A 144,179-nucleotide genomic window follows, 5' to 3' on the forward strand; every position below is an offset into this window, starting at 1 on the left:
ACACTTGTACCACTCATATGTACACTGAAGCATACAGATACTTAGAAGCATATCTTTTTTAATGACAGTGCTGTATATGTGGCAGTGTTTTTGAAGCACATTTTGAAATGGTTGGTTAAATATTAAGAATAGTTTGATCAGGAGTTCCCATTGTGGTTCAGCAGAAATTAATCTGACTAGCATCCATGAGGATGCAATTCAATCCCTGACCCCAACCAGTGGTTTAAGATCCGGCATTGCTGCAGTGTAGGTCACAGAGGTGACTCGGATCTGCCATTGCTGTGGCTGTGGCTTAAGCTGGCAGCTACAGCTAAGGTTTGACCCCTTGCCTAGAACTTCCATATTGCCACACTTGCAGCCCTAAAAAAAACAAATAGTTTGATCGATAGGAAATTGGTAGCTTGTATAAACTTTGTTTATGAATATCACAAAATTAGTAATAAATAATATGCCAAAAACTCTATTACAACTTAATATGAGAAAATTAATGCTGTAAAAGGAAAAGTCTTTTGTATGTGTGTTATTTTACTTGTAATTAGATATAATTGTGTTGTCATACTGTGCATGGTCAAAGTGTATATGTACTTTGTAAAAGGTTCATTATAAGTTACATCGTAAGGCTGAGACAGAAAGTTTGTATTGCATTGTCATTGTTAAGCAAATTTAACACTCTATGTCTTACTTAGCATGATTGTGTCTGCTTTCATCATATTTGTGGGGCTGATATCACCTTCTTTCTCTGCTAAATAATATTTTAATTTAATCATGTATACCAGCCAAAAAACCCATGGAATTTGTAAATGACTTGTGGTCATTAACGAATATGCTTTTATAAGATCAATTTTAGTCACATGTGTAAATAATATTATTAACATGATTTACAAAAGTATGCTGTTTTTAATCTGTGTTAGTACATCTTCAATCTTTAGGTGGGTAAATATTGATTATGTAATAAAATAGCATACATTTATAAGTAAACTTTTGGTATTTTTTTTGAAAATTCAAAAAGTCATGTTATAATTTTTCATATAATTTTGGTATAATTAGATAAGAATCTGAAAAAATTAACAGTACAATTTTATGGGTTAAAATTGGAAAGGAAAAATGATAAGAAATAAATTTCATATAATAAATATTTATTTTAAGCCAATTTGGTGTTTCTTATGGGTTCAGATTGGAAAATAAGTAAAAGGTTATTTTTTGTACTTTTTAACTTGAATGCTCTTTAATTATAAATGAAAAAGTTACAGTTGCTTACATATCTTGATTATCTCTGAATCAAGTTTCTCCATTAAAATTGATGCTTTTAAATAACCATTTGATTGAGAAAACTTGTTTTATACATTTTTTTGAATCATTTTTAAAGCAACATATTAATTATTCCTCTAGATATTTCAGGTTGAAATTAGTGAAAAGGAATTTTCAAAAATTTGAATGCAGATTATTAAGGTTTCTGTGATTTTGAGAAAAGCAGTCATTTACTAGTGAAACTTTTGAAAAAATATTTCCTCCCAACATCTTCTATTTCTTAGAGATGCATGGGAAACCTATCTAATATAATTAGCAGATAGTTGATGGTAAAACAATTAAATAAAAAATGATTTGACTTATCTCTGAACAAAGAATTACCGTCCTGTTAGTCTGTTAGTTGGTGGAATAATCTGCTTTATAAATGTTTCTGTTCATGCTGAAAATCAGTAACTCTCATAGTGGAATGCCCTGGTTGAACCTGGTATGCACAAATTGTAACACCTAGTGCTATGGTTGCACTTTAAACTGATATGTTGTCACTTCAGATTACTTTGCATTGGCATCTGTGGTTATTTAGAATTACAAGTTAATTTGGATGACTTCCAGAACAAATAAACAAGTGCAAAACTGTCTCAATGCATTTATTGTGCTTGAATGATTGAAGGGCTTTTTTTTTGTGGCTTTAATGTTCCAGAATAATTTTATCTAACAGCAGGAAGTGGCTAGACTTTCAAACAAACTGTTCTTTTATTGTGAATTGTATGAAATCTGCATGAAAAAAGATATTTAATTTTAATTACAATAATAATAAATAGAAAATGGCTAAAGCATCTAACAAAAAAGTTCTATGCATAACATAATGACAATAACCATAATAGTAAAAAAGAAATGGCAATAGTAATAGAAAAAATTTAATATAATAAATAGAAAAAGTAAATATTTTGAGCTACTCATAATAAAGGAATCATGGTGGCACGAACAGGAGACTACAGCTATTCAAAAATACTAAACAAAAAATATATATAATCCTAAAAAATATATATTATAACTATATACTATATATATTATATATATATAATCCTAAAAAATATATATATAATCCTAAAAGAATAATTTTATTTTGGAAACTAAAAAATGGTATTTCTGAGAGAATTTACCAATTCTCTGCCATCAAAGGAACCAGAGGCAAAATGAATACACATCTTTATGTCTATGGCCAAATCCCCGTTCTCAGTCTCTCACCACAGCCTATTAATATGTTATCCCTACTAATACCTCTGTATCTTAAAGTTGTGTTGCAGCCACGCAACACCGATGCTGCAACAAGGTGATGACTCTTTCCTGAGGAACTGCTTTCCTCCATTTGCATATTCATTCAGAGAAATCTCAAGTCCCATGCTTTAATCTACATGCATGAATGTATATCGCTGCTCTGATTTACATGTCAGCTAACGTGAAACTCCGTAGATTTAAATACTGTGATGGTTAATTCATTTTGTTTTTGCTTTTGGCCATGCCTACCACATGTGGAAGTTCCTGGGCCACAATGGAAATCCATTGACAGTTATGGTGCAGTGGGCTAAGGATCTGGCATTGTCACTGTAGCAGCTCAAGTTGCTGCTGTGGTGTGGGTTTGATCCCTGGCCCAGGAACTTCCACATGCTGCAGGCACCAAATAAATAAATAAATAAATAAATAAATAATTTTAAAAAAGGAGATAAGATTTTCCTGTGTAATGGAGGTATGAATCTAAATGAGTTAAAGGCATTAAGAGCTAAAACTGAGGTTTTGCAAAGAAAAATTCTGCTTTGAGACTGCAACTTAGAGACTGTAACTGGTTCCAGACTTCAGATTTCAGTTTCACAAGGTAACACTATGCTTATTGTTGAAATATTGAAAAGATTATTTGTAAGGTTTGTAGTATAAAATCAAGATATAATTAACTTTCATTAATAAGTGTGAAGAGAAATATGGCTTTATATTTCTGAATATGAGATTTATAATTTGAATTATTTGATTTTTCATTTATTAAAATACTGGCAGACCTTGAAAGATTCTAAGTAAATGAAGGCTACAACTTTTTTTTATTATAGCAATATTATAAAAATAGCAACTGTTCAGGAGTTCCTGTAGCGGCTTAGCGATTAAGGAACTCAACTAGCATCCATGAGAACACGGGTTCAATCCCTGGCCTCGCTCAGTGGGTTAAGGATCTGGCATTGTAGTGAGCTGTGGTGTAAGTCACAGATGCAGCTTGGATCTGGCATTGCTGTGGCTGTGGTGTAGGCTGGCGGCTTCAGCTCCAATTTGACCCCTAGCCTAGGAACCTCCATATGCCAGGAGTGAGGCCCTAAAAAGACAAAAAAAAAAAAAGTATCTACTTTTCAGCATTTTTCTTTTTACTTAGTGAAATTTCACTCAAAAACAGTAGGGTTTTTTTTTTTTTTTTGAGAATTTTACAAGCTGACTAAAAAATTTTTACGGAGGCAAAGAGTTCTTGTTAACTAAAAAAAAAAAAAAAAAAAGCACAATGTGAGATTGTGAGTTAAGTTTTATTTGGGGCAAAATGAGGACTATAGCCCCAGAGGCAGCACTTTAGATAGCTCTGAAATACCACACCAAAAAGAAAGAAGGGAATGCCAGTATATATGGGACTTTGGAGAAGGGGGGAGGTATGTGCAACCAAGCACACATTTTGCAGAAGGTTGCTGCTAGTCAGAAGGAACATATGTTACCATGAAAGATTTTAGTGCCAATCTCCAGGTCATAACCCCAAATTATAAGATAGTTCTGAAGAAAAACCCTGGGGACAATGCTTTCCTACATTAAAAATATATATTATAAAGTCATAGAAACCCAGGTAATACAGTATTTGATCAAAAATGGACAAAGTTATGTATAAAATAGACCCGTACACAAATGAAACTTCAGTATGGTAGAAGTACTCTATCACATCATTGGTAAATGAAGGATCATACAGCAATGTCACTAGAAAAAAAATGAAGTTGGATCCTCAAATCCCCATAAACAAAATTTAACTCAAGGTGAATTAAGAAATTACTTGTCTAAAATCCCCAGCAAACCTACAGAAAAAAAAAAAAATGTATGTGACTGAAAGAATGGACCAAAACAAACCAAAAAAAAAACAAAACAAACAAACAAAAAAAACAGGCAATTTAAAAAAAAAAAAGAATAACATATGGACAGAAAATAAATGTGAGATATTCAAAATTATTAATGACTAGGAGATTACAAGTCAAAAGTGAAATGAAATGATATTTTTTGTACATTCCATTCACAAAAATTGCGAAGGCCTACCGGTATTACATGTTGGGGAAGATGTAAATCTTTAGAATCTCTCAGGCACTGCTGGTGAGAGCTTAACTCAATACAACAACATTGCAAAACACTTTTACATTACATTTTTACATCAGAAAATATATTTCCATAGCAATTATGTTCTTCTGTTTTTTTCAGGCCAAAATCTTTGGGATCCACCTGCCACTACTTTTGCTATGGTGGTGACTACACACCAGGTTTTCCTAGGATGAGAGGATTCTCAAGATGGGATACTTTCCTGCTATAACTAGAAAAAACTCTAGAGCAAATGAAAAGGTCAGTCACCATAAGTCACACCTCACACTCCATTTATCAAAAATCCAGTTTGCTTCCAGTTTAAACTAAGTTCAGATTATCTACCTGACACCCTCTCTACCATGCTAACCTGCATTAGGCTCCCAATTCTGCCATCTTTTTGAGATAAGAAGTTGGTCCTCTGAAGAAAAACATTGATTTGGATCCCAGTTTCACCCATTCCTGTTACTATTACCAGTGCGGGTTAAGTACCAAATACAGACTTAAGGGTTTATAGGTATCATCATTCTTACTAACCACTTGGAAAAGATCATTATCCTTGCCAGAAACACTCTTAAACCTGAGCCTCAGAGATGCAATTTGCTCAGCTAGTAACTTGGAGTATAGCTTCATCTCAGCTCCTTCCATGATACCTGTGATTCTTGTCTATATTGATGAAATGAGAATACAGAAGATAGAATCTCAGAGGTTTCCAATAGTGTGAAGTCTTAACCTCTCTACTCATATCACATCTTGTCTCTTGCCTACATCCAGGATGAACATGAACAATAGGTGAGAATGTGGTCAACAGAGGCCAACTTTACCTTTTCTTTTTTTTTTTTTTTTGTCTTTTCTAGGGCCACTCCCACAGCTTGTGGAGGTTCCCAGGCTACGGGTCCAATCTTAGCTGTAGCCACCAGCCTACGCCAGAGCCACAGCAACGCAGGATCCGAGCCGCATCTGTGATCTACACCACAGCTCATGGCAATGCCGGATCCTTAACCTACTGAGCAAGGGCAGGGATCGAACCCGCTACCTCATGGTTCCTAGTCGGATTCGTTAACCACTGCGCCACAACAGGAACTCCAGAGGCCAACTTTAAAAGCTTTAAGCTCACTTCCTTCCTTCAAAGAACTTAAGTACTTTGATTACAGGCGAATAAACAGAGCCCAGAATTTATTTTTCAAAAACTTTCCTCATTAAATACTGTTAGTCACTTCTTAAAAAAGAAAATTGCTGAAAACAGATGGGTTCTGATGTTCACACACCCAACTCTATACTATTTTATTTGCCATGCATTTTTTAGATCTCCCCTTCAACAAGTTCATGCAATGCAGTTATTTAATTTTGAGAAAATAGGTGTTATTTCTACTTTCTTTCACCTAGAAAAAGCAATATTTTTAATAAATTGAAACACATGATTCTCCAATTATTGTGAATAATACAGTCTACTTGCTTTATAATTATTTGTAAGTTTAGGCAATAAATATATATGAAATAAAAATAGTATCCTGCAATATTAGTGTAATTTGAAGTTACATATGAAATTTTCCTCCTGATGTAATATGCAAATGGAGCATTTTGTCCTCCATGCCTATTAAAGATATGAAAGATAACACTATATTGTAGATATATTGTATTATTTTACAGTGGTCATATCTGAAATCTATCAATTAGTCATGTGTTAATACAAGGAAAACCTCTAATTGAAAGCAACTTTTTTTTTCCTTTATAAGACAAGCAAAAATCCATTAGTGCCTTATTCTAAGCTTTTAAAAATTGTTTTTGAAAATATGATTCCTGTCCTTTTATAATTATAACTTTAGCTTTTTGTGTGAGATAATGTTCTTCAAAATTAGACATCAGTAACAATTTGAGAGCTCCTTTTATTGGGTTCTACTTGTATTTAAAATGATAGGCTTGCTTATTTTGTTCGGGGCTCTTGCGGAAGACATAACTACTTGGTCACCTTGACAAAACATTCAAAACTGCAAGATGCCCCAGACAACTTTGTGTAAAATAATAAATAAAAACATTGATATTCAGTGATTATTGTCCAAATAAAACACATTAATAATACCTTTCATAGGAATATACTAGTTTAAATACTAGGCACAAAACAGTTTATTTGGCATGCTTTCATTTAATTAAAATGTATGTTTTCTAGAGTATAAAGTCAATACAAGTTTGGTAGTGTACACTCTCACCTGTAAATACCTTGGGAAATGACAAACATAAGACAAGGACATAAATTAACTAATGCTGGAAAGAAGGAAGAATGCCATTCTTAGCAAGAAACAACCAGATAAGGATGCTAACTGTATATGTACTGAACTGGATATGCTCAAAAAAGATAGATGGGGCACCTTACAATTCTGGCTTTTATTAAATAGCAGATTGGGTGTGTGAAAAAGATCTTATCAAGCCCTCATTAATAGAAAAATAGACCAAGGAGATATTCTGCATAAGGAGATGGGTTACTCCTTCCCAGAAGAGAGGTCCCAACAGGCAGAAAAGCAATGCTACCAGGATTCCTCATGAATAAGTAAGCACCTGCAGCAACTAGTAAGACTTATGAAAATACGTTACACATTTTAAAGTGGGAATGACACTGAATTAGCAAAGGAAATACATTTATTTTAGAGTAAACTACTAAAAGAAACTATAATCAAGTTTCCCAAAATATTCCCAGAGGGAGAAACTCAGGCAAGTAGTAATGAAGAAAAAAAACCTTAATGACATCAAGATAATGTGAAGATGTGCTTTGAAATAAAAGAATTAAAGAGTAAATTGCTTGTTGTTGAAAACTGATTTAGTAAAGAGATGCTAAACATAAAGTGATTCTCTAGTAAGTATTTAACACAATGCATTAACTATGGAACAATAGAGCTAGTCCCATTGAAGTCAGCCATAATATATATATTTACCCTCACCTTTATTATATTTATTTATTTATTTTTGCTTTTTAGGGCCTCACCCGCAGCATATGGAGGTTCCCAGGCAAGGGGTCCGATCGTAGCTACAGCTGCCGGCCTATGCCACAGCCACAGCCACAGCAACTCAGGATCCAAGCCATGTCTTCGACCTACATCACAGCTCATGGGAACGCCAGATCCTTAACCCACTGAGCGAGGCCAGGGATTGAACCCTCAACCTCATGGTTCCTAGTCGGATTCGTTTCCGTTGCACCACAACAGCATTCCCCTCACCTATATTTTTAATATATTAAAAAACATTCTGGTCGATGAAATACCACATGAATAGACATGAAAGAAAAATTCTATCAAAACCATAGAAATTAATATTATTTGCAAATGAAATAATTTTCTTCTTTGAAACACAAGAGAAAAACCTCATAGAAGTAGAAGTTCGATAAAATATATAACAAATGTCTATACAGAGAGACATATGCATGGTGAATATTTAATAGTGGAAATCTGTTGCATGTTTTTAATAAATTAAACATTGATAAAGATATTGTTGACCCAAAAAGATTGCCAGTTATTTCTCCAGCAAAAATGGGTTTATTCAGGATTAGCAAAGAATTGCAATTTGGGGTCCACAACTATCATAAGCCATATGCAAGTCCCACAGAAGCAAAAGAAGGATGTTTTCATAGAGAGAAAAAGGAAGTTGGGAGGACTATAGTAATCAAGGAGTCCATGGTATTGGGATTCAGCTCAGGCCACCCCCAAATGTGCCATGATGGTATGTTGATCATTTTAAATTAAAATTATTTAAGAAATGGTCAACACAAGAGAGACATTCTGACCCCTCCTTTCTGTCTACCTAAATGCAGGAAATAAATCTCCCAAGTAAAGGGTACATTCCCTGAATTTGTGGGCAGAAGGACACCCTTATCACCATAAACAAAAATTCAGACCAAGAAGGCTATTTGAACAAACCTTGTTAACTTCTTTTTAATTTACTACCCCAAGTCCACATTCTATTTAGGTTCTTCACTAACAAAAATTTCTTTGTCCTATTAATTCTTCACAGATTTGTTTCTATTTGTAAGAAGTATAAAAGATGCCTACTTTGGCCACTTCTCAGGCCCCATTTCTATGAGACCTGTGTGCACACAAATTAAAATTTGCTTTCTCCTGTTAATCTGTCTTGTGTCAATTTTGTTATTAATCTTGAAGTTTCCTGGTGGCCTAGCGGTTAAGGATCTGGCATTGTCACTGCTGTGGCTAGGGTTCAATCCCTGCCAAAAAAAAAAAAAAAAGAGTGTTATTAACCGAGCCACAAAAACTCAAGAGGAGTAGAGGGGAAAAATTTCCTTTTGCTCAACAAAGTCCATGCCTTCTCCACTGATGAGTTTCTAGAGATTTGGTCATCCTCTTCTTCCTAATATATAGAGGAAGGGGTCCTTACAAATGGAGGTGTCCCTTATAAATGTAAACATCTCTTTCAAATGATAACTTCTACTTGACTTTCAAGCTTTGATTATGTCTACATTTTCTTAAAAACAACCACCAGTTCAAGATAATCCTTATGACAAGAGACATATTTTGGAATGGAAAATTGTGCTTCCCTTGGGCACAGTATAATATAATTCATATAAATAAATACATGATTCTAGTATATATCATCAAATAGGAAATGATTTAATCAGTACTATAGTTAAATTTTCATTCCATAGAATTTTACGATACATCATGTCCATTTCATATTTTAACACTTAAAAATTTAATTTCTATTTTGAATCAATAATGAAAATAATGTATATAACCCTAGATCAAATTAACCACTTGAAGTTACTTCCTTGTTTCCTGGTTAAAATAAGGATAATCAGTAATGTCAACTAGATTCACTTATAGTAATTCAAGGGAAAAATGTCCAAAAGAACGCAGCAGACCAATCTATACCTTTACCTTGATTCTAGCTAAGCATATATATTATAAAACTCTATTGCTTCTGGTAAAAGAATTAGAATCACATAAAAGAAATAAGAGCTGAATATTTTAGTCATGGAAATAACTAAATTCATAGGAAACTTTTGATTTCCTATTATTAGGAATTGGATTTCCTACCAAAGAATTATTTTGAAACTTTAATATGTAGTTTTGCATATAAATGATTTTAAAGTTTAAGATTACATAGATCTGGGAGTTCCCATAGTGTCTCAACAGAAACAAATCTGACTACCAGCCATGAGGATGCAGATTCAATCCCTGGCCACTCAGTGGTTAAAGGATCTCGGATTGCCATGAGCTGTTGTGTAGGTTGCAGACACAGCTAGGATCTCACATTGCTATGGCTGTGGTGTAGGCCAGCAGCTACAGCTCCAATTTGACCCCTGGTCTTGCAACCTCCATATGCCTTGGGTGCGTCCCTACAAAGCCAAAAAAAAAAAAAAAAAAAAAAAAGATTACATAGATCCTCAGAGTATTCACAAATTAAATATGGTTTCCTTTGTGGCTGTGTATTTTCCTCAATATATCTAACTTCATAAGTTTTAGGAGGCAGAGGTTTGCATATCGTATTACCAAATGAAAGTAGAGCAGCCACAGATGGCAATAGTTTCAAAAAGAGCAGATAAACTTTTTTTAAAAAAGTATGCTTTCCTACTTTCAGAGGAAACAAGTTAACATTAATATTAGCTTTAAAAGGTATACATTTTGTTCAGCAAGTTTTTTTAATCATTTTTCTAGAGCCTGGAACCTTGAATTGTGGTTCACGGACCAGTAGTATGGCCGTCAGCTAAGGGTAAGCAAGAACTGCAGAACCTAAGACCCACCCCAGACATACTGAATCAGCATCTGCAAATGATACATATGTATATTAAAGTTACAGGAACATCTTCTAGAGCACTCCAAGACACTTAAACCTCTATTTCTTATTTCATTGATTATGGTCAGGATCACAACTCTACCTTTTTCTAGATAAGGAGATACTTGACATAAATTTGTCTCCTCCAACTGACCAACTCTATCAGGTCTACTCTTTTGTTCATTTGTTGGTGTAAATAAAAAATAATCCCACATAGATGGTTTTCTATAATTAGTCCACAGGCTAATTGAAAATACTGAAAAGTATAAAATGGAAAAGTTTAAATTAGTAGGTTCCTGGGGGAGTGTAGAACAGAGCCTGATTGTAAATCAGAGCAAAATGGAGTGCTTCTGGGAATTTTACTTGTGTTAGTCGTTAAAATACTTCCTTGTTTTCTATGAATTAAAACTAAAGTGAGATTATAATTTATCACTCAAATTGGTACATTTTTAGAGAGTGAAAGTATTAGAGCATAGACTATCTAAAATACCTAGGACTGCAGATATAAACCAAGATTGTCCTGGACAAACTAGCATATGTGGTCATTATTCATTTAATTGAAAGTCTTAACCAATACATTATTCATAGTTTAAATGAAGGAAAATAGTTTAAGTAATTTCAACTATATGGGGCTTTTGGTCATCATTTTGGAGGCAAGTGACAATATATCCATTGTTTATTTAATGTAAGGATCCATGTAACTATAGCATATGAGACAGAAGCATTTACTTTGAGAGTTGAGGATAATGTGTTACCAAAGTGAAAATTGTGTACATTAACATTCATATATATATATATATGTATATATATATATATATGTATATAATAGTCTACCACTCTAAATGGGGAGAAATATTTGAAACTTTTCTTTAACCCTTTTAAGATGTCTACAGTGGTTTATAAAAAAGTAATATAAAATTACACTGGCTTCTATTTAAAAATGAGAAACAAAGATAATTTTAATACATATAGTGCTAGATTCAAAATGGGTTTATAACTAACTTTCAAAGAAGTGTTTCTTTATTCTCTTTTAAATTCAGGATCTTACAGAATGGGACCTCTTCATTGAAGTTGGAAGAATTCTCATTAGGTAATTTTAAACAAAATTCATTTTTTGCCTTCTAATTTTACTATACTCTTTACCTGTGATATTTATATTAAAGAAGCCTATATGAAAATCAGACCTTCAAAAATCTCTAAAAAAAATTTTTTTTAAAGCCCATGATTTTTGGAGTTCCCGTCGTAGCTCAGTGGTTAACGAATCCGACTAGGAAACATGAAGTTGCGGGTTCGATCCCTGGCCTTGCTCAGTGAGTTAAGGATTTGGCATTGCTGTGAGCTGTGGTATAGGTTGCAGACGTGGCTCAGATCCTGCATTGCTGTGGCCCTGGCACAGGCCGGCAGCTACAGCTCCGATTCGACTCCTAGCCTGGGAGCCTTCATATGCCGAGGGAGCGGCCCTAGAAATGGCAAAAAGACAAAAAAAAAAAAAAAAAGCCCATGATTTTTGGAGTTCCCATTGTGGCTCAGCAGAAATGAACCTGACTAGTATCCATAAGTGTATGGTTTCGATTCCTGGCCTCACCTAGTGGGCTAAAGATCCAGCGTTGGAGTGAGCTGCAGTATAGGTAGCAGATTCGGCTTGGCTCTGGCATTGCTGTGGCCATGGCTGTGGCACAGGCTGGCAGCCTCACTCCAACCCCTAGCCTGGGAACTTCCATATGCTGCTGGTGTGGCCCTAAAAAAATAAATAAATGTCCAAATGCCTATAGGGACAGAATGGTGAAGAGAACAAAAATGGTGATGTAATCCTAAAGACTTGGAGGATATGATGACTTTAAAAATAATTTACCTAAGACAAAAATAAACAACAAAATTACTGTGTAATTTTCAATTCAGTTATTGTATTCTCCATCCATATGGTTTTTCTTTCTATTTTCTAACTTGTTAAAAACTTCTAACACTCTGGGTATCCATTCTCCTCCTGAGGTCTTTGACTGTCTTTACCATCATTACCCTGAACTCATTCTCAGGTGGATAGATTGCCTATCTATTTTCATGTATGTGGTATGGTTACATTTCCTGGCTTTGGAGAAGTGATCTTCTGTGGGAGATGTCCTATGTGTCCCAGCAGTACACTCCCCCCTCTTTACCCGAGCTCTAGGGGTCACCCTAAGAAGGCTTCACAGGTCTATCCGTTGTTGTAGGCAGATTATGTGAGCATCTAGGAGGCTTGGTTGGCCCCCAGCCCTGTTGGTTGCCAGGTCTTGCCTTGTGTGGAGGCTCCTGGCTACTGATTCTTGGATTCTGGTCACCAGGCAGCTGAGTGCAGAACCCAGGGCCCCTGGGCTAGTACCAGCTCATTGATGGGTGGGTCAGGGCCCTGAAAACTATGGAGCTCTTGAGTGGGTGAAGCCATGTCTTGGAGTTAGTACCAGACTACTGGCAGGTTGAGCCATGTCCCAAAGTCTGACTACAGTGACTCTAGGGCCCGGGGATCCCAGAGATGGGTCAGATCACTGTTCTGGTGGTAGCAGGTGGGGGGAGAAGGGGGTGTTGTTTCCACGTACAATTCCATATGAAGTCATGAGTGTCCCACTGCTGTGCCTTAGGGTTGTGAGGCAAGAGGTGACAGCTCGGAAGTCTTTAAGCAGCTGGTCAGTGGAGGAGTGGGGCCATGTCCCTGCACCGTTTGTGGTTTGACCAGAGGAGTGGCAGCCCTGGCCCTACTGGCTGTGGTGTAGGGCCAGGTCTCGGTGCTAGAGGGAGGGTCCCTCCATGGCACCTGCCTCACCAGTGTCCACTATAGAACCAGCTCCCAGGAATGTTTCTGGCCTTGGGGTGAGCTGCAGCCGCTGAGCCTCTGAGAGATGCTCTGAGACTAGCAGGTAGATCTGGCCCGGGCTTCTGTCAGGGTACTACTTTGGCTGTGACTTCCAGTGCATTGAGATTTTGTGTGTGTCCTTTGAGTGGAAGGTCTCTAAGTCCCCAAGTCCTTTGTGATGCCTGAAATTAAGCCCCACTGGCCTTCAAGCCAAATGCTTTGGGGTTTAACTTCCCGGTGCAGAAGCCCAATGTGGGGCTCAGAACTCAGTCTTGTGGGAGAACCTCTGCACTATAATAATTCTCCAGTTTCAGGGTCACCCACCTGAGGTATGGGGCTTGATTATATTGAGTTCACCCCACCTGCTCATTTCCTTGTGACTCCTTCTTATGTCTTCAGCTGTAGATATTTTCTGATGGTTCTGGTCTTTTTGTTGATGGTTGTTCTGCAGACACTTGTGATTTTGGTGTGCCCATGAGAGGAGGGGAGCTACAGGCCCTCTTGGTCACTCTCCCAAGACCATCTTTTATTTCTCTCTGTAGCTCTAATACTGAGCACATTCCCTTTATCTATTTCTTTGCTTTTCTTGAGCTGAAATCGGTCCCCTTGCCTTTCAGTGTTTTGGTCATCACAGGAATTTTTTTTTTCTTTTTTATAGTATAACCTTTATTTTGGTTTCTGAGATTTTCATAAGCACTTAGTTCACAGAAAAGTCATTTCTTACAAAATGATAAAAGGCAGTATTTTTGTATAGCAACTCACATTGAGGCCACATAAATGTGTAAAGGGCAGTGCTGGAGATGGGTGGGGCCACATGCTGTGCCTAAAGACTGTATAAAACCATTTGCCATTCATGATAGGAGGTCAGAACACACAGTGTCTGAAACAAAAACAGAAATATAAGGAGACAGGTTAATATTCAAGAAAGTTAAACACTTAAAAAAAAAAGCAGCAGGATAAAATGTTGGGGAAAAAAAGAATAAAAAGAGAGAAGTAATCCATAATCTCAATATAGGAATAATGTAGACAGCCCAGGGAAAGCACTCAAAATATTCATGGAAAACCAACACTAGTTCCTACCATTTTATAACCTAGTAGGGACTGTCATTATTTTGGTAATAGTCAAAAGCGCACACACGCAAATTCCATCTGCACAAACCACAACATTTCACATCCAAAGCTAAGCTCTGCCCCAGCCATGCTACATCTCCAAGACACAGAATTCATTGAAAATATATTATGTACCCCTCAAATAGAGTTCTAACAGCAAAACAAAGAGTTCTTAAAATGGAGAAAATAAAAAGAATTGCTATACATTATATTGGAAAAATAGAAAAGTCATCATAGGACTGCTTGCACATCTGTAATACTGCTAATGCAATGATGAAAAAGAAACGATGTGGCATGTGAAAGGCAGATGTTGGCCTTTTTTCTTGAGAAAAGAGAAGCCCCTCCAAAAAATCTTCACAGTGTTTGTTTTATCGTATTGAAGAATATTTTAAAAGCTTGATTTGGGAGAGAAATTGGAGTTCATAACACAATGAAAAATCAACAGAAATACATAAGAAGGGATTCCAGGCCATTGGATATCAAGTGAAAAATTTAAAAAGGTGAATAAATGAAAGAAAAATTTGGTAGAAACAGAATATGCGCTGGAATAGCTAGTAAACTTGTGACATAAAGTCATAAAACCACCACAATGAAAGGAGAAAAAGAGTTCAAAAAGGTTTCATGCTGTACAGAGTGAAGGTAAATGATGTGGTTTACAGAAACTCAGGCGTCGTGATCGCTCATAAAATAGAAAATTATGTCAAAGTTGACTGCTTATCAACCTTTCACCTACTTTTTTTCCTAGGATTATAACTCTTAGCTCAGGTCTATCTTTTTTGGTTTTGGCCAATGAATTATAAGTAGATTTAGTTTCTGCTACTTCTGTCTGTGCCCTTAAAAGGAAAGTGTATGCCCTTCCCTTCTCCTCAGTTTCCTTCCAGTAATTCACATGTGGACTTGAGGGTAGTAACTGAAAAAAAGCTATCATATCCATGAGTCAGTAGCCACAGGAAGCCCAAAAACATACAAATGAAAAAACAAAAGGAGCCTGGTGCCCCAACTCCATGGAATCACCTTAAATGTTCTTAACCATTGACACTCAGACTAGTATATGTGAGAGAACTAAACATCTATTCTTCCACTTATTTTTTTTTATTTTTTGCCAAAATATAAATCCTGTTTATTAAATTTTAACTTTTAAAATCTAGAGTTAGACAACATACAGATATAACTTCGGTTATAAGAATTTTATTCTCTACTATAAAATACTCTATTCCTGAAGTGTTTACTGAACACTCTTCATTCTTGTCTCACAATGAAAACATATATGTAAATTTAAGTTGAAACTTTAAAGTTCTTGTGATGAGGCTCTGAGAGCTCATTTGCCCCCACCCCGGGTTCACTTGTCATTACAATTATTGATGATACTCAACTGACAAAAAATATGCTACAAATTTTAATTTAATTATAATTAAGCCTAATAATTTAAAATTTATTGGAAGTGCATCTCAGTTGAACAGAGCTGGTGTTTTTTCATTTAGATAATATTTGCACAGATAAATATTACTTATTGCTAGAATGCATCAGTTTTCAGGATCTGTTCAATTTCTATTTTTTTTTTTTTTTTTTTTTTGTCTTTTGTCTTTTGTTGTTGCTATTTCTTGGGCCGCTCCCGCAGCATATGGAGGTTCCCAGGCTAGGGGTTGAATCAGAGCTGTAGCCACCGGCCTACGCCAGAGCCACAGCAACGCGGGATCCGAGCCGCGTCTGCAACCTACACCACAGCTCACGGCAACGCCGGATCGTTAACCCACTGAGCAAGGGCAGGGACCGAACCCGCAACCTCATGCTTCCTAGTCGGATTCGTTAACCACTGCGCCACGACGGAAACTCCTAAATTTCTATTTTTCATTTTAGGATTATAACCTTTTGGTAAACTTTTTCACATAACGAGGGATGAGAATCAGTTTAGAAATGTCTTTGGACATTTAATTATTTTCAAATTAAATGCCAGAATTACATAGTGATTCTTTTTTGTTCGTTAGTTAATTAATTAATAAATAAGTAGAAAGCACTTGCCTGCAACAGGAGACATTGTCCAGCTTTTAATCAGCCACAGAAAGTTTTAATCAGGTCTATGCTTCTTTTAGTTTGAAGACAACTGTAAAAATACCAGTGGCTTCCCATTTGGGGAAGAATGTTGGACATTCAGGGATCTGTATTTTTCTCATGGATGCAGAATATTTAAAAATTGGTAGGGGAGTTCCTGTCCTGGCTCAGTGGTTAATGAACCCGACTAGGATCCATGAGAACATGGGTTTGATACCTAGCCTCTCATTGGGTTAACGATCCAGCATTGCTGTGACCTGTGGTGTAGTTCAGAGAAGCAGCTCGGATCCCCTGTTGCTGTGGCTGTGGCTAGGCTGGCAGCTACAGCTCTGATTCGTCCCCTAGCCTGGAAACTTCCGGATATGGCCCTAAAAAGACAAATAATAATAATTATAATAAAATAAAGTAGAAAAAATTGACAGGATATGGAAACAAACTACCTAAATGTCCATCAGTGAATGAATCGGTAAATAAGATGCAGTATGTGTGTGTGTGTGTGTGTATAATTCAACCACAAAAAGGAATGAAATCTTGCAATTGTGAGAACTTGGATGGACTTTGAGGGCATATGTTAAGTAAAATAAGTCAGAGAGAGAAGCACCAATACTGTATGATCTCACTTCTATATGGAACTTAACAAAATACAAACAAAAAAATCAATCTCATAAATACAGAGAACAAATTAGGGTTTCCAGAGCTGGTTGAGGTGTATGTGTAGGCATAATGGGTGAAGAGGGTCAAAAGGTATATAATATAATGTAAATAAGTTATGGAGATTGAATGTACAGCTTGGTAACTATAGTTAATAATACTGTACTGCATCTTTGAAAGTTGCTGAGAGAATAGATCTTAAAATCTTTATCACAAGAAGAAATAATTTTTGTAACTGTGTATGATTATAGACAGTAACTACACATTGTGGTGATTATATCACATATATACACATATTGAATTATTATGTTGTACATCTGAAACTAATATAATGTTATTTGTCAATTATACCTTAATAAAAATAAGCTTATTAAAAATTTCTTGTATACCATCAAGCCACAGTTTTTTTCATTTAACTGAAGTTGGATTTCCTTATTTTAGATTTACTTTTTTTGTCCCTACTACTATGTAAATTCTTTATTATTAAACTCATCAATAATCCGCAAACTGTCAAATGTAAAAGAAATATCCAGCATGTGTTTTTCAATTTTCAACACTTTTTATGTCTTTCTGAAAAATCTTACCCATCGTTGTATTTGAAAGCACTGCCTCCAAATTATTGACCTGAATTCCAGCCTAAAATCTAGACATGTTATGCCTTCTCAATTCTTTAATTTATAGCAAGAGTTCCATAGCTCACAAATACCTCACATTAAGATTCAAAGTGAGAGTCAGCATCTTATTAACCCAATTCTTCTTCTTTGTAAATTGCCTATCTGGTCAATTAATTGGATTTTATTCATTTATTGTTAGACAATCATTAATTTAAGATTTATCAAATATTTATTAGGCATTGCTGAATGTCAGGTGCTGTTACAATCCAAAAAAAAAAATAGAGCATAATAAAATAAGTACTTTCACCACCTCATGAAATATACTAGAAAGACATTAAAATATTTAACAAGAAAATGTAAAATTGCAATGCTGTTTACTACCGTGAAATACAGGTACTTGAATTTATGTTCATATATAATGAGGAGGCTTGACCTAGTCTGGAACAGATGGAAAAAAAAGCTTCTCTGATAAATTATTTTTACAGGACAATGTGTATCATGGTGAGAAGAAGAATAGTGCAGACAAAGGAAACAGCATGCAAATATACAGTGATGGGAAAAAAAGATGATAGTAATTTAAAAATCTTTGATGATCAGTAGAATTTAAATACAGCCTCTGTGTTAAATTTTCTAAGTCTGTTGTTGCAGGAAATTTCTACAGACCGGGTGCTTAAATAGCAGTAATTTATTTTCTCATCGTCCTAGAAGTTGAAATCAAGGTATTAGTAGGGTTGGTTTCTTCTGGGAGCTGTGAAGGGAGCTCTGTTTGATGCTTCTTTCCTTGACTTGTTGCTGGCCATATTCACGTCCACATGTTCTCCTTGTGTGCATGTCATAAGATCACATTCTGAAATACTGAGGATTAGTACTTCAACATATGAATTTTGGAGGGACATAATTCAGTCAAATTCAACTCAAGATCCTCACTGCTTATGTACATACACCTCCTCCCAGGTAGGTCATCAATGAAATACTGACCTAGGTGCTGCTGTGAAGACATTTTGCAGATGCAAAGAAAGTCTTAAGTAAGTTGAATTTAAGACAAAGATATTACCTTCGCTGATCTTAACTCACTTAGGTAACCCGTTAAAAAGAACTGAATTTTATGATTCCAGATCTATGATACGGGTTCTTCTATGAAATAGTCTCCATATTGCTACAAATTACCTTACAACCTTCATGTGTTTCTTAGTATATCCGTTATATTCTTCTGCAGCATAATATTTGCTACAGACTGACATTTTATTTGGTAATGTATAACCCCACCATGATCTTTACAGAAATAATTTTTACCACCTTGTTTTTCAGTCTTTTTTTTTCCCCCCACAAGCTCATTGAGCTAGAAGAGATTCTCTACATGCACCTTGATTTGTTATGATTGTAAGTGTCTAAACATACCTTTGTCTCTTCCTAGGATGTACTTCTTAACTTTAAAATCTAATGAGATTGCCCATCAATATTTTAGAATTTAATCCCTAACGTCTTTTCCATGATGTCTCCATTGCTTTTTTTATCACAGTCAGAGATAGCCATATGTTCTTGTTACATAATGGGGCACCTCTTTTTTTCTTTTTGTAAATTGAAGTACAACTTATTTACAGTGTTGTGTTAATTTCTACTGTACGGCAAAGTTATTCTCACACACACACACACACACACACACACACACATATATACATTCTTTTTTAAAAATATTCTTTTCCATTATGGTTTGTCATAGGACATTGAATATAATTCTTTGTGCTATGGAGTAGAATCTTGTTGATTAACCCTTCACGTACAACAGCTTACATCTGCTTACCCCAAGCTCCCGCTCCATCCTTCCCTTAAGCCCCACTCCCCAACAACCACAAGTTTGTTCTCTATGTCTGTGACTCTGTTTCTGTTTTGTAGATAGGTTTTTTGTTTTTTTGTTTGTTGTTGTTGTTATTTTGCTTTTTAGGGCCTCGCCCATGGCACATGGAAGTTCCCAGGCTAGGGGTTGAATCCAAGCTACAGCTGCCGGCATACACTACAGCCACAGCAACACCAGATCCAAGCTGTGACTGACCCATACCACAGCTCACAGCAATGCCGGATCCTTAACCCACTGAGCAAGGCCAGGGATCGAACCCACAACCTCATGGTTCCTAGTCAGATTGTTTCCACTGCGCCATGACAGGAACTCCTAGATAAGTTCTTTATTTCATTTTTAGATTCCACATATAAGTGATGCCAATGTGGTATTTGTCTTTGTCTGACCTACATCATCTAGTATGATGATCTCCAGGGGCCTCCATGTTGCTGTGAATGGCGTTATTTCATTCGTTTTTTATGGCTGAGTAGTATCCCATTGTATATATTTACCACATCTTCTTTATCCATTCCTTTATCAATGGACATTTAGGTTGTTTCCATGCCCTGGCTATTGAGAATAATGCTGCTGTGAACATAGGCTCGGGGCACCTCTTTCTAATCCTCATCCTATGGTATTACTAAGTGCAATTAGTAGCTCTTTATTACATATCTATCTTTTCAGCCTGCCTGCTATCTCTTTAAAATAAACACATTGCTATTTCTCAATGTATATAGTTACGCCTGCCCTATATTAGGAAACAAGCAATCTGAGTAAACTGAAAACAGTCATTTCAAATTTTAATTTCATTATTCCCGCATATTCAGAATGAAAAATTAAATGATATTGTATGTGACCTGGGCATTTTCTTTAAGATAAGTGACACGTGTTTGATGACTTATTTCAACAACGCCCATGAATCTATTCTTTTGTAAAAGGAGACAGAAAAATTCTCTCACTTATTAGAAAACAGCAAAGCAAAATTTGATCTAGGAAGAAACATGTTCTTAATATTGTAGTAATTTCTTCCAAACCTTTTCTGTATTTTCCACATAACCACCCTCTATATGGCACTCATCTTCTATGGCATATATCCAGCTTTCATTACACACACACACACACACACACACACACACAGAGTCTTTCTCAAAACTGGTCCGCTGCTTATGAAACTGAGCAGGACCCAAAGCGGCCACATCCCCACCCCAATGCCTTCTCCCTTTGTTTATAGAAAAGTTTTAACCTCCTAGGCCTTCCCTGAGTTCCAATAAGGAAATTTAATCAGAGAAGGGAGAAAATGCAGAAACAAAGTAAAATAATCAAGCAAGACAAAATAATAATTGTTTAGCCATCAAACAAAATCAAGGACCTTTGGTTCCTCTTCAAGGGCTATAGATACTGTCCTGAGCCATATACTTGAGTTGTTCCACAGATACTTAAACCTCCACCAGATGGAAGAAGTTGACTAAATGGTTACCATATGTACATAGACCCCAGACTGATTGGAACAGAAGGTTGATAACTGAAGTTCCTGAAACCTCATCCTATTACCTTCCCATCAGCCAGAGAATTGAGAATGATTTGATCACACAACCTGTGACCCTCTCCCTCACCTTGCCTCTAAGAACTCTTCTTTGAAAAACCACTGGGGAGTTTGGGTCTTTTGAGCATAAGCTGCTTGTTTTCCTTGCTTGGCCCCATGTTGGAGGCATTGCAATAAATGCTATACTTTTCTTCACCAAAACCCAGTGTCAGTAGATTGGCTTTATTACATGCAAGTGGACCCAAGTTTGGTTCTTTAACACTTACTCTTCAAAAGTGCTTTTGAAATACCATATTCAATGAAGTGCACAAGCTGAATTGACTGGAACTTATAATAATTATTACCATATTGGTTTTTAACATTTTCCATCGTCACAACATACCATGTACTCTATTTTGTATGAAAATGTCTAAAAATAAAATGAGAAATTTTCTAATTTTTTTAAATTGTTAAAAAAAACTTAAGCAAGAAATAATGCAGTACATTTTATCACTATATGAGCAAATAAGTCTTAAAAGTGCACCTTATATATGAGGATATTTTTATATTAGCTTTGTGTAAAGCAAATGCAGATATTTTTCCATTCTGATTACCAGTGTATTAGATTTAGGTTTAAAATGTCAGGCTTCAATGAAATTTATAATTTATCCATTAAAATGTGTTTTTACATTTATAAATTCATATTTTCTGTCTCCAGTTCAGCAATTTTCTGGTGATGATGCACTTAATGAATTGGAATAAGTAGGCTAAACTGTTTAATCTGCATTCTGTCATTCTTTCATCCCCAGGTCTATGTAAAAATTATAATTATTTCTGTTGTTCTCTTTTTATCTTGAGATCTCCTGATGTCTGTGTCTTGCTCAAACCCAGCCACCTGCTATCTGACTGTCATTCACCAGCCTGGTCACTTGACTAATGCTGTTTTACAGACATTTCCATTTGTGTCGCACAGTCCGAGGTTGTATGTTACAGTTTCTGCCAGCTATTCCTGTAGGTCATATCCTGCTGTTAACCAGCCTTTGCATATACTCAGGCCTGTGGAGCTGCACTGGACCAAAACAATGCTGACAGACTGGCAGTGTCCCAAGTCCTTGTTGGTAAGAATCCTGTCATGCCATTTGGTCTCTCGCTCAGGGCTGACAGGAGTTCCAAATCATCCTGCACTTCTTGGCCCCCAAACTAATTCTCCTTCATAGACACCTTCCTTGAAAAGGGTTTCCTTAACAACAGTGGTAGAAATTATGTCATATGAAAATATAAACATAAGTTTAATAGAAATTATTTTCTACTTTTTATTTGAATAGTTTCAAACTTTATAGAAAAAAAGTATAAGCATTGAATAAAATTTCCCATATAGCCCCTAAATAGCTTCACAAAATGTTTCCATTTTGACACATTTGCATCATACTCTGTGTGTGTGTGTGTAAAGATAGATATTCTATATAGAAATAGGCATTCAGGAGTTCCTGCTGTAGTGCAGTGGGTTAAGAATCTGACTGCAGTGGCTCCGGTCAGTCCCCAGTCTGGTGCAATGGGTTAAAGAATCTGGTGTTGCTGAGCTGCAGCTGTGTCACAGATTCAGTTCTTGGCCCAGGAACTTCCTTATACCACAGGAGCAGCCATAAAAATAAATAAATATATAAATAAATAGGCATTCAGCTACTCTGAAGCTAAAACCATGTATGTATATAAATGTATAGAGAAAAAATACATATGTAAACATACACATGTGTATAAATTTTGGTGAATCATTTAAGAATAAGTTTCATACACGATTTTTACTCCAAAAAATTCAATATTTCATTTCTTTTTTTTTTTTTTTTGGTCTTTTCACCTTTTCTAGGGCCATTCCTGTGGCATATGGAGATTCCCAGGCTAGGGGTCAAATCGGAGCTGTAGCTGCCAGCCTACACCAGAGCCACAGCAACGTGGGATCCGAGCCACGTCTGCAACCTACACCACAGCTCACAGCAACGCCGGATCCTTAACCTACTGAGCAAGGCCAGGGATCGAACCCGCAACCTCTTGGTTCCTAGTCGGATTCGTTAACCACTGCGCCACGATGGGAACTCCAAAAAAAAAAAAAATTCTATTTCTTGAACAAAAGTAATTACTTGCATAAACACAGTGCAGTTTTCAGATTCAGCAAAGTTAACATTTATTCAGTGTTATTTGTATAATTAACTAATATTATTCAATTGTGTCAATTACTCAGTGATGTTTTTTAAAGCAGGCACTTCCTCCATCCCCTGCCTCAGTTCAGGAGTATACATTGTACTTAGTTTTCATATCTCTTTAGCCTTCTTTAATCAAGAATAGCCCCTTTGTGTTTTCTTTTTTATGATATTGGCATTTTTAAGTATTACAAAGTACAGATGACTAATTTCTCTTTAGTAGAATATCACTAAACTTGGTTTTGTTTGGGTTTTTTTTTTTTGAGTCCTCAAGATTATATTCATGTTCTATGCTTTTGGCAAAAATGATACTGTGTTTGGCATATTTCTAGTCATCAAGGATGCATAAAATAGTCCATAAATTTTAACTACATCACCTCATTATCTACTAAAATGATCACAAAGAACTCTGAATAGAATTGCCTGTTCTACAAAGAGACATTATCTAAAAGCAAATGAGATATAGCTGGGAAAATATGGGAAATTTATGAAAGAAATAATTTCATAATGTAGGTTAGTATGTTGAAAAACACCTAACCCACCTAAAAATTGTGTGTCTCAAGTATTTTTAACATATATTTCTGGAGAACCAAATATGTATAATCTATTTTACTAGGTAATGACAGAAGCAAATAAAGCTTCTGATTTGTGAATACCTTTTTATTTTTTTTGGCTGTACTCACAATGTGTGGAAATTCCTGGGCCAGGGATCTAACCCACACCACAGCCACAACCTGAGCCACAGCAGGGGCAATGCAGGATCCTCAGCCTGCTGAGCCACCAGGGAATTCCAGAACACCTTACTTCTAGTGTGGGAGCATATATGACTCAAAGTGTCATTAAAAATAGATTTAAAATAAAGAGACCAACTGGCTTCTCTGTCATCCATTTCAGCCTCCTTCTCACACATGGTAATTGGGAAGCTAACATAATATTCCCAGATTCCTTGAAAGCTTGAGTTTCAGGCAATTTTCTTTTACATATCAATTATACTTGCAAGAGAATTTTTGGTTTCATAGGTAGAGGAGCTAGGTACAGGGCCTCTGTTTTGATGTAGCATCTTACAGTCACAGTGATGGCGTGGTTCTTCAGTGAACAAGTATCACAGTAACAGATTTTTGCAGTGAGGTTGGAAGTTCCTTCTTCCTTGTCACGCCACATAGAGCTGGATACAGGGATTTTCCCAAAAAGTTAAAATTAGAACCTCTTCCAACTCTACCAGTGAAATTGTATGCACCTAAAACCAAATGTTAGATTTGTTTTTGTATCAACCAAGTAGAGTCTGTCACATGCATTTGAAATGTACTCAGTCTTCTGTAGTATTATATAGTCTTATGCAGATTAGATGTAGGTGATAGTCATTTTAGAACCTGGGATTCTGAGACAGGTTGTTTTTTCTCTTTGCTTTGAGGGCTTCTCTTAAAAAAAAAAAAAAAAAAAAAAAAAAAAAAAAGCTTTATTTTTAAAAGGCATAAATATACAAAACACCTGGACATGTTTAATATTTACACTTTGATGAGTTTAGAGATATGCATACACCCATGAAAACCTCACCACAATCAAGTTAATAAGCATTTCTATCACGTGGACTTCCCGCTGTGGCTCAGCGGGTTAAGAACCCGACATAGTGTCCTTGAGGATGCAGGTTTGATTCCTGGCCTCACTCAGTGGATTAAGGATCTGGCATTGCTGCAAGCTGTGGGTAAGTTACAGATGCAGCTTGCATGCTGTGTTGCTGTTGTCCCCTGCCCTGGGAACCTCCTATGCCACAGGTGCGGCCCTAAAAGGAAAAAGGAGATAGATAAATGGATAGATAGATAGATAGATAGATAATTTCTATCACCTACTAAAGTTTCCTCCTGTCCCTTTGTGTGTGTGTAAGAACACTGAATATGAGATGGACCCTCTTAATACATTTTTAAGTTTACAATTTTTAATTGTTAACTATAGACACTTAACCTAGAACTTACTCATCTTGCATAACTAAAACTTTATACCCACTGAATATTTCCCCTTTCCCTTACCCCTCAGCAACCACCATACTACTCTCTGTTTTTATAACTTTGACAATTTCAGATACCTCATATAAATTGAATTGTATAGTATTTGTCCTTTTGTTCCTGGTTTTCATATTTAACAAAATGTCCTCCGGTTATATCCACGTTGTTGCATAATGCAAAATTTCCTTCTTTCTCAGGGCAAGATAACATTCCATTGTATGCCACATTTTCTTTCCGTATCCTGGCTATAAATATGAGAGTGAAGATACACTTAACATATAGATTTACATTCTTTTGGGTTTATACCTAGAATTGAAATTATTGGACCATTTGGTAGTTCTATGTTTTTGGTTTTCATTTTTGTTTGTTTGTTTGCTTGTCTGAGAAACCTCTATTATGTTTTCTGCAGCAGCTATACCATTTTGCATTCCCACCAGTGGGGTACAAGAGGTCCAGTTTCTCCTCATAGTCACCAAAACTTTCATTGTGGTTTTGATTTGCAATCACATGTTGATTAGTAATGTTGAACATCTTTTAATATATGTTGTACATTTGTATTACTTTTTTGGAGACCTAGCTAGTCAAGTTCTTGGCCCATTTTGCAATGGTTTTTTTTTTTTTTTTTCTTTTTTTTTGCTGCTGAATTGTATGAGTTTCTTACATATTTAGGATATTAACCCCTGTTAGATACCTGGTTTGCAAATACTTTCTCTGCTATTCTCTAGGTTGCCTTTTCATTCTGTTTATTGTTTCCTTTACTGTGCAGAGCTTGTTACTGTTGAAAAGTGGGATTCTGGCACCAAGTGCCAATTTAGAGTAACACCTGTGTTCACCTACATTGAAATGCCTATTGAAGGACTAGTTTTGGCAGACTTACTAACTACTATTTTACATGTTAATGGAGGTCATGGGAGATAGAAGGATGTCAGAGTTCGGTTGAATGTTTTAACTGCACTAAAGAGATTTTTAAAAAGCAATGACAAACAAAACGTTTTAAATCCTTGCCTGAAGGCATAGTCAGGAAAAAGAATTTTTATGAAGCCTTTAAAAACTCTGATCTTCGTAAGTTACTAAAATTCAAATGTAAAATATGCTCTTTAGTTACAGAATTATAACCCAGGTTGTGTTTGCAGCCCACCAAATCCACTAATTGAAATTTAGGACATTAATTGTAAAAGTGTGCAATTCTGAAAAATAGAATTGTAATAATTGAAATTATTCTGGTGACTCTATATCCAGACCCCAAAACTCATTAAGCCTTCCAAGCCATTGGCTTAGTTTGATTTTCACCTGTCTGATAAAATTGTTCCTGCCTTGCCTGAAGAGCCTGTAATGATATTGTCAGAAGTAGTTCCTCTGCACGGGGACAGAAATTCTCTTTATATTCCATGCTTATCACCCCATTGCCTCCAGACCTATAATTAGAATCATATCACTATATGTTACACAAGCCATTTGCAAAGCAGAAAGAAGTCTTACATACAAATAATAATAATAAACAAAAAGTAGTCATTGTAAAAATGTGCTAATATATTTTGTTTAAGCCTTGGGAATTATGTGTGGAGAATATTTCTGAGGACATTAAAACCTCAGAAAAGGGAAGAACATAATTTTACTTCAGTTTGAATTTATCAGTATGGATATACTTGCCAGAAATTACAGATTCAGTTCAAACTTAAGCAGTTTGAAATGACTAAAATTTTATAGGCCTAATAAAACTTCTTCTAAAGGTTGTATGTGTCAAGTGATGTTGCAAATCGAAAATCTACAATATCAAGAAGAAAAATCCAAAAACCTATGAAGTTACCACCGTTCAAAGACTCACAATTATGATGTCTGATAGGACCATTAGGAAACTTTCTTCACCACATTTGAGAAGCGCATCAGTGGTTATCTTACTTTGGGTGAGTAGAAGGAGGAAAACCAAATAGCAGATGTAAGTTGTTGTCAGTTTTTTTTTTCTGTTTTGATAGGGTAATAGTTTCACTGATATTCTTATTAAACATAACTTACTGTTTAAAAGGATATATATACATGTGTGTGTGTGCAGATATATGTATATATCTGATGAGAGTATGTTAAGAACCAGTAATTATAATTGAGAAGAAATGGAGGAAAGAAGTGCATTGATACATAGAACAGTAACGTGTGTGTGTGTGCAGATATATACATATCATGATGAGAGTATGTTAAGAACCAATAATTACAATTGAGAAGAAATGGAGGAAAGAAGTGCATTGATACATAGAACAGTAACGTCATTAAAAAGTACATTGCAATATTCTGTATAGTCCAAGGATGAATGTGGATAGCTCTGTGATTAGAATGGGATTTCAGGTATCAATGTCCTATGGAAAACCAGGACAATTTCAGCCAAAATAAATGCATTTAATCTCCAGAAGCAAGATTATGTAGTTATTGTAATCGACAGTGAATATATATTTACATGATCAGAATATTTTCACACAGGAATCATGTGGGTAAATGATTTACGGGAAACTTCAGTTCAAAGTGATTGCAAAGGATATTAAGGCACCAGCTCTTTGTGTAACCAAATACCAAATGCTACTCTACGGAGGTCTGAATTGAGTCACTGGGATCCAAGGTGTCCCCTCAAATAATTCCCATGCCTAAGTTAAAACAAAGATCTAAAGTCGAGTAATCAAAGGGAAGAGGTATTCTTTGAAAAGATCCTGAGCAGCATAAGAATTTTCACTAATATCCTCATAATCATTCCTAATGAGGTACAATAACATTTATTTGGCAACTAAACAACTGAGGAAAGATAATTGGTCCATAATATTGGAGTGTAAGAGAACATTGGCTTTGAAGGCATTCTAGTCACTATTGTCTAAAAAATGTGGTCCCATATTGAGTATGGGACTTATGGAAATCAGGTAGTAAATGGATTTGGTGAAAGGACATTGCTAAGAGTTCAGTGATTTCCATTAGGGTTATTTTCCTTAGATCTGAATCGTGTAGCTTGAATATACATACTTAGAACTTAGTTGACAAAAATACAAGACACTCTGGATTTCTACGGTTACAAATATATTGTTCCTGATCTCCACTGCTGAACAGCAACTCCATCTCCCCTCGATATTGAGATAAATTACCACAGCCAGTACAGTATCTTTATTTTTATGCTAATTTGATGTTATGAAGAGTGTCAGATTGCACATTGTAGGTCTCTACGCCATGTTCAGTGTCTGATTCAAAATCCACTATCCTGGAGTTCCCTTCATGACTCAGCAGTTAATGAACCCCTTGGATCCATGAGGATACGGGTTTGATCTCTGGCCTCGCTCAGTGGGTTAACGATCTGGCATTGCCATGAGCTGTGGTGTAGGTCGCAGGCACAGCTCAGATCCTTTGTTGCTGTGGCTGCGGTGTAAGCCAGTAGCTACAGCTCCAATTCAACCCCTGTCCTGGGAACTTCCATCTGCCCCAGGTATGGCCCTTAAAAGAAAAAAATCCACTATCTCTTTACATGAGCATGCTGCAGTGTTCTGAATATGGGAAAAAATAAAAATGTTATATACCACATTAGGTGTTATAGAGTGACAGGTATCCCCCTTTGCCTGGGAACATCCAGCCCTCATTTTGTACAATTGTCCCAGCAATCTATCCAATTTAGCATTTGTCTTGGATTTTTCATTTTTAATAAAGTATCATTAACAGTAACGTTAAAGTAATTATAAATGAGTTTGGTGGTCTTCCACATAGTACATGCAACTTGTACAAGCACCTCATGCAATGTATGCTAAACTTTTTCCTATTCTGACCCCTTTTAGATACTCGCACAGAGACCCCAGGAAAACCTGTTGATCAGTATAAACTTAGGTTTATTAAAATTGGTATAAGTGGGATAGGCACTGCCTTGAGAGAGCATAGGTAGTGACTCTTAAGGCAAAAGTCAGGAAAGGTTACATAGAGAATATTGGGAGTTTTGGTTAGTCACAGCAATTTTAGGGCAGAAGTTGGAAAACAGACTCCAAGAAGGGGGTTACCACATTTTGTAAACTTCAGGGTTGCTGGATTGCCACAGATCTTATTTTTTGCATATAGTAGTCTAATGGGAGTTACTATTGTTGTGTCTTATCTTGGAACATTCAGATGTGAATAAGATAGTATGAAAACAATTTAAATATTTTGTGCTTAGCAATATGGTCTGATAGAACTTTTGTTGCATCTCCTAAGTATTTTGAAAAATGTGGTTTCTCTTTCATTTTTTTTATGCAATGTAATGAACACCCCCCTCTTAAGGACAATACATACAGTAACACTAATTTGTCAGTCAATAAAATCAAATTCAAATATTATGTAAATTTAGTAATGTTAGTGTTCTTTTTTCACTCTTAAAGTTTTCCATTTTAATGTGATGACTGTGCTATTCCTATTTTCATCCTGTTCTCAGATCCATATATTCATGTAGTAGATATGAGTAGCATCATACATCATAATGTACCTCATTCCATGAGCTGGCACCCCAAACTTGCATGATGTTGTTTTCCAATTGGTATTAAAATGAAGCTCTGAGAGGATATTTTGCAATGCTATAAACCCAACTTCACCTGGATAATATGCTGCATAGATGAGAACTGTGAATGTTATGTGCATTAGCATATAACCATAATTCCTTTTTTAAACAAAATTTCCTTGTTCAAAAGTCAAGTTTCATGGAATAATATATTGGGAATATGATTTCAATGAAAATATCAACAGTAGAATAGGATGGGATTTTCACAAAATTAAAAATGTACTAAGAGTTTAACATAAGACTAAGCCACAAACATCAACCTAAGGAGAATGGAGCCAGACTATGATAGGACAATTCCTTTTATTCTAGATTCCTGGTTGAGCTTTGAGCCTTTAAGGTCTAGGATTGTCTACAGAAAACAGAATATATGGTCACTTTAAAGATGTGGTAGTCTATTTAGACCAGATAATTACACTTGTAAATTGTAAAAAGGAAAAGAAGGTATAAACCATCTTAAAGGGAACAAACTTGTATTTGTCTAGATTCAAAGAAATTTTTCACTGTGAGTCATTCATCACTGTGAGTCAGTCGTTTCCCATATTCCGTAAGAGAAAACTAATTGTCCTCTGGGAAAATATCCCACCCACTATTCTTAATTCTTACTGCTGGCAAAGCTTGAGGCTGAAGAGGCCACCATACTAGTAAGCCTTGGAATCAAGACAGGCTGGGCAGCATCTTGTAATTCCCAGCCCCACTAATGGGCACAGGAAAGAGAGTAATACCTAACTTTTCTATGTATTGATAAAGGTGAACTTCACAAAATTTACCATAAGTCTGAAATTTCCTCTCTTCTCTCTTTTGTCTTATAACTCCTTTCTTACCTACAAGGCTAATTTTAGAGGCTTTTGGGAAAAGTATTATAGATACCCTCTACTCACATTTAAGGCATAGTTACATGTTGTGCTAGAGTTTTTCTCTCAGTCTGGACCACTGGTGTTGTGCCTTAAAGTGATTATTTCTGATCTGGGCAAAAAGCCCTTTGTCAACTTTGATATGAGTGTAATGTCATTTCAGTTCTTCAAATGAAATGTTTCTTGGATTCTTACTATATGGATTTTGCATATTAATTTTTGGAGTTCTTGTGAGTTGTTTTATTTATTTTTTTATTTTCAAAAAAGTATGGTTATTTTCATAAGCTTATATTTTTCTATTTTCTCTATATTCATAGTCTTATTTTTATCTAAATCCTTATGTGTTTCTTCTTTCTCTCTTATTTATTGTTTATATTATAGGAGTATAAATCCATTTATACAGGTTTTACAATGTTTTTAAATTTGTTTTTCTACTCTATATCTATGTTCTGTTATTTTCTATTTCTTTTTTGTCTCGCTATTACTTCCTATTTCTTTTTACCTTCTACATTGAAGAGCATAAATATAATAAATTTTTGTTTTTTTAAATGAAAAACAGTACTCTCATTATTTTTTGCATTTGTTTATTGTCAGTTAATCCCCTTTAATCCATTCTTTGTCTCCTTGACCACTAGATAGTTCCTAATATATAATGGCACAAGTCAAGTTGGTTATTGCATTTTGTTCCTATATCAGTTCCCAGTGTCTAAAAAATATATTGACCCAAAATAGGATTCTTGAGTTCTTAGCTGGGAACTTGCTTGCTTGAACCACCTGGTAAACAAAAGACGTCAAAGTTAAAATCTTACTTGCTTACCTTTCCTTTATATAGTTATTATATGTTTATATAAAAATTATTATTCTGATTATTCCATATTGCTCAATGGCTTCAACGGCTAATATCATTGTTCTCACTCATCTCATGATCGTACATAATGTCAAATTATCACTTCCATTATGCAGTGTTGACTACTTTAGTATGTCTCTCTCATATACAAAGGTTTTGCTATAAAGATCCACTTCTTTAATATTGTAAATAATAATAGAAAAATAGAATGCATCCAAAAATAATTTCTGAAATGAATAAATTGAGCTTTATTTATAAAAATAGAGAGTATTTTGTTTTAACTTGTTTTTACTCTCATGTCTGTATTTATATTGAAATTAAAATTGGCAATGAATTTTTATAATGGGAACAACTATGTGGGGAAAAACCAACACAATTCTACTCAATAAGTATTTTTAAACTGAGAAAATATGACATCAAATTGTTCCTGTCGGGGTACTGTAGAACAGTTCTCATGTATATACACTGAATAATAGCAGAAGAGAGAACAGGCACCTATGATGGGAATGGGGAAATGAAGGAGAATGAAGGTTAAGGGTTGATTGTGGTTGCATTGCCTATGCGTTATGAAATTATTGTTGTTACTTTTTATCTCTAAAAATACCATGCATGTTCATTTCTTTAAACCTTAAGCTATCATTTTACAGTTGAGTGAAGTAAGCTTTAGGAAACATGATTTACTTTATAAAGATGGCAGAACTGGTTATTAACGGAGTATAGTCTCTTTATCTTTGTCCACGGTTTTTCTACTTTGTAATTCTATTGTAATGTAAAAAAAAAATCAATCATAATTCTACTTTCCACGTTTTCCTGTTCATACTCTTACAATCCATCACTAATTTTAGGCACTTGTGACTTACAGTTCTCATGTAGTAATAGGGAAAAATCAGCAATGTTGGCTTGTGAGTCATCATGCAGTGCATGAAAACTAAAATATTCTATCATATTTGTGTTGGTAGTTATTTTGTTATTACCATAAAATCAGGAAAAGTGTATCTACAGCATTTTAGTTAGTACTATTGAAATGCCAAAAATCATCATAATAGAAAAGATAATTATGTATTCTTACTATATGATACTAACAGAATATCTGTTTAGAATTACAAGGCACAGAGAACATAAGCATAAGTATCAAATTGCTCAGTTCCTATAAATCTGTTGCACATTTGCAAGCATCAAATCAATGTGTTTCTTCTTTCAAATCTACTAATTTATGGTAATCTGTACTGCTAGCAGGCTCTCTGAATATCTTTGCATATTAAATGCATCTGGATAATACAAGAGCATTTTTCATCATTAAAGTGAGGGAGCTCTTTTTTCTTTAATAACAAAAATAATATATTTTTTCTGGCAAATAAATATAGTTCAAAATCTTTCTTTTTTTTAAATTTTTTTTTGTCTTTTAAGGGCCGCACCCGAGGCATATGGAGGTTCCCAGGCTAGGGATCTAATCAGAGCTGTTGCCACCAGCCTCGCCACAGCCACAGCAACAGCAACACCAGATCCGAGCCATGTCTGCGACCTACACCACAGCTCAGGGCAACGCTAGATCCTTAACTCACTGAGCAAGGCCAGGGATCGAACCCGCAACCTCATGGTTCCTAGTCTAATTCGTTTCCACTGCGCCACAACAGGAACTCCTCAAAATCTTTCTTAAGAGATCATCCTTCAAGAGGAAAAATGACTTTAGTGTTCAAATGAAAAAAAAAAAAATCTGAAAATCACAACTCTTTGATTTTCATCATTCAAGATAGCCCATGGTTTATATGGAGGGATATGAATCATTTCGTCATTTCACATGTGTACTCTTCTTTTGGACTTAGTGAATAAGCTATGTAAATTTCTAAAGATTGTGACTCTCTAGCAGGAGAAGGCCAAGGAATAGACCCTTGACATTCCCTGGTTGATATAATACATGAGAGACTTCACTTTTTAAGGTTGCTGAGATTGACTTCTTTATTCCCAAGATCTCAGGTTAGTTCCTGCTCAGCCAAATGCAAGATTCACAGTTTGACATTCTCCAGTGGGAATGCTGCCTGTGGCAAACAAGAAAGGTTTATTGGAAGTTTTTTCCCTGGAATTAAAAAATAGTGTCACCAGGGGAAAATCTTCTTTGGCAATTATTGATGATAGATATGTAGATAGATTGATATATCAATTGATCACAGGTAGATAAACATAAGTTGATGTAGTACAGATATGACTAAAGCCAAGAGGTTTTTAAAAAGATATTCAACTTAGACTGTAAATATGTAGTGATTAACTCAAGAGAGCGTTACCTAATCTTCTGATATAAATGATGATGCTCCTTAGAACCAAACTAACTCATTTTCTTCTTCTCCAATATCAGTTTGCTCTAAGTATATAAGTTCTCCCTGTGGTCATGACAAAGTGTAAAATCACAAGAGGATTTCTACTGCAGATAATCATTTTCAAATGAACACATAATTAAGTCCACATAGCCTCCACATAATGGCAGGCGTTATAAAAATCGAATAGATATAAGATTCAATATCTAATGCTGAGTGGTGGTAATACAGTTTCATAAAGAAAAAGAATTACATTCTGAGTAATCAGGAAGATTTCCCTGATTTCGCTGCCCATACAGTAAGTGAAGACTGAAAATCTGCAGAGACTGTATGTACACAAACGTTCATCTTCAGTTTCTTCCCACGAAATCTTCCAATAAATATTGGGATAATTAGTCACTAAGGGCCAACAAGTTATGTTGATCATGATCATTTTTAACAAGTGAGCATAAATTATAAAAGGAGCATTTTTCAAATTGAAAGTTAATTAAAAAGGCTAAAAGGACAAATCATTGCTGGAGAAGAGATTGTCTTATTTTTTTCATATTCAAGAAATTTGTGTTTTTAGACCACTGAAATAATTTTGAGTTTAGCTTTGAGTGTTACTGAAAATTCTGATTTTTTAATTTCTGTGGTAAATTAGTTTATAGGAACAGTTTTCTTTTTTTTCCAATTTGATAACAGCTTTATTTTTCATAAATGTCTTTTTTTATTTCCCCAATATATTATTTTTTTTCTATTGTACAGCATGGTGACCCAGTTACACATACATGTATACATTTTTTTCTCACATTGTCATGCTCCATCATAAGTGACTAGACATAGTTACCAGTGCTACACAGCAGGATCTCATTACTAATCCATTCCAAAGGCAGGAGTCTGCATCTATTAACCCTAAGCTCCCCATCCATCCCACTCCCTCCACCTCCCCCTTGGCAACCACAAGTCTATTCTCCAAGTCCATGATTTCCTTTACTGTGGAACGTTCATTTGTGCTGTATATTAGATTCCAGATATAAGTGATATCATATGGCATTTGTCTTTTGCTTTCTGATTTAGTTCTATTAGTATGAGAGTCTCTAGTTCCATCCATGTTGCTACAAATAGCATTATTTTGTTCTTTTTGATGGCTGAGTAGCATTATATTCTGTTGTGTATAGATACCACATCTTTCTAATCTAATCATCTGTCAATGGACATTGAGGTTGTTTCCATGTCTTGGCTATGGTGAATAGTGCTGCAATGAACATGTGGGTTCATGCATCTTTTTTAAGGGAAGTTTTGTCCGGATATATGCCCAAGAGGGGGATTGCTGGGTCATATGGTAGTTCCATGTATAGATTTCTAAGGTACCTCCACACTGTTCTTCATAGTGGTTGTACCAGCTTACATTCCCACCAACAGTGCAGGAGGATTGCCTTTTCTCCATACCCCCTACGGCATTTGTTATTTGTGGACTTAACGATGGCCATTCTGGCTGGTGTGAGGTGGTATCTCGTGGTAGTTTTAATTTGCATTTCTCTAATAATCAGTGTTGTTGAGCATTTTTTCTGACAAGCTTTTGCACATCAAAGGAAACCAAAGAATGGGAGAAAATAGTTTCAAATGATGTAACTGACAAGGGCTTAATCTCTAAAATATACAAACAACTTATACACAACTCAACAGCAAAAAAGCCAACAACCCAATTGAAAAATGGTCAAAAGACCTGAATAGACATTTCTCCAACTGGCCAACAAGCACATGAAAAAATGCTCAACATCACTGATTATTAGAGAAATGCAAATCTTTTTTTTTTTTTTTTTTTTTTTTTAATGGCCTAACCCACAGCATATGGAAGTTCCCAGGCCAGGGATTGAATCTGAGCTGCAGCATCAATGCCAGATCCTTTAACTTACAGTTCAAGGCCAAGGATTGAACCTGCACCTCCCCCCAACAACCTAGGCTACTGTAGTCAGATTCTTAACCCATTGTGCAATGGCGGGAACTCCAGGGATAGTTTTCTTTATGCTAGATACTCTTGCTTTAATTATGTTATTGAGTCCTCAGAATTTTCCTGAGGTTTTACTCATTTTACGTCTTGCTAGTATCCATTCAAGAGGATAGTAAAGAGTCTTAGGTGGGATGTCAGGGTGAAAGATGAGGTAGATGGAGGGATGAAAATAGAATCAGCATATCAAGGAAACATGATTTTGAAGCCTTACTTGGAAACTCCTAAATCATTCATATTGCTCCTCTAGAAAGGATTAGTTTTTCTTATCCTCTGAAGGAAAGAGAGAGAGCCAGAAATGTTATCACAATCAACAGAGAAAGGAAGGAAAAAGTTGTAAGCAATCAAGAGACATTTACCTTTTTTCCTTCTCTTCCTTGTCTGAACCCAATTAATCCAGAAGATAAAAGAGGAAAAGGCACATGTTCCAGATATAGACAATGAATCCTCCCCTCAAAGGTCAGGAGAGGAAAGAACAGACCACACTCCTCAGTAATGCTCAGTGCTAGGGAGAAGGGATCACATTTAAACTGCATATGAATTTCGAGTTCACAACTAGAATCACCTGAAGGTTTTCACATAAACAATAACATTTGGAAAATTATGGTATTTTCCTAAAATATGGATAAGATCATCTTCCCAATAAGGAAGCAAAAGCACTTATAGCAGAGTGAGTGGAGAAAAAGGAAATAAAAACATTTTTGTTTTTATATCTAGCCTGAAGTTCAGATTATTCAATAAATTGTTATAAAATTTTTCCAAAAGAATAAATCAGTGCAGGATTTTCTGTTCTAAATTTACAAATATTTGATGATATTTATGGACTTCCTTTAAACTATATATATGTATATAGTTTGAACTGTGTATACACACACACAATACAGTCATATTTCTGTGTGTGTATATATATATATACACACACACGTATATATATATACAGAATGTGTTTTAAATATTCTGTTTCTGGAGTTACTGCTATGGCACAAGGATTAAGATTCTGACTGCAGGAGTTCCCGTCGTGGCGCAGTGGTTAACGAATCCGACTAGGAACCATGAGGTTGTGGGTTCGGTCCCTGCCCTTGCTCAGTGGGTTAAGGATCCGGCGTTGCCGTGAGCTGTGGTGTAGGTTGCAGACGCGGCTCGGATCCCGCGCTGCTGTGGCTCTGGCATAGGCCGGTGACTACAGCTCCGATTCGACCCCTAGCCTGGGAACCTCCATATGCCGCGGGAGCGGCCCAAAGAAACAGCAAAAAGACCAAATAAATAAATAAATAAATAGAAATGAAAATTAAAAAAAAAAAAAAAAAAGCATTCTGACTCCAATGGCTCAGGTCACTGCAAAGGCGTGCATTCAATCCCTGGCCCAGCGCAGTGGGTTAAGGATCCAGCATTAAAGTCCTGGCCCAGGAACATCCATATGCCTTGGGTATGGCCATAAAAATTCCATTTCTTCATAAATCCATTTCTGAAGGTCCCCATAGACTGTTTAGGTCAAAGAGAATTCAACTGGAAGTTGGAAAACTAGTGTTCTAACCATAGCTCTGTCAATAAGTAGCTATGTGGTCTCTGAAAAGATTAAAACTCCCTTAGTCTCAGTTTCCCTATCTTAAAAAATAAGGATATTGGGTATAAGGAATTTTCATTGCTAACATTTTATTATTCAAAAAAATTCTTTCTAATGGATATCTAATGACATTGGAGAAATAGAAGCACAAGACAACTATAAAACTACTGGTCATTGATTTTTAATGTGTAGTTTTATTAGTTTTTTAGTTTTTTACAAATAAGAAAATATGGTTATCTATGAATTTATGGGAATTCAAGTTAATCACTAAATATTTTGGTTAATGTTTGAATATTACCTCTGTAGTTATTGAAAGAAAAGAAATAAATGTAAAACATTATTCCATCTCATAAAAAAGGTATAATAACCACCTAACCATAATTGAGGAATCCAAAGAATATACTTTAGTTCAGTAAAATGTTATAGATCATATCAACAAGCCGCATGAGATTACGTCAAATGAGGTTGTAGAGTAAAGAACAGATATAAGAGTTTACATATAGAATAGGATGGAGTAATCACAAAAAGCATGAAAGATGATAAATAATATAAGGATTTTGCTAAAGATGTAATAATTAGATATAGTAGAGATTAGTGAGTTAAATCATTGAAAAAAGGAAGGCATGAAGCCTAGAAGCCAGAAGTATATTAAGTGAAAAATTTTTTTTTACCACTTCATAACTTGGGCAGTTCTGGTTCCACCCACTCATGATGCTTATTAAGACTTACCTTCATAAACAAAGATAACACTATGAATGCATTATATGAAACAACAGGTTTTCAGTCCTGGGACACAGAACATTCCAAGTCTGTGATCTATTTGATAAGGAAAGCATGAAACCTGAGGTATATACAGAGTGGATTTCTGCCTTAAATCCGATTTCATACAACACAGGGAAGCACAGTCTTGACAGAGGTCAGAAATTTCAGTGGCAGAAGGAACATAACAAAGTTTGGGAGTCTCGTGATGAATAAAATTTTTGAATCAGAGTTATGGAGAAAAAAGTGCAGATAGAAGAAGAGTACCAAAATTTTCATAGGACAAACAGAAAAACAGTATCAAAAATATGCATAGTGTTTTCTTTAAGTGTTTGCCCAAATACATTCATACATCTGTGCATGTACAGAGAGACTGTGAGATGCCTAGAAAAAAATGCTTCTGAAGAGCTATGGGGCAAATGAACATTCTGCAGTTTACATTGTTCAGAAGACATGGGAGTTTCAACCACCTAGTGTTTAGAGATATCACTAAAATCTCACTGAAACAATTGATATTACAAAAGACTATGCCTTTGAAGTGAAATCATCTTGCCCCAAAGTGCGAGCTACATATATATATATATATGTATATTATATAATTACATATTATTATATATTATTTAATTGCAAACTAAGTAATTTTAACATTCTGATTTTTTAAGAATATGTCTTCCCTTCAAACTCTAGCAATGACTTAGACATTGATTAATTTTTCCTCTTCTGAAATACTTTGAGGATAGCATATGAACATTTGAAAATACTCATTTTAGGAGTTCCCATTGTGGCTCAGCAGGTTAAGAACTCGACTAGTATCCATGAGGATGAGGATTCGATCCCTGGTCTTGCTCAGTGGGTTATGGATCCAACGTTGCCATGAGCTGAGGTGTGAGTCACAGACACACTCAGATCTAGTGTTGCCGTGGTCATGGTGTAGGCCAGCAGCTGCAGCTCCAGTTCAACCCCTAGCCTGGGAACTTCCATATGCTGTGGATGTGGCCCTAAAAAGGAAAAAAAAAAAATGAAAATACTCATTTTATTTTTCATTCAGCTACCTTTAGTCAAAGATGAAATATTGCTCAGAAAAAAAAATCATTTTATCTTTTGGCTTAAACCTTTTATTGTGTATGTGCTTTACCAAATCCACAGTATTACTGGCATGAGTTTCTTTTCTTTGTCTCTTATCTCTATTTATACTACATTAGTGATTTGTTGACACTCTGATTGGCTTTTGCTTTGGCATATTCTCATTTATTTTGTCTTGTTGAGAAATATCATTTTCTGGAGGTCTAGAATTTTCAAGCTTATTAGACTACAAGGCAAGCTGCTTAAGCTTTTCCCTGAAACCAATGCCACTGTCAAGAGTTTTCCCTTTTTCTCAATTTACATGAATCTGATGTCTTCTTAATGAGGATACTAAATGCAGACATTCATAGCTTCATAGTCAATGTGACATTGACATTTTTAAAGGAGAATCCCTGTGAGTTTTGCGTACCCATATCTATCTGCCGAAATACTTTTAATCTAGGAAGGATCAATAAATATTAATTACAAAAGGGATTTATAGAATCGTTAATTGTAAGGCTCTCTCCTTCTGACTTTTTTGTCCCCTCGAACCTATTTTTTAAATGGTTGAAACACCTATCTGCTTAGATGTTTATATATGAGCGGAACTGTATATGTCTTAACTGCTTTGGTAAATCGAATTCCTACACGAATGAGGGGATCCAGTTCATTAGTGTTGAAATCTATTACTGGATTTACTTTTTAAGAATTTTCCTCTCTCCATATATAGGTAACATATTTCTTATGTCAAGCATACATTTCTATTGGTGTCTTAAAAGTATTAGAATTGGCATTATATACTCTAAAATAAAGGTATTAGGTATATTTGGGAAAAAATTATGGTGAAGTTTTACTGTAAAATGATTCAAATCTACCCCCTACCTAGTTATATTTTCCCTTAGTTTTTGCATTTTAAACCCAGAAACTATCTCTGCCAAAAAAGAAAAAACTCTGAAAATAAAACATATATTTTCTTTCTTATTCCATTGAAAAACTCAGCAATGGGTAGTGTGGTCTCATCACAGATAAAATATGTTCAATAGTTTTTTTCAGTATTTTGTTTTGTGTGAAAATCCTAAGGGCCATACACATAGAGAAGTATTTCTTACAAATTATTGCTCATGTTATTTACCTCGACCTTGTAACAAATCTTCAAGAGAAAATATACTTAAGATCCTTTATAAATCCCTCTAGCAACAGTAGGATAGATATCTTTGATTTACCTATAATGTATGTAGTCATTTTGCCCTTGACTGAACATATCGCATTCAATGTATTGAAGATTATAGACACTTAGAAATACATTTTTTTCTTGATTTTCCCCGTTTTAGGCATAACCCACCATAATATTTGAATTATCAGTCTATAACTAAATATATTTGACTTATTTTCCTTGTTGCTAATGATAACACATTTGCAGAATTTCTGCATATCAGTGTAATGGTCTGTAGATTCACTTAATTAGCATAGTTTTACCTTTACCAGCCTCTGGATCTCTTCTCAAAATATAATTATTATTAGCAACTTTAATTTAATATTTGGGTTTGTAAACTTGTTGTATGTCCTATTAACTTTTCTTATACCAGTCGGTAAAACTTGAACCTTTAAAAGCAGAAGTTCCTTTCCTTACCACCCATTTCCAACCCTCACACCTAACATCAGTATGTAGATTATAAATTATCTTATAACTATGGAATATAAATTATAAATTGAGTTAATTTATAAATTTCTAACCGGTTAATTTTTCAACTTTAATAATCCTATAAAAGGTTTTCTGGTTATTTCCGTTGTGGCTTGGCAGAAACAAACCCGACTAGTATTCCTGGCCTTGCTCAGTGGGTTAAGGATCTGGCATTGCCTTGATCTGTGGTGTAGATTGCAGATACAGCTCAGATCCCGCGTTGCTCTGGCTGTGCCATAGACCAGCAGCTGTAGCTACGATTCAACCACTAGCCTGGGACCTTCCATATGCCATACGTGCGGGCCCATAAAGCAAAAAACAAACAAAAAATTTTTCTGAGAATAAGAAATAGCATGAAAGTTAAGGAGTTTGGGCAATTTTATAGTGTTACGAAGCTATGTGAACATGCATTTAAAAATTCTCTCGGAGTTCCTGTTGTGGCGCTGTGGTTAACGAATCCGACTAGGAACCATGAGGTTTCGGGTTCGGTCCCTGCCCTTGCTCAGTGGGTTAACGATCCGGCGTTGCCTTGAGCTGTGGTGTAGGTTGCAGACGCGGCTCGGATCCCGCGTTGCTGTGGCTCTGGCGTAGGCCGGTGGCTACAGCTCCCATTCGACCCCTAGCCTGGGAATCTCCATATGCCGCGGGAGCAGCCCAAGAAATAGCAACAACAACAACAACAACAAAGACAAAAAGACCAAAAAAATAAAAAAATAAAAAATAAATAAATAAATAAAAATTCTCTCAACGATTCCATTTTCTCATCTTCTCAAGTAGTGACCCATTTTACTTTGTCTATGTGAACATTCATTCAAACTAAGTAAAACCTTGCTTCCTTGTGATAAAGATACTCATCTATTTTTGATGACAAAACAAACACCAGACTTCATGCTAGCAATTTAATTTGAAATTGGAATATGATGTAATTACCTAAGATTGCATAGGATAAATTTGGAGTACAGTGTACCTTTGGGGAATAGTATGTTTTCTGCCAATATCAAATTTCATTACCAAGAATGGATGCAAAAATGTTATAAAATTTGACTTTTTACTATATCTTCTTTTTCTCTACTAGAACATTAGTAGCTTTTTCTTATTCATCTTTATATAATCAAGATGTAGCACAGAACATGAGCCTAAGCAAAAAGATAAAGAGTGAATATTTATTAAGCACTTTATAGGACACTGATTACAGTCCTCTTAAAGTGACTTAATAAATGTAGGATTTAAGAAAATTACTTAATCCTTCTTTGTGTCAAATTTATCACCTGTAAAGTGACAATAATAATAGAACCTCTATGAAATAGTTGAGAGAAAATTCAGGGAAATGACCTAGGTGAATTATTAGGTAGAGAGTTTGGCATATAAAAATTTCTCAAACTATAAACCAGCTATTCTGCCCCTGTTATAATACTAGGAACTTTACCTGTATTGTTTTATTTCCTCCTTAATAATAAATTTCTGCAAGGTGAATAAGCAAAGTAAACTATATGACATAGAGCCAGAAATTAACCAGAGAAGGTCGACTTTACAGCTTCTACTATAACTATATTTTCTCCCTGTTTAATATGACTGACAGATTAAATGATTAAAGAGTTATAGGATTCCTTACATGCAAAACTAGAATCCATCTATACCAACACCACACATTTGTGTAATGTCCATGACCTGTTAAATTGGCAAAGGGAGGCAAATGTGATTACAAATTATTTTGGAAGATGTAAATCTGTAAAACATAAAGGTGTCCAACAGTTTTTCCCACTCCAGGGCTTTGGTTGAGACAGGACACATACAAAGCCAAAGCAATATCAACATATAAGCTTTTCCAGTGACCATCTAGTTAAAACAGGATTAGATAATGAAGTTAAGGCCATTATATTCTACTTCAACATTAAATCACATGACTAGATGGATAAGACAGACAATGATGTATTCTCCCCAGATATCTCCAGAAGGATCTCCCTGGAGGAAGGGGGCAGCAAGGCTGGAGCAGCTACTGTATAAAATTTTAAAGGAAGCAGGAAAAAGGCACTTCCTGGCATACAACACCCTACAAATGGTATACACATCAATTAAGTTGTATATTTCTCTTCAGGGAAGTGAAAGTGTAGGATTCATAGGAAAAACAGACATGTTTCCCTAGTGACCCTGTCAGTGAGAAGAGTAGTGACGTCTGAAGGCTCTCCTATGTAAATGTTAAAAGGAGAAATTAACAGCCCTCACCCAACATTCTGATAAACTTTCGATTACCTGCTCAGGAAGAGCTGTTATATAGGTATTGGCTAAAGGAGAGTTCGTGGTAGACTGTGATGATGTAAACTGGTTTTGTAGTGCACACTGGAAATTGACTTGAAATAATAAATTGGGGCAAAAGAGGAATGTATCAAGGCAGAGATAAATTTAACAGATTTAGAAGGGAAAAGTGTCAGATTAACTTGGTTTAACAGCTTTTTAGGTGAGAATTGGATGGAAAAAGTTAAGGTGTAGACAGAAGTCATTTTGGACCAGGCGTCTCTTTATATATATTTTTATAACCTATATTGTTTATATATGTTTAAATATATATGTGCTTTAATATCTATATGTGCTTTAATATCTAATTAATTATTTATTTATATAAAGTTAATCTGTCATTTTGGGAATAATAGAAGGAAAAAATGGAAACTGCAGGATTGTTTAGGGAACTAACTACTGGAAAAATAAATAAAAGTATCAGGATACATACTTTATGGACACAAGATATGTGGGTTTCAGGTAATATTTTATTTTAAAAAATCAATAAAATTACAGGTATAAAAGAAAAACTGACATGAAATTTTTTTCACCAGATAGATTGATTAAGACCAATTTAAATAAAAATAAAATTTTAACATCCTTTGAAAAATATACTTTAGTATTATTTAAATGTATATACATTTTAATGCATTTTTCTAAGATGTTATTTGTCAAGCAAGATTTTCAGAATGTCAAGGGAATTCTATGCAATTTAAATATGTATTTGGTGACTAGTAACAAAGTTCATTTATATATCCATGTATTCCGTGGTCATTTTTAACCTATCACTTGTTTGATCAAGCCAACCAAACAATTTTTCTTCACCACTTAATGGCCTCTTTTTTCTTTTCCAGTTTGCAAAAAACCTTGTTGGCTAATTCATATCTGAGACTATGAATTATTTGTGGTCTTTTATTTAACTCTTTATAGAATACTGTCTACATGGATAATGAAGAATAATATGGTAATAATAAAGAAACACTATATATTCTGATATATAGTTCATTCTGTATGAGGCATTGTTTTAAGCACTTTACATGCACAGTTATTTTATTCTTCATTATCAACAGATAAGGCATATAGTGGTTTTCAAAATTTCCAAATGTGGAGACTGACTCATAGATTCATTTTATTTTGCTTTCATTGTATCTACCACCAAGTTCAGCAGCTTATACTTGGCTTCCAAAGGAAGTCAATTTTCATTAGGTGCCATGCCCATGATTCCACTCTTTGGTTCCAAGTCTGATTTCCCTAAAAACATCTATTTAAAAGAAAAAAATTTAAATACTATTGGGTTCATATGCTGAATTTTTGGTTTCCTGTTTGTTGGGTTTTTATCTAGCATACAGCAATGAAAACAAAATCAAAGTATGAGAAAAATGTACTTTAGAAGATACTTTATAAATTTTCCTTTATAAGGGAAATAGTTCTCTTATTTCAATTTTGTTTTCTAATTTTTAAGTGAGAATATCTAAATTATAGATAATATTGTAATTAATCTTCATATATCTATTGCTTTTACATAATAATTTAACATTTTACCATATTTGCTTAACCTGTTTTGTTGCTGTCTCCAAAATTTTATAAAGCATGTCTTTGATATTACAGTGTTTTACTCCACAATACCTCAGTATGCATCTCTAAAAGTATAGATATTTTCTTACATAATCAAAGTATAATTATCAACTCTAATAAAATTAGCAGCAATAATTTAATAATTGCATCCTAGGGAGCTCCCTCGTGGCCTACTTTGCTAAAGATCCAGTGTTGTCACTGTTGTGGCTTGGGTTTGAACCCTGGCCCTGGGGAACTTCCACATATAAAAAAATAATAATAATTGTATCTTGTACCCAGCCCATATTCAAGGTTTTTTCTAAAATTCCTAAATACACACACTAATTTTAGGTATTACTTGCACCCAATTTTTAGTACCATTCACTTGCTGAAAATCTGAGTCCAGTTTTTTATAGAATTTCCTACATCCTGAATTATCTTGTTGTGTCCTGTTTTACTCTTTGGCATGTTTCTCTGCCCCCCCCCCTTATATTCTAAAAAATATTAATTAACACCAAAGTCTTATTTATTATTTTTCCTTTTTTTTCCTCAAAAACATAAACAAAACTTCATATAGGATGTACTTCATGTTATACCAATCAAGAGGTATAAAATATCTGTTTATCCTGTGATTTGGGAAGGTAATTTTGTTGGTGGCTTTAGTTGCTGAAAACTGGATTCCTGAGTGGTAAAGAATCTGTGAGTGAAATTTAATATGCTATGAAGTGTAATTTTCTTCCTAACATTCAACCTAAATTTTTTAGGATTCATTAATATTATTTTTCTAGAACAATTATTTCGTCAGTTTTCACAAAATAGTGACTTTACTAATTTAATTTTTCTTCTAACATTCATTAGGTGATGATATACTGAAAGAAAGGTTTAGTTTAATCAGAACAAATTATTTATAAATCGTAAGCATAAACGTAAACAGCTGAAGACATACTTAAGTACATTTGATGGTAAAAAAATTATTTAGACATCTTAGACTAAAAAAGAAGACCTATTTAGTGTTGATAACTATTTCCTCAAATTTGTTCCTTTAACTATCTAAATTTAGTGGATGTTCTTTATATAATAGATCTTACAGCTTTATATATATATAATTACAGTAAAATCCATACTTGGCTTTATATTCCTCACACAAATAGCCATGTATACATTTTTAACTCAGGCAGAATAATTGTTGAGGCAGAATATATTTTGAAACAATCCAGGTATTTTAAAGGATTAATCTTAAAATGCTATATATATCTTCAAATAATTATGTCTTAAAATCATGCTGTGATTAATTATCACAACATTTTAGTATTTATTATTCTAGAAGCATCTGCCGAAAAGAATTAGAAAGGAAAAAATAACTTTCCGAAACCTCTTTATCGAAATCATTTTGGCAGATTCAGGCTACCTACAGACTCAATTCACCTGAAAGGCAATGATGTAATATTTATGTGAAATGTAATATAAGCAAGTAATCAGCAGTGCAGCTTGGAAGAGTAACAGGAAAATACAATTTTTAGGATAGGATTTTGTTACATCACATAACACCAAACTTTTCTTAATGAACAAGAAGAATTGAGGTGATAACGAAAGTTGGCAATACTAAAGAAATATTTACGGAGTTCCTGTCATAGCTCAGTGGAAACGAATCTGACTAGCGTCCATGAGAATGTAGGTTCGATCCCTGAGCTCGCTCATTTGGTTGGGGATCTGGCGTTGCTTGGCTGTGGTGTAGGCCAGCAGCTATAGCTCCCATTTGAACCCTAGCCTGGGAACCTCCATGTGCTGTGGGTGCAGCCCTGAAAAGACAAAAAAAAAAAAAAAAAGGAATATTTGCATAGTTAATGAGATTATGTTTCACTGTAAGATTTTAATCTTTAGTAAGTTATATCTATCGAAAATCACTAGTTATCTTTTTAGGGCATACAACATGATCATATTTACATTATATAAATTTAATACATTTCTGTAGAATTTACACATATCATTACCTGATAGTTTAAATTTATTTTAAATTAAGCATATTTTAGTAATTGTTTTGGCCATATATCTCATTAAATTGAATTACTATCTGCCTTAAAAATGAAAATTTAGTAAGTTTTAATTAAGCACCCATCCAAAAAACAAAGTTCCACACAAGCTACAAAGGTAAATTAAGTCATGGCAATAAAAATGGTCAATCCATAAAGGATGAATAACATGTCCACACACCTGCAATTTAAAGGAGTATGTGTGTATTACATATTCTCATAACAAAAAGTTATTTAAGAAAAACAAATAATACTAACTACAGCCAGGTTTCTCTTTGTTGGAGTGAGAGATTACAGATAAACTGAATGATGAAGTAATTAGCATATAATCATGTTACTACATACGGATGGATACATTTTTTGTTTTTTGGCCGTGCCCATGGCCTGAGAAAGTTCCCGGACTAGGGATCCAACCTGAGCCACAGCGGTGACAGCAATGGATCCCTAAACACTAGACCACCAAGGAATCCCTGGATACATTTAAAATCTTAAGAGTAGTGGTATATTCATAGGTTAGCGTAGACACGTATATTTCCTTCTGTTGAACGCCCGTTCTAGGAGCAATGGCATCACAGTTGCAACAAGCGCATCCAGTGTATAGAATTTTTTCTAATGTCATTCTCCAGTGAAAGGGACCAGGACTTTTAGAAAAATGGCTAGGATTCCAGGGAATATGCAGTGTAAGCCTGGATTATATTTTAATGACAGAAAGTAGGAAAATATTAATCCCCCCCAAAAAATATATATACCAAAGAAACCAGTCAAAGAGTTGCAAATGGCCAAAACTGGACAATTTGAAATACAAAATACAGTGGTATTGGATTATAACCCAAAGTATAAAGTAACTATCCATTAATCTATGCTTATACAAGGAAATGATTGAATGAATAAATAAATAATGAGAGAATACTCAAATCTCCTGTGTAGAATAATTTCAAGTAATTCATGGCAGGCAGCTCTTAACTTCCCACTCATTAAGGCTTAGTGGCACATAGTGACTTCTTTTAAATGTGTACTGTAAGGAAAGAAAGAATAAAGAGTAATTTTAGAAAGAAAAAATACACTCAGTCAGGTGATCTAGGTGAATATCAACATTAATACATCATATTGACTATGCTTATTCTTGATGTGATATGATGAGAAAGGCACTTGATCTCTGTGATCTTCTTCCTGATAACCCATAACCGGAGTTTTAACCTTGAGAAAAACATCAGGTTAATTTCATTTCACCTTTAATATACAAAATACCTATCTAGTACTCATTAATTTGCCAAGGTCGTCAAAAACAAAATCTAAGAGGCATTCCCGTTGTGGTTCAGTGGTAATGAACCCGACTAGTATCCATGAGGGTGCAGATTCAATCCCTGGCCGTACTCAGTGGGTTAAGGATCTGGCGTTGCTGGGGGCTGTGGTGTAGGTCACAGATATAGCTCAGATCCTTCATTGCTGTGGCTGTGTGTAGGCCAGCATCTGCAGCTCTGATTTGACCCCGGCCTGGAAACTTCCATATGCCATGGTATGGTCCTAAAAAGACAAAAAACAGAAACAAATAAACTAAGAAACTATTATAGATAAAAGGAATATAAATGTAATTTGTACGCTTTGGAATCCTGGCACAGCATAAAGACACTATAACATAATTTTAAAAATCTGAATCAAGTATGGACTGTAATCAATAATTGTCAAGCAGCATGCCATGCACTGGTTATTGATACCAAACAAGGATTTGAAATATATGCAGGATAGCAAAGATCATCACTATGCCAACAACCAGGATTAGAAGTCCAAACACTTCTTTCTGCCCATTGCATCTTAGTATCAGGATCATCAAGGAAAATATAACATAAACAAGCACTAACCAAAACAGTGTTTTACTTACATAGAGAACAGGTAGATCAAGGTCAGTTTCAGTAAGAATATAGCCCCCCCCCAGGGCTAATGGTTCTTTCCCATTGCTGATACAGGGCAACTATGCTATGTGCATCTCTGGTGCTGCTGTGGAAAGACCCCTGTAGCGTGCAAAATACTGAAAGTTGGGGCATGCCTGAGGGCCGGACATTCATGCTTAAGCAAAAAAAAAAAAAAAAAAAAAAAAGATATATTCATTGCACCTAAAACAGAAAAAAGTATTCTCACACAAAGCGATAAACCCAACACAGATCTTATGGACTCTGTCTCTTGCAAAGGGAATGTTTCCAACCCAAGGCCCGTTCTTATGTGCCTGGATGAAAGTTGAAAAACTGAATGGACAAGGCTGTCATTCAAAACAGTAAAGATATATCAATATTGGCTCATTAATTGTGACAAATATGCCATACCAATATAAATTCTTTTTTTTTTTTCTTTTAGGGCCACACCCACAGCATATGGAAGTTCCCAGGTTAGGGGTTGAATTGGAGCTACAGCCGCCAGCCTATATACCACAGCCACAGCAACAGGGGATCCAAGCCATGTCTGCAACCTACACCACAGCTCATGGCAAGGCCAGATCCCTAACCCACTATGCAAGGCTAGGGATGGAACCTGCATCCTCATGGATACTAGTTGGATTCATTTCCGCTGAGCTATGATGGGAACTTCCTACATTCTTAATATATGGGAAATTAGGTGTGGATGTTTGGAAACTCTGTACTCTTTTACAAATATTCTGTAAATCTAAAACTATTCTAAGTATAACTATTTTGAAGTATAAATGAGCACCTGATAACCAGAAGAGCTAGAGAAACAAGGATGTAGTGGGTTTGTGCTCTGTCAAAATAGACATAGTATCTTAAAAACTAGGGGGGAGTGAATAATGTACATATAAAAATTGTCCAACTGTATTACATATTTGTATTGGAGTGTGTGACTGTTAATTTTATTTAGCAACTTGGCCAGGCTATGGTGCACCGTGCTTGATCAAGCACTAGTCCCTGTTGTTATGAAGGTGTTTCGTAGATGTTATTAACATTTACAGTCAGTTGACTTTAAACAGATAACTCTCCATAATGTGGGTTTATCTCATCTAATCATTTGAAGGCCTTGAGAAAAAATTGAGATTTCCTGGAGAACAAGGAATTCTACATTAAAGCTGTAATCCTAGAAATCCTGGCTGAGTTTCCAGGCTCTTTGGCCTACTTTGTGGATTTCAGACTGCCAGGGACCTAAATTTGCTTGAGATTATTCCCTAAAATAAAATTTTCTTTTCCTCTTTCTCTGTATATGTGTGTGTATATACACACACATGCATATACATATATCCACCCTTACCTATATCCTAATATCTGTATATCTATCTATCTATCTGTCTATCTATCTATCTGTCTGTCTGTCTGTCTGTCTGTCTGTCTGTCTATCTATCTATCTTTTTGTCTTATTTGTTTTGTTTCTCTGGGGAACATCGACTGATCATACTGAAAGTACTGATACTGATATTCTTCAATTTACCATGGTATATACATTTTTATGGGATATTCTAATTCTGAAATCCCTGCATCTTTGATAACTGGGATTCACAGTGTAGAAAAGAGAATCAGATGCAGTAGAGAGGTGTTTCGCTAAAAATTATGCAGTTCATTGCTTCAATTGAAACTATGTATATGAACACAAATATTTTAGTATGTGTGTCTTATATATTTTCCAATATATAAACACCAAAAGTGCCTGGAATTTTTGATTAACACAGTAGCAATTAACATTCCTAGAGATCTAATTGTGGTCATAGCAGGCCGTCTCATACTTAAAGTAGTGCTGCTTAGAGAAATGACTTCTCCAGTTCTGGGTAAAAGAAAAAAAATGTATAAAATTATCCTGGTGTTACCTTTAAGTCAGATATCAAGAAGCTTTCATTTTTATTGGGGTACCATCAAAGGGCTAGAAAGCCAGACTGAAAAGTTTTCTGCTATCAAAGACAACACCATCTGTGCTCACCAAGAATAGTAAATAGTAATTACAATGAATTAAATCCTATCAAGTGTGTTCAAATTCATCAGCTTATAAAGATTTTTAAAACATTAACCTGTAGAAAATAATAAGTGACCATTTCAGTACATTCAAAAATAGAGAATAAAACATACAAACAAATGAAATATTTGTACTGCCTTTTCGCTATGAGACATACCACTGCACAATCAAAGGAGGATAAGTAATTATTTATAAAAGTATTCCACATATAAATAAAATATATGACAGGATTACAGTATTACCAGTTGTCAACCTAACAAATTAAAGATCTACTAATGAACACCTATGGCTACTAATGTCATAAAAAGAAAGCATAGCAAACATATGAAACTCTTCATGAAAGAACACAGTATCACCCCCAAGATCTGTGTAAAAAAATAAAATTGAGCCATACCTAACTTCTGGGCCCATGTCCCAATTTTCAGAAACTACAAAGGATAGAGGAACATGCCAGCATGCAATAGGAGTGTGGAATCAACAAAATCCAGACAATGGGCAACTCTACAAGCCAAAGGGAACAAGTATATCATTAGATAAGATGTAAGAAAGAAATCGTAGGATGGAGAAGGAATCTGTATATTAAAATATACCTTAAAAATAACAACTTAAAGTGTTAAGATCCAGGTTTACACATTTATTTAGTAAAACTGTAAAGAACTGTAAGAATTTATGACTAAAAAGAACAGGGTGGAGGTTACTTACATAGCAAGAGGAGGCCTTGGTAGTAGGATGGGACACAGGGAGGCATTTTGTGGGTGGTTGACAGAGTTTTATTTCTTGAAATGGTATTGGTTAGAGTAATATTTACTTCATAAAAATTCATTCAACTCTATTGTGTATATTTTTCCTTTATCTGCTTTATTAAACACAAAAAGATTAATACCAAAGAATATATTACCAAGTCAATGATTACGTAAGCTAATAAATTTATTCAAAATTGACTTATCCAAAGGAGATATTTTATACCTCAATATTTTTTATTTCCCTATAAATATTTGAGTCTTGTTGGGGCATGTTCCATTAAACATTTAAAAATATTCATGTGAATTTATAAAATTTTAAAGAATTCTTTTTATTCTTCACTATTAATTTAACTCTTTTCTATAATTTAGCATCATCTTTAGGTATAAATTCCATGTGGTGGCTTAGTATTAAATTATTCACCATACATATCATTTCTCAGACAGAATATTTTGGTTTGGGCCTACCTAACATCCTTAATTCCTTTTTGGAAATTTCTCCTGTCAGCCCACTCTCATTGTCAAGAAGAACAAGAGAGTTTCTGTGTCTGGCAGCAGGTTTTGGATGTGTGATCCACATTTAGCTAAGTCAAGAACCAAATCCTCTTATCCACAGTGTTTTTACTAGTGAAACACCAGATGACACAGTTAGTAAATCTGTATAGAACTAGCTCCTGGCCACAGTGGTTATTTCAGGAATAGACGTAGTATCCATTTTGTAAGCAAAGTAAACGGTAAAAATGTATGATAATATTCTAAAGTAGAAGCTTTTCTGTCTTCCTAACTTGCTACCTAGAAGGACTTAGAATTGGGACTGAGGGCAGTAAGTCTGACCTCTTCAGATGCCAGAGAAAAGCCAATATGAATAGAAATAGGAGATAAATAGAAAGGATTCTTACCTGGTAACAGTGTTTGCAACCCAGATTAAGATGGAACTGCTGACATTTCAATTCTTGGCTTTTCATTTAAATAATATGGTATATGCCTTTTTTGCTTAAATCGATTTGAGTTGGATTTTGTGACAATTGCACTATTATATTTGCTATGTTTCATTCAAATAATGGCATGTCCAGAAAGCATAATTGTTTGTCATGAAAGTTACCCTTGAATGCTTTTGAATGTATCAGGAACAATTGATTAAAATGTTTGCATAAAATGTTTTCTCTAACACTGTGGTAGATAAATAAAATTTGGTAAGATTATTTTACATATTCTATTATATATCTTTATTCATTTATTCAAAAGCTTCATAATCTCTGCTCTGCCAAGTACATGGTTCCGGGTATGGGATATAGGGTCCTTGTGGAATCAATTTAAGTCTGCAAGAGATATAATGTTGAAGCAGAAAATATTCTTGCTTTCAAGAACATTATGAACACATACACACAAATCCTATGAAAACATGAGTTAGTAATTGTTACTTGCCTACCTCCTTCATTCAACAATCTCACCTCTTAAATACACCCTAAAATCCAATCTCTGTGTATTTTGTGGGTTTGGTGTGATAAATCTTTGGTTTGGATTCCCTAGAGGCACAGCCTGAGATAGAAACTATTGTTCAAATGCTTTAGAAGGATACTCTTAGAAGAAGGAAAGTGACTAAAACAGGATAGAGCATGGAGAGGAAAACTAAGCAAGAATAAGTTCTTAGCTGGGGAGTAATTAACTTGAACCCCCTGGGATTTATGGGATATAATATATACCACAGATTTTAGTCTGTCTTGAAAGCAAGCAAAGGGGGTATTTGTACTCCATGTGTCAATAGCCATTGGCTGAGGAGGTCTGCCTTCAGCATCAGGAGTGGATACAGCTTCAGGTGGGGACCCCTTGGTAAGCACAAGGACCAATACTGGCCAAAAGGGCATCTGTGAGTGGCTATTAGCCAAAACCTGCAGAAATGAGGGATGAATGTCATGGCCAAAGTGAATCTACCAAGGCACCATCAGTGTCCACTCCTCCATGTCCATCCAGGTTAATATGGTTGCAGGCATGCTGTTTCTCCCTGCCAAGGCTGCCCATCAAAGCTACTGTGTCAGAAGTTGAGCACCTTTCATTTGTTGTTTATACAGCACTTTATGACTCTGTGATCCCTTCTCACAGTACAGTATAGTAACTTGCTTACAAGTGTGTTTTCCACAGTCTGAGAATTAAAGATAAAAATTAAGTCTAGTTAATCTTTATTTCCCCAGTGCTCAACACAGTGATGTGACCCTATGTTATTATTGATTGCACGTGTTAATTTTTAATTGTTTGAAGGAACTGACAAAATGACAAGAATAAAGATTAAATTTTGGATATATAGATCACTTGATACAGAATATTTTACAGATGTGTCTTTTGAAGTAAACTATTGACCAAACAGATGACCTGGAAGTTCTTTTAACTCTCCAAGACTTAGCTTCTTAATGTAAAAAGCAGAGATGATAAATATTGCTATAGGCCTGTTTCCAGAACTAATTAAGTTAATACATATAAAGGGCTTATCACAGTGAGTAAAAAATAGTGAATATTAAACATTATTAAGTATTATTGAGCTTATATTGGTGATGATTTTACTGAAAATTTAAAATGTCAAAAATCTCATGCCAAAATTTAGTGGTTTAAGAATTTTTAGAGTTAAAGAAGGGTAAAGAATGCTTTATATTTTCTTTATCTTGTGCTTTATTAGCTATTCAGATTCTTAGCACATAACATAATAAATGTCATAGATTTGCTCCCTTTGCTGTAGCTACTATAGCTGCTGGTATCATTCATATATATGTGTGTGTGTGTGTGTATGTATGTATGTAAATATATATGTCTTCTCGTTGCTGAGGCAGGAATTCATCCTCATTGAGGTCAGTTTAACACAGTAACACATCCTGTTATTGGTCCACCAAAGAAGAATTTCATGTTTTAATCTCAAATAGCTCAATTAGTTTATAAAATATCTAAGGAGTGACAGAAAACATGAAAAAAGAAGTACATTGTATAATAAATACCTAACCCCTTCAACTTTCTGAATTAAATCAATTTCTTTAATCAATTATACCATAAGATTGTGCTCACTATATAATGATTCACACTGCCATACCATCAGATTGTTCCCAAAATGTTTTTTTTTAATGTTGTTATATCACAAAAATATAGTCTCAAGAAATAAAGTACCCCATCCTAAATTATATAGGGAACGCTTTAATACATTGATTATAACAATAAATTCTCTTTCTTCCTAAATCTTTGCTAAGAAATATCATCGGAAATTTAAACATCTAATTATAGATAAAAGGATTTAATTACACTTTTGTCTTTTATACCATTTTTCATATATTCTATTCTCTCTCTGCAGCTTCTTATTAATCAGAATTTGGGAATGTGTGGATTAAAGGTTTAATGGATATGTGTAAATCAGAGAATGTTAAGAATGCCTAGTTTTCCACTTTCATTAAAAGCTATAAATGAATTAAAAATAGAGTAAGTAGTTCCCAGTTGTAACAAACCCAACTAGTATCCATGAGGACGTTGAGTTTGCTACTTGGCCTTGTTCAGTGGGCTAAGGATCCAGCATTGCCTTGAGCTGTGGTGAAGGTTGCAGATGCAGCTCAGATCCCATATTGCTGTGGCTGTGACTGTGGCATAGGCTGGCAGCTGTAGCTCCAATTCAACCCCTAGCCTGGGAACTTACGTATTCTTTGGGCATGGCCCTAAAAAGACAATGAATAAATAAATGAATGATAAGAATAGGTAAAATGTGTTGGATTAAACCACAGCAGTTAGTTGGTCTTAAGTACTATGGGGTTTGTGTGTGTGTGTCTGTGTGTGTGTGTCTGTGTCTGTGTCTGTGTCCTCTATTAAGAGGTTAGAAATCCAGGAGTACTACTGTCAAAGGAGCATGAAAAATATGTATGTCTTTGTGTTGAGTCTATATCTCTTATTATCCTCTGGTTATTACTGTATATTGAGTATTTTCAGGAGAACTGGGCAAAAAAATTTGACTTAATTACATTGCTCCAACAATCTTGAACCAGGTCTGAGATTGAGGAGTGAGACTGTGTTTGATTGCAAGTGACAGAGGGAGCTGACAGACATTCAAAGAAAAAAAAAAATCAAGTTGAGGAAAGATATTATAAGAGTGTGAATCTAAAGGTGCAGATACCAGGTTCAAGAACTGAGAAATGAATCAGAGACATAACAATGGATTCCAAATTGTGATTTGAAGACTGAACATAGATTTCCTAAGGTGCTGTAGCATGGGCTGGGAGTGGGGCTGACCTCAGCAGTGAGGAAGAGCACTAATATTGTGCTGGAATCTTCTTGTGCCTAAGAAGTATGTTTTAAAAAAGCAAAATCCTTTGTTTTTCCTGGAACAAAGACCTTTATGCAATTCACTTCTCAGAGTACCCCAGGGAGGGAGACGTCATCAAAATGCCAAGACGGGTTTCCAAATAACACTTGATGTACCCAACAGGTAAAAATAAATAAATAAGGCTTTGAATTTGTCATTGTATTTTAAAACTAGCAAAAGAAAAAGATAGATTCAACCAGTGAAAATAGATTTGGGGGAAATAGAATATATTTTTCTTTATTCTCCTGAACTTGATGCTAACAGAGAGAAGGCAAGCAATTATGTGGGCACTTTGAACATGTAATTAGTATTTTTCTTGCCATTTCTCCTTCTCTCTAAAGGGACTTACAGCTTAAGTCCCTATAATTAATGACCTTAAAGGACTCACACTAAATTAATGTATAAGTCAGCACATATTATTTTTTTTTTTGGATGGGGTAGAGGGAAACCATTGTTAACTGATTTTATATCACAAGAATAAACTGGAGTTCCAGATTTACATAGATGTGATTCTGAGTTCTAAAGGAATATCCTCAAACCTTAATATCTCAATTGGATGCCTGTCTTTATTGACTAAAGGACTACAGAATCTAGCCAAAGTCTGGCAGGATCAGCAAAACAGAGTGAATACACAGGTCAAAGAATATATAGACTTGTGGTCCAAGATCAGGGAGAATGTGTGCTCTGCTTCAGCTGATGTGTCCTGATGTATGAGTGGGTACAGATTCCCAAGTATGTGTGTGTGTGTATGTCTTTTTTCAGCCAATGAGAATGTAAGCTATGATTGTCCTTATTTATAATAGAGCTGGGAGAATGGGATTTCTTGAGATTTATAATCAAACATGTGACAGGAGATATAATTTGAACAGGAAAAGTGAATTTCATTTATGTGTGTGTGCATATGTTATGGTATTTATTCTCTTATAAATTGAATAACTCAAAGTTGCATTTAATCCAGGCTCATTACAGTTATTTATATGTCTGCTTTGCATGCTAAAGAAACAACTTAAATTTCTATTCTTATTTCTAACAACTCATGGAATAAAAAAAATAATTCAGATTGCCCTAAATGACTTTGATTTGTTCATAATGTAAATATCTTGTATGTATGTTCAATTACCTTATTTTCCATAAACGTGACATAATTAAACTTTATTGCTTGTAATTTACACTATGGTTAATCATAGCTGAAAGTCCATGCTTGCATTCTACAGTGATTTAAAATAAAATGCCTTTACAAATGAATAAATGTTCAGTATCAATAATTGCACTTGAAAGTGCTTTTATCCAAAAGTACTTGTATGATTATTTTAGAAATAGTCAATGTCAATAAGTGGCATTTTAACAGATAAATTACTTTCTATAATAACAAACCATTTACTTAGTGGATTATGAAAGATTTGGGAAAGTAACTGTCAATAAGTGAAACTTTTGTATGTAAATTTGTTTATTACTGAAAAATAAGCTTTGCCAAGTTTTCTTTTTAAAGATTTGACACCTGTAGTTTTGTATCTTAATATTTTTAAAACATAAAATTATTAGTGAACAACTACACATCTGAAATGCTTAAATTATGTAAATGATGTAGACAATCACATTTCAGTATATTTGTACTAAAGCATACATTTATCATTTTGCAATTTGTTCATCATGAAAAAGATGCCATAAAGAAGAAAACAATGCTATTTATGAAAATATATCTTTCAGTTATTTTGGAGTATGCCAAAAATGTGTAGCACACTTGATTTTGAAGGTATCATAATATGCTAAAACACAAATTTGTTTTCTAGGCAAATACAGTTAACACAGTTGTGATTGAGGAAGGGCAATCCGTGATGGACAGTCATTGTGTATACTCTTGGCCACCACTTCCTTGTCCCATCTCTGCTTATAAGAGGCAGCAGGACCTCTAGCTAACAATAGGACCATCTTTATCTAAGCAAAGTGGAGAAGGATAAAGTTATAAAATCAGATAGTACACTAATTATTCAACACAGATAATTTAATATTGGTAATTTAATTTCAGAGAACTCAAAGGAAAAAAGGAGCACTGAAGCAACTGCAGATAACCCTAGCAAATGGAGGAAACATGTTGGCATTGCCAGATCTAGAATGGTGGAAGAAGGGCCCTTTGACCTTGTGTCTGGGACTAAGACCACTTATTTGAGGATGCTGGCTGTTGCTGGTATCTCTGAAGGGCTGTGATGAGGGTGGTTCTGGCAGGGCAGCAAGAAGCTGGAGCTTGGATGCAAAAGCCACTTCAAGGTGAAAGTTTATTGCTATGGCAACACCAACAGAGAGGTCAGTCCAAAGGGCGGTCGCCTTCCTTGTCCCCTCCTCCTCTCTTTCCAGCCATTAGCTATTGCCCATACTTCAGCCCCTGACAGACAGCTACTTGATGAAAGAGACATCAGTCTACAGGCTCCCAACCCAGCATCCAAAGGAGTATTTAAAAGGGTAGATTTGAAGGAAAAAAGATATAGCTTAATTGCCTGCACATGTACCTTGCCTAAGAATCAATCATTCAAGGGAGTTAAATGCTACAGTCTCAGAGTTATAGTTTTTTTCAAATGGAATAGATTTTAAATCAGGTTTCTCTAGTACTACTCACTGTTATCGGGCAATGGCAGGGCTTTGGGTTAAATTGGACACCCCTGTTTTAGATTCCACATAGAAGTGATATCATGTGGTACTTGTCTTTCTCTTTCTGATTTACTTCACTTAGTGTAAGAATCTCTAGTTGCATCCATGTTGCTGCAAATGGCATTATTTTGTTCTTTATATGACTGGGTAGTATTCCATTGTATGTATTTACATCTTCTTAATCCATTCGTCTGTTAATTGACATTTAGGTTGTTTCCATGTTTTGGCTATTGTGAATAGTACTGCAAAAACATTGGGGTACATGTGTCTTTTTAAATTGTAGTTTTGTCTGGGTATATGCCCAGGATTCAGATTGCTGGATCATATGGCACAAATTAACCTATCTACAAAACAGAAACAGACTCACAGACATAGAGAATAGACTTGTCATTGCCAAGGGGGAAAGGGGAGAAAGTGGGGTGGATGAGGAGTTTCAGGTTGGTAGATGCAGACTATTACATTGAGAATGGATAAGCAATGAGGTCCTACCGTATAGCATAAGGAACTATATCCAGTCTCTTAGGATAGACCATGAAGGAAGATAATACGAGAAAAAGAATGTATTATATGTACATGACCGGGTCACTATGCTGTACAGTAGAAATTGACACAACATTGTAAATCAACTATACTCTAATTTTAAAAATAAATTAAAAAAAATAGATACCCAGACCTGGATGAACAAGAGGCTATGTGCCAATCAAGGCAGTCCTAAAGCAGTGAGGGAATGAATCACTGTGACAGAGAGTTAGCGCTGCTAGGAGCCAAAGTCAGACACAGGCTGACCACCAGCAAAAATCAGGGGCTAAATCCATCCAATAAGCCGACTGAGCTTGGAAGTGGATTTATCCCTAGACCCCACAAGAAGGAAGCTGCGGCCCTCTTGACACTTTAATTTCAGTCTTGTAAAACCTGGAGCAGAACAGATCAGTGAACTAATCTGTGTCCCAGATTTCTGATTCACAAAACTGAGATGATGAAGGAATGCTGTTTTAAGTCACTGAGTTGATTGTGATTTGTTAGGGCAGCAATAGAAACCTAACACAGAGGACCACCATGGGGTATTTTTGTTTAACTCTTCACTTCCTGGCTTCAAATCACTTTGGAAAAGTTCTAAATTCTAAAAAAAAAAAAAAAAAAAAAGAAAGAAAGAAAGAAAGAAAAATAAACCTCTTCTGTATCTGTAGCTATGTGTGCACCATCAAATTGCAACCCGTGATGTGCCTTCAGAAGGAAAGGCCTCACATGTGCCACTCACCCTCTGTTCTGCATATAAATTATTCTCATACTCAGCAGTGAGTTTATTCTAGTAAAATGAATACTAGAGATAAAGCCTATTTCCCTGTTATCCTGAATCCCAGAATGCCGATTGTATTCTCCAATTTATATACACCAGCGAAACAAAAACAGAAACAAAAATGAAAACAAAGACACAGAGGTTGCGGTTTTGCCAGGCAAATTCTGAGCTTGCTTGGAATGAAGCTCAAATAGCTGGTATTCCTATTATTCCCACAGCTAAAATAGCGCTTTGATAAACAAATTCCCCTTTCAGCATTATAAAACGATGTTTATTTTGACCTAGAAACAGCAGTTACAGTTATTTTGGGGGTCCTGGATTCTTTGGTTGGATTGGGATTGATGGTCATTTGATCAATATCATTTGATTTGCACATTTTTTGGTATGTAAGCCTAGTGCAAGCATGCAGAACTGCTTGTTGGACACTCTGTGAACTCCTGCTGGCAAGTTCCGTAACTATATTTGTAGTGTATTGTCAGGTACCCGCTATACTTATAAAGTTTGTCAAAATTATAAAGTGGAAATAAGAGAAAAAAAAGAGTACTTGGTCTTCTCACAAAAGATTTAACATAGGCATGGGTCCTGTGCAGAACTATTCCATTAACAGTGGACATCACGGATGCTTGGACCCTTCTGTGGAATTACCAAAGTTGAAACAAGAAAATAGCTACTACTGCACAGACAAGGGCTAACATCCTAACTGTGACTGAGGAGACTGCTGCCATTATGGTGCCTGGTATGAAGCCTTGGGCATTGCCAACACTTTCTTGTTTGTGTTCTTCCCAAAAGAGATCAGGATCAACGGGCTTCCACGTGGCAAGGCCTGAAATATATCTGTGCCCTCCTTTCACACAGCTATTTGCATTAGTCTACAATAGTTCATATCGTTTAACACAATATGAGCTATTGGTAGGTGTTGAAATGTTCCTATGTGTCGAAGACTTTCTGAGGGTAATTTCCACTGAGGAAATTTCTCACACTCCTGTGATTAAAGATGGTTAGGCCTTAAAGGAGGAGCAAATTTAGGCCCTGATGCCCCAGTGTCCTTCACAATGTTGTGGAAATGACACATTCTATAAGGGGCAAGTTCAGGTTACTAAGGCCTTGGCCAATTTCTAGAAGAGGCAGCGGCACACTTATGAGCAGAACCAGTTCCACCCACTGTATTACCTCAGGTCCTTATACAAAAGGACCTTGCTACCCACAAGATAGTATGATTCACTGATAAAACCCTCTCCCAATGTGGGCTGTCAAGTGGAATGCCACAGCTTGACTATAAAACATGCCATCTTGAGACCGAGTGAAATACATCTTCACATAGACTCATGGACCATCAATATAAATGGGTTTAGCTCTGTGATGAGGCCATTGGGACACCAGGACTGTGATGACCAAATATATAGCAATATGATGTATATATATAACTCCTTGTCTATCTTTCTATCTCTGTCTCACCTGTACTCTCACACAGAAGTCAACCTCATTTAAAGAAAAGTGAAGTGAATCAGTGTATGTAATCGTTATTTTATTTCTACCACAGATTTGTGTATTTATGTTCAAAACCAGTACAGTAATGAGATTATCACAGAAAGCTATAAGATACATCCTGTTTGTCACCTCTGCCAGAGTCTATTAAGAGAATCTCTACAGGATCTGTTTTTAGCCATGTGTAAGTTAAACACAATTATTCCCACTCTACATAGGCTAAGTACCCAGGTATCAGGGGTATGGATTTAGAAGACTTTTCAAAAATAAAAGGCATTTTCCTTTTTTCCCTTTTTCATGAGCAGTTTCATGCCTAACTTTATAAAAGCTCACAGCAGAATCAATGTTTCTCCCACACGTCCTGGTGGCATTCCTCTCCATCGGAGAACTACCTGATGCATTTGTAGTCAACGATACTTTCCCGCGGCACAAAATCTTGTGGCCACCAAAGGAAGTATCAACACTGGCTAGATGCAGATGTCATCTTGAGTCAAACTGTGGTTGATGCTCTGTGCCTCCAGGATTTGTTTTCTTCTGTAAGAGACAGGTCGTCCTCTGCCTTCCCATAAGTCCAAGCATCTGTGGTTTAAAGTTGGTCCTCATTTAAAGGAAAGTGCCTGGACTGAATCCACATATGTACTCATATTTAATACTCAGTTTGTACTCAGCTTATATTTAATAAGAATTTTAGAGCTGGCCAAGAGTGAAGTTAGAAGAGAAACCCCTTGGGATACATGGCTCTGCCCGTCCCCCTTTCTCCTCCATGAGACCTGGGACAAAGCTGTTCACCTGGGCTGAACTGGTTTTTAGAGTAGCAGCCAGATTTCTTGTTGATATTGACAGGATTGATAGGGAATCTCTCTAGCTGAGCTGTGGATTTGTTTTCTTGGCATGTGTTCTCTTGTCACATCCCTCATAATAAAGAAGCTGAAAGGTTCCCTAACTCTGTTTTGAGATAGTCTACACACATAAGAAGCTATGCCAGGGCAGCATGTCTGGTGCTAGAAATCTCCTCTGGACAAGTCAGCTGGCCCAAGCGCAGCTCTCAACAGAGTAACTAACTGCACCTCAAAGGATCGTGTGTGCTCTGCGTTACCTCTGCTTCTCTGTTGTCATCAATATGTCAACACTTTTTCAAAACATTTATATGAACCGCATATTTAAATTTTCAGAAAATTATGTCATCTCTCTTGCTCGACTGTATGTACTATCAAAACAGAGACATAATTCACTTCTCTATGATTTCCTTGAATTGACTAACTCAACTTTTAAATATAGTTGATGATAAATGCATGTTGGTTGACAGGTTCACAGATTTACTTCTATTGTGAGCCATTTTCAGTGTGTGTATACACACACATACATACATACATAATATATATATATATATATATATATATATTCATCTTAATATTTTTGGCCATGCCCACATCACATGAAGTTACCGGGCCAGGCATCCACCCAAGCCACAGAAGTAACAACACCAGATCCTTAACTTCTAGACTACCAGGGAATTCTCATATTCAATATATTAATAGAATAATTTTTCTAGTTTTATTATTATGAGTACTGTATTTATTTTGGTGATATGTAATATATGTACCTGATACAAACAAAGAGAATATAGTTTGAAAGTACAATAAAATAACTTCTTTCATGCCACTCATTAGGAATCCCTCTATCCTTCCCTATTATCAGTCTTTCTGTTTGCATACAGATATATTCCAGAATAAACTAATTTTAACCATAAATATTATTTTTACCTTAATAGTAGCATATAGGCATATTTTCCTGCATTTTCCCGCATACTACTGATATTTTCTTTTTCATTCCATAAGTACATAGAGAGTTTAGAATTTCTTCATTTTACTTTTACCAGCTACATATTTATTTTATTTTTTGTGTGTTTATGTGTGTGTACAGAAGTGAATTAAATCAGTTCCCACCATCATGGAGCTAGCAGTCTAATTAGGAGAGACAGCTATTTAATAAATGTATAGTATATTTTATGGTAAGGTAAGAGGAATGTTCAGAGACAAAGATGAATGTGGATGTGCTAGGTGCTACTGGAGAACTAAAGAATCTCACTGAGAATATGACATTTGGCAGAGATCCAAGAGGCATGAGGCAGTAAACTGTGCAACTATCCCAGGCCCGTGTCTCCAAAGTGGGGAAAAAAGGTGGAAGAACTGCAGATGTTCATGCTGCAGCCAGGATGGGAGAATGACCAGGGCACAGGGAAGAAGGGGAGGATTCTAGGAGGTCTGTCTAAGAATGCACAGCACAGGAGTTCCCGTCGTGGTGCAGTGGTTAACGAATCCAACTAGGAACCATGAGGTTGCGGGTTCGGTCCCTGCCCTTGCTCAGTGGGTTAAGGATCCGGCGTTGCCTTGAGCTGTGGTGTAGGTTGCAGATGCAGCTCGGATCCCGCATTGCTGTGGCTCTGGCGTAGGCCCGTGGCTACAGCTCCGATTCAACCCCTAGCCTGGGAATCTCCATATGCCACGGGAGCGGCCCAAGAAATAGCAACAATAACAACAACAACAACAAAAAAGACAAAAGACAAAAAAAAAAAAAAAAAAAGTTTAAAAAAAAATGCACAGCACAGATGGATTTATAAACTATTTTGTTACAATGGCTTTTCTACTGAGGCACAAGAGGAATAATGGAATCCTGGTTAGGCTTACCGGAGAGGAGTGATATCCTGATATGACTTACACACTGGCAAGGGGCCAGTGTCTCCTGTATAAGAATGGACTACATAAAGACAAAGATAGAAGCAGAGAGAGTAGGTGGTAAGTAATTTTAGAAATCCAGATGAAAAGTGACTGTGGCTTCATGGGGTGGGATCAGTAGAGGTAGGGAGAGCTGGTCATTATCTGTGTATATTTTGCAATCAAAGCCAGCAAGAAATAATGATAAATGAGATGTGATGTGTGAAAAATAAAGAGTTAAGGATGTGTCCTCAATATCTGGCCAGATGAACTAGAAGTTCAGATTTGAGAGGAAGATAAGAAACTCTGTTTGGGTGTCTGTAATGTTTAGGGCAGGCAACTATTAGTTACTCCCATAAACTAGTTAAGAATGGTGGTGAAGGCATGAGGGTGGTGAGCAAATTCAAGTGAATAGAGTAAGATGTAGCAAGAAATATAGTAGAAAGAATGATCCAAAAAGAACAAGAACATAGTGACTAAAAAGGAAATAATTGAGATTGGTATTTTTAGAGGTTCTGTTTATTGGCAATACAGTTTGACTAAGTCATTACTGTGGAATTTGAGGCAAGGAGTGTAACACCAATAGAGGAGAAAAGAGTGGAAAGAGAGGGTGTTGGAGGAATCACTTTAAAATCAACAGAATTTATGAAATAATGCAAAATTAAGCAATTTAGTTGAATAATGCAGGCCATCTATAATTATAGCTAAAAATAAAACTGATGTATATTGAATGCAAAGACATTGACTTCTAAATGTAGTTAAAAGGGTGTAAATCAATGAAACTAGAACATACCCTCACACCATGCACCAAAATAAACTCAAAATGGCTGAAAGACTTAAATATAAGAGAAAACACCATCAAACCTAGAAGAGAAAATAGGCAAAACATTCTCTGATATCAACCTTACAAATGTTTTCTCAGGTCAGTCTCCCAAAGCAACAGAAATAAAAGCAAAGATAAACCAATGGGACCTAATCAAACTGGCAAGTTTTGCACAGCAAAGGAAACCAAAAAGACAACTTACAGAATGGGAGAAAATAGTTTCAAACGATGCAACTGACAAGGGCTTTATCTCTAAAATATATAAACAACTTATACAACTCAACAGCAAAAAAGCCAACAACCCAATGGAAAAATGGGCAATAGACCTGAATAGACATTTCTCCAAAGATATGAAGATGGCCAAAAAACACATGAAAAAATGCTCAACATCCCTGATTATTAGAGAAATGCAAATCAACACTACCACGAGATACCACCTCACACCAGTCAGAATGGCCATCCTTAATAAGTCCACAAATAAGAAATGCTGGAGGGGGTGTGGAGAAAAGGAACCCTCCTGCACTGTTGGTGGGAATGTAAGCTGGTACAACCACTATGGAGAACAGTATGGAGGTACCTTAGAAAACTATACATAGAACTACCTATGACCCAGCAATATCTAAAAACTTTCCTTGAAAAAGACACATGCACCCCACATGTTCATTGCAGCACTATTCCCAATAGCCAAGACATGGAAACAACATAAATGTCCATCAACAGATGATTAGATTAAGACAATGTGGTGTATATACATAACGGAATGTTACTCAGCTATAAAAAAGAGCAAAATCATGCCATTTGCAGCAACACCAATGGAACTAGAGACTCATCCAGAGTGAAGTAAGTCGAAAGAGAAAGACAAATACCATATGATATCCCTTATATCTGGAATCTAATATACAGCACAAATGAACCTTTTCACAGAAAAGAAAATAATGGACGTGGAGAACAGACTTGTGGTTGCCAAGGGGGAGGAGGAGGGAGTGGGATGGACTGAAAATTTGGGGTTGATAGATGCAAACTTGCCTTTAGAATGGATAAGCAATAAGATCCTGCTCTATAGCACTGGGAACTATATCTATTCACTGATGATGGAACATGATAATGTGTGAAAAAAATGTATACATGTATGTGTGACTGGGTCACCTTGCTGTACAGTAGTAGAAAATTGACAACACTGTAAACCAGCTATAATGGGAAAAATGAAAATTAAAAAAGACAATCCAAGACTTAAAAAAATTTTAAATTAATAAATGTAGTTAAAAGGCAAAAAATAGTATAGATTTCAGAGAATTAGTGTTTTCTGAAAATGAGTAAAAAAATAAATACAAAGATACTTATTTTTTAAAAAAATTTACCCCCTTCAGGATGTCATTTTCACATTTGGCATGCTGCAAGCACAAACTTGTCATTTCTATCTAAAGAATAGCAATTCTGATTTACTCATATAACCTACCATGGTCTTTCAGTACCTGAGTTTTTTTCTTTCTTTTTTTTTTTTTTTTTAAGTTATGGGAGACCATTGGAGTTTCCATCATGGCTCAGCGGAAACAAATCTGACTAGCATCTCTGAGGACACAGATTCAACCTCTGGCCTAGCTCAGTGGGTCAAGGATCCAGCGTTGCCATGAGCTGTAGTTTAGGTTGCAGACATGGCTGGGATCCTACCTTGCTGTGGCTTGTGGCATAGGGCAGAGGCTACAGCTCTGATTCGACCCCTAGCCTGACAACCTCCATATGCTGCAGGTCCTTCCCTAAAAAGACTAAATAAATAATTAAATAATGAATAAATAAATAAATAAAGTTATGGGAGACCTTTGTTGAAGACTTCTGTTTTTACTGATGCTCATTAATTAACACTGCATCCTATCTTTCAGGACCAATACTCATGAAAGTTCAGTTTAATAATCTCCATGATATTGTCATTACCTAAACTTTTGGACATCAGTAATTTTACTTCCCTATCATCCTTTTGTCATATTCTGATTAAACTCCTCCGTAGTGACCACTATTTGCATCCTATTGGTACATGCACATGTGAGGACACACAAACATTTTTGCCCACCCACCCACACCACCTTTCTCAGTTTTAACATGCTGTTCCTTTGTGATAAGGACCTTATTACTTTCTATAAAATTATACTGTATAGATTTTTTTTTTACTGCTGTTAAAAATTAACACACTCTTAGAAGCTTAAAACCACAGCTGTTTTAAGTCAGCTCACAGTTGTATAACCCAAAAATCCTGGTTGGCCCATTAGCTCTGCTGGTTTTTCTGCTCCAAGTTTTATAAGGATGAAAACTGAAAGTGTCAGTGTTGAATAACTAGGCTCTTATTAGGTTCTGGAAATAGTCTGATTACAAATTCAGTCAGATTGTTGATAAAATCCAGTCCTTGAGGGAGTATTACTAAGGTTCTCATTATCTTGCTGGCTGTTAGCTTGTAGGCTTCTGGATGCCTCTTTCAGGTCCTTTCATGGGGCCCTTTATCCTTGGAATCTGTCTGACTTCCTCTTTGGCTGTATCTCTTCTGCTCGTAACTGGAGAAACTTCTCTACACTTGTGATTCAGTTGAATCCATCTAGATAGCCCAGAATGTTCTCTCTATTTATAGATCTGTAACCTTAAATATCTCTACAAAGCCCCTTTGCCATGTAAAGTAACCCATTTTCAGGTTCCAGCAGTTAGAGTGTGGACATCTTTGGGGGACCATTCTCCCTACCACACCTACACATCTCTGCCATAACTACTTTCAGACTCATCTTTAATAGATTATGATTGATTAGCACCTTCTGTGCTCTTGACCAATGTCACCGTGAAAAACCGTCCTTAGTAATCTGGATCTAACTAATCTTTGAGCCACAAATTTTATTTCCTTTCCAAGTCTTCAGGTTATTAGCCCCTTTGTAAATTCCAGACAAATTACTGCTCCCCTTAGTAATTTATTGGCGGTAGGAATTGTGTCTTGTTAGTCCACTTTTGTTCTTCAAAATATACGACAAAGTCCAGAATCTACATCTGTCTGTTACCACCTTTATGTGGAGGGAAGGATGTTTAATTCCTTTTTTGATTCAGTTTTAAGGTCTGCTCTTTATGTGCTTTTTGGCTGTGCACACTATCATCATTCTAAGTTAGTGATTTTAGAGGCATTCTTGGTGCCAAACATTCTTATTACGTTGAGAAACACCATTATCTTTCTATTTTCTCAATTTCTAAATGAAGTTCACATTTCTTTCTGAAGTGTGATTTACAGAAACCTTGAAGAATGTGGCACCAGATGTGCAGGACCAGAGGTGGAGGATTAGAGAGTGCGCTGCTCTACAGAGAGTGTCAGACCTGAAGACAAACAACGGATTCCTCCACGCTATTAATAAGGCCTCCCACAAAGGTCATTCTGAGGATGACTTCAGAAATGTACCTTAAGAACAATCTACAATCCAAACATTACTAGGAACATCTTCAATATCTATATCACCTCTTTACTAGAAATCCTAAATCCATATCCTACCCAATTTGATAGTTTTAAAATAGAAAAAATTGTTTTTAATTCTAAATATCTCATTTTTAAAAGTACTTAGATAACAGAGAGATATAATATGAACATGACATAATCACTTAATATTTTGGTGCATATTCATAAACAATGATATATACTTATATAGGTACATGTACATGCATATGCACATATTATATAGTTACACATATATATGCATACATATATATGTACTTATTGATATCACAGATATGTTTTAATAACCCTGCACATAACCACATAATATGCACATATTTATTTACAATTGGCATATTAAATATATATATTTTTTAAATCTAACCTCTTTTTTGACAACATTCTTTAGCAATATGCTCTGAGATAAATTGTTTACATATCAGCTGAATCCTTGTGCCTATCTGTAACTATTTTATAAAAATGCAATTTTGAGGGCAGTGGAGTATGAACATTTAGAAGCCATAAATAAATTTCTGAAATCTTTTTTATGATCTCAACTTAGGATATATGGAAAGAACAGATAGTTTTAGTTTGTTTATTAACTGCGAGACCTATAAAAGGGACAGTGCAAATATTTCTAAAAAGGGACTACAATGTTATGACCACAGAATGTTGAAGCTTTTAATGTGGTTAAATACTGTCTCATCACACTTTTCTTTTTTTTTTTTTTTTGTCTTTTGTCTTTTTTGTTATTGTTGTTGTTGTTATTGTTGCTTATTTCTTGGGCCGCTCCGCGGCATATGGAGGTTCCCGCTAGGGTAGAATCGGAGCTGTAGCCACCGGCCTACGCCAGAGCCACAGCAACGCTGGATCCGAGCCGCATCTGCAACCTACACCACAGCTCACGGCAACGCCGGATCGTTAACCCACTGAGCAAGGGCAGGGATCGAACCCGCAACCTCATGGTTCCTAGTCAGATTCGTTAACCACTGCACCACGATGGGAACTCCTCATCACACTTTTCGATGGTAATTATACATAGTTCTAATGATCACATCCTCTGAGTAGAAAAGCAAATAGAAGTATCTCTCCATTTTAAGAAATGGTTTATTTTATTTGAAAAATAATGCTCACGACAGAGAACTTATGAATTATCAAAATATACCCCCAAAAGTAGTAAAGTGAAAATACTATCACTATGAAATTAACACAGTTGGTGACTTGAATTTCAGACTCTTTTTCTCTCTGTCTCTCTCTCTCTCTCTCTCTCTTCCTTCCCTATCAACTTCTGTCATATGCTTCAATCTCTATCTCTGACTTTCCTTCTTCCTTTTTATAAGGACGCTTATGATCGCATTAGACCTCCCATATTATTCTGAATAATCTGCCCATTTCCCAACCTTAACTTACAGTCACATCTACAACATCCCTTTGACCATGCAAGATAAGATATTCACAGATTCTGAGGATTATTCTGTGGACATATTTAGGAGGCCATTATTCTCTCTGCCATGGTCTAAACAAGAACAATTGGAAAGATAGTTGGCATTTAATGTCGTAGTAATTGATAACAGTCTCTAGAATCAGATTCTTGGTTTTGAATCCTACTGTTGCCATTTAATAACTGCCTTATTTTATGTTACACTTAAGCTAATTGAGCCTTAATCTCCCTCATGTTATCATTTATAGAATTTATTAAAATAGCTTCAAAACATAATATAGTTTAGTATATAATAACTGACTTAAGAGTGAAGTGTTGTGATTAACAAGGAGCTTAAGAATTCCTATAATTCCTATTATAATAGCCTAGGTTTAAGAACTTTTAATTTTTTTAAATAATTTTTATCTCTTTTTTATTATTACTTTTCTTATGGCTGTGCCCATGGCGTGTTGAAATTCCCTGACCAGGAATTGAACCCAAGCCACAACAGTGACAATGCCAAATCCTTAACCAGTAGGCCACCAGCAAACTTCAAGAACATTCAAATTAAAAAAAAAAATGCTTAGTCCATACCACCTACATGGGTGTGTTTAACAGGAAAAAGGATCCTTTCAACATCTTTTCCTAGGGAATCACTACTTATTATTTGGAGTTGATATATTAAATGAAACATTTGGCATTGACACTCTAAAGAATCTTGTAAAGAATCTTTACAAGATTCTTTAGAAAATGAACAAAGGCAAAAGTAATGTTTCTCTTGTTTTCTCTTAATTTTGTGCTAAATAATACTTTACAGATAGGTAACCGTATGTGTTATCCTTCATCTGGGACATGCTTAAAAATCAAAGTGAAAATTATTAAAATTATGCCAAAAAGTGCAAATCAGTATATTTGGTCAATTTAATTTCATAAAAATAACATAAAATTAAATAATATCACTCCCAAACATTTGATTTTCAGTGCATATTAATGCATCTTCCAAAAAATATCAGCTACAGGTTTCTTCTCCAGTGGCTATATATTTGAGCAACTTTGTTTGCCATGGTTTCTAACACAGAATGTAATCTTCATTCAAAATCCTGTGCTTTCCACCACAGCCCTTATTCGAGATATTTCTGAGGAGCTCTTGTCACTTCACTCTCATGTGTCATTATATTCCAACCCTGAAATTATTTTATTAATAAGTGAATTGAATGGTAGTTTCTCCATATCCCTATGACATATATTAAATAAGACATGAAGTTATTGATCTTATCAAGAAATTGAAAAAGGTTGTTTCAGTGCGGAAATATGTACTGTAATGCTATATTTTGAATCTAATGGTCATCAGTTTCGGCTCACATTACAGTGCAGAATCAGATGCTAAAAATGTCTTCGGTCTAGAATATAATGCATATTCTTTTTCTCAGCGATTTTGTGGCAGCTCTAAACTATGCACATGTGGACTTTGCTCAACTTTATATCAAACAATTTCTTAGTCTAAACAGAGTACAAGTAGTTTACATGAAAGAAGTATATACTTTGAACAATCTAACACAGAGAGAAAATAGATGTTATTATTGGGCCCCCTAGATGTTATTATTGGGCCCCTTCCAATGTCCAGTCTGTATCAATTATTTTCTCCAAATTTGCGTACCTTGTGTAAAAATATAATCAAGGTTGAGTATATATTTTTTAAATCATAATTTAAAAACTGTAACAGTAGAAGTTTCCGTCAAGCTAAAGCTTTATCCTTGAAAATATATTTAGCTATTACATACTAGGCTGGATTTTTAAACAAACTCAAAAAACAAGTATAAAAGTATAGTGACCATTTTCTCACTGAAATGGTTTATGTCTCTCTGACAGGTAGACCCTGATCTTTCCAAGAGCCAGAGTTTTGCTTTAAAACTTTTATGTCCAATAAGCAAATACAATGGTTGACTCAGAAATGTTTATACATGGTTAAGAAAATGAATGCAAGCCTTCTACAGTTATTCTGCTTAAGAAAATCAGAGTCTGTGCTGTTTGGGGGATAGTAGTTTAAGCTGGGGATTTTTGATTTGGGCCCATAGCTCCAGCCAAAACAGATTTCTGAATTGAATCTAAATGCTCTCTTGGAAAGATGTGAGAATGTAATCTGCTTAGGTGTTGGGATTCAAATCCACATTTGAGAAGGCATTTTGAAAATTTACATATAAAATCCTCAAATAAATCTACCATTACATTATCATTCCCAATATAGAAGTCACTTGAAGAAACATTTATTTCCATGATCTCTCCTATAAATCCAAAGATTGAAGTTACAAGATCAAGATTTTTTTAATTTGTGAATACTGTCTAGGAAGCAAACTCATTTTTATTGAGCTGCAAATCAATAAAACAGAGTTAAAGACTAGATGACAGATTTTAATTAGCACTAAATCCAATTAGAGATGATGTATAACAGATATGATAGATCACCTGTTTTTTAAAGCCTTAATTGTATTTTTAAGAGATGCTAGTAAACACATTCTTTGGTTTATTATTTTCCTTCATTATTTCTCCCTTTGCTTTAATATGTCTAACAATCCTAACATAAAGATTAGAAAAATACCTGTAATGTTTTATTCTTCTGCTCTCGATCTGTTACTGGTAATTTCACCTGACTAGCATCTTTGATATCACTCTTTCTCTTACCCCAACATCTGCCAATGATAGTTGGCTATACCTTGAAAGATACCCCAATACTACCAATTCTCATCACTTTCAGTACTAGTACTATGGTTCAAGCCATCAACCCCACTTATCTACACTACTGAAAAAAGCCTTCTCACTGGGTTTCCTCCTTTTACACTTCTCCCTACCATCAGTTTTCTACAAAGCATCCACAGCAATTGTTAAAACATCACATAGTAGCATTTATCCACTAAAACCATACAGTGCCTACTACTCTCTTTTAAAGTAGAACTGGAAGTCCTCACCATGTCCCTAAAGTAATTACATGACTTAGTGCCACCCTGCTTCTTGGACTGCCCCTCACCAACCCCAGGTTTGTGACCCTAATCTGCTCTCTGCACCTCTTGTCAGCAGAACTGGGTGTAAAATTTTATTGCATTTTTAGACTACGAAAATACCTATTTTTTTTTCAATGTCATGCCATTGACATGTCCATTGCCAGTCTGGTTTTTTGTTTGTTTGTTTGTTTGTTTTCCTTTTCAGGTAACTTCTTAGCTTATGGTAGTTTATAAGATTTTCTCTTCAACCTTGTAATTCAAGGTCTTTATCAGTGTATGTCTTTTCTAATCAATCCTGCATGAAACTAGATCAATTCTTTCTATACAAATTAAGTTTTTGTCATGGGAAATTATTTTCTCTTACTTTTGACATCATTACCTCTTCTTCATTGTTCTTGTTCCCTTTAGGAATAACCATCATTCACAGTATAGGTCTATATTGTCTATCCCCTAGTTCTCTTTTCATCCTCTGCAACTCAACAATTTAACCCTACTTCAAGATACTTTTTCTATTTGATTTTCACAGTCATCAGTAAGCCTCAAAATTACCATATTTGTCTTCAGTTAGGCACAAATAAACAGAAATGGACTAACAGACATAGAGAACAGACTTGTGGTTTTCAAGGGGGAGGGGAGGGATTGGGATGTACTGGGAGTTTAGGGTTGGCAGGTGCAAACTATTATATTTAGAGTGGATAAGCAATGAGGTTCTACTGTGCAACACAGGGAACTATATCCAACCTCTTAGGATAGAACATGATGGAAGATAGTCGATCATTAGAACAATGATTATTTTTTAATTTACTATTTCTAGGAAATATTTGTGATTCAGTTGGATCTTCTTATATATTTTATTATCATTATTATTTGCCATGATTTTTTTTAATGCTCAAAATTCATCAGTGTCTTACATATGTTCTCTTTGGAAACCAACTTTTTCCTGAATTCTTCTTGTTTTTCCATTCTCTTATTGCTAAACAACATTATGTTATGAAAGTTATTTTCATGCAGTGAAAGGAGTTCCTTAGCCCTTCCAGGTCTGCCTATCAAGATGAGTGGGGTCTGACTGTGTGCTTACTTCACAGAAGCTTGGAGCAGTTTCTTCATGCACAAATTTACTTCTGGGAGTAGTAGAGGTTTTCATTATCTTAATTGTAATGATTTCATGAGCATATACATATGTAAAACATCAAATTTTACCTTTAGGTATATGTCATTTTTTGTATTATACATAAAGAAATATATACATATATTTTGAAAAATATAGTTAGAACATATTTTAAGTAACAGTAAATGTTGGTGGATCTGTCTTGGCCATGATAAGCTATGGTTTCGATATGTGGATACATCTAGAGATTCTCATACTAAGTGAAGTAAGTCAGAAAGAGAAAGACAAACACCATATGTAACACTTACATATGGAATCTAAATTATGGCAGAAATAAACCTATCTAAAAAACAGAAACAGACTCATAGACGGCTCATAGTTGGCTGATGCAAACAATTAAGTTTAGAATGGATAAGCAATGAGGTTCTACTGTACAGCACAGGGAACTATACCCAGCCTCTTAGGATAGAACATGATGGAAGATAATAGGAGAAAAAGAATGTATATATATGTATGACTAGGTCACTATGCTGTACAATGTTGTAAATCAACTGTACTTTAAAGAAAAAAAATCTGAAAAAAAAAGAAGTGCTGCTCAACAGCAATGAAATAAATATTCAGCTGTTTGTACTGGCCTTTGATATTCAGAATATCAACATGTGCAAGTTCTTTAGCAGGCAACACAGAGCTAGTTATATGAAATGATATGTGTTTGTGTGTGTGTGTGTGTGTTCATGCTTAGCCTAATTTATATAAACGTACTCAAAGCTTTTGAGAAACCTCTGTTGGTTTTCTCATCAGTATGATGAAAGGACTTGTTTACCCTTTAGTCACCATGCCCAAGAACCTCTGGTCCCATTCTCAGCACAGCTGCACCCCTGCCTGCTCTACCTTCCTAATATTTCTCCCCACTTCTATGTCACATTTTGAGTAACTGAATTTAGTTTCTGTCTCTTCCTTAAGGTTGCATGATTATTAATTAGCTGAATTGTGCTTTTAACTCCCATACTACAATGCTTTGTACAGACTAGTAGATAACCACTTCCATCTTTAAAATCAGAATGCTAATGCCTTCTTTATCAGTTCTTAAAGATCATTATATATAACAAGGATGAAATTAAAAAGAAAAGTCATTTTAAAACTGTAAAATAAAATTTAAATGCAAGTAGGATTTATCAAGGCATTGATATAAAGCATTGATTAAATAGGCAACATGATATTAGATTATAAAGACAAGACTACTATTTGCATATTGTTCGTACTGTTGTATCAGCATGGATATTCTTTTCTCAAAATGACACTTCTAAATAGAATCTCTTGAACAACTGAAGACGTTAAAGAAATATTAAGAGAATGTCATATAATTTATAAAAACTGTATTTTAAAAGACATTTCAAAAAGCTAATAATAAAAATAACTTTTGGGAGGTGGTCAAAATACTTTTAAAATCTCACTAATACTTTTTGAGTCTTTTCAAGTCAGGAGGAGAGCACACATAGTTTTAAATGACATTCATTTCCCAGAACCAGGTATTACCTATCATCTTAACTCTCTCTTGCCTGTCAAGACGTGTCACACACTTTTTAACAGTAAAGCAAAGAGATCAATCTGTAGCTATCAATTTCTATCCCATAAGTATTTAGAAAGAAAAAAAAAATTTCTCTAAGAACTCACAGATTAATCCTGAATCAAATTGTCATTTCTCTAAGCCCTATGAAATTTTTTAGTTTTTAAAAAAATGAAGCATTTTCACCCACAGAGAGAAAATTGTGTAGCTTCTGAATTTTAGGTGAAAATACATTATTTCTGTAAGGATTTTGTTATCCTTTTCACAGGAAAAGAAACTTTTCATGTTAAGATGATATGAAAAGACAGGGCTGATATATTTGCAAGGGATCAGAGACAAAATTCTTTCATCTGTATTTCCGTATTCTGAGGTAAAGAATATAGTTATAATTCAAGGTTTTCTTTCACATGATAGAGATTGAAAATCATGTTACTCCTCATTACTTTTTATTATTCCTAAAATATTTTAAAAAGCCAACTGTTACCTAGATTAAGGGAAATAAAATGTACTTTCAGTTACCAAAAAAGGGATGAAGATGATTAGAAGGGAGAAAGGTGGAGTGAAACAGAATGTTAAAGAGTTTTTTTGTTGTTGTTTGTTTTTTGTCTTTTTAGGGCTGCACCCAAGGCATATGGAAGTTCCCAGGCTGGGGGTCAAGTTGGATCTGTAGCTGCCAGCCTATGCCACAGCAACGTGGGATCCAGGCCATTTCTATGACCTACACCAAAGCTCACAGCAATGCCAGATCCTTAACCCACTGAGCGAGGCCAGGGTTCGTTAACCACTGAGCCAGGACAGGAACTCCAGAATGTTAAAGAGTTTTAAATGGAAATTCTTTTGAAAGTTTCTGCTGTGTAGGAACCTATTTTATTTCACCCAACACAGTCCCATTGAACTCTGGATTCTAGAGAAAATATGCCTATATCTGTATTAATATCTGTAACTATCCATCTCTGTATATCTATTGAAAGAAAATATCAATGATTTTCATGATTTTGTGTTTCCTTTATTTTTTTTTATTTATTTATTTTTTTGGTGCAGATTCTCCTTTTCTTTTGTAAAACCTTTAGGGTAGTTATATAATGTATGTTGGGGAACATCAATCTATTTACAATATTTTAAAACTTTTAAATTGCCTTTCAGTATTTTTATTTCCACAAAATTTTAAGTCATTTGTGTCCATCAGAATTTTTCTTCAATTTTTTCAAATGTTTGGGGAATTTACAGTATAAATTCTCAAGAATGGAATATTTCAAACGATGATATTATGTAATGAGCTAATAAAAGTACTTCTAGGAGATATTTGGAGATGAAATGAATGTGAACTCTGTATAAATTTCTCTCACAAATTAACTTGCCTCCTGGTTGTGGATCTTCATATATATCATTTTTCCCTTCAGACTTTTAAATTGCCACTCAATACAGACATGTGCATATATGTATGTGTGTGTGCATGCCTCATGCATGTGGATACATATGCATAGCCATAATGGCTAAAAAATAAACTATGGTGCAAGTTTAAAGTTTTTGGGGTTTCTATCTTTGTTTTTGCTTTTTAGAGCCACAGGCATGGCATATGGAAGTTCCCAGGCTAGGGGTCGAATTGGAGCTGCAGGTGCCAGCCTACACCACACCCACAGCAAAGGAGGATCCAAGCCGCATCCTCGATCTATACCACAGCTCATGGAAACGCTGGATCCTTAACTCACCGAGTGAGGCCAGTGATCGAACCCACATTCTCATGGATTCTCGTCAGAGTCGTTACTGCTGAGCCACAACAGGAACTCCTATTTAAAAATTTTGGATAAAGCATCTTAAAACATTTTATCTTGAATGTCTTAGAGAGTGTCATAATGGGATCATTGCTGAAGAGCCTCCAGATTGAGGTGTATTGGGACAAGAAGCTCTCCTAAATATAGCCTAATATGACTTTGGTGTGTGCAATAGAAAACATATCTTTACTATAAGGGCCTTTTGCTTCAGCTTCAGATTGTCTTTAAGTCATCACTCTCAAAAGTTTCAACATTTTCTTACTGACAAGATACAGTAAATGGAGAGCTGAGGAATCACTTTTTTGTACTAAGATTGTGTGATACTGCTGCATGCTTTCAAACACCTTAGGCAAGAGTTTGATGGGGCAGCAAAATACCTTATACAAAGATTTTATTGATGCTAAAAGAAAAATTAAGAGTAAAAGAAACCAGCAAATCCCCAGCTGTTATTGGAAATCGCCTGTGAACATAGTATTTTGGTTACTTCGTGTGGATATCATAGTGAGTAATAATAAGGCACATAAATGAATTGTACAAATTATACAAATCTTGCCTTAGAGGTACCCGGAGTCTTGTTTAGTACTAGTAACCATGTAATAAATTCGATGCCCTTGAATTGCAAGATAAATGTTCTATCCTTTTCTCTAATCTAATGCCTGTAATATTTTATCTCAAAGATCTTTTGTTTAACTTCATTTCTTGCTCATTTGTTGTCTAAGTTGAGAGTTACAGACAAGTAAACCAAAAGTATTTTTATTGGCGGATATTTGAAGGGGATGTTAAAACACATGCATGGTAACATAGTTTGGAACCTGGTTTGTTCAACCTTTCCTTTTTCCTATCTTCTCTGGCATTCCCAGTTTTTTGTTTTGTTTGACTTTGTTATTTTTTTATTGATGTTTATGACAATTTATAAAGGCTTACAGCATGCTGTACTGTAGAAAAAAATTGTATTGGGGAAATAATAAAAAATTAAGAAAAAAATTTAAAAATATAAAAAAGCTTACAGCAAACCACATAGCCTAGAAATACTGAAAAAAGAAAAAGTTAGCCATGTCATGAATGCAAATTATATAAGTAGCTACTAGTCCATTTTATCATTTACTACCATAAAATATATACAAATATATAAAGTTAAAACTTGGTAAAAATTGCACATACAAATGTGAATAGGTGTTAAATCACAAGTGCATAAAATTAACTATAGCCTATATTGCATGCCTGTCATGATTTTCCAGCCACCTCCTGTTGCTATTTTGGTGAGCTTAAGTGTTGTAAGTACCCACTTAAAATGCTGTCTGACACTAATCATATCAATGTGAGCAGTTTGTTTCTCCAGGAAATGGTGTATGGCAGTAAAAAAGTGATCTCTCGTGGTCCTTGTGTATTTTTCATTGTGTTTAATGCAATACAGTAAACCTTGAACAACACCATGGGACCTATACACTGTGCCAGTAGTATTGCTGGAAGTGCTCCCAAGAAGCAGAGAAAAGTCTTGACTTTGCAAGAAAAAGTTTGAATTTCTTGGTATGGACTTTAGATTAAGGTCTACAGCTGCAGTTCCCCACCATTTCAGGAAAAATGAATCTAGCATAAGGACCACTGTACAAAAAGAAAAGGAAATTTGTAAAGCCTCTGCTGCAGCTATGCCAGCAGGTGTGAAAAACTTGCACTTTTACTCTTGCATTGAAAATGCAGCTTTTATGTGGGTGCAGGATTACTACAAGAAAGGTGTACCTATGCACACCTTACACTCCTCCAGTGCTGTATGCCAATTATATCTCAATAAAATGCGAAGGGAAAAAATGGTATACCTTTAGACTATAATGTCATTCTAGAAGAAGTGAAGCCATTGTATGACAACTTACAGCAAAAGGAATGTAAAAGATCTAAAACTGGACAATTTAATGTCAGGAAAGGATTTTTTTTATAAGATTTTTATTTTTTCTATTATAGTTGATTTACAATGTTCCATCTATTTCTGCTGTATGGCAGAGTGACCCAGTCATCTCACATTATCCTCCATCATGTTCCATCACAAGCGACCAGATAATAGTTCCCTGTGCCATACAGCAGGATCTCATTGCTTATCCACTCCAAATGCAGTAGTTTGCATCTACTCACCCCAAACTCCCAGGCCATTCCATGCCTTCCCCTTTATTGTTAAAACAATAAAGTATATTTTAATAATTTTAGAAAGATTTTTGGCCTAAAAAAAAATAAAGATAACAGGAGAAGCCCCTTCTACCAACCAAGAGAAAGCAGACAAATTTCCAGATGCCATTAATAAAACCATTAAGGAAAAAAGATATCTACCTGAACAGATTTTGAATGCAGGTGAAAGTGCTCTATCTGGGGGAGGAGAAAGCCACAAAGAATATTCATTAGTAAGAAAAGCAAGCATCAGGATTCAGGGCAGGAAGGGGTAGGCTAACTCCCTGTTCTGTGCAAATGCAGTGGGAATTTATAACCAGGACTGCTCTTACCTATAAAGCCACTAACCCCACAGTCTTTTGATTGTACAAGAAGAAGACCTGGACAAGGAGAACCCTTTTTTTCTGGACTGATTCCATGGATGCTGTGTCCTTGAAGTCAAGAAATACCTACCAGACTGCCCTTAAAAAAAAAAAAATAGAGATCAGTTGACTTACAAAGTTGTGTTATTTTCAGGTATACAGCAAAGTGAATCAATTTAAATTGTGCATATAGCATATATTGGTTCCTTTTGAGATTCTTTTCCCATATAGGCTATTACACCGTGTTGAGTAGATTTCCTTGTGCTATATAGTAGGTCCTTGTTACTGATCAATTTTGTGTATAGTAGTGTGTATATTCCAGCATCAGCCTCCTAATTTATTCCCCTGATGTTTCCCCTTTGGTACCTGTTAAGTTTGATTTTGAAATCTTTAAGGGGTTTCTGTTTTATAAGTTCTTTTATAGCATATTTTATTAGATTCAGTATGATATTTGTCTTTCTTTGTCTGACTTTACTTAGTCTGATAATTTCTAGGTCTATGCATGTTGCTGCAAATAGCATTATTTCATTATTTTTTATGGCTGAGTAATACCATATGATCCAGCAATCCCAATCCTGGGCATATATCTGGAGAAAACCATAATTTGAAAAGATATATGCACCCTAGTGTTCATTGCAGCACTATTTACAATAGCCAAGAAATGGAAGCAACCTAAAGGGACTGCCTTTTAAAGTTCTCTGGATATTGGACAATGCCCCTGGCCATCCAGAACCCCAGGAGTTCAACATCGAACAAAATTGTCTTAATCAAATGTTTATGTCACCAGCAAGGCTTTTGGTCAACAGTTGGCCATTAGCAGCAAAGTTTTGAAGAGACAAAGGATTTTCAGCTGCACAGAGGTTGGTTACCCCAACTCCTAAATTGTTCAGTGATCAGCAATAATGCAGTAGCCTTTTTAATATTTGTTCTTGTTTACATATGAATATTAGCTAAAACACTTTTGATTATTATCAACATTAATCTATTATATATATACACACACACACACACACACACACACACATATATATATCTGCTTCTTAAACAACAGTTAGAATATGAGATGAAAGAATTTTTAAAACCGTGTAATATACTGTTTTACAAATTCTATTCCATGGTGCCATAAAGCTAGGTTATTTTTAGATTTTAGTGTTCTAATTGAGGTAGTCATTGAGGAAAGGCTTTTTGTATTTCTATAACTTAACACTAGGAAGTAAACCTTTTGATATCTTTTGCTGTTATTTTACTGTTGAGGTATCCTAAGACTCCAGAGCTTCATAAATCATTGGCCATTGTCTCATGATAACCACTTAGTACTTGAAATTTTGCCGCAAGTTTGGGTCACAAAAATAATAAAAGAACAATTGTTATTCTCATGTAGAGCTAAATGAATATTGACATGTCTAACTCTCAGCAAGCAGATGTGTTTAATTTTTTTTTGAAAAACTGGCAATTTTGTTTCAACTTCATTTTTATGTATACGGTTGTTTCTAAAAGCCAAAATATTTATCCATTGTCGCAAACACATTTTTCGCCTTTACTATTTGGAATCAAATTGAAAATCTCTTGGTGCAGTTTTCAAGTGTGCATTTTATGCAAAGCGATATTTAGGGATCACCCAGTAGAAATTAAGAAATGGTCCTTTAATATATGTAAAATGTAAAATCGCCCTTTGCAATAAAACAGTGTCTATCCTGTAAATTAAGAATAATACCATGACCTGAATCAATAGTAGGAATTAGTAAGAATATTGTAAATGAAACTGATTTCTTACTATCTACTTTTCTAAATTTTGCCAGTCACATAATGCTGACTGTGAAAATCCATATATCCATACATCATTTTTTCTTAGAATTTTGACTCATTATACATGTAAGTACATTTATGAGTGTTTGTGTGTGTAAGTGTGTGACATAATTGCTACAAAAGAAGCTACCAAGCATATTTAAAAGATTTTGTATGAAGCACTTTTAAACATAGTCCAAAAAATATTTGGCTGTCATGACTGGTTATTACAACACAAATCATGTGTTGGCGTATAGCTGTTGAAATCCCTAGCTGCTGAATGTCCTAGAAATTAAATTATATTTTTCTTTTTCTGCACTCTACAGAATTTGAGGCTGATCTCTGAGGTTAAATCACTTTTTTGACCTCGAAGATCTTTCAAGAAGTATTCATAAGAAGCTGTCTCTGGAGCCTTCCACTTTAAGGTAACAAATGATCTGAACTATGTTCACTAGGGAGGAAAAAGCAAGAAAAGTTTCAGTTAATAGAATCCAAGCTAAAATGAATTACGTTCTTTTTACCAAATGTTTGTTCTTTGTTCATTGTCTTATTTATAACAATTACTCAAGTTCTTACCAAAATAAAGTAATAATAATAGTCCATAACACTTTATACCCTGGAAAGATACATGAGTACACGTAAAGTAGTGAGCATAAGTATTAGGGGAAATGTCTCTGTTCTACTTGTGATTTTCATGAAAAAAAAAGGTTTTCTTTAAACACCCATAAGCTTGAGTTCCGGCATTTACTTCTGTGGATGAAGATGATCTTAATTCTCTGGTAATTGGGTGGCAATGTTTAAATTTTTTGATTGGTTAGAACTAGTTTATTACAAGGTCTTTATATAGGGAGAATATGTCTTTTTATCTTTTTTGTTTTTGTTTTAAGTAGATACATGTGAGAAGGAATATTGTTCATAAATAAGTCTGGTCTACAAATTCAGTATTTTCCTTAGAATGTTCCGAAGACTAGGCTAGGAGTCTAGTGATCCTATTATTTTTATTTCTCACAAAAGGTAGTATTGAACTTCAGCTTTATCAGAAATGTAGGTGATATTAGGGGTCTATTTTCTTTTCTTATTTTTTAATTAATTACATATTAGGTTGAGGAAGTGGTCTAGTTCCTCTTTACTAGGATCAGTCATAGATGTTTATCATCACAATAATGAAATATATACTTAATTCTTCGTAAGTTTTAAGGTAAATTTTAAATTACATAAACTTATTCTCATTTTCTCTTATGAAAACTGAGTAAAGAGATTCTAACAATTTTCGTATATATATACCCACTAAACTTATATTTCTTATTTTCTTAGTGAGGTTTAAAGGGCATATATCCTGGTTAGTGCTTGTCGTCAGTTCTATTTTTTTCTTTTTACACATGATGTCTATTCTTATTATACATTTATACAAGAACAAAAATCATGGAAAGTTCTGAGGGGATTTCTGGGGTGCAGCTCATATCCCATAAAATAATGTGAAGTTAGTAAGTAGAGCAATGAATAAGATTGAGAAAGCTTTTGTGACGTAAATATAATCTACATATGTGAATGTAATTAAGTATGTAATAAATGTGTAGAAACAAATGTGCATTATGTTAAGGTTACAAATATGATATAAAAAATCTGCTGAAGAGTTCTCTGATAGCTCAGTGGGTTAAGGATCCATCATTGTCACTGCTGTGGCTCTGGTTACTGCTATGGCATGAATTCGATCCCTGTCTGGGGAACTTCTGCATGCTATGGAGGTGGCCAAAATAATCTGCTGAGAAAAATCTAAAAGCTTTATGAATTCAGAGTTTCCTTGTGGCACAGCAGGTTAAGGACCTGGCATTGTCACTGCAGTGCCTCAGGTCACTGCTGTTATGCAGGTTTGATCCCTGGCCCAGGAATCTCCACATGCCAAGGGCATGGGAAAAAAACAAAAAAGAGAGAGAGAGAAGCTTCATGAATCCTAAGTGTTTTCTTAAAGAGAATTCACATACAGGAGCAAAGTGTCTTTACCAAAGGGACTGTTGAGTTAATTTCCTGAAGGTTGTTAGATTAAATGACTGAAAGTGGTCAAGGAAATATGCCTGGTGAATAATGTGTTTTTAATTTGGTGTAGGTGAAATAAAAATTTCATTTGTATGTGTGTGTTTATGCATGTGTGTCTCTGTGTGCATTGCACTATACAGTGAGTCAGCTCCATCAAATCTGCTTGACATTTAAAATTAAAAATTAAGGGTTCAGACAGGAAAATATAGTCACAATCAGTTATTAAATGATGATTCTGACTAGAGCACCAAACTAACAATAACTACTACCACTTCTACTATTAAACGCCCCCCCCCAATAAGAAAGAGGGATAAGAGGCCCTATCTTTTGAAGGCAACATGGTACTTTATTATTCACTGGCATTCAGTTGTGCTTAAACATCAATCTGGCTAGCACTGGCCATCCAGAAGTATAATGGACCTAATTGTTTTATTTTAGTTCAAAATAGGTCACCGAGATACAATGATTCTCCCAAAACAAGCATCAAAATTTGGTTGTCATGCTTTCCCCATTGTGCATAAATCTATCAGACTAAGAATTTATATATAAAATTCCCCACTATTAGGGGGCAAAATATTCACAAAAAGAGGCAAATCCTTCTCCACATGCCCATGCTTTAGCGATGGTGCTTATTCTGTAGCCATTTTCATGTGGCCACAAGACCCCACTGTATTTGGAGGTGTTATATGGATAGACAATTGTTTGTTCTTGAGGTATTAATATTACATTCTCTGGCTTTGATATGCCTATCAATTTGGATTGTTAATGTGGAAAACATACAAATTTTATTTCTAGAAATCAGGTCTCAGCGTTGTTATCTAATTTATCATCCATTTGGGGAAATCTAGAATTTCAGCTTATATGATTTTCATATTTTACACTTATACTGATCATGACTTAATGGAAACCAAAATAAAACTGTAGGGCTAGACCTGTTCTGCTCATTATGTAAAGCTCAAAAGGTGTTCACTGGAGGTTATTCATTCCTAAAGCATCCCTTTATCTAAAACAGACCCATTATAATCAAAATCTCTTATACTAGGAAAACAGTGACTTAGCAGATATCTGCACTGCTTAAATAACATCAGAAACAATGCCCCTTAAGAAAAAAAATATCGAAATCTATGTAAGGTAGTTGGATAGGACATTTAAAACAAAAGATTGAGCTGAGGCACAATAAATAATATATTTTGAGGTGATGTGTTAGAGGGTATTTCAATATATTTTTTTCTTTATTATTAAAACTCCTGACACTATGCAGGGTTACAGTTACAGAATACAAAGACCATATTTTCAGTTTCTTTTCGTTTTGGCATAGTCATAGAAATAGATTCTAGTAAGTGGGACGAGTAAAGAACTGGAACAGTGCAATGCTGGGGAATGGGAAAGAGGTCTCAGTGGAAGCCTGATCTTCTCCTTGTGTTTTTGCTTTTTTGTTCTTTTTGTTTTGTTTTGTTTTGCATCTATTCTTCTGGATCTCTGGAGACTTACCCCCTAAAAGTCCTCGTGTGGCTGGAAGACTCAAGTGAATTTGGAGCTGTTTTGGAGCTGTTATATTGATAGTCATTTCTAGGTTTAGATTGACTATGGTCCAGGCCAAAGACACCTGTGCTATGTTGGTGATAGATTAGAGAGCTGGAAGAAACGTAGATCTTTGATGGATCATAGAAACTGACCCTGTGACATTTTACAAGACATATCTTAAGCCACCATCTAATGCTCTGGGGGTGTACAGCATTTACGATATTTTCTCCCAGACAAACTCCCTTTTTAAACCTTTCAGTCAGTCTCTTTCTGTTTCTTTAGCCCTGATACATACTTACGATTAACTATTCCTTCTACCTTTCCTGAACTCCTTCTTCCAAGATTCTTTGGTTGGGTAAATGATCTGGAAGTTTTAGAAACCACCTCCCAACAATTATTTTTGCCACTTGATATCCCCTTAAAAGATTAAGTCATCTCTTAGAAACTAATTTTAAAAGTTAATTTTGAATTTATTATCAGCAGATATTAGCGAAATATATGTTAGCTCTTAGGTAACATTGTAATATTTAAATGGTCCTTCTATTCATTACACATTAAGGTCAAAGTAAATACTGTGAACATTTCAGGCAAATGGATGGTTAGTAACAGAATGAGTTGAATTTCTGCTTGGAGGTAACCGCCTCTTCTGCCATGTGTAAGTACTGACTAAAAAAGTCAAAGAGAACAGGGTTACATTTGACAGTCTAGATGATAGAGGAATACTCAGTTTGCTGCAACAAGTAGGCAGTTCTAACATAAATAGCTCCTAGCTATGCTTTGGAAGGGATATTTTCCTTAGACGGCTATGTAGAAACCTCTGTGGCAAGACATTATATCATTTACAAATCTGCCAGCTACCTTTTATGAGCTTCAGTTGCTCTTTATGACTATAATAAAAGAAGAGTAGCAACCATGTGTGTATCCAGTGGTCCCCAAAGCAAGCATCCTTCTGCAGAGAATTTGATGAGATCTTTGGATATTCTTTCCTTTCAGCAGACTGATTGCTATCTTAAGTCTTCTTTCCAAACCATCTCATTATTACTTTAATAAAATAAGTATGTATGAAGTATATTTGACAGTTCTAATTATTGTTAGTTAATCTAAGCATTATCAAAATAGTATGTTCACCATCAAAAAATAACGCATAAATCAATAAGGAAATTAAAATTTCCAGTACTCTAAATAGTACCATTTGATAGACATCTTGTAATAAGGTTAGTTAAGATGATATTATTCACAGTGCAAAAAAATTATATTTTAGTAATTATTTTTAATGTCCCTAAGTATAAATTTGAGACTATAATCATTTAAAAGGACGCAATTAAAAATAACACCATGTGTATAACAGTTTCAACTCATTTCAGATTATTGCAATAAATTCATAAATTTGTACCTTCCTTTAATTCTATATCTACATAGATGACATTACAGAATTTTAATCTTTCATTTACTATTTACCAAACTAAACATTGTCATTAAAAAGGCTGATAAGAAACTATGCCAAAAAATTCATTAATGAGCTTCGTTTTCACTACATGCCAAATTTATTCTTTAAAATAACATAGAAGTTATACCCACTAGGTCTCAAATCCAAAAACTGTTATGGTTATTTTTAAAATTTGTGGACACATGGCTTAAGTTACTAACTTTTATTTCTTTAGTTCTAGAAAACTGAGCTAATTTATTACCTTACATTTTAATGACATGAAGGAATTATGTAAATTTTGAACCCTGTCCTTATTCCCAATCAATATTATATTTTAACTTTTATTTTCCTTCCTTCTAACTTCCTCTTTCTCTGTTTCCTTGGTTTTGTTTTCTTAAAATTATAGCAAATATAGGAATATGCATTTTTATAAATCATTACAATTTTTTTCTAAATGAAGTACTAATATGAAGTAAACAAACATATTTACATCTGACTCAGATTTTTTTTTTTTCTTTCTTGAGGTCAACAGCATGGTTTTTATTCTCTCTCTGTATGTCTCCATTTTTCATAAAATAATGCAATAATTGATATACAAGTACCTCTATGACATCCAAGGTTTTACTGTTTGTTACTAGTTACTGTTTATTACTGTTATCAGTTTGAGGCTTGATTTGAACTTCAACATCATAAAATTGCTTTTAAATCCCCGTATACAGAGAATTTTTGCCTCCTTGTTGTACGCTATACATATGATTCATAATCTACTTGTCTTTATCTTCCAGAGTTCTACTTTAAGACTTAATTTAGATATCAGCTTTTTCACTGAAAATGTTTTTGAATTCCTCTTGAGTTCAGCTTCTTGAGTACACTGAGTATTTTTCTATAGTGCTCTTACTCTATTATTAGATACCTAAACAATGACCTGCCCATCCGGTCTCATCACCATTGCCTAAAATAGTGTTGTGTTTTTTCTGGTTATTTATTTATTTATTTATTTATTTATTTGTCTTTTTGCTACTTCTAGGGCCGCTCCTGCGGCATATGGATAGGGGTCCAATCGGAGCTGTAGCCACCGGCCTACGCCAGAGCCACAGCAACGCGGGATCCGAGCCACATCTGCAACCTGCACCACAGCTCACAGCAACGCCAGATCGTTAACCCACTGAGCAAGGCAGGGACTGAACCTGCAACCTCATGGTTCCTAGTCGGATTCGTTAACCACTGTGCCACGATGGGAACTCCTTTTTCTGTTTTGTTTGTTTGTTTGTTTGTTTTTACTTTCCTTCATTTTCTCCCTTTACTGTTTTTATTTAGATCTCTCCATTCTCTGTACTTCACTTACTCTACTCTAATTGTCTCTCAGGTCTCACCTCCTCTATAAATAATTCCTCAACATCCAATATTTTTCTGACTCTTCATCCCTATGGCTACCACGTCCTTACTGGCTATGCCACTCATCTAGTGTTTCAGTGGACTGCATGCTCTTGTTAAGTGTTGTTTATTGCTTTAAATGTGTGTTCTGCCTCTTCAGCTAGCTTGAAACTTTAAAGGACCGCCTCTTAATCAGGAGTCCACAGCTGGTCTGTGGGTGTCCTGAAGATCTATGAAACTTTAAATATTATACATAAGAAAATGTGTATATGTGCATTTTTATGTACACCTTCTTTAAAAAGAAAAACAGTAGCTAAAGTGTTTATCAACCAAACAAAACACTCATGTCTAAAATCCTTCAGTCTAAAAGATTAAGAAACATAGTTTGTAGGGTTTTTTTCCTCTTCTTCCATCATGCATATAAATAAAATATATTTGTGTTTATATCATATATGTATATCTGTATATTTGTGATTAGTCACCAAGCCCCAGACTCTCAGTTTGGATCACTAGGGAACCTCTTCCTAGAAGTCAGAAGAAACCAGAGACAGACCAAGACTAACAAAAAGTGCAGTAAAGCCCTCAGTTAGCTTAAATCCATATTTTTTCTGTCTCGTGATGTTAATCATATTATCCTTTTAAGAATTTTTTTTACAACCATATGGAAATCCCCAGGCCAGGGGTCAAATCAAGCTGCAGCTGCTAGCCTACGCCGCAGCCACAGCAATGTGGAATTCGAGCTATAGCCGTGACATACACCACAGCATGTGGCAACATGGAATCCTCAGCCCACTGAGTGAGACCAGGCTTGAACCGGCATCTTCACTGACACTATGTTGGGTTCTTAACCCACTGAGCCAATACGGGAACTCCTCCTTTCAAGGGTATTTTTAAACATTTTATTTTATCACAAAATAGTAGGTATAAACACCAATTTTGTAAAACATATATGAATAATTTAAGGAGTAAAGATGAAGATAGAGACAATTACCTGTACCCAAAAAGTCCCTTACAAGGCCCTCCACATACCAATTTCCTTTTTTTCCCTTAGAGATAATATATATCCTAAATCTAGATACATTAAAGTAGAAATAAATAAAAATTGATATATGATCATAGATTGGGAGATTCCTGTTGGGAAGTAATTATTTTTTGGTCTCTCATGTTCTGCATGTTTTTTATTCAGAATCGCTACTTTCCTGGCATATCTTTTCAAGGCTACTTGTAGCACAAACAGCCTTGGAAGACAGAGATGGAGTGTCCTCCTCCTGAGTAAAGGGAATTTGTTTACTGTCCAGTGTAATAAAGATAATGTCTCCCTCTTGGGCAAAGATTAGTTAGGCGTATTGTCCAGTAAAACGTATGTGTTTCCTAGACCAACATTTGTGAAACTGTGGCCTGCTAACTTGATAGCTTACATTTAGCATGAAGTGTCACATCATTCACAGTTCTTGACAATTCCCTTTTATAAAGATATAAATTCCTCCTAAATTTAAATGTAGATTCAGTATAATCCCAATTATAATATCATGGATTTTTTGGTGAACTTGACAAATTTATTCATGTATAATATAATTAATATACGTATATAATTTACATATATATTGAAAGGGACAAGAATAAGCAAAACATTTCTGAAGAAAAAAGTGGAGATCATCTACAAGTTATCATAACTTTTGTACAGTTAAAGTGACAAAGACGTGTAAATGTACAGGCGTTAGAAAACAGGCATTGGAACAGAAAAGTGAGCCTTAAAATAGTCATGCTTGTACAGACATGGTATATGAGAGATATGTCATGGCGAAGAAATGAGGAAAGAACAAAAATTTTAACAAATGGGAATAATAAAATTTCATATCAACATAAAAATGAAATTGGTGTCCTACACCATATCACTTCCAAAAATTAACTCCAGCCTTAGTAAATACATAAATGTGAACAGGAAAAAAAGAAAGCTTTCAAGCAGTTAATATAGCTAATTCTACCAAGATCTTCTTAGTTTAAACAGCATATAAAGCAAGAGCCATAAAGAAAAATATTTATAAACATAACTGAAAAGTAAGATTTTGTTCATATAGTGCATATAGTGTTTATTTTTTTATTTTATGATTTTTATTTTTTCCGTTATAGCTGGGTTATAGTGTTCTGTCAATTTTCTCCTTTTCAGCAAGGTGACCCAGTTACACATACATGTATACGTTCTTTTTTCTCACATTATCATGCTCAGTCACAAGTGACTAGATATAGTTCCCAGTGCTAGAATTTAAAATATTGCACAAATGAACCTTTCCACAGAAAAGAAAATCATATAGTATTTATAAACTTGCACTCTCTCTCTCTATATATATATATATACACACATATACACATATATAAAACCTCTCCATACACATGTGTGTGCAAAAATAGATGTATAAAATTATACATAAGATAAAATTCAAGTTAACAAAGACAAAAAATAAAAACTCAGCAAGCTTTCACTAGATACTTTAAAAAAAGGGCTATTCATTGGCCAACAATATTTTAAAAGGGGGCAAGACTCTAGTACAATTTAAAAAAAAACAACTGAGGATAGCAAATGCTATGGGTTATACCATAATGAGCGATGAAACTCTACCACTTTGCTGTGGAGAGCATAAAATAACACAGGGGAGTTCCCATCATGAAGCAGCAGAAAGGAATCTGACTAGGAACCATGAGGTTGCAGGTTCAATCCCTGGCCTCGCTCAGTGGGTTAAAGATCAGATGCTGCCATGAGCAGTGTTGTAGGTCGCAGACACAGCTCAGATCTGGCGTTGCTGTGGCTGTGGTGTAGGCCTGCAGCAGCAGCTCCTGTTTGACCTCTAGCCTGGGAACCTCCATATGCCCCGAGCATGGCCATAAAAAGACAAAAGACAAAAAAAAAAAAAAAAAAAAAAAAAAAGACAGGGATTTTGAAAAACAGTTTGGCAACATTGACAATCCACATATGGTATGACATGGCAATTCCAACTCAAGATGGGTACCCTGACTTAACTCTAGTTCTCCTTGTACATATGTACTAAGGTGTTTGAAAAATTTATAATAGCATTATTTATAAAAGCTAAATGAGACTGAAAGTTTAACCCCAAATTGACAGACTCAAATTTCCACCAAGAGTAGCATGAAAAATAAATTGAGGCGTTCCCATCGTGGCGCAGTGGTTAACGAATCCGACTAGGAACCACGAGGTTGAGGGTTCGATCCCTGGCCTTGCTTAGTGAGTTAAAGATCCGGCGTTGCCATGAGCTGTGGTGTAGGTCGCAGACGCGGCTCGAATCCCTCGTTGCTGTGGCTCTGGTGTAGGCCGGTGGCTACAGCTCCGATTGGACCCCTAGCCTGGGAACCTCCTTATGCCACGGAAGCGGACCAAGAAATGGCAAAAAGACGAAAAAAAAAAAAAAAGAAAAATAATAATAAATTGATGTATATTAAGGTAACACTTTCTACTAATGGAACTGAATGAAATATGGGCTATGCACAAGATGGATATATCTCACAAACATGTTTTGGAGAAAGAAGTGAGTGCAGAAGAATATGTAATGGACAAGTTCATATATATAAACCAAAAATAAGCCAAAAGTAAATGTTTTTACTTGTATACACATACAAGTTTTCCATTATGTGTGTACATGTATGTTTGTGTGTGTGTTTATATATTAGAATGAAAACGAATAAGCTGAAGAACATTTTCCAAAGCTTGTAGCCCATTGTCAAATAGAAATACCATTGATGGTATTTTGTTTATTTCCTTATTTCAAAGAGAAGATTCATTTCACAGTTAATATATTTTTTGGATTTGGCCATTGGAGATAACAATTTTCCAGTAGTAGAAGTTCACTTTTACTCTAATTTGGTAAGGTTATTTTTTAACCATGGATATATATTGCAGTTAACCAAAGCCTTTACTGCATTTTATGTGATAGGTGCAATATTTTTCCCAGCTTTATCCGAGATGTCTTATACTAATTGATTTTGTAATGTAAAAATCAATCCAGTATTACTGAGATTAAACCAACTAGGATATGATGTATATTTTTATCAGTTTGCAAAAATTTTGCTTAAGATTTCCATTTATGTACTTGAATTAGAGTTGCCTATAATTTGCTTTCCTATAATGTTATATTAGTTATTGGTAATAAAGCTTATGTCAGACTCATAAAATAATATGTAATACATTCTCTATTTTTCTACACTCTGTAAGAATTCTAAGAAATTACTTTTCCTTTACTGTTTTTAGTGTTTTAAGGGAAATCATATGAGCATGGAATTTCTTTGGTAAACATTTTTCACATTGTTTACATTTCTTTAACATAAATATTTTGTAATTGAGTTACTTGTTATTCAATTGTTTTATAATTGAATTAATATAATTCAATTTCCTTATAGTTATGTTTATATGTGTTTTCTATTTTATCTTTCTAGCTAATAAATCTAAATTTTATTTCATTAATAAGAATTCTTCATAATACGGTTATGTTTTACTTTTGGCAGCATCCATAGCTAATGTACCATTTTCATCACTGATACTGGTTTTATACATATATATTCTATCATCTAGTTCTAATCAACTTTCCTACAAATTTATCAAATTTTTATCATTTGAAACATGTAATATACTGTAAAATATTTATGTATGTTTGGTTTCAGTTCCATTATTTTTTGCTACATTATGCATTACTTTATTTTCACTACTTTTAGTGTATTTTGAATTTTTTCTAGCACTTTGAGTCACATTCTTTTTAACACAATGATTTCCAGTCTTTAACTTTTACAATTTATACATTAGATGTGATAACATTTCTGTTAATTATCAACTTAGCTGCAATGCAAAAATTTGTCATTCATTTTAAAATATTTTCTAATTTCCAATATGATTTCTTTTTGGACTTTTTTGCTATTTAAAAGTTTATTTCACAATCTTAGAATACATAGATACTTCTCATTTAGATATTTTAAATATTATTAATTTTGGTGTATTACAATTACTAATAATTTCAGGCCTCAGCAGACTATTGAAATTTGCATTATGAAGTATTAAATTATCCATATTTATAAATTTTGTGTATTGCAGTTTTGGGGAGCAGTGATTCACATATATTATATATAATTATTTATAGAATATATAATAATTATATAAAATTACTATATAAAATTTCATAAAGATGATTTATATATAATGATTTATATAAAATATGTCTATATAAAACAAAATTCACATATATATTAGGTGTTCTTAGTGAGGTTCATAGCCTTTATATCCTTACAGATTTTTTATTTGCCTGTTTTTCATATTATAGTAATTATTAAAATATCACAATATGATTATGAATTTTTCTATATCTGTTTCTAGTCCTGTCCTTTCTGCTGTTTTTGTATTTAGGTAATATTAAAAAATTCACATTAATTTAAAATCATAATATATTTAATTACTAAAATGTACCCTCTTTATGGCTAGCTTACATTGTTTAATGTAAAATCTTACTGCCTAATAATGTAGCTTAGAATTTTACTTTACATATTGCATATATATGTATAGATATATATAAGATATGTCTTTCCTAATCATGAAATAATTTTGTTCCATTTTTAATTGAATCTGACAACTTTTATCTCTTAATTGGAAACTTTAGTGTTTTTATTTTTATAAATTTACTGATATGTTTAAGTCAAACTTACTTTTATGCTTTCTGTTTGTCCTTTGTATACTATTTAATTTTTCTATACCTTTTATATTATTTTTATCATTCTACTGTTTATTTATTTGTGTGTGAAGGAGAAAGAGATAGCTTTATTGCTTTGCCTGGCAAAGAGAACCATAACAGGCTAATGCCTTAAAGACTGTTCTCATCATTCTACTCTTTTATCATAATATTTTCTACCAGTTTGAAATCTTATTTAAGAACTACTGGGGAGTTCCCGTCGTGGCACAGTGGTTAATGAATCCAACTAGGAACCATGAGGTTGAGAACCATGAGGTTGCGGGTTCGGTCCCTGCCCTTGCTCAGTGGGTTAACGATCCGGCGTTGCCTTGAGCTGTGGTGTACGTTGCAGACGCGGCTCGGAACCCGCGTTGCTGTGGCTCTGGCGTAGGCTGGTGGCTACAGCTCCGATTGGACCCCTAACCTGGGAACCTCCATATGCCGCAGGAGCGGCCCAAGAAATAGCAAAAAGACCAAAAAAAAAAAAAAAAAAAAAAAAAAAAAAGAACTACTGGGAGTTCCCCGATGGTCTAGTGGCTAAGACTGGGCAGTATCACTGTGGCTCCTGAGTTTAATCCCTCGTCTGGGAACTAAGATCCCACATCAAGCTGCTACTCATCAAAGCCAAAAAAAAAAAAAATTACAGCATTAATATTGAACCTATAAAAGCTTAATTGTAGTTCTTTTGTGGCACTGCAGGTTAAGGATCTGGCATTGTCACTGTAGGGGCCAGGTTGCTGCTATGGCACGGGTTTGATGCCTGGCCTGGGGTCTTTTATGTGCTGCCAGCATAGCAAAAAAAAAAAAAAAAAAAAAAAAAAAAAAAAAAAAAAAACTTAATTATACTGTATTTATTACACTCTTCCTGGGCCAAAACAATAAAATACTTTGATATCTTTAGTGCCATATATTACCTAACTCCACCTAGCATATTTTATAGTTATTTTAGATTATAATTTTATCTTGCTTATTATAGCAAGACATTATTTTCTTATATTGACATTTTAAAGTTAAAAATGTTTTCTCTCCCTCCCCTCTCTCCCCTCTGTCTTTTATTCCTTTTTAGTTTTATTTTTCTAAATCTCTGACCATCTTTGTGGAAATATTATCCTTCTATCAGAGGCATAATAATGTTTACTTTTAGTTATTGGCTGTTTTGTCAATTGTCTCAGCTTTTAAAAATTAAATATTTATTCAAGTAATTCTAAAATTCTTAAGTAATTTTTCGCTGTTTATAGAATTCAAGTTTGATTCTTATTTTCTTGCAGCAAATTCATGATATTATTTGTCTTTCATCTATTAGTTGCCTATCTTCTGACTTTCATTACTTCTGAAAATTTAGTTATCACTGTCATTCAATTGTGCATGTTTTTCCTCTTTATGCTTTTGGATCCTTTAGTTATTTTTACAATTCATTAGTTTCTCTCTTATGTGTCAATGAATTTCTTGAATCTACTGCTTAATCTTCAACCAATTTAGGAAAATTCTTGAGCAGTAACTCTCAGTATCCCCAGGATGCCGCATTTTTCTCTCCTCTCCTTTTAGCTACAGTTGAAATTATGTAATCCCTACTTTATTTTCTTTGCTCTTTTAATTTTTAAGCATATTATTCTTCTTGATGCTTCTGAATTTTGATTAATTTGTTTTCCTATCTTCCAGTCAAATGAGTCTCTCTGCAACTTTTCCTATCCTGCTGTTAAAAAGATGAGTTGTTTGAGGGTGACACCAAGAAAACAGTATTGTAATACCTATTCCTACACAAAAACATGAAGAAATAAGCAGAAAGTGTTGGAACAAGTTTGTCAGAATTCCAGGAAACAAGTTTTACAACATGCAAGCAAATGCTAAATCGAGAGAAAAACACCTGAAAATTGTTGTTTTTATTGAGTCCAGTCCAACAAATGGCTAGGTGGTTTTCCTTGCCCTTGACTCACCTTCTCCCAGTTTGACAGCTATCTTAAAGAGGCCAGTCCACCTCCCTAGTGGGATCCTCTTCTTTGCTTCTGGAAGAAGCAGAGAAGCTTTATTCACAGATTATTGTGTTTGTTCTAAAATATCTGGAGGCTACCCAAGGGATTGACACAAAGCATTCACCTCTGTTTTGCCTAGCTGGGAAACCAGTTAGAATGGAAAAGCTGTGAGTATTTCTCAAAAACATTGTAAGATGACTGCAAAACCTGCAGCTCCCAAGGGCAAAATATTATGGCTTTGGAAATAGTGGCATTTCTGTTTTGTTTGATTGTAATTATGCACTTCCTTGGCATTCTAACATTCACTTTCCTACCACACACAGTCCCTATCTACATGCTTGGTGAGTATCATTTTAGAGGCAGAGTCAGAACTAGAATGTTTTCAATTCCATTGATTTATGAACACTTGAATGCTTCAGATGTTGCTTTGACTATAATTAATTTTATACATTTTAACAATATGCATGTTTTCTGTTTTTTGTACTTCTTTATAAAGGACTTTCATTTTTTTAGTTTTTATGTTTTTATTTATTTTTTTATTAAAGTATAATTGATTTGCAATGTTTCTTCAAGTTCTCTTATACAGCAAAGTGATCCAATCACACACAGTTTCCTCTGCCACAGTAGGACCCCATTGCCCATCCATTGCAAATATAACAGTTTGCATCCAAAAAAACCCCAAATTCCTCTCCATCCCCTTCCTACCCTCTTCCCTCCTAGGAACCCCAAGTCTGCTCTCCTTGTCCATGATCTGTTTCTGTTTTTCTTTTTTTTTTAGATAGGATCATCTCTTCCATATTTTAGATTCCACAACTAAATTGTATCATATGATACTTGTCTTTTTCTTTCTGACTTACTTCACTTAGTATGAGAATATCTAGTTCCATCTATGTTGCTGCAAATGCATTAATTTATCTTATGGCTATAATTTTCACTATTTTTAAAACACATATTCTTATTTATTTCATTTAGAATATAATGTTACATAAATGCTGTTATTTATAGCAACATGTCAAGGTATTAAAAAACAATTTAAATTTAACATTAGAAATTATACTACTTTTTTTTTTCTTTTTCTTTTTACAGCCACGCCTGCAGCATATGGAAGTTCCTGGGCTGGGGGTCAAATCAGAGCTGCAGCTGCAGGACTATACCACAGCCACAGCAACACCAGATCTGAGCTGCATCTGCAACCTACACTGCTGCTTATGGCAATGCCAGATCCTTAACCCACTGAGTGAGGCCAGGGATTGAACCCATATCCTCACAAACACTCTGTCAGGTTCTTAACCTACTGAACCACAAAAGAAACTCCAAAAATTACTTTCAGATTTTTTGGCCAAGTTGTTTTTATTCCTAATTATTATTAATATATTATTCAAAACCCTCAAACATTTTGATGATGACAGTTATATTTCACAGTATGGATTGTCAATCTCTCTCTCAGTCTCTTTTGAATACCTTTCATTTATTCTTTCTTTGTATTACCTTCAAACCATATAGAAACGCCTTTTTTCTCAATCCAGCCTTCATTTGGATGAAGTAGAAAGGAACTTCTGTTTCTTGTCCCAGTCTTTAGGAATGTCTTCATCCAAAAAATCATATATTTTTACTGGTATATCAGGGGTTAATTTGTGTCAAAAGTTGGAAACACCCTTTATCTTGTTTTTCTGATGAACCAATGAAAAGTTCTCTTCAACTTTTTTCTTCCATGTAATAAATATCCTGGGAAGGTCACCCTGACAACCAAAGCAAGAACTACAAACCATTATTGTGCTTTCTCAGTTAACAATGGGTAAATCTAACCAGACTCTTCACCTTGAGTTTTGATATGGAAAGCCCCGTCTTATTCTCCACAAACTTTGAATAGTCCCATTGCTTTAAACCTCACCTACTTATTCCCTATCAGTCTAAAACTAGAAGGGTGGAGGAGTGAGAGAGTAGCTCCATAAAACTCAAACCTAATGATGCGTTGGCTAGGAAATCTTGACACGAACTGTGAGAGCAAACAAACCACAGCTGGTTTTGCAGGTGCAGTCCAGGTGGGCCTTGGCAGATCATTTTGAACTGTATGAGTTGTAGCTCTTATTATCTGGGCTGCAACTGATAGTATAGGTTCAGCTAAAGTAATAAATTATTGGGAGGCGTCATTAACTTCCAATTAAGATTCACTTCCAAACAGGTGGCTGTTCAAACTAAAGATTTTTTTTTCAAATACAGCTAGATTCCACATGTTTTAAAGTGTGCACTAACACATACCAGTTGTAAATGAATCTCAGCGCCATTGGTAATTAGATTTATGGGAACTACTAGGCAAAAATAAAATCATCCATCTGCCTTTTCCCTAGTCTCACACAGAAATAAATGCTGTAATTCCAAACTCTGAAAGCAAAAGAATTACAAAAAATCTGTGTGACATTCTGCCCCCAAGAAGGTAAAGCATACATCCTCACCTATCAATTGTGGACAGCACAGAGTGATTTCGTTCCAAAGATGAAGGTATGAAAAGGAAGGGAAAAAAAGAGTAATTTTAAAGTCAAGAAACCTGACAATTACTTTCTCAGCCCAGTGATCAAGATTAGCATCAACAGTTCTGTTGTGGCGCAGCAGAAATGAATCCGACTTGTTTCTGTGAGGATGCAGGTTCAATTCCTGGCCTTGCTCAGTGGTTCTGGGATCCAGCATTCCCCTTGAGCTGTGCTGTAGGTCACAGATGCAGCTCGGATTCTGAATTTCTGTGGCTGTGGCTGTGGCTGGCAGCTGGAACTCTAATTAGACCCCTAGCCTGGGAACCTCCATATGCCATAGGTGTGGCCCTAAGAAACAAAAAACAAACAAACAAACAACAAAAATTATCATCAACAGCGCTAAGTCATGTGGATAGTGTGTATCCTTGACATAATGTGAAAGGAATGGCAGTTCATATCTGTGACTTTCCTCCCTAAAAACCATATCCCCAGTTTACTTGTGAGACAAATGTCATCAAGGGACATATTACAAAGTACCAGTACTCCTCAAAATTGGCAGATCATCAGAAATGAGAGATTGAGTAACTATCACAGCCAAGAGGAACCCAAGGAGACATGGGTGCATCAGTATAGTATATCTTAGATTGGACTCCAGGACAGGAAAGAACATTAGGTACAGTCTAAGGAAATCTCAATCAAGTAAGGGTTTAGTTAATAATGCCTCAGTATCAGTTTATTAATTGTGACAGACATACCATACTAATGTAGAATATTAATAACAGAGGAAACTGGGTGTGAGATATATGGGATCTCTCTGCACTGTCTTCACAATTTTTCTGTAGGTCTAAAGCTAACCTAAAAGAAAAGTGATATTAAAAAAACAACATAAAGAACACTCAAAAAAATTGGCTTCTGATTCAGTAGATGTTGATTGGAGCCTAGGATTTTGCATTTCCAATAAGCTCCTGGTACTGCTCATGCTGCCTTGGTCCAGTGTGTTTGTTCTCAGAGTGGTTCCTGGGTCAGCAGGGTCAGCAGCACATTCAGAAAGGCTAGGCTTGGGGCCAGCAATCTGTCGTGGAGCAAGCCCTCCTGGGATTCTCACCCTCTAGTGTGGGGTCCACAATCACTTTTCTTCTTGACTATCAGCCAGTCTAGTGTGACTCCAAGCCCACCACTAGAAATGAGACAGCATCCTGTCATAATCTCTTCACCAGCACCAGTGTTCAGTCTGATTAAAGGCATTTCTCTTATCTTCTAATAGCCTCCTTTACAACCTTTACTACCTTAGCTTTTGACAGAATAGGTAAGGCCTTATCTTTAACATAGACCCCTTTTTTTCCATATCATTCACACTAATTCTGGTTCCCTAACCATCCCTAAATAATAGACTTAATTTCCTTTTAATTCATAAATTATTAATCCAAGTAGAATTGATGTGTTTGTAGGAGATAAGGTAAAGACCTTTATTTTCTATAAAGATAATTGATCCAGCATCTCTATTAAATAGCTCATCTCATGTAGTATGCATGTGTATGTCTCTGCTCTTTTTCATTATTAACCTGTACCCTGGAAATATTCCATATTGCCTGAATTAATATATTTTATAATTTTTAATTGTGATATATGTTCATCTTTATTAGGGTATGTCATCCAGTATTAATCTTCAGTTATGCCTTTTTATTTTTGGTTTGTTGAAATACATATATACTTTGGATCAGGTGATAGATAGATAGATTTATTTCAGGAGAACGTATGTCTTAATGATATCAAGTCTTTCTACTTGTTAATGTAGTAGATATAATTTTTGTGAGATTTAAAGCAGATTTGTCTGTATTCAAATTTGGCATATTTTGATGTTACTTGCATTATTTCAGGATACTTGGTGTAGTTCATATTGGTCATTTTACAACCCCCTCTCATACAGCTGTTCTTTAAGTAGATCCTATTGTGACAATTTGCAGACAATTTTGAGGGCAAAATGAAAGTCTACCCACTAGTCTCCAAGCATGATTTGGTCACAGGAAGCAAATATATGAAGATAAGAGCGGGGCTGCATTCACGTTTCTTTCCCAAGCAATAGTTATAGGCTTAGATATTTACTTAGTTAGAATTAAGGATGCAAGAAATAATTAAGTCTAAAATGAGTTTTAACAGAATAGAAGCTTATCCCTTGTCATTAAATGCACAAGGGCAGAAGTTAGCAGAAGCAGGCTAATTTATCTCCCTAATGCTCAGGAGCAGTTTCCTTCAAGTTCGCAGCCAGGCATCCTCCATGTGAACTTCATCATCATGGTCTAGGATGGCTTCTGGGGATTGTGTTATTTCATCTGTACACCAGGGAATCAGGTAGAAAAAGGAACTGAAGCAATGGGCCATGTGTGATAACCAAAGGTTTTTAATGAGTACATAACACCTCCATCCATCTTATTGACTAGATCTTGGCCATGTGGCCATTCCTTCATAGAGAGAGAGGCTGGGAAATCTTTTCTTTACAACAAGGGGTCATTTGCCCTCTTTAAAAGTGGGAGGTCTTTATTAAGGAAAAGAGAAGAGAACTCAGGGTTAAGCAACTGGCAGATTCTACCACAGTTTATATTCCTCATGGTTTCACAGAACAAATAGGTTTAAGGAAATTAGTAGGAATCACATTTTGGGGATCTGAACACATATGTTCCTTGTTCGTGACCTACCTGAGACATGTCCAGGTGGCAGTGTAGGGCTCTGCTTCTGTCTTTTTAACTTCTTTCTATCTTTTGTAATGGAATAGCTAATCTAATTGATAAATGTGGTATTCTTTGGATCATGTTTTATTAATGTCTAAAAAATACTTTTAAAGCAAAAATTAGGCTTACTATATGGTTTGTCTCATTAAATAGTAAGAGGAATAATGTCATTTTCTCTACCCTTTCTCGCCAAATGATAAGCATAATGGGGAACAGAACCATTTGCAATCTTCAGATACAGCCCAAAGGATAGAAAGAGTAACAGGTGTGCAAAATTTCCAAAGTTCGCTTACATTACAGGGCAAAATGTTGAAGGTTGTCAACCAGATTTAATTCTGAATTAATTTCCGTTATCATTGGTGATTTGCACTTTTGAATAAATAGGAATTTTTAAATATATGCAAAGTGAATTCTTCGTCTAATTCAAACAAAAGTTATGCGCCATTTAATTTCAGAATGCATATGTGGTGTATTATAAGAAAGAAGCATAAGCAATTAAGAAAATAAAGTTTGAAAGCAATGACAGAATATCCTTATGTTAATTTGATGTGGTTAGTTCAATTCTGTAATAGTCATAGCATAACCACTAAAAATTTTATGAACAGTTTCCTAAACTAAGTATTATATGTTAAAAAGTTCTTTTTATGAAGCAAGTTGTTTTTTATGCATAAATCCAATCTCATATTCACAAATAGGGCCTTACTCATGGATATGGACAATGTTGTGTGGCTTCTTGCTGACCATCCCTGCAGTAATTCACGCTCTCCAGCTTCTACAGTACAGCTGTGAAGTCAGTAGGGAGTCATTTAATTATCTGTGATTTTGCACATCTGTCGGTTAAATCTGAACATCAAATGCAAAATTGTACACAGAGGGACATTCTGGGGATTTGCGACTCTCCCTTGTGGATCTTGGGTCTATATACCAACAAAGGATCCGTAAATGACTCTTTGCATACATAATAGCTATATATTCCTTTTCCACTAAACTTTGTGCTGCACCAGCCCTAAGAATTTTCAAAACAGAAGCAGGACCTGTAACCATAGTAAATTGCAAATGCCTATAGATCAGTTTTGCATCTTTAGAAAATGAGATTTCTGAGTGCTGTGTGGCATTTCAGTGGTTACCCCTCCTTAATTTTAAAAATTTTACATGACCAGAGGGGGAAAAATTATTGAACATTTTTCACAACCACAGGAGTTTGAGAGGAAGGTTTCAAAATGAGCTGAACATGTACAAATTGAGGGCATGTAGTACAACCAAAACATACCTCCCCTAATTGTGCAAAATTACTTGTTGCTAGTGGGATTCTTGCAGTATCACCTCAATTTCAGGGAGAATTTTATGTTGTTTGCCATTCTTATCCTTTAAAACCCTCAAATCACATATTCTATGAAATTCTGTTTTATGTACCATTATGAAAAATTACAGATTATTTATTTATGATAGTATTTGAATACTTTCAGATTATAGTCAGCTTTAAATATAAATGATGCCTAGTTTTCAATGTACAAATTTTAGGTTTTTAAATAGTTTGGATATATTAATCCTTCTTACCTATTTGATTCATTTCTTATCTTTAATTTCTTAGCATTATACCATAAAAAATCTAAGCCAGAATAATTTGACTAACATTCTGGCCTTCTTGGTAAATTTGTCCTTAGATTAGTAGTTAACCTAGTAAGATTAATTCTTCACCTTAATTTCAAGAGTAATGGCAGTAGCTCTTGGGATACTTGTAAACAGTAAATGAGAAAATGTTATGTGTATATGTTTACTCTGTTGATAATTAAACTGCTAGTTGCCTATCTTTAGTTAATATTAACATAATTTATATTAATATATTGGAGTCTTTTCCCTGATCAAACTGTATCTCATATATGGATGTAACACCAACTGCCCTTTACTTCAAGGCAAAATAATCCATCTATAAGAAGGCAAAATTTCTATAGTTTGTTTAATCCTTACTAAATAAAACACCAACTTTAAAAATGGTGGATCATTCTTAATAGAGATCTTGGAATACAAAACTTTTTCTAATAATGAAAATTTATTTTTTCCTATTATCTAATCAAGAATTTGAATATAGTTTCTATCCCAACCCATCTTCATTGTTTTGTAGGAAAGATTCAGTTATGCTGTACAATTCTCTAGTAATGTTTGAAAGCGTTTTCAGTCTGTTGGTGGTGGTCCTGAGCTTCTCATTTTGCTGTTGTATCTCAATTACTTGTGAGGTGAAAGCAAACCAAGTTAAGTTTGACACTTATTCCTGTGAATCTCAGGTTGAAAATTTGAACTCTGTTATCTCAGGTTAGCACTAGGTCCCAAATTGCTTTTCAGAACCATGAAACATATAACTAAAGCACTTTGGTTGGGGGAAGGAAAGAAAAGAAAAAAATGAAAAAACAAAATAAGGTGATGCCAAGATGGTTGCCTTATCATCTTTGATAGAAAGTGATAAAAGCTTTGGGGAAAATCCTGAGAGACAAAACTTATCACTGAAATTTGGAGGAAATAGATCCAAGAGAACTGATAAGGGAGTGGATATGCAGCACATGAAAACAAGAGATCAGTGAAAAAGATATTGTCTGGCTGCTGTTAATAGAACTGGTAAAAGCTAGAACCCTAAAAGAGAGACGGGAATAGTGGGGGGAAAGCAATAAGACTGATTTTCCTCTCACTAATAATCTTAATTCTGGCTTTCCACATGAGTAGCTGTTATATTTACTTAAAAGTAACTCAGTTATGACCATTGGTTATCTCTTAAAAGTATACAGGTAATTGAAGACCAAGGACATGTGTCTACTAAATATTGAAGGTATTCTATTAGAGTTAAGATACTTTCCAGTTGAATACTTGCAGAAGCCTGATGAACAATTATTGACATTGATTTTTAGAATTAAACCTCATGGATAAACAGTGGTAATTCTAGACTACTAATGAATTAGATTATTTGGCTTGAGAGCTGATCTCCAACTAGCAGTTTATTTTTATGAACAGGTACTTTCTGGTAGAATGACAGCTGATGGGCTGTGTTGAATGAATGAAGGGATTTGGCAGACTTAGTTTCAGAGGGTTCATAGTCATACACCCTTACCAATCCACAGATGAAATATACTTTCCAAAGTATAGATGATCTCAGATCACATTTATGATGACCACATGGATACATCACAATTTAATAAAATTCACGTTGACTAGGACAAATGCTTTGATAAGGGCTCCCCAGTCTTAGAGTCTTATGTAGGTTTGTTATTGGAATAAAAAAAAAAAATTAGGGGCATTCCCATTTTGGCTCACCAGGTTAAGAATCTGACTAGTATCCATGAGCACATGGGTTCGATCCCTGGCCTTGCTTAGTGGATTAAATAATCCAGTGTTGCTGCAAGCTGAGGTATAAGTTACTCATGAGGCTCGGATCTGGCGTTGCTGTGGCTATGGCGCTGGCCAGCAGCTGCAGTTTCAATTCGATCCCTAGCTTGGGAACTTCAGCATGCCAAGGGTGCAGCCCTAAAAACACCCACCCCCCCCAAAAAAAAAAAAAAACTTAGGAAGTAATAACTGACTTGATAGCTCAGTTACTACCATGAGGCTGATTGATAGAAACAAGGGTCAAGTTGTTTGAAGAATGAGATGGAAAAAACAAAAGTTAATTGACAGAATTTCTATTGATTAGTTGAAAGTTAACTATCAAAATTTGTGGGATGGAGGAGCCACTCTGACACCACCCCTACATTTCAAAATGCAAAAAAAAAAAAGTTTCTATCTATCCTAATTTATAGAGACCCAAATCAAATTAGGAGGATTATGATTTAGAACAGAAATAGTTGAGTAGAGACTGAATTTTCCCCTCCAATTAAAAGCATAATATCTGAGACAGTTTTACTGAGAGGTCAAAATGTGTTCTTCCAATTTCTAAGGAAAGCTCTTAGGCTAGATGCAAAGATTTGGGTCGATTGGCCTTACAAAACTTGGGGCAAGTATGATACACAGCTACTTAGGTTGAGAAGATGGACTAATTACATTGCTGTAATAGAACATCAGACCCATCACAATGCCAGGAGTGTGCTTAAAAACCCTCACACTGGAAGGACTATTGACATTCTAAATAGTACGGGAACAAAATGACTCTAAAGGTCGGAATTGCTAAGTGGGAGATAGGAGTGGTCCTTTATGGGGACACTACATTAAATCTCCGATTAAGGCAGAACATCTCTAAACAATGTATTCTTTATTTTTATTCTTAGATGGCAAGGGCAGCACAGTTTAAAAAGAGAATTTGATTTCTTTATAGAGCAGTTGGTTGGAATTGGATAGAGAAAAGAACACCATGTTGACATTGTAGATTTGATGAATAGTGATAAATATGCCACCTAGAAGTTGGTGTTTATAAAAACCTGTGCTAGTTATCTGGAATATGCTTATGTTGCAAATTACTACACTTTATAATTATTAGTCAATGGCATCTGGTCTCTACCCATTCACTGGAAATAATGTAGTTAGTAGTCAAAGATCATTTACATTGAGAAAAATTATGAATAGCATAATTTTGATTGATGTATTGTGTGTGAGTTAATACTTTGTCTTTCTGCTAAGTGGATGTATTACAAGAAAAGTTATCAGAATCTCTTATAAACTTTATATTTAGAATTTATGTGTTGATTTCAGTTTTTCTATTTATCCTTTTTTCAGTTTTTCTGTTTATCTATAAATCATCCTGAAAAATCTCAAAAAGGAACAAAGGTGTTATAACCTCATTGCTAGAATTAAATGAAAGTCAAACCTATGTACACAATGACTCATAGGATGAAAGTGTATTTCTGGAAGCTCAATTGAAGCATCTAATTATTGTAATACCTAAAGAGACTTATTAGACAGAAAAAATTTTAAGTGGCTTTAGAAAGATTACATACCTTATTACTATCTCACACATATTCAAATGACTATGGATAGTGAAACAAAAAACAAAATATGCGATATTGAAATACACTGTTGAAAGGCCTTAGAAGGAATGTAACATGCTGAATAGCAGTTGCTTGTGATGCTCATTATAAGTTTCAAACCCAGATGGTCATTGGGATCTTGTTGGGTTTTTCTCTATGTTAAATGAAATACTGCCAAAACTGTTTTAAGACGAATTATATAAAGACAACTGAGACATTTGTGTCAAGGATACAGTGACAGAAGTCATAGAGTACATTGAGAAGAAAAGAATTTACTCAGAGATCTATTATCCTTTCTGATCTAATCCCTTTGAAGATGTGCTAATGACAGATAATGTGTCAAAAACATTGATGGTATTTACAGACAGAAAGTGCCTTATTTGGCTAGGATTGGTTATAATACACAAATCTATAACCCATAGATTGGGGGTGCATAGCTCCCTAGAATGTGCCACACAAGCTATAGATATACAAAATGATATATTTCATTATAAAAGCTCCTTTTTTGTAACTAATAACAGCACAGTAATGTTTATAAAACTCAAATGTTATATCCAAACCTCAGTATTTTCTATGAGATATGAAAATGGGAAACTAGTCTGTAATCTAAGCATGCTACTGCCTCACTTGGTACATCATGAATACTTATGTCTTTGAAATTATGATTAAAGTTTAATGTTGTGTGTAGTCCTGTTATGGCTCAGCGGTAACAAACCAGACTAGTATCCATGAGGATGCAGGTTCGATCCAGGCCCCGCTCAGTGGGTCAAGGATCTGGCATTGTCCTGAGCTGTGGTGTAGCAGCAGACATGGCTCGGATCCTGCGTTGCTGTGGCTGTGGCATAGGCTGGCAGCTGCAGCTCCAATTCAACCCCTAGCCTGGGAACTTCCATATGCCACACATATGGCCCTAAAAAGCAAAATAATAATAACAATAATAATAAATAAAATCATATACAAGGATCTGAGCTCTTACATGATGATGATTTGAAATTTCATATTATCTCAGTGTACAATTTCTTTTTCTAAGTTTTATTTTTAAGTGTAGTTGATTTACAATGTTATGAAAAGTTCTGCTGTACAGCAAAGTGATTCAATTATACACATACCCATATCCATTCTTTTTCAGATTCGTTTCCCATATAGGTTAACGCAAAATATTTGATAGAGTTCCCTGTGCTATACTGCAGATCTCCACTGATGATTCATTCCAAATATCCATCTCCATCCCGCCTGTCCCTTTTGGTAACCATAAGTTTGTTTTTGAAGGCTCTGAGTCTATTTCTGTCTTATAAATTAGTTCACTTGTATCTTTTTTTTAGATTCCACACATAAGTGATATCATATGATATTTGTCTTTTTCTCTCTGCCTTACTTCATTTAGTATGACATCCCATCTATGTTGCTGCAAATGGCATTGTTTCATTTTTTATGGCTGATTAGTATTCCATTGTATATTTGTATCGCATTCTTCATTATCCATTTTTCTGTCAGTGGAGGTTTAGGTTGCTTCTATGTCTTGGCTTTTGTAAATAGTACTACAATGAACGTTGGAGTACATGTATATCTACAAATTATGGTTTTCTCTGGGTATATGCCCAGGAGTAGAATTGCTGGATTATATGGTAGTTCTACTTCTGGTTTTCTGAGGAAACTTCACACTGTTTTCCATAGTGCTTGCACCAATTTACATGCCCACTAAAGTGTAAGAGAATTTCCTTTTCTCCCCACTCTCTTTACAGCGTTTATTGTTTGTAGACATGACGATGGCCAGTCTGGCTGGTGTGAGGTGATATCCCATGGTAGTTTTGATTTGCATTTCTCTAATAATTAGTGATGTAAGGATCTTTTCATGTGTGTTTTTTTTCCCCCCCATCAGTATGTCTTGAAAGGCAGGATAAACTCTGCCTAAATGGCAAAGCTTAAATGTAAAACTTGGTTTTTATTTAGCTTTTTTCTTTAAGAAGGAGGAAATGGAAACTATCATTTGTAAAAGAAAGCTTGAGAAGCTTAGACCTCTGGGCTCTAAGTCCAAATATTGACCTCTCCAATCTGAAGTTCATGACTTCATTGTTTGCTCAGAACAGGGAGAATGGAGTTTAAGAGAATTCTAGCTGGAATCACTAAACAAACATATACTTTACTGAGCCTGTTTTCTTTTCCATATTTTGATTATATGATCTGAGAGTGGGTCATTTTCACAAAGACTAAATGGCAATATAAGAATAAACCTTATAAAAGAGAGTAAAATAATATTTAATCCAAAACAGAGTATGTTTTCCTAATTTCTGTCATCAACCAATACATCTGCTACTTTTCCCATTTATGAGATTTTTTAACTTGATTTACACAAAAAAAAATCCCTCTGCAACCTTACTCCTCATGGCATAAATATTCATATATACAAATTATTCAGCACTTGGGTCTCTCATTTGCTTAACTCACCAACTTAATCATTACTTATTTTCTTTTTCTACTCAGTCCCCAATCTTATGACCATACCTTTAGACCAGTTACCATGATAGACCACTTGTGAGATAGCTAAATGAAATATTCAACAATTTGAAACTCCTTCCTATATTTTTGGCTTATTTAAGTAATGCAATTTCAAAATCTCCTTGCTGCAATTTCAAAATGCTAAAACTGTAAAAGCAAATGGTATTTTCATAATTTTTGTGCTAAAACTCACTTTGTGGTAAAACCTGACCCAGATGACTTTATTCATTACACTTTATAGCCATTGATTTCTCACTTGATATGACTCTACATATATTTAGGTGAAGAAAAATAATTATCTTTGATTATTGAGTCCTTTCCCAATCTCTATTGGAGATGTTACACAATGTTAACTTACTTAACACATTAACTTATTTAAATCTGAAACATGCTAAATTATGAAGACATCTGGTTTCAGATAAAGGATTGTGTCTGAATACAACATTCATTAGAACCCAACCAAGATATAAAATCCTTATATTCAGCCAATTTTTGTTTTACTATCACCATTCACCATCTTCTTCTTTTCCTCAGTACCCTGTTTAGAAAAAGCCCATCAATTTAATGAAAAAGTTACAAACTCTGAACATTTTTTATATTATTAACAAAGCAAAATATAATAAATAACAATCCATTGGCATTTTTCCTGCTTATATCTCAACATTTGAATTTATATTACCAGTTTGCTTTAAATTTACTGTAAAGAAACTCAGTCTCTCAACTCACTTCCTAGCAAAGACAAATTCCCTAAACCAAGTATTTTCTAATTGCTTTATTCTCTTTCAGACTCACACATATTTTTCCCACTCTTGAGTGATTTACCAAATGATCATACATCCATCTAGTATTGAGATCCTTGAAGGGTTCAGATAGGAAATCCCACATCTGTCCCCTTCCAAACCCATTAGTTTGTCTTCAATTCCTCTATCTCAGTTAATTTTAATTTTCTCATGACATATATTAACCTGAAAGTAACTTATTTACTTATTTGTTTGCTCAGTTATCATCTGTCTTCATTCCAGCCAAACTGGAAGCTCCAGTGAAGGAAGGAATAGCTTCTGTCTCATTCCCTCTGGTGTCGCAAGACATGTTTCTATGAAAACTCCGTCTTGTCCTTCTTTACTTTATCTCATCTTCTTGCCTTACTTTATCCCATCTTCCTGCTTGAAAAACAGTCAAACAGTGCTGATGAATGACTTAAGCTTAAGAACTATTATGTGCCTAGAGGTCAGAGTAAGAGCTTAGCCTTTTACCAGCTAAGTGGCTTTTAAAATAGTAAAAGAACTCAGAAAACTAAACATAGAACTACCATTTGATCCAGCAGTCCCACTCCTGGGCACCTATCCAGAGAAAACCACAACTCGCAAAGACACATGTACTCCGATATTCATTGTAGCACTATTTACAATAGCCAAGACATGGAAACAACCTAAATGTCCATCGACAGAGGAGTGGATCAAGAAGATGTGGTACATATACACAATGGAATATTACTCAGCCATTAAAAGAACGAAATACCAGCATTTTTTGCAACATGGATGGACCTAGAAACTATCATGCTAAGTGAAGTCAGCCATACAATGAAACACCAACATCACATGCTTTCACTGACATGTGGAATCTGAAAAAAGGACAGACGGAACTTCTTTGCAGAATAGATGCTGACTCACAGACGTTGAAAAACTTATGGTCTCCGGAGGAGACAGTTTGGGGGGTGGGGGGATGTGCTTGGGCTGTGGGATGGAAATCCTGTGAAATCAGATTGTTATGATCATTATACAACTACAGATGTGATAAATTAATTTGAGTAATAAAAAATAAATTTAAAAAATAGTAAAAAAAAGAACTTAGATAATAGTAAACAAACCCTATGTCATCCACCCATAGCCACTCCTCATTTGATCTCATCTAAAGAGCACAATAAAAGCGGTGTGGTTTCTTGAGGCAGTGCTCTTGGTCCCTGAGACCTTGAGTCCCCCGTTCCCACCTTTACTTAAGATAAATGTCTCTGTGTCTTGTTTTATGTTAACTTCTTTCCTTAAGTTCCACAACACCCATTCTTCAGCCCCATCCTGCTGAGCTGGCCTCTGCACTCTGGTATCTCCAAGTCTAGATCAGTGTCTGTTAGGTAGAAGATGTTTGAACAAATCAATTACCTAATTTATTCTGTAAAAAAATACTTTATTGTAATTTACTAAAAATTGACTCCTGATTGCAGGTGAAATAGTCTGTTTCGAAAGAAAGAGAAAGGATTCCTTTTCCTGTGTCAGCATTTTTAAAACAGACGCCTTCCATTTTGCTTATAATTAAATGAAAAAAAAATTGCACCTAATGAAAGAAGTTACTTTTCTTGGAAGTATTTCCATTTGGATTTTACTGAATTACCTGAAGGAGCATAGCATTTTCAAATTGTCAAAAGAAAAAATGTGGATGCCTTTTCCAATCCAATCAAAATCTTCCTCTTGATGTGTTTAACACGTTACGAACCTGCCAAGTGTAAGATGTGTTTCTGTCTGTTTGAGCTAACTATTGTTTCTCTGAGAAAGATGATTAACCTAATTTTTATTTTCTCTGGAATCACGTGTCTTAAATTTGACACTTCAAGTGTAATCACAAAGTTACTAGGTACTTTTAGCACTGGGTGTTTGGAACAGAGTCCTTTCAGAGCCGGTTTTTATGATTATATTCAAAAAGAAGAAAAAGGAGGAGGGAGGGTAGATGATAAAAGGGGAGAGGGCAAGGAGACAAGATGAAGATGACAGAGAAGCTAAAAGCACACAATCTTCAGCTTTAGCTTATATACTGTAAAACTAGACTCATAAAGTTTTATCTCCCAGCTTCTATCCCTATGCTATTCCTGGAATATACAAGCATTAAAACACATTTTAAGAGGTTTTGTTATCTTTCCCAAGATACTGAATTAAGGGCCAGCCCAGTTGCATAAAACTGCCACCAGGCTCCAGACACTTCTTTTAGTGCTCTTTCTCCTAGTCTGCTCATCCCCTCTGTCCAGATACCGTGGCTGTCATTATGGATTCACACTTTAGATTCAAAGTATGACTTTTCTTTCCTATTCTCTAACAAGACCTTTTTCTCAATAACTTTAAGCCTTACTCTAAGATGGGGCCTCAGGGTAAAATTGTTCTCATTACTTTGTCCAAGGCTAGGGAAATGAGAGAGAAAATGGAAGATTCAAAAGTCTGTCCCCATTCACACATATCCATTTCTCTACCAAAGAATAGCAAGATTGGGAATTTATTTTTTTGCATAAGAAGCTATAATGCAATAAAAGATTATGTAGCAAATATGCTTGCTACCACACCAAATTATATGCTGATTTCTTGAAACAAGTAAAGAATAAAAGAAGCTATATTAACGGCACTCCTGAGTCTCCCTGGTCAATTTCTAGCCATCGTCAACCGTAGAAGCAATTATAACATTTTATATCATGATTTCCTGTAATGCACTCTATCTGTAAAGCCTCTCCTGGAGGGCCCCACACTTTTCTTAGAAGCTCAGTAATTGGGTCTGCCTGGTCCTTTACCATATTTCATTACTCTGGTCTACATAATACATGGAGTACTCATCTGTGTCATCACTGTGTTGCATGCTGCTTGAGATCAATGAGTTTTTTAATCTCAAAAAGAGTCACCATTTATGGTTTAATTAAATAATCAAAACTCTTTTGAGTTTTTAGTAATTATATAATTATTTTCATAAATATTGTTCTAGGCATAAAACCACCTGCCACAAGACATCTTAGATGTCTCTTGGGATTCCAGAAATTTAGGTTCACATGTACAATAATAAAAATCAGGCCTTTGTAAATTAGTGCAAAACCAGGGGAATGTGGACAAATTTAACATCTTGAGCTATTATGTGCCGACCCTTTATATAAGCTCACTAAAGTGATTTAGCTTTATAAAGTAGGCACTTTACTTTTAGTAATGAATGAGTTGACTCAAAGAGTTAAATGTAAATTGGAGTTCAAGTCTTTAAATTACTTCCTGGTATGTCCAATAAAGTATGGAGGTAAAGTTTGAGAATAAATTCACTAATGAAAAAATACATATTGACAACTAAAATTACTTTAAGAGGAATTATAATGATCACCAAAAGAACTGCTCCACATTGCTGAAATGGTAGGTCGAATTGTAAAGATTTGATTGACAAAAATATTGAAGGAGGACAATTATCTGGAGTATTATTTTTAAAAAATAAACTAAATTCAAAGTGCCATATCATCTATAAACAAAGTAATAAACATTTTGCCTCTATTAGATAATGTCCATTGACACCCCTTTAGCCCACAAATGCTCAAATGAAATAGTCCATTACTGCTGAGTGAGTAACCTTTCAGGGTGTGATGGAACACTTTTTATATTTCCTTAGACACATTTTTGAAAACACATCTTCTTATTTTTAATTTATTAACACTTTAAACCCAAAGTAGCTGGTCATTCATAACAACTTCTATAGCAGGACAATTACTTATTCAACTTATAAAATTTAGTTAAGTGGCAAAATAGAAGCTAATACTGTCAAAGTCTATATCAAAAACTACAATGATTCCTTCATAACTCCCTCAATTATATGCCTTTAATTTACATTCTTATTACCAAATACCCTCCAGTGCCACTGCCAAGTGTTTAAACAGAAATTCTGTAACAGTCATTGCAAACCATGTATTCATAGTCTTCCACACTTTGTTCATTAAACAATTCCCTGCAACACTAGGAGCCATTAAAGAAGCCACTGTAAAACACTGGGTTCTTTTTTTTCTTAACGATGGTTAAAAATAGTGTTAGGGGGGAGTTCCTGTTGTGGCGCAGTGGTTAACGAATCCGACTAGGAACCATGAGGTTGCGGGTTCAGTCCCTGGCCTTGCTCAGTGGGTTAACGGTCCGGCGTTGCCGTGAGCTGTGGTGTAGGTTGCAGACGCGGCTGGGATCCCGCGTTGTTATGGCTCTGGCGTAGGCCGGTGGCTACACCTCCGATTCGACCCCTAGCCTGGGAACCTCCATATGCCGCGGGAGCGGCCCAAGAAATAGCAACAACAACAACAAAGACAAAAAGACCAAAAATAAAAAAAAATAATAAATAGTGTTAGGTGTCAAATGATGTTAAAATCAGATGTAAGAAGTATATAAGTTTATGATGCTCAATTAGTTTTATGTAAATTTAAAGCATTGCAGGAAGAGAATTCAATTTAGATTGAATGCAAGATGAGCTGATTATCCTTATTGTCACTCCAGAATGATACTAAACTAAGAGAATTTTTAAAAATACCCACAAAAATATAGTAACTGTGCCATCCATTAATTCTTTTGAATATATTTTTATATGTATTTCAGAAAGAAAGAAAATGATCCCACAAAAAAGATTGAAAAAGTGTAGTCTGTGACCAAGAAAATAAGTGTGTAGGTAAATTTAAACAAATGTTGACACGATAAAACTGAAGCGTTCTCAGTGGTGATAACTATAAGATAAAATCAGAAGAGCAGACAATAATATTCTTTGTAAGAAACAGGAGAGGAAATTTTTAGATATAATATTGAGGCCATTGAATTGTTTGCAAAGAGTGAGGAAATGGTGATAAGCATAACAAATACATATTTTATATAACAGAAAAAAACCAATAAAATAAAGCAGAAATACAAAGAAAATGGGAGAAATAAATCCTAATGTATAATATTTCTACATTATTGAAAATGCAGAATTACTTAAAACAATGATAATGCAAATACTACTGATATAGACTATGAGATGAAGCTCAGATGGTACATAGAGGAAGATTTATGCTTTTGAAAGCTTCTATAGGAAAAAAATCTTTGCACTTGGAATAATTTTAAATCAAATAGGCTAACATATTATAATTAGCAATCCAACTTTAAAAGAAAATAAAATAGATTAAACCTAAAGAAGTAAGAAAATTTAATTTAATTTATTTATTTTGCTTTTTAGGACTGCACCTACAGTATATAGAAGTTCACAGTTTAGGGGTCAAATCAGAGCTACAGCTGCCAGCCTGTATACCACAAGCCATAGCAATGCAGGATCCAAGCTCCATCTGTGACCTACACCACAGCTCACACCAACTCTGGATCCCCAACCCACTGAGCAAGGGCAAGGATTGAACCCTCATCCTCATGGATTCTAGTTGATTTGTTTCCACTGCACCACAATAGAAACTCCCAAGAAAATTATAAATAAATTATTGAAAACTAGCTGAAATAAAAAGCAAATATGTAATAGAGATGATCAACAAAGCCAAAAATTATTCTTTGAGCTATAAAGAGCATCCAGTGTTTGTGCCTAACAGTTTTATCATGTCAATGTCAAGTATTACTCTGCTAATATTCTTTTGGACACAAAAGTCATAATGACATTTTATATTCTTCCATTATTCATGCTGTATAAATCAGAGTGGTGTAGTTCATCTCTTCATATATACTTCCTTTTTACCCACCTTCTGAATCATAGTAGTACTTTAATACTTTTCTTCTGATGAGAAAGATTAAGGAAACAGAAGAAACCACAAATAGATAATGTTAGGAATTAAAACATATATAAGCATGTAGATCATGACTTATTATAAAAATTTTAGCCATTAAAATAATCTGGTATTAGCATATATTGTTCAATCAACCAATGAAACAGAATTGGAAGCCAAACTCAGTCTTTGTATATGGCAAGTTAAAGTTTGGACCATTCCACAAATTGTATTGAGTCAAAATGTATTGAAATACCAAACAATAGATAAATATAAATTTTGAGTGTATTACATATCTGTATTTGAAAAGAAAGTCTGTTTAAATGTTTATGACTAGCTAGGCATTATTTTTATGTTTTGGAGATTATGAAAATATTTTTAAAAAGCAAAATTAACAAAGGAATGATTGATAAATTTGATTACATCAACATCTCAATTTTCTTCACTTCAAAGACATTGGAAAAAAAAAATCCTGGAAGGTATTTTCAAGGCATAAACTAGATTGTTATCCATCTATAGGGAGAATCTATAAACAAAAAAGAAAAAACACACAATTCACTTTTGTGTATACATCTAAGAGAAAAATCTCACCCAAAATAAGAATGAAACACTATTTATAAAAATTAAGAAAACAGCCTAATATCCACATAGTTTTTGCATAGCAACATAGTAGAACAGTAATCCACAAAGAAACTGAATGAACTGAAGCTACATATTTCAAGGTGTTAATCAGTGTTAAATTTAATCAATGTGAAATTTAAAAAGCAGGTTGACGAATACATACAAATAATATTTACATAAAGCATGAAGTGTAAAACAGGGATAGACTATGAATATAATATGAAGAGTAAATTTTTTAAAGTTACAGGAATGTTCTAAAGCAAATTTGGACAGAAAAAAAGAGGGACGTTATCAGTCTGGGAAAATGGGAGCTTCAAATGCACATATTTCGTTTTATTTCTAAAATGGGTTTTAGTATCTAAATATTTAATTGCATTAATTTCATATTTTAATATTAAAACACTACATGATTAAATTTGAACAGCACTAATTATATCTTCTCAGGTTATTCTGAGGATTAGTTATAAAGTTATGCATGAAGCACACTACCTATACAAATGCTTCTATTGTTATTAAAATTATAAGTGCATTATTTAACAATGCTTCTCAATAAATGTACACTTATAGTAGACTGTCTCCAAACCCATGTATAGAAAATTGTTTCATATATTTAAAAAAACCTTTGCCCATCGGAAGACTATTTCATCACAATCTCAGAATGTAGCTGTATTTTTTTAAATAAAAAGTAATACCAAATTTAAGAAAACTTAAGTTTTCTATTTGCTTTAAAGATTATTTTTCAGAGTTCCTATTGTGGCTCAGTGGGTTAAGAACCCAACATAGTGTCCGTGAGGATGTGAGTTTGATCCCTTGTCTCTCTCAGTGGATTAAGGATTCCTCATTTTCACAAGCCGCCACATGGGTCACAGATGCAGCTAGGATCCTGCATTCCTGTGGCTGCAGCATTGGCTGGTAGCTGCAGCTCTGATTCAGCCCCTAGCCTGGGAACTTCCATATGCCATATGTGCAGCCACCAAAAAAAAAGAAATAAAATAATTTTTTAAAAATTTAGATTATTTTCCTTTGCTCTAGATTTAATTAGTGCCTGAAGTTGATATCTTTTTTTTTTTTTTTTTTTTTTTTTGTCTGTGCCCATGACATGTGGGAGTTCTCAGGCCAGGGATCAAACCCATGCCACAGCAGTGACCCGAGTTGCTCCTCTGACAACACCAGATCTTTAACCTGCAGTACCACATGGAAACTCCAGTTGACATCTTTATTTAATGTTATGCAGATTTTACCAATCTCTTCATTGAAATACATTGTTTGCTTTATAGTAATAATGAGTATAAAGTTAAAAGGTAAGAAGTAACAGAAAATGTAATTAGTGGAAACGTTTTAAAAAATCATAAATAGCTAAAGGAAAAATGTATTATATTAGATAGCAAGATTTCGTAATTTTTCTGTGGCATTCTCATCCATGTGCCTTAATATTTCATATGATTTTTAATTACTTGCTGATCACAAAGCTTAGGGGTTAAAAAGGCTGGTTAACTGTGCAAATTTATTTGACACCCTTTTCTTTCCCTCATTTACAGAACATGTGGATTATTTTCTTGTATGAGTTTTGCATCAGATGGGCCTCTTCAGTTAGGACAAGAAGAATACACTCTCAAATTTAGATATTGTCACCATATTTTACATTACATCTCCAGAACTTACTCATCTTGCATAAGTGAATCTTTGAACCTTGATCAACATCTCCCCATTTCCTTCACCCACCAGCCTGGGGTAGCCACAATTCTCTGTGCTTTCATAAGTTCACCTTTTTTGTATTCTCCATGGAAGTGGGATCATGCAGTATTTCTCTTTTTGTGTCTGGCTTATTTCATTTAACATAGTGTCCTCCAAATGATAGAATTTCCTTATTTTTTAAGGCTGAATAATTGGTACATATATACCAATTTTCCTTATTCATTCGTCCATCTATGGACAGTTAGGTTGATTCTATATCTTGTCTGTGGTGAAATATGTTGCAATGAACATGCAAGTACAGATGTCACTTTGAGATAGTGATTTAATTTCCTTTGGATACATAACCATAAGGATGGATCATATGGTAGTTCTATTTTTAACTTTTTGAAGAATCTCCATAATGTTTTCTGTAAAGGCTGTACTTATTTACATTTTCATCAACAGGGTACAGAGGTTTCCTTTCATCCATATCCTTATCAACCTTTGATGTAACCTCATTTCTCATTTTTCCTAACAATTACATTAGCCAGTTAAGACTGATCATTTTTAACACTTAATGCATTTAGGAAATTTTAGACAATGTTTTGCTTCTACATTGTTTCCTGTTTAAACAAAATAAAGGACTAAAATTGTGCTTTTTAAAATATCTTTTACTTTGAAATAATTATGTATGCACAGGATATTGCAAAGAAATGTACACATTTACATTGCACTCTTCACCAAGCTTGCATAACTAAAGTAGAGCATTACAAGAGGAAACCAACACTGGTACAACCAATATGAATTATTGATTTCACCAGTTATAAATGGACTCATATCTGTGTGTATGCAGATTTATGCAATTTTGTCCTATGTGTTGTTTCATACTACACCTACCCCTTCTCCCTCATATCTCTAATCTGGCAACCACTACACTGTAATCTTTCCTCATCTCTATATTATTTCATGAATGTTAAGTAAATGGGATTATATAGTATGTATCTTTTTGAGATTGGCTTTTTTCATAACATGTAATTTCTCAGGTTCATCCAAGTTGTTAGGTATATCAATGCTTTAATTTTTGCTGATTTTTTAGTTTGTTTATTGCTGAAAAGTAACCAGAGAAATAATTGAAAGGTAGGAGAATTAAAATTATTAACTTTGAAGAACATAAAGAAAAAAATAATGATGAAAAGTGAATGGAAACTAAATATGATGGAATGCTGTTAAATAAACCTACATATGCATTGTGGGATTGACAGGAGAAGAGATAGCAGCAGAAAGAATATTTGGATAAATAATGGCTAAAAATTCTCAAATATAAAGGAAAACATGAGACTATAAACCCCAAAAGTTCATTGAACTCCAAGGAAGATCAACACAGTGACCCACACCAAGACACATTATAATTCAACATCGAAAGTCCAGGGACGAAGGATCTCAAGAGCATCAAGAGAGAAGCAATTTGCCATGCACAAAGAATCAAAAATAAGATTAACTGTCTGTTTTTCGTCAGAAACCATAAAAGCTAGCAGGCAGTAGGGTAGAAGTGATTAAAAAAAAAACAGGAATTTTATATCTAGCAATCTGTACTTCAAAAATGAGGGAGATTTAGACATTCCAGATAAACAAAAGTTGAGGAAGTTAATTATTAATACACAAAGGAGGCCTTTCAGGTTGAAATAAGAGGACACTAGAGAGTAAATTGAAGTCATATGAAGAAATAAATATTTCCAGTAAAGGTAAATGTGTAGACAGATATAAAAGCCAGTATTACTGTATTTTTATTGTAATTCTACATATTATTCTGTAAGAGATTTGAAAGAGAAATGCATGCAAATAATTATAATTCTGTGTTATTAACACAGCATGTATAAACTTGTCATTTATGACTGCAAAAGTATAAAGGGAGGCTGAAGTTGTTTAGGAGCAGAGTATACTGTTGAATACTATTGAAATTAGTATTGTAGACTAATTGTATGCAATATATAATTGTATACTAATTGTATACAATATACAATTAGTATACTAATTTTATATACAATTGTATACTATTGAAATTAATTTGGTGTCAAATCAGTTTAAACTATCATATGCTAGATTATGATAATGAATGCTAATCGCAAAAATATACAAGAGGAAATGAGAAGGAAGTCAATAATTCACTACAAAAAATTAACACAAAATGAGTCAGTAAAGGAGGCATGAAGGACAAAAGTCATAAGACATACAGAAAATAAATAGCAAAATGAGCACAAGTAAGTTCTTCCTTATTAGTAATTATTTGAAGTGTAAAAGTATTAAGCTACCTCATTAAAATGTAGAAATAGCCATGATCTTTATTTTAGAGATGCAACTACAAAAGACTTATTTATTCACAAAAACACAAATACATTGAAAGTTAAAAATAGAAGAAAGTTATTTACATTCTAATATTAAGCAAAAGAGAATGGGGGTAGCTATAAGTAATGACAGACAAAGTACACTCTCAGTCAAAAATTGACACAAGAGAAAAAGAAAATTATATATTAGCGAAAGTGTTAAACTAAGAAAATTTAACAATTTTAAATGTATATTCACTAAGCAATATGACCTCAAAATATATGAAGTGAACACTGACAAACTTGGAGGTAGAAATAAATAGTTTTACAATGATAGTTGGAGACTTCAATATGCCACTTTCAGTAAGGGGTAGATAGTATAGATAGAAGGTAAGTATGGAAATAGAAGAATTTAACAAATGTTATAAACCAATTAGGCCTGAATGGTATATATAGAATGTTCTATATACAACATTGTATAAAGACAACAATGTATTCAACAGCAGAATACATATTCTTTTCAACTATATATGGAACATTCTCCAGAACAGGCCATGTGATAGACAAGATAAGTCTTAATAAATTTTAAAAGATTGAAATCATACAAAATATCTTTTCCAATCACAATGTAATAAAACTAAAAAGCAATCAGTAGGTAAAAGTATATTATTTTGAAAAGTTAAATACACAAAACTACTCTCTGCTGTTACAAATCAGAAGTCTGGAGTTCCCGTCGTGGCGCAGTGGTTAACGAACCCGACTAGGAACCATGAGGTTGCGGGTTCGGTCCCTGCCCTTGCTCAGTGGGTTAACGATCCGGCGTTGCCGTGAGCTGTGGTGTAGGTTGCAGACGCGGCTCAGATCCTGCGTTGCTGTGGCTCTGGCATAGGCCGGTGGCTACAGCTCCGATTCGACCCCTAGCCTGGGAACCTCCATATGCCGCGGGAGCGGCCCAAGAATTAGCAAAAAAAAGACCAAAAAAAAAAAAAAAAAAGGAAGTCTAACTACCTTTGAAGATAATGATTTCAAAGTTTCACAAGGAAATCTTCTGGGATACTTATAGTATTCCATTTCTTGATCTAAGATACAGAAGTATGTACACTTTGTACAAATTCACTGAGCTGTACATTCATAATTTGAGAAAAAATTTAATGTATTTTATCCTGAAATATAAAAGTTTTAAAAGGAATGGAAACATTAAAGCTCAGCCTCTCATATAACTACAGATGAAAGCATCCTAAATGGAACATTAGCAAATAAAAAGCCACATGCTCCAAAATAATTTTATGATCAAATTGTATTTATTCACATAAGCTTAATTTAAAATTATGAGATGTAAAATGTCAGTCACCAATTAAACAAATTAAGAGATTTTAAAATATTATTATCTAATACAGAAAAACCATTAGGTATGATTAAATCCTGCCTGCATCAAAGGCAAAATTCAAAACTCAAAGGATTAAAGGCTTAAATGTGCAAGTAAAGTTTTAATAATTTCATAATAATGTTTAGGAGAATATTTTAACACTTTGGGGAAAGAGTAGAATTTCTTAAACAAGATACAATGCTAATCTTAAAAGAAATTTTCTAAATAAAACTACACTAAAATAAATAATATTTAATTACCAAATACATCATGAAACAATTAGGGAATATTAAGTCATAACCTGGGAGAAAATATTTACAACATAAATAACTAATAAAGGATTATTGTTCAGAAAAATAGTATTTTTTAAAAACAAAATAAGGAAAAGATATGATTGATAATTGGGAAAATATGTTAATAATTCACACAAGTATAAATAATGAATGAAAGTTTCTAAGCTAAATTTTACAAGTGAAAACAGCATAATTTTATGCACACACATTAAAATTAAAGCATATTTACTTAAAGGAATATATCCAAGATGAAATTGAATCCAGCAGCTATCTACTGCCTATAATTTGTTGTGTGGGGTATGTACTAGACAATTTTTATCAGACATTAAGAGATAAAAGTGGTCTAAATCTGAGCTGGTAATTGGGATACTGGATTCTAAAAGGAGTTAGCAGTTACAACATAAATAGGAAAAAAAAAGCAAGTACAATCACAACATTGGTATTAGCAGGGACCAAAAGTGTTGTTGTTTCTGACACATGTTTTCACTGTGCACAGGGGTCCAAGAAATGGAGCAAATTTCTTAAGATGACAACCATTCATTCACAGGATCAGGATTATAAAGCCAGTCTATGCAACAGTGGGGACCAGGCTTTTTCATATGAAACACCATTAGAGAACAGGAATCTAATTCTCATTTTTGGTATGTTTTGACTTGATCTCACCTTAATGACTCAGATTTAGATGGCTTCTCTTGTTAAGATTTCCAAAAAAGAATGCTTGACAAGTTAGATAGCAAGCATGTATCTCATTAGCTCCTAGGAAATGTCAAATTCATTCACACATTCAGAGAGTTAATGATATATTTCTGGATGTTTTCTTATAAGCATCTATTTTTTACCTAATTTTAGAACACCTCAAAAGTTCTGTTATTTTGTGAATTGTGAAAATTCAATCTTCTGCTACTTTCAAAACACATATACTCTGTGAATGTGGGGAAAATAATATATGAACATATATGATATTCTTATGAATACATGAAGATTAATATATAATACTTCTCTATCTACTGTTCTACTGTGTGTGCTGCCCTGTATACTTTTTACTTTATAATCAATTTATAATATATGCTATATATACTCCCTATATACTCTGTACTATATACTCTATATACTATTCTAGTTATATTATTACTATGTGGTATTTCTGACAGTTTGAAGAGATTCTATGATAGTTACCAGACTGTAAATATACTTTTTCCTATAATTCTGATTAATACCTTACTTCCTAAGCATGTGAGAAACTATGTGATAAAAAGACAATAAGTTAATTACTACCACACAATCCATTTGTCTCTTATCCACTTTAAAGATGAATCCATTTTTTTTTATCACAACAACTCACTTTACCCATTTATTTTAAGTAAGTAGCATCAGTCCAAATTTTTCTAAACAGTTTTATTAAGATAAAGGCTAAACCACTGAAAAAATACAAGGGCTTAAATTAGATTAAATGTTATCTCATACACAGAGAACTATTTAGAAGCCCAAAGAGCCTAGGATCCTGAGATAACTTTGTTCTGTGATCCCCCCCTCCTCCCACCAGGGATTTGTTTTCTTCTCATTTCATGTTCATCATTTCCACAGATGTTGGCCCCATCAGTATGGTTAATGTTGTACTTCCACCATATCGGATGTTTCGGTCTGCAAAGGAAAAAGCGAAGATCAGGGTAAGAAATCTTCTTTTAAACAAATATCCCTCTTTCTGTTTATATTTCATTGGTGAGAACTTACCTGAAGAGCCACACCTGGTTGTAAGTGTAAGGATGAGAAAAGTAATTCATAGCTATGCAGCTGTGTGCCCAGAAAGAGAGTATGGATTTAGATATAAAACTTGCAAACTGCCAGAATCCTTCCTATAACCTCCAAGTATCTGATCATGCTTGTTTTCCAATAAATTGAAGTCATTCCCTTTCCTATGGCTCATCCAGCTTGAGACTCATAATCCATAGCTAATGGGTTATTCCTATCCATTATATCCAGTTGTAGATCCTGGCAGTTTACAAACAAATGTAAAGGTGATCTGGCTCTATACCTGCCCTCTTCTTACCAGACACATTTGGATATGCCACAACATTTATGGGGGCAGAAGTAATACAACAAACAGAGGCTGACTCAAGATATACCTAAATATTTTAAAATTGTAAGTCAAGAAAATGGATTGTTAAATAAAATACTTTCTGTCCACATACTTTGACAAATTTTCTCAGCCTCTTTCTTTTTCCTTCTTAGAATAGGCTGGAAAAAAAAAAAAAAAAAAAAAAAGGAGTTCCTGTCATGTCTCAGTGGAAACGAATCTGACTAGTATCCATTAGGACACAGGTTCAATCACTGGCCTCACTCAGTGGGTTAAGGATCTGGCATTGCCACGAGCCATGGTGTAGGTCACAGACGTGGCTTGGACTGGCATTGCATTGCAGTGGCTGTGGCACAGGCCTGCAGCTACAGCTCCGATTGGACTTCTAGACTGGGAACCTCCATATGTCACGTATGCGGCCCTGCCTAAAAAGACCAATGTCGCTGCACAAGCCCCTAATCCTTAGCCATGGCCCTTCCCTCTCTTCACATCCTTCTTTTATGGTCCATTATGTGCCATATCAGCCTGAAAGTCTACAGGACATTCAACAGCTGCTCCTTAACCAGTTCTTGGGGTTAAGCTAAGGCCAAATGAGCAACTCTCAGAAAGACGACTTGTGTAAAAAGTCTGGAAAAACTTGGAAACCAACATGTGACTGTTCAGACAGGGTATTCTAGAGTTCCTAGTATCAGAAGTGTGGCCTAGACGCAGCAGGGCATTGCCGCTCCTGGGCCTGTGGGGTCTCACCTTGACACTTGGGGCAAGGTTGAGAAGGAGAAGAGTCAGGTCTGCCCAAGCATAGAGCCCAAGGAAACAGTCCCTTTTGTCTGAGTCAAAATTATTAATGGAAATAATATATGACAGTGGAACAGAAACAAAATAATTCTGTTTAAAAAATTCATTCAGGAGTTCCCTGGTAGCTAGCAGTTAAGAAGCTGGCATCATCACTGCTGTGGCATGGGTTTGATCCCTAGCCTTGGAACTTCTACATACCACAGGCGTGGTCAAAAAGAAATTCATTCTGAAAAAAAAAAAAAAAGTCAGTCAGTCCATAATTATGATGAAACCATGGGCAAAGATGACAAAGGTTAGCTATGTTGAAAGGTGAATACGTTCATTGACTAGACTCATCCTGATCTGTGAGGAGAACCATCTCATTTTCAGTTTTTCTTGGAACTTGGTTTTACCTTCTGGGAGGTTCTTCATTGTGTCCATAATCTATAGCCACCTTTGAAAGTCTATATTCTCCTTGGAGGTTTTGAGTTTCACAAACTACTTCTTGAAGTTGCTGTTCTAAGAGCTTGAGGACCATTTTAGAAATAAACAATCAGATGTTTATAAGCCTGTCTTATGATTTCTTTGCAATTATTCTCTTAAAATTTTCTCAGGTCCCTGGTCTAGCTGCTTCTCCTCAGTACTAGTATGTGAAGAACAGATCAGTGTTCTTTTATGGATATTGTTCCTAAGCCTACCTTAAGATTTTCTTCTGGGTGGTCCTATCTTTCTATCTCTTGTTAACAGGGGTGACTGGAGGAGCTCTTGATGTAATAGACTGGAGCAAAAGACAATGCTCATACGCTGATAATGGCCCCAAGTTTAGGCATCTTTACTTGGCTGAAGAATCATAATCTGAAGGCTTGATAAATGTTTTGAAGAACATTTTATCTTTCTGTTTTTGAGGAACACAGAATGAATTGGATTTCCCACCCTACAAAGCCCCATAATTCTAGACTTTCCTTTCATTTTGTTTTGAGAGTATTTCACATCCTTCCTGAAGTTATGAATCTATTGTAGTAACTAATATCCATCAGGAAGAATCAGGCATTTTTCATTCATAGTATGACTCTTTACAGCCATTTACCCAGAGATGGCCAAAGAGCCACGTGTTCTGCTATGTAAGTTTTCAGAGATGATAGCTTATCAACTGTGATGGCATAACAAGGGTCACCAGTTTTCCAACTTACCAGTCCATACCTCCTGACTACTAGCCCAGCATCACATATTTTATGTATCTGTTTTAATTTCTATTTTATCTTGATTAAAGTTCAGGCTGCAGTGGCAAGAAGTCCCCGAATATATTGTCCTAAAGAACTACATGTTGTACCCTCACCAGCAACTAATGTGCAGCCATGAAGATTGGGAGAATGTATTTTGCGATAACAACTGGCACAGACTTTTAACTTTTAAAATCCAAAGTGCCACTATCACTCTAAAAAGCACTCAATGAAGTCAATAACGGTCATCTGATGATTAAATTAAATGGTATCCCCTTGCTTAAATACCTTCCCCCAAGCCCCCTTTACCTTCTTTCATTCCTTTTTCTTACACCTCAGCATTTGACAGTGATCCTCATAGCTCGAACACGAATTCTCTTTTAGTTCATCAGTGATTCAGTTCTTTACCTCTTCCTCTCTTTTTCGTATCTCACCCTCATTTTGTAAGCTCTACAGACCCTTGGCTGTCTACTTTTCTTATTCTATGTACTGTGGTCACTCTTTAATTTTATCTCTACTTCCTAGATTTCTCTTCAAAGCTCCACTCCCTATTTCTAACTCTCTTGACTATATCTCCACAGTATATGCCCATTTTTCTAGTTTAACTTCCCACTTCTCTTCCAGTAACAATAGAAGAACACTGTCCACTCTTTCCTAGTTCAGACTTGCCATTGCTCATGGTTTGTCTTTATTTTGCTTATCTGTTTTACTCTCTCTTTTTTGTCAAGATTCAACATATTCTTCAATGCTTATGTCAGATGCTAAAAATAAAATACCCATAGGAGAACTGTCTTATATGAAGATTTCATCCATTTTCCATGCAAATCTGTACCTTTGTATGGGATTCAATGGTTAACCAAAGTTCTTGTCCCTACTGCCTTGTGAGGTCATCTTCCTGTAAAATATACTGGAGAATACTGGATTTGTCTGACATCATCTGCTATTTTGAGTTATATGTACTTCTTCCCTGCCTCTGTGGTAGGCAAGTCCATTAAAAAATACATTCATTGCCCTCTCAACATGACACTAATATCTCTAAAAAGACACCAGTGAAGATTTCATAGTGGTCAGGCTCAATTTTTTGTGTGTATTTACAATTTTACTGTCTAGAATAATTGTATATAAGTTTGTCATATGTACAATTTTTTGAAGTAGTTGGCATAATTCAGAAAAATTAAATCATGAAACATTTTAGAACTGTTTCTAAATGTAGTCCATGAAAAATGCATACAAATAGACTAAAACATTAAATGTGGTTGTGTTGTCAAACTCCAGTTTCAAGACTTACTTTTCTTTCCTTAGAATCCCCACTTTAGGTCCAATTTATCTTAAGTAATGTCTCATCATCAGTTTCAGTTGTCTATTTGTTAGCATTTTATTTTTATTTTTTAATTTTTTTTTCTTTTTATGGCTACACCTGTGGCATATGGAAGTTCCAGGGCTAGTGGTCAAATCAGAGCTGCAGCCGCAGGCCTATGCCACAGCCATAGCAACACAGGATCTGAGCCACATCTGCAACCTATGCTGCAGCTTGAAGCCACACCAGATCCTTAACCCAATGAGGGAGGCCAGGGATCGAATCTGCATCCTCATGGACACTCTCTCAGGTTCTTGACCCACTGAGTCAAAACAGGAACTCCATTTGTTAGCTCTTTTAATTCAAGGAATGCATTTTCATTTACAGAATTTCAGGTTTGTAATATTCCTGCTCTTTATATATTATCCTTTTTTCCTCAAGTTTCTAGCCCATTTTTCACTTTTGAGCAATGTAAACATACTCATTTTAAAGTCTCTTTCACGGTTCTCTGTTATCTTTAGCTCTTTATATCTTAATTTTATTATCTTACTGTGTATTGTGGAGGTTGTTTTCTGTTGTATTTTAAAGCCCTGGAATGAAAAGATTTCCTATAAATATTTTATTTATTCTTTGTAATCCATATGGTTTGTCTAAATTCACAACATTTTTTTGGCCACATCTACAGTATGTGGGAATTTCCAGGCCAGGGATTGAACCTGCATCACAGCAGCATCTCAAGCTGCTGCAGGGAAAACGCTGGATGCTTAATCTGCTGTGCCACAAATTAACTCCCAGGACATTGTTAAAATTAATTTTTGACCTGGAGTTTCTAAAACTCATTGATGATTTATAGGCATCCTGCTTCCTTGCTTTATATCTAAGACATTGGGGTAAAAATCTAGAGTCTCTTTCCAAGATAAGGCAGTATTTCCTCAATGGTGATTCAATCCAGGATGCACTGTTTCATCTCCCTGTAGCTGCATGGTGTATGGCATGGTGATCTTTCTTATTAGGACATACATATGTATTACCTTTTGATGACCGCCAAAATGTTTAGCTTTAACTCCTATTTGCAGTTTTACTTTATCCTATTTTTTACTTAAAACTTAGAATCAATTTTCTTTTCATTTATTTTGAGTTTAATTATATATTCTTAAAACAGTTAACTAGAATGTATGTATTTTTCAATGTGGGTACCTACCCCCATTAGTTCGATCTGCTTTTTTCAAAAATATGGCTATTAATCATGATTCTCCTTTAAGGAAAAATCTTTTTTTTTTTTTTTTTTTTTTTTTTTTTAGGTCCTCACCCGCAACATATGGAGGTTCCCAGGCTAGGGGTAGAATAGGAACTGTAGCCACTGGCCTACACCACAGCAACGCCAGATTGGAGCTGCGTCTGCAGCCTACACCACAGCTTATGGCAACGCCGGATCCATAACCCACTCAAGCAAGGCCAGGGATCAAACCTGCACCTTCATGGATGCTAGTCAGATTCATTTCCACTGAGCCATGTCAGGAACTAAAAATCTCTTTCTTATCCACGTGGCTTTTTCTTACCCCAGGCTCTAGGCTCCTGCCCTCAGTAATACATTTCAGCAATTCTGAGGTATACACTCAAGAATAACACAGTATGAAATATGTTCACACTAGGAGGGACTTGGCACTTCAAGATGCACAGGACATTTCAGGATGGGTGAAAGCATTCCTAGTCCTACCTCTCCAAGGACATCTCTGTCAGAATGACAGCTTAGGTGCTTTATGACATTGTTGGAGGTTAGACAATCAAATAACCAAGCACACACACAAACATTATAGCACCACTAACTTGGCTTCAGATGCACTGCCATATAAAATCACAATGAGAGAGAAATACATTTTCATCTAACTGTAGCTCCCACTATGGGTATATAATGCAACTTTATTATTAAGAGATGTAAAAGTTATCCATCTCCTCGTTTATTGATGTTTTCAGGCTATGTCACTGGGCATAGGTACCCTGAGATCATCTTTTTTTTTTCCTTACCCCCCAATTGGTAACAAAAAGTTGGGATTTTCTCGTGAACCACTTAATGTCATTCTTGGTTAAACTGAAATCTGAGATCAAGTACCATTTTTCCATATAAAGATTTGGAATATTTTAATGAAAGTAGATAGCGTAGGTCAATAAGAGCTGGAGGGAGGAAATCCACTTTTTTATTAACCCTGATCTGATGTGTAAATTTCAGGAGTTTGTCTTAACTGGGCTACTAGATTATAAGCTGTAAAATACAAAGCAAGTTTCCTACACACAGTGTCTTCCAAATGTTAGGGGCTAATTTTTAAGTCTGTTAAATACACTGTGATTGTAGTAATATTAGTTTCAAGTATATCAACTCCACAGCACTGAAATTTCAAGAATTCAAGCCCCACAAGTAGTGTGTTTTAGTATGAAAAGTTCAGAAACTTTAGCAAGTCAAACCAGACCCATTATAAATGTCTATTTGATTGGTAAATATTGATAATTACATAGTTGATCTAAAAGTGCATTACTTTCCCCACAATTTTATAAAGTCTAAAAGCTTATAATTAGTATATGTGGCCATAACTTATAATCCTTCTCAATCAAGTTATGAAACAAAAAATTATATAAAAAGAAAACTTTTATGTGCTAAATGTCCATTTTTAACAAGCTATGCTTACTATTGAAGAAAAAATATTCCATTGGGTTAAAACAAGCATTTTTTTTTTGTTTTGAGATTTTTTTTTTAATTGAAACAGGTACAATCCCTTTCAAATTACCCATGACATTTTTCACAGAACTAGAACAAGCAATCCAAAAATTTATATGGAACCACAAAAGACCAAAGCAATTGCCAAAGCAATTCTGAGAAACAAAAACCAAGCAGGGCATACTCTCCCAGACGTTAGGCAATATTACAAAGCCACAGTCATCAAGACAGTGTGGTACTGGTACCAAAACAGACAGACAGACGAATGGAACAGAATAGAGAAAGCTGAAATAAACCTAAACACCTATGGTCAATTAATCTTTGACAAAGAAGGCAAGAACATAAAATGGGGGAAAGACATTCTTTTCAGCAAGCATTGCTGGGAAACCTGGATAGCTGCATGCAAATAAATGAAACTAGAATATACCCTCACACCATGCACAAAAATGAACTCAAAATGGCTGAAAGACTGAAATATAAGACAAGACACCATCAAACTCCTGGAAGAGAACATAGGCCAAACATTCTCTGACATCAACCTTACAAATGTTTTCTCAGGTCAGTCTCCCAAAGCAACAGAAATAAAAGGAAAGATAAACCAAAGGGACCTAATCAAACTGGCAAGTTTTGCACAGCAAAGGAAATCACAAAAAATAAAAAGACCACCTACAGAATGGGAGAAAATAGTTTCAAATGATGCAACTGACAAGGGCCTAATATCTAAAGTATACAATCAGCTTATACAATTCAATAGCAAAAAAGCCAACAACCCAATGGAAAAATGGGCAAAAGACATGAATAGACATTTCTCCAAGGAAGATATACAGATGGCCAACAAGCACTTGAAACAATGCTCAACATCCCTAATTATTAGAGAAATGCAAATGAAAACTGGTACAACCGCTATGGAGGTACCTTAGAAATCTATATATGGAACTAACATATGACCCAGCAATCCCACCTTTAGGAATGTATCCGGACAAAACTTTCCTTGAAAAAGACACATGCACCCACATGTTCATCTCAGCACTATTCACAATAGCCAAGACATGGAAACAACCCAAATGTCCATTGACAGATGATTGGAGTAGGAAGAAGTGGTATGTATACACAATGGAATAGTACTCAGCCATCAAAGAGAACAAAATAATGCCTTTTGCAGCAACATGGATGGAACTAGAGACTCTCATCCTGAGTGAAGGAAGACAGAAAGAGAAAGACAAATACTGTGACATCACTTATATCTGGAATCTAATATAAGGCACAAATGAACCTTTCCACAGAAAAGGAAATCATGGACTTAGAGAATAGACTTGTGGTTGCCAGGGGTGAGGGAGTGTGGTGGATTAGGAATTTGGGGTTAACAGATGCAAACCTTTGGAATGGATTAGCAATGAGATCCTGCTGTGTTGCACTGGGAACTATGTCTAGTCACTTATGATGGAGCATCAGAATGTGAGAAAATAGAATGTATACATGTATATATAATTGGGTCACCATGCTGTACAGTAGAAAAAAAATTGTATTGGGGAAATAACAATTAAAAAATAAAATAATAATAATTAAAAAAATGAAACAGGCATTCTTTTGATATGACTGTATGCCTTATATTTGTTTTGGCAAAAAAAAGAAACAGGAAAGTTAATCATTTACAGAGAAAAACCAATAACTCTTTATTGCAAAAAAAATGTGATACTTAAGATGATTAAATAGTTAACGTAGTAATTCTATAGCTACTAATTTCATAATTGGTGATATTAAATTTGATCATTTGGTTAAGGTAGTATTTGCCAATATTCCACTATAAGATTAAGTTTTTGCTCCTTTTGTCATAAATTGGTAATTTTAATTAGTAATTTGTGAGGTAGTAATTTAGATTCTTTGACTATCCTTTTATAATCTAGTGATTTCCCACTAATTGATGGCTTTTGACTGACTTGGTTACTACTATTATAATTGCTAACTGGAGATTTTTTCTATTTCTATCATTTCCTCTCAATTTTTAATCAGGATTCTTAGATAAATATGAACTTTGGGGAATTCTCTTGTGGTGCAGTGGATTAGGGATCTGGCAGTGTTACTGCAGTGGCTTGGGTAGCTGCTGTGGGGTGAGTTTGATAAAGCCAAAATAAATAAATAAATAAAAAGAATTTTTTCTCTCCCCTTTTAATTTTTTAATAGGAAATGTCAATGTTTTGCTAAGAGATTAAGTACAAAACTTGAGTTTAACTTAAGAATGTAGTGAATTTATATTTATAATTTTAAAATACATTTTTATCAAAGATCACAATTTTTCAAAAGGAATAATTTGAATTATTTTGTAAATATTGCTCTTTAAAAAGCATTTTTATGTTAAATGTAATATGGTGAGATTAATTTTTAAAAACTATCTTTGGAATAAGTCTAAAGGTAAAATCAGAAAAACTTGAAAGTATTACTTTGATCCAAACCATTAAAAGGGAAGGTTTTTTATTGTTTTCTCAAATCAGTATGGAGTAAATAAATGGCTTATGTGTTTGCCAAAGAGGTACAAACAAACTTTAAAGAAGTATAAAATAAAAGAATTTCTTCACAGCATAAAAGAGCAAACACATACAAGAAAAAGACACTTTATCCAAAGATTAATGCTACAGCAAGATTTTAACATGATGTAAAATTGTTGTATAATATGAAAATTTTAAAAAATGCCAACATTGAATAATAGAAAATAAAACATTCTAGTATAATATTTTCATGAGCTAAAGGAGTGTGTTTATTTGATTTTAGCAAGCAATGACTGAGAAAAAAATTAAATTGATAATTTACTAAAAGAAGCTAGAAATAAGGTCATATATAAAAAGTACAGAGTATTTTACATTAATTATATTTAAACTTTAAAAAGAACTTAGAAAACCTTAAAACATTATACAAGCATGTTATATAATTATTAATAATATCCATATCATGATTCCTATCTTTAAAACAACAGGCTTCAATAATAGAAGTTATCAGTTATCTTTTCTAATATAAAAACGTGACATTTTAAAAGGCTGTCTCACTACCATGAATTGCAGATCTCACAATTTGAATCACATATATTTAATCATTTTGAAAACATTTGAACACTCTGAAAAATGATTGAATGTGTGAAATGTAACTCATTTAACAAATATCGTTAAGTATGAAGCCATTGGAGAAACCATATCCTACATCTTGATGTCAAATCACAAGAGAATCCTGTTTTCATAAAATCGTAGTTAAATAAATATAATAACTATAATATGTTCTTTCATGCTAAGGAGTTTTGATTATTCACAAACCTGTATGTCAGGATAGTGAACTTGATTTTACAGTATTTCTCCCATGTGATGTCTGCTTATTTCAAGAATATCTAGCAACTAATTGAATATTTATAAGTCAGAAAGCTTACACCTTCATGGAAATCCCATGAAATTTTAATTAAACATGAAAAGAAATTTACAAATACCTAAGAAGTTATTAGCATGATTATACAGTTTTTAAAACAATATTTTTCAAAGAATATTGAAGTAATAATTGGTGGCACTTCCTACTAAGAAGTGAAATAAACCTTTCAGCTGACCTAAATAAAAAATTAACATTGAGTATCACTTATTGAACCTGAACAACTAACTATACTCAGACATGTAGTTTAAAAAGAAGAGGCATGGATGTTGGGGAGGACATAGCCTTCATGAAATTGACCTTTCTTACTCTACTGAATGCAACAAAAGCTGTTTAGCTATTTCTTTACACATTACCATTCCAATAATTTTTTTTTTTTTTTTTTTTTTGTCTTTTTGCCTTTTCTAGGGCCACTCCCACTGCATATGGAGGTTCCCGGGCTAAGGGTCTAATTGGAGCTGCAGATGCTGGCCTACGCCACAACCACAGCAACGCGGGATCTGCAACCTACCCACATCACCTACACCACAGCTCATGGCAACGCCGGATCCTCAACCCACTGAGCGAGGCCAGGGATAGAACGCACAACCTCATGGTTCCTAGTCGGATTCATTAACCATTGCGCCACGACAGGAACTCCCCCATTCCAATAAATTTTTAAGCAGCCTGCAGGTTTCCTTCCGTGGCAATTTGCACTGTGATTACATTGACTGAGAGGGTAGCCCTTTTCTATAGTAAGAGAGGTTTCCATTCAGTAAATGCTGAGTGGCCTCAGCCTGCCCTAGCAGTGACCTCTGACTACTGCTGCTCATTAGCAGGGTCATCACAAAGGTCAAGGATCACAGAGTTTGAGTTGGGTGATCATAATATTTTCATCAATAATTATAATATTTGATAAATTATCATTTGATAATATGGCCCCCATAATATTTTAATCGATAAAGATAACATTTGATCAGGTTTTTAAGAAATAACTTTTTAAACAGGTGAAGGAAACTATTATTTGCTAATTGTTCCTTCATGAACGAGTGATGAATTTTTATCAAATATTTCAATGCAACAACTGAAAGTAACTTGCTATTTGTTAAAATGTATAAACACACGCTTCTACTTTCTGATACTAAGGTCTTTTTCTATTTCTGGAGCACAACAAATTTAAATGTGATACATGTTATATATATACATTTTGGGGTTTCAATTTGCTAACAGTATATTCGTGCTTTCTGTGCCTATGTGCTTAAATGAATTTCCTCTACAATTTTATTTTCTTGTACTTTTCTTGTCCAGTTTTATAATTGAGGTCACACAGGACTAATAAAATATGTTGGGTAGTTCTCTTTTCTGTTCTCTGAAGAGCTCTTGTAAGATAAGGATTGTCTGTTTCTTGAAAGGCTTGTTAAGACATCTCCAAAGCTATTTGAGCCATATTTTTTTTCTAAAACTTTTTGGAAAGATTTTAGAGGCCACTGATTCATACTTTTATATTTCACTAGTATTAGTTGAAAGTGTATTTCCTAAGATACCAGCTACAGTACTCTTTTTCAAATATATTGTCATTAATGTTGTCACAAGCCTGAAGATTTTTAAACAGCTTCTACTAATTCTGTTCTAGTTCAATGTTAATTTCCTTCTCTGTTTTTTTTTTCCCCCTAGCTTGCTCTGTTGGATTATCTTGTATTTTTACTCTTTTAAAGAATCATTTTTTTAAATTATCTGTATAGTTCTTTTCCCCATGATTTAATTTTTTTATTTATGTCTGATTCTTATACATTTATGTATCCTACTTCTTGGTTTACTCTATACATTTTTCCTATTTTCTTGAGTTAAAATGTTTATTTAAAGTAATTCCTTGTTTTAGTTTTCTTTAATTCCTATACCTTCCACTATAATTTGCCTCTAATCACCACTTTGACCACAGCTCACAAATTGTTATATCTATTACTTTCATTCTTATTTAGTTCTAAATAGCGTGTAATTTCCCACGTGATTCCCTGTTTACCACTTAGCATTTAGAAATGTGCTTTATACATTCAAGTGGATGTTTGTGGCTTTTTGTCTTTTAAAAAAATTATATTGTTTTCCTTCATGTATTCCATGATGTAAGTTTTTGATTTTTAAAATTCTTTTGTCAATACAGTATGATAAATTTTAAATATATGCTGTGTACCCTTGAAAAAAAATTGTGAGTTTATTTTGTGTGCAAGGATCCACAACCATCTATTGGATGGATAGGTTAATTGTGCCGTCAAATCCTCAATATGCTTCCTAATATTTTAATAATTTTATTTATGTTTTTAGTTTTTGTCAGATTTTACTTTATTTTAAAACTATGTTGTTATATCCTTATACATTAGTAATTTTACCTATGTTCGGTGTCTTGTTACTGTTATATTATACCTACTTATCTAATATCCTTTTGATGAGATTCATTACATTTCAACTGAATTAATATTGTTAAATTAACTTTCTCTTTCACTCTTTCATTTCTTTCTCCATCTCTGTATTCAACTTTTATGCTCCTGCACTTCATGTGTCTCTCTGGAAGGTAGATAGTTTTGTAAATCAAATCTGATAGTCTTTGTTAATAACATAATCACATTCCATTTTAATGATAATCATATTTGGGTTTATTTCTGCTCTCTGTGGGTTTCTACTTATTACATCATTTTAATTTTCTCCTTTCCTTTTTCTTGTTAAAATGATGAATATGTCTTTAATTTTTCCTTTGCTAGTTTTGAGCCTAACAATCAAATGTATTTAAGATGTATATTTTTTACATTAATTGGTATATATTTAACTTCCTCATAAATCAAACTCACCCTGAAAGATTTCATTAAAGAACATTCCTTCCATCTCACTAGTTATAATTCCCCTGAATTTAGACATTTAGTTTTTTCTATTTTTATTTTTATAAATAAGTTGACATATCAACAAATCAATAGATAGATGATAGACAATGGGTAGATAGATAATTAGTCAGAGTTCTCTAGGAGAAACAGAATCAATGGGATGCACTTATGTATAAAGAGAGATTCATTGCAAGGAATTGGCTCAAACTATTATGCAAGCCAAGAAGTCCCAAGACCTGCAGTCAGCAAGCTGGAGACTCAGGAGAGCACAGGCTATTGTTCTCATGTTCAAAGACATGAGAACCCGGAGAGTTTATCTTGTACTTCCAGGCTGACTCCATAGCCTAAGCCAGGAGAGCTGGTGGTGTTAAGATCCAGCCTGAATCAGAGTCAAAAGAGAAGGCTGATGTCCTAGCTTGAAAATATTCTTCCTTTTCTTCTTCTCAGGCCTTCATTAGATTGCATGAGGCCCACTTAGGCTGCAGAGGGTAGCCTGCTTTACTCAGTCTGCAGAGTCAAATGTTATTCTCATCCAGAAACACGTTCACAGACAAACCAGAATAATGTTGAACCAAATATCTGAGACTCTGATGACCCATTCAAGGTAAACTTTTAGAGAGACCATAATGAGAGATAGATGGAAAGATTCAATTACTGACATATTTCACCACTTTCTTGACACCTATCTTCTGTTTTCCATCTGACTCATTCACTCCATGCTCTTTTTCTTCTCCCTGAAGTAAATCCTTTAGTCATTATTTCATTATGGATCCACAGGTATCACTACCTTCCTTAAATTTTGTATCTTAAAAATTCTTTGCTTTTTGTATGTGAATGAAACATATCTGTGCACAGAATTCTCAGAATATATTTCCTTTGCTTCACTGCTTTGGAGACAAGCTCCTGTCCCCTTTCTGATACTTCTTGCTGAGGTTAAGTCTGCTGGCATAGTATTCTGATACCTTTGGAGGTGATCACTTTTTCCTCCAGGAGTTATAAGGAACTTGCCTTTCTCATTCTGTCATTTCTCAATGATAATCTAGGTAAGAATGTCCTTACTGTGTCCTACATGTCTGTTAATTCCTCTAATTTTTTTAACTTCTAACACTCATTGTGGGCTGAATCTACTCTCAGTGCCTCAACACAAATTTTGTCCTTGGCTTTGTCCACACTAGAGCTTCCTGTGTTATGTTGTTCAATATTGTCTTTTTATTTTGATTTCCATAAATTCTAATTTGTTTCTTATTACATGCATCTGTTGCCATATTCTAAAGATATGCTAGGGAAAGTGTAGCTCTCCAATTACTAGCATCAATATCACCTGGAAATTGTAAGAAATGCATAATTACAGGCCATGATCTAATTTTACTGGTTAGACTGCATTTAACAAGATCTTTCGGTAATTCTTGTATCTGTTAAACTTTGAATATCTTAGACTATCATAGGCATATTCATTTTCAAGTCATCTTTTAATTTATTTGTTTGTTTTGGCCACAACTGTGGCATATGCAAGTTCCTGGGCTAGGGATTTAATCTGAGCTACAGTTGCAAGCTACATCGCAGCTCCAGCAATGCCAGATCCTTAACTCACTGTGCCACAGCAGGAACTCCAAAGTCATCTTAATATTATGCTCTAATTTGTTTTTATCAGAAATGAATTAACTACTTAATAATAATGTCATTGTCTTTCCTAGTGTTAGTTTTGTACTTAGACTTTGAATTCTTATTTTTTGCATCCAACTTGACGGTTAAGGTCCTTTAAAAAAATCATTTATTGTCTATGATCACTCATGAGATTCATCTTCATTCTATCTACACTCTAGACCCTAACACAGCTGTGAAACAGCAGTGACATTGGAGATATTGCACACATAATCATTGGAACTAATATTCTGTACTGTATCTCATGCTTTTGCTGCTTCCTGTAACTATCCCAGGTAAAGGTGAATTCCAGGCATAGTCTTTGGTTTTTAGCTCATTTTTACTCAGCCTTCCTTTGACACATGAGTAACCTGCTTCTCTGGCACCAACTGTCTGACAGTGAGAATTATTTTATTCCCCTTCAAAATTGCCAGGGGATTTTTGATGTCTACTTTCTTGCAGAAGTAAATTCCAGGCTACTTCCTGTCCTATCAACCAGTACTTCCATGACTTTAATTCATACGCTGGATTACATTTCAGTATTTTTCCTGGTAGACAGAGTTATTTGTCTAGTCATAAATTTGTGTCATAGATGTGTAAAACACATGCCTTTTCAGTTTTTAATCTCTTTTTGTATGTTTGGAGAAGAAGGAGGTGTTTTTTAGCATAATTTTGTAGAGCCATATGGACCTCAAAGCCTAAGTAAGCTCTTCAAATATTTTATTTGATTTAATACTCAGCAATAGTTTGGTCAAGTATTGTTATATTCCTTTTTAACAGATGAAAAAGCCAAGGGTTAGATTAATTAAATTGTGTCCCAGTTCACACAAAGCATGATCTTAAACCTAGGTCTTGTGAACAGAAAAAGCTCAAGTTCGTAACAATAGCTATCACGAGTAAATCATAAGTTTTCCATGTTTGCTTTTACTTCAGAGCTCCTTTAGGACCTCCAGATGATAAATGTAATATCAACAACAATAAAAATAACATGATAATCCATTTGCATGTATATTTGAACACCTGCCATGTGCAGACATTGTTTCAGGTGTGAGGGATTGTTTCAGGTGTGGGGGTGCATTATTTCTTCAAGAAGAAATTAGCGCTAAAATCATTAAACATAACAAGTGGAATTTGAATGTTGTCATGAGCTGTAAATCAGTGCTATGAAGGAGAAAATAATTAGTTGAGATCAGAAGGATACATAGAAAACTTTATTTGGGTAGGGAGGTCAAGGAAGTCTTTGAAGAAGACAAGAATGGGATGACTTTGAAGGGATGGAGGAAGCTGGCGCTGGGAAATGCATGTAGGAAGGAACATGCCATGAGCCAGGAGATCATTGAAACTGGAGAGTCTGCAACAGCATAAGAAGAAAGGAAGTGGTTCAGCAAGAATATGGAGGTCATGTAAGTCAAAGTAAAGGAATTAGGATTTTGTAATCATGCAAAACAAATCCATTAAAATGCTTGAGCAAGTGAGTTAAAGATGACCTGAATTATGTTCTGAGAAAATCCAATTTCCTGTTCTCTGGAGACCAAATAGGGGCAGAGAAAGAATAGGAATGGCAGAATCAGAGGAGGCTCGTGCAACCAATGGTTGGTTTGGACTAAGGTAACATCAGTAGTCAAAGATAAAAGGGCAGATTCGAGTAATATCTTCAAGATATAATTGGTAGAACATTACTCGTATTTTTACAAAGCTGAACTCAGTGGTATACAGTGTATGAAAAACATTCCTTTCTTACCCCTCACTCTAAATTATCTCTGTCTGCTCTTGCCTTCTTGCCCATGGAGAGGATATTTAAATACAAAAGTCACTCTTGGTTATTTTCACGTATTAGAAAACTCATATTCAAGGGTATATTTGTTAAGTCCAGCTGAGATTGGTATCAAAATTATCACTAGTATTCAGTGTAAGCATGTCCCCTTGTCTCGCTGAGGTATTGCCTAAGGAATCTCAAGGCATAGGGGAAATGGTGTGCTGTTTCTTTCTGTCCTCCAGCGGCTTTTCCCCAGGACTGTCCTGACTCTGGCCTCTCCATCTGGAAAATGTCGGGGAGGTGAGGCGGTGTGCGCAGAAGATTTGGCTTGACTGGTGTTTTTGTAATCCAGCTTTGGTGGCTTCTACATGGCAAACACCTTCAAGTGTTATTTTCATTCTTCCACAGGGTACACTGTAGTTTTTCTGAGGCAAATGGGACCTAGCAGAGAGCACCCCCCCCGCCCCCCGCACACTGTCATTTCCTCACGAAGGCATTGCCCTTTCAAGTCAACCACAACAGAGATAGCTTCTGTTTCTTGACCAGAGCACAGAAACCCAGCACAGCCTCCCCTCTGCAACATGGCCCTTCTGCTCTGAAACAGCAGGTGAGTCCAGCCAAGCCAGTCTAGTACCTTGAAACTTTTCCAGAAAAAAAAAAAAAGAAGAAGAAGAAGACACAAGTCTGTGTTTGTCTCGATTAAACTCTTCAGGGGGAAAGACCATATGCTCATAAAAACCCTTTCAGCACATCTCTCTTCTGTAGTGACTTAGACAAGCTGGGATTTGGCAGCTAAGAAAGCATCCAGCTGGAGCGGAGAAGTCGGTTTGTCTCTTGTATACCACCCCTTCCCGTTTCATGGAATCTCTAGACTCCTTGAACTTGTCTTGAAAGAAGGGAAAATCCCCCACCCTCTTGCAAAGCAAAGGAAGGTAAAATACAGACGACTCTGGCAAGTCTTTTTTCAAGTTACAGACATGAGTCTCTCTATCCATTGTGTCGTTAGTCTCCTCTATATAAACCTAGGGGTGGGTAGTGAGCTAAAGATGTGTCTAGTTGTGGATATTTTTTGGTAAATATTGAATATATATAATTTCTAACAATTATTTTTACTTTTTTTCCTGCATTTATGGCATGTGTAAGTTCCTGGGCCAGGGATCAAACCTGCACTGGGAAGGGACCCAAGCCTCAGCAGTAACCATGTCTGATCCTTAACCTGTTCCACCACAAAGGAATTCCTACTTTCCCATTTTTTTTTTTAAACAATGTTGTCCCTTAGCACCTATTTCTCAGTCTGGAAATTCAATACGATTGTCAGCAATAGCTCCCACAACCCTCACTTAATATTATTATTTAATCCTCAAATTCTGTAATTTAGGTTTGTTTTTCCTATTTTTCATAAGGGGAAAATGACACACAGGAAATATAAGCAACATATACATGTTTACATACTTACTATGTAGAAAGCAAAGATAAAACCAGATTTCTCAGGTTTTCTGACAAGAAGATGATAACTCAGAAATCTGCAGGCTTGAATTGAAATATTACTCTAACTTCTCTTGGATATAAAGACCTATGTTTCTAAAACAGTACATTTTTATTTCCTTAAAATTCGTGTGATCTCAAATAGAATTCTTATTTTACTATATATGATATTCATACAAAAATAAAAAAATTTTATTAACCCTACTTTTTTTTTGCTTCTACATTGAATTAGATGAAGAATTGTTCCTGACTTTATAGATAGCTTTTTCCATAATCTTACATATGCCTTCCTCTAAGTAGAATCCATGAGAAGAAATATTTTTTAGGCTTTGACAAATGTATTTAATTATAACCAGGAGTACAATGTAATTTTATCTTATCCTCAGAAAGGAAAAAATACAATGTAGTACTTGTCTGATTAAGCATTTTGGAATTGTTTTCCAAAGAAAATAAATTATAAAGAAATGATCTTCTATAGAGTTACCTATAGCCAAAGTTTGTCTCGTATTATTTTTGTTTTCTTTTTGAAGAGAGACTGAGGTTTAATTTTGAAAGGCTGTTTGATGGTCAACCTAAGAAAAAAAGAAGAAAAAAAAGTAAATCCAGCCGTTATACATTCTTTGTCTGTTCACAAGAACTCAATGTTCTGATCTGAAATACTCACCGCCCACTCTCACATGTCACTAGAAAGAAAACGTCTGCTGTACTGCTAGAGAAATTCTTGTTCTGCTAACCAACAATCATTTTTTCAGAAGCCCTAGACAAAGAAAAATATCTTTTATACCATATTTGACCACATGTATTTTATTTTCATTCAATCACTATTATATTTTCAAATGTGAATTTCAAACACTTCAAGGTGTTTCTTCTTGGCATTTCCCAGATGATGCACTAAAAGCTGCTGGTTTAATATTTTATACTGAGACTATTTCCTTCCTTCAGAAGAGGACTTACATGTCCTCATCTATATAAAACTAGAGGAAGTTGCATTAGAAGAACTGTCCTAAGACTTACTGTCAGAAGGTCTGGATGTAAAATTTTCAGCTCTGTTACTTAACAACCAAGGATGTTTTAGTAACAGAAAATCTTTTAGCATTGTAATATCTTTATTTGTAAAATATAGACAGCAATAGCTATCTCTTGGGTTTATTATGGGTACAAAATGATAGCACTTTTGCAATTGCTTTGCAAACTATAAAGACTTTGACATTCTTAAAATATTTCAAGACAGTAAATTACATAATTTTTGGTGTTTGTTAACTGTTTTTGGAGGCTGAAATACCTTTTTGTGTCCTAAATCAACAGTGTACTAAATGGTACTTTAGTGGTCTGTTTCTAGGGAATAACTTTCACATGGGTATTATCTAGTTGCATATAATGAAATGTGATATATAATCAAGCATTACACATTTAATTTATCATCTGGGAAATTGGAATTGTCAGTCCCTGAGAAAATAATTAAAACCTGTGCTTCCACAGAATGATATTGAAATCCGTTTCTTGGGTGAAAGATACATATGGGAGGGAAAAAAAGATAAAATTGCTTTCTGTTTCCTTTATGTTGAAGAATAAAATCAAATCCCTGGAAGAATACAAGTGTAATGTGTAAGGAACAACCCAACTGTTGATGCTGTGCTTGAAAATGTTATTTCAGCTACAATTCGAAAATAAGAGAACATTCTGAAAATTAGTCTGAAAAGTAAGTGTAGGTTCTACGAATGAAACAAGCAAATCAAAAAAGCTCACTTTAAAAAGACATTTTTTTGAAAATTACTAATCCAAAGGACCTAGGGGACCTATGAGGTCATATTACTTTGTAGACGTCCAACCAAAGGTAGGCTCACTAAATAACTGATATGCTTGTATTATCTCATAACTCCCAAGATGAATTGTCTTTCTCCAGGACCATGGACAACACAAGGGGGCATGGAGGGGTGGTCATTGTGACTTAAAATATGTCTGGTTTCCTCCCAAGCTCTACTGCAAGTTAGGCATGGCTATAAAGAAGTGTGTTGAGTTGCATCTTGGTACGTTACTGTAATTTACAGTGTGAGACATAAATAAATTTACAAATAATGTAAATTAAGTTTGTTTCACATAAGTAATTGCCTTGACAACTAAATTTTGCAAAGAAAAAGTATTTTCAAATTCTTTGTTTAAACATAGCCTAAAACTAAAAACTGTCTGATTTTCTGTGCTTTTTTTCTTTATTTTAAGGCCACAGCAGCATATGGAAGTTTCCAGGTAGGGGTTGAATTGGAGCCACAGCTGCCAGCCTATGCCAGAGCCACAGCCATGCCAGATCCAAGCTGCATCTTGATCTACACCACAGCTTAAAGCAAGGCCATATCCTTATTAACCCACTGAGTGAGACCAGGGATCAAATCCACATCCTCGAGGATACTGGTCTCACTAGCAGCATATGGAGGTTCCCAGGCTAGAGGTCCAATCGGAGCTGTAGCTGCCAGAGTACACCAGAGCCACAGGAACATGGGAGCCGAGCTATGTCTGTAACCTACACCACAGCTCACAGCAATGCTGGATCCTTAACCCACTGAGCGAGGCCAGGGATCGAACCCATGTCCTCATGGATGCTTGTTAGATTCATTTCCACTGAGCCACAATGGGAACGCCTTAATACACATGTTGTATTTCAAACTAAGTAACTTTCACTCAGACAGTTCATCAGATTAACCAAGAAAACAAGTATATTTTTAAAAATTTATGTCAGTTACTCAAGAAATTAAGGCTTACCCTGTAGTTGACACCTTGACATCCATATGTCTAGATTTTAAGTTTTTTTGTGATTACAAGTAAGTACTCAACAGTAAGGATCAAGCAGATCTTTAATTTATAATAGAAATGTATGAAAGAAGGGAATTCTACTTTCTTGTTTAATCACTGAATCTTTCAAATACTCTCAAGATGGCAAGGGAGAAAATTACATGGCTTCATTCATAGCAGAAATTGCTTTATAATTGTCTTATGTATTAAAACATGCACACACACACACATGCACACAAACACACACACACACACACACCTGCAAACTTTCCCCAGAAGTATTGCATCATCAAGTTACTATCCCATTTCGCCTCTTCACCATCAACATTCTTGTAGCTTCCATTTCCATAGCCACAAAATGCACAGCAATTTTACCTTTTTTGAAATGCTGATTCTACATTTCTGACTCTAATACATACTACCTATTATAGCTTAATAGTCAGTTTCTAATGACAAGTTGTCCTCATTCTTTAGTCCTCCCTGCACATTTTGGTAGACTCTTTCTCTAATTTGACTTCTATGACACAATAGAGGCCTGATTTCCAATATCCTTTTTTATGGCATTAAAAAAAGACTTTATAGTAGTTTTAGCTCAATAGCAAAATGGAGAGGAAATTACAGAGATATCCCATACCCACTACCCCAGGCATGCATCTGCTCTTTGGCAATCAACATCTCCCTCAAGAGTATTACCTATGTTGTAATCGAACTGAATTAAGACATCGGTATAATCCAAAATAGGTAGTTTATTTTAGAGTTTACTCTTGTTGTTGTACATTCTGTGAGTTTGGACAAATATATAATGGCATGTAGCAACTGGAGTATCATACAAAGTAGTTTTCTTGTCCTAAAGTCTTCTATGCTCAGTCCATTCATCTCTCTCTTCCTTCAACCCCGGCAACCACTGGTCTCTTCACTATCTCCATCATTCTGCCTTTACCAGAATGTCATACAGTTATAGTCATAGAGTATATTTTCTTTCCAGATTAGTTTCTTCCACTTAACAATATGCACTTTGTTTCCTCCTTGATTTGTCATGGCTTGTAGATCATTTTCTTTTAGCGATAAATCGTACTCCATTGTCTAGATGCATCACCACGTATTTATCCACGGACCCACTGAAAGATATCTTGGTTGTTTCCAAATTTTGATAATTATAAATAAAAATGCTTTAAGCATTCACATGCAGGTTATAGTTTAGGGATAAGTTTGCAGCTACTTTGGTTAAGTACCAAGGAGTGGGATTGTTAGATTGCATGCTAAGAGTATGTTTAGTTTTGTAAGAACAGTCTATTCTTCTGAGTTCTGTTTCTCTGTGTTCTTTCTCAGGTTTTCCACTTTACTTCCCTTCCGTACATAATAAAATGATTTATAACAGTAATTTTCCTGATCCCATCAAGCTGCTATTAAGATATGAGTAACAATGAAAACATCTTCCAAATAATCTTTAGGAAAATCTCATAAGCATGAGATCTTTGAAATGCTAGTTTCCCAGGTTTATGAATTCTTTTTCAACAT

General features: G+C 34.8%; 1 long non-coding RNA gene across 1 annotated transcript; it reads left to right on the top strand.

Moving 5' to 3' along the window:
* Nucleotides 4,735–81,666, top strand: LOC110255770. Its single transcript, XR_002336580.1, has 4 exons — nucleotides 4,735–4,866; nucleotides 10,263–10,317; nucleotides 11,421–11,470; nucleotides 81,547–81,666. It is a non-coding gene; the product is annotated as an uncharacterized LOC110255770 (long non-coding RNA).

The sequence above is a fragment of the Sus scrofa genome, chromosome 11 (assembly GCF_000003025.6).
Source record: "Sus scrofa isolate TJ Tabasco breed Duroc chromosome 11, Sscrofa11.1, whole genome shotgun sequence".
NCBI classification, from domain to species: domain Eukaryota; kingdom Metazoa; phylum Chordata; class Mammalia; order Artiodactyla; family Suidae; genus Sus; species Sus scrofa.